At 35.1% G+C, this 128,196-nt stretch overlaps 4 protein-coding genes across 5 annotated transcripts; 2 read left to right on the plus strand and 2 right to left on the minus strand.

The window, feature by feature from the left end:
- Nucleotides 1-7,297: 7,297 nt before the first annotated feature.
- LOC147071241 (uncharacterized) lies at nt 7,298-20,325 on the minus strand. The gene is made up of 8 exons (XM_085948297.1): nt 20,063-20,325; nt 18,809-18,991; nt 17,348-17,581; nt 15,919-16,059; nt 13,093-13,222; nt 11,489-11,636; nt 10,310-10,378; nt 7,298-8,933 (listed from the first exon to the last, which is right to left on the minus strand). The coding sequence occupies exons 1-8, from the start codon at nt 20,174-20,176 to the stop codon at nt 7,298-7,300; spliced, it is 2,655 nt and encodes an 884-aa protein (XP_085804423.1). The 5' UTR covers nt 20,177-20,325.
- A 4,047-nt stretch (nt 20,326-24,372) lies between these two features.
- On the plus strand, nt 24,373-29,001 carry PDZ-GEF (PDZ domain-containing guanine nucleotide exchange factor). The gene is made up of 2 exons (XM_085948684.1): nt 24,373-24,649; nt 25,129-29,001. Exon 2 carries the CDS (start codon nt 25,278-25,280, stop codon nt 28,812-28,814), a length of 3,537 nt encoding a protein of 1,178 aa, XP_085804810.1. The 5' UTR covers nt 24,373-24,649; nt 25,129-25,277; the 3' UTR covers nt 28,815-29,001.
- Nucleotides 29,002-36,876: 7,875 nt separating this feature from the next.
- On the minus strand, nt 36,877-46,884 carry Dph5 (diphthine methyl ester synthase). Of its 2 annotated transcripts, none has more exons than XM_085948685.1 (5): nt 46,684-46,884; nt 45,476-45,662; nt 44,388-44,555; nt 37,829-37,969; nt 36,877-37,130 (listed from the first exon to the last, which is right to left on the minus strand). In XM_085948685.1, exons 1-5 carry the CDS (start codon nt 46,816-46,818, stop codon nt 36,949-36,951), a joined length of 813 nt encoding a protein of 270 aa, XP_085804811.1. In that variant the 5' UTR covers nt 46,819-46,884; the 3' UTR covers nt 36,877-36,948. The 2 variants fall into 2 exon arrangements, with proteins under 2 accessions (XP_085804811.1, XP_085804812.1); XM_085948686.1 differs by having other exon boundaries at nt 45,476-45,628; nt 46,680-46,884.
- A 13,961-nt stretch (nt 46,885-60,845) lies between these two features.
- LOC147071244 (uncharacterized) lies at nt 60,846-111,782 on the plus strand. Its single transcript, XM_085948557.1, has 5 exons — nt 60,846-61,038; nt 63,215-65,598; nt 65,685-66,437; nt 67,064-67,691; nt 110,685-111,782. The coding sequence occupies exons 1-5, from the start codon at nt 60,846-60,848 to the stop codon at nt 110,687-110,689; spliced, it is 3,963 nt and encodes a 1,320-aa protein (XP_085804683.1). The 3' UTR covers nt 110,690-111,782.
- Nucleotides 111,783-128,196: the final 16,414 nt, after the last annotated feature.

Raw genomic sequence — 128,196 nt, forward strand, 5'->3', positions numbered from 1 at the left:
AACAAATTTCATAATCCTATATTTAAATACATGGAGATATTTAAATTGTTATTTTTACAGCATATGAATGATGTATTCACTACCATTACAAAGTTATTTAAAGAAAGGGATGGTTCTCGTCCAATTAGATACAAAAAAACATTCTGCATTAAGAGGTCGATTTCGACAAAAACGGATATTCGGGAAACCAATCCTATAGCGACGACGTGTTGACTAACCGGATAGATTCCTGTCAATACAGAAATCGTTTTCAAAGAAAGTAGGTAAACAGCACAAATTATATTTTTCACAAAGTCTACTCTAAGCGGGACACGAAGTTCATCACGGATCGAAGGCTGGGGCTTACTGACCTGGCAGTCATCACCACTGGTTATGTCCCCTTTTCAGCCTTATCGCTGTCCCTCTCGATCTACCCCTGAACGCTCACCCCGTCTCTGTCATTCTCGCCCGTGGCGGAATGCTTGGCTTTACTTGGGTTTTACCTTGGGTCGTCCAAGTCACCTTTTTGCCAGGTAGTCGAAAGTTACAGCGATTTCGGAGAAATCGAGCCCAAAAGAAACAACATTAGGTATGGTTTTTGAAATATTCGAATCACGACTATAAATATTAATCCTGCGTGACCAGCCTTTATCTCGCCCATCTGGTAATTTGAACATTTTTATTTAATAAATACAGAGCATTTCATTCACCGAGCGACGATAGAAGGACATTTGGCTTGGCGGACTATAAGAAACGTGAATGTGGTATCCATATCTTCGCTCGCACTTCACCTAAAAGGGGTCCTCCATACACGCAGAAACGTGGAGGTATCACATGTATATTCGTTATTTCTAATTAACTTATATTTACTGAGCGAAAATTAATCTTAGTCCTGAGCCATATATGGTTGGATATTTCGCAACCCTTTCTAGTTACGCGGGCTATGGTATAACTCAGTCCACCGCGATCCGGAGACGGTCACGTCATTACAAATTTCAATTTGATCGGATGTGTGGAACTCGAGCTATCGTCTATGAATTGATTGTATGTAAATCTCGCGGATTTAACAGATTGTATGTGAGGGATGGGGCCATACGCGTGAGCAAAACAACTGCCGCAATACCGATCTGAAAACGCCGCTCTCAGAACAGCCGCGACTTGGGTCGCGAAAACCGCGGATCGATAGACGCTGGACTCGCCTCCCCCTAGTATGACAATTTAGTATGAAAACTGATGAAATGAAAATCGGGAAAAACTGGGTTCCCTGTAAAGAGTTTAGATTCTATGTTGATGCCTTTGCATGGGGCTTGGACTCAGATAGATTTTCGGCTGATTTTATTGGTACAAAACTACGTTTAATCGATGTCTCGAATTATTCTAGGGTTCAGATTATTTTAATATTACGTTAAGCTAATCATTATGATTTTATACATTAACGCCCGTCTATATTCTACACACTGATAATAATATCTAATCATTGCAATTACATTGAACATTATTTCATATTACATTAAATTATTATTACATTATCGAAGCTCAATACATGATTATTCTATCCTATTATTAATATACCTATCACCTATTTATTTAACATCAGAATACCTATCACTATTATAGAAATACCTATTATTAACATATTATTTAATCGAATTTAATTACTGAGTTATATGTTTAGTTGTCATACTATAATTTACGTTAATTTTGATTATTATTACGTCATCGCTATATATATTCTTACCATCACTCTTCTTGGTCCTCATGACCGACTTACATCATCCACAGTTCACCTTGAGAGGCGTTGGGACCTGTCGAAGCAAACTGCGGGACTTCTACATATATTTATGTGTTGCTCTGCTTTGTCGAGGGTCGTAGTCATATAACCGGTGGCACATTGACTACTAGGATCAGACCGAGCGATTGGGTCGGCACTACTCCTTATGGGAGCACCCTGCAAGGGGCTACAAATTAGGTGCGCGACAAATGCCCCCCACCAAAGCCGAACCACCGCAAGAGTCTGATCTCAATGCGCCAGCGGCCACCCTCGATTCCGCATCGACAACAATTGACAATACAAGCAAACTTAAAATTAGTTACTAAAATAAAGACACACTACTCATGCACATGGATAACAAAATATTATTTTTCATTTGGACTTCGCCCAGTGTCGGGACTATAGCTAAGATATCGTATTGGTAAAATATTATATAATGCAAATATTGATTAGATAAATATCATTCCCAGGTCAGATGTGGTCCGACTTCTCACCTCCTCGCGGGGAATGCTGTATTGGGCGAGGTTCTACGAGAGTACCTCTCCATCAATCCGTCGTCGAGATTTAGTGGATAGTTTTCCCGTTGTGAGCCAAGCAACCTGTTCTGTGAGAATCGTTGGCGACATGCCGGGGAGCCTCCCCCAGTATGTTGGATAAGAAGTAATTATATCTAATTATTAGTGTACGCATGCACATGAGGAAAGTAATAAAAAGAGAAACACACAAAAGAAACCTAAAATAAACAACCACACGTCCTGCTATGTTGCCTGCCTCCACCCTTCATCGTAAATTTTAATCCTAAATTGGCAGAATACCAATCTATATCCTTCCTACATAATAAATCACTATCTCGTTAACCCTTTAATTGAAGTTATGTGTATGAAAGACATGACACGTTGCATATATACATATTTTGTGGTTATAAAGAAATGAAGAATTAATTATCGAAAACTAATTCTGAGTAGGTATGTTTGATTTTTTTTATTCTATAGGCGTCGCGACGCTGGCCAGCGCCGGGACGCCCTCATAAGTCTATTGTTTGTATTCGGATTTGATAATTATTACATATAATAATCGGCTGAGCGGCATCTTCAGTCGATTGGATAGTTGGTGGTACGTAATATTATGCTTTTTACTTCCGGATTAAAGATTAATAACCCACTATTGTCCGCCTTCGGAGGTCGAGCGGGTTACCCCCTTCGGGCGTCGTTTTCCCGTGCGTCCTGCGAGTCGGAACTTCCGCTTCGGAGGCCTTGACTTGAAAGGCGCGTCGTCGAGGATGTCATCCAACGCGCTCCCCGGTCCTCCCGGCTCCTGTCCCCGCCGGGCACTGTGGTGCCGGTATCAGTCTCGGGCGCATCTGAACACGTGAACCTTGGTGACGTACGCCTGTCGGTATCGTCGGTCCTGTCTTCCTGGCAATGCTCCCCTATGGTGTGGGGAAAATTCCGTCGTCCTTGTCGTCAGACTCCAGGAGCCCTCCCATCTCGTCTCCACTTCTGTAGAAGTTGGATTCCTGTCCTTCGTCTCCCGCGGTCGGGGTCGCTGGCGACCCACTTTGTCCGGGGACGTCACCCAAACTCGCGGGAGTGACGGCGGGCGGTACTGGTGGTGATGCCGGGTCGTCGGTCCTCTCGCTAGTTACCTCTGGTCCTGTGGTCGCAGTGTGTGCCCCACCTTCATGATTATAGTATGGGGCCCGCTCCACTTCGCGTCGAGACCGGCGCATGCGCCGGACCTCTTCTTTGGGTGTTCCTTGGTGTACACCTCGTCCCCCATCTCGAACGTCAGCGGACCGGTGGTAGGCTCGGTACTTCGGTTCCGGAAGTACGCCCCTTGGTTTGCCGATACCGCCGCGTTCATCTCCTCCCTGTCCAACCGGACCTCGTCGTCGCGTTCTGTTCGCAGTGGGTTGTCGAAGTGTCCCGGTCGACAGATAGGGTGCCCCCATAGTACCTCGGCAGGTGAAAACCCGGTTGCGGCGTTCCTCCGGCATCGGAGATCACACAGGACATCCGGGAGGTGCAGGTCCCACTTGCCATGGTCACCGCTCGCTAGACGAACGCGGAGACACTTCTTGATCTCCTGGTTCCGGCGTTCGGTGGGGTTGCAGCGCGGCATATAGATCGCCGTCGTCCAGTGCTTAATTCCCCACTTTTCCAACGCTATTCGCACTTCGGATGGTCAAACTGAGTTCCGTTGTCCGTCAGGATCACTCGCGGGTAACCGTAACGTTTCAGAACCTGCTCCTCGACAAATGGCAAGATCGTCGACACCGTCGCGGATCTCAACGCAAAAGCTTCCACCCACCGTGAGAACATGTCAGTCACCACGAACAAATACTTGTTGAGACGCCGTGTCGTTGGATAAGGCCCCATTAAATCCAATGATAGGATCTACCACGGCCTTACTGCTTCGACGTGTGATGTTTGAGGGGCCGGAGGTTGCACTGCGCATCTCTTCCGAGTGGCGCATATTTCGCAACTACGGACGTACCTTTCGACGTCACGCCGTCTTTTACTCCAATGGTACTACTCCCTTATAGAGCGGTCTGTCTCCGCGGCACTTGGATGCCCGCTCTGGTCATGGTACACCTTCATTACCTCTGCCCTTGTGCCGTCTGGTACGATCAGCCTCGGATCCCACCTATCACTAATCTGTACCAGTATTCTGTCGCGTATCGGGCTATCGCTATCGGGAGAACCAAGACGCGCGACCAACGCCATCGTGCGCGGGTCGGTTTTCTGTTTCCTGATTACTTCCTCCCGGATGTTTACCATTTCTAGTAACATCACTGTAGCTTCAGGTCATCTCGTCGGTGCTTCTATCCGTGCGCATTCCTCTCCCGGACTAAGAGTTTCACCTGCTGGTTCTTGCGGAAATCTTGAGAGGTGGTCCGCTAGATAGTTCTCACTGCCGGGGCAGTGTTCGGTCTCGAAATTAAATTCCGAGAGCAGAATCGCCCATCTAGCGAGCTTTCCCTTCTGATTCTTGGCGGTATTCAACCACGTCAACGCCTGTTTGTCAGTTATCAACTTAAACTTCCTGTCTTCCAAGTAACCGGGGTATTTGGTGATACCCCATACGGCGGCCATGGTTTCAAGTTCGTTTATATGATAACGGGCCTCAGTTTCGTTGATGCGTTTGCTCGCTTAAGAAATGATATCGCGGCCGCCATCGTAACAACACCGGAACAATACCGCCGCGATGCCGTGTCCAAGCAGAGGTAGGTACTTAATCCTTTTTGAGGTGGTAAAAATAGTTCAATATACAAAACTTTTGAAACTAGTAAATGACAATTAAAATAAAAACTTAACGAGCAGAACTTTGGCAAGCATTAGCGTTATAAATCAACGTGCATTCACGTTGATAAAATTATGATGAGTTTGATTTGTAGCTAACCTAATCAGTAGACTAAGACTACTTTTTTCAGCTTCACTTTCATACGCTCCATCTTTAAGCCAGTTCGCACATCTGAACTCGTCTCGTCTGCAGCACAGCCGTAAATCAAACCTTCTAAGAATGTTGCGCGTAACCTTCTACTGAATTACTTCAAGTATACCCTCAGTAGATAGTGTTACTTTATTTAGTGTAGGTAATTTAAAGAAAAATGCTTTCTGGTTTGGGACTCCAAAATCACTTACTATTTCATTAAAATGTATTATTTTTAATTATAACGTCATGTCAGACTCCCTTGATTCGAAAGGAAAAAACATTTAGCCAATGATGGATAAAAATTTTTAATCAGTGACGATATGGAAAATGACCACATTGGCAATTAGTTCCAGGTAGATTGAATGTCTCTATACTGGAAGAATTATGCATCAAAGAACGTCTCTGAGCCGCATGCAAGAAACATGTTCTCCAATTCTTCTGTCACATAGTTAAAAGAGAGAGATTAAAGGTGATCACTGATGGCGTCGAAGGGAGAAGATCGCGATGGAGTATCAAGAAATTTACTGAATTTGCAATGACTGAAGCAACAAGATCATTATAGGATCACTCCAGATGCAAAGCTGAAGATGGCAAAGCCTGTAATTTCAGCGAACACCTACTCAGTAATTAGGCCAAGGATATGAAGAAAAAAATCTTAAAGCGAATTGAATTTTGAAAACCCCCGAGGCCCCTACCAATTTGGGGACCTGGAATAAAACCTCTTTATCCATTATGGTAAATTTAGCCCTTGACGCAAGATGCGGCGTCAAAGAACTTGCAGCGAAAGTGGGATGCTTCTACCAAAGATGGGCACACATATTTGTTCTTTCCGAATATACAATGGTGAATGGAGATAACCAAATTGACTCCTGACCACTACATCAGTCACTACACGGGCCAAGTCCAAGTGCCGGAGAACTGTAAGATGCAAACCACATCATCTGGGAATGTCCAAAAATGTGCTCCGAGGGGGAAGAGATGGTTAAGTCGGTCTAACTAGCTGTTGGGCCCATCGGGCTGTCCGACCTGGTCACCAGAAAGGTCAATTATATTGCATTGAAAAAATTCGCAGCGTTTTATTACGGATGTGAAGATGTTTCCAGATAGTTTTGTTTGTCTGTATTATTTTAGCTTTGTTTTTTGTATCTTATATATCATTAAATTCATTTATTTCTGTCAAGTCTCCATGCCTTTCGCTCCCATAGCACTTTTTATTAAATTATGTCTTTCAGTAAATTCAGTCAAAGCTCACTTGAGAGCATGGCCTTGGGTATCTGCTCACATTCCCAGGCGTAAACAACTGCTAATGCTTTACATCTAAACGTAGGGCTTCGCGATACGCTCGATTAAGACCGAGTGTGATGCAGGGCGTGTTAGTTTGGAGGGGTCCATGTTTGTGTTGTCCAAAAAATCTTTTTATTAATAAAATAATCGAGGTGTTTTATTAAAAGGGTACAAGTGACATACATGTGTTAGATGCGGCTTACACATCACTACCTATTTATGTGTAAAAAAGGATTATTTGGAAAGTTATAAGCATTTAATTCCTAACATCAGATTAGATCCTCATAGCAATATATTTAATTTGAATGTTTAGGCCTAATTTGTGTTGCTATATAAAAAATAATTATCAATATTTTTTTCTTGGTATAATAATAATGTAGCCATTATTGAGAAGACTTAATTTAAAGATTGTTAAAAGCAGTTGTATAAAATTTATTATCAGATAGGTATTTATTTATGTTTGAAGTTCACAGAACTCAGTTACCAATGGATATTTTATACCAAGCTCCTCAATCAGGGTAGTTTATGAAGTGTCTGAAAAATGCTTAGGGATTTCGTGTCACCAAGATCTTGTCTGAAATTTATGAGATTATTTATCTTGCAAGATTCAATAAAAACCTTTTTGTATGAATGAACTTTGATTCAACTTTTAAAATACAGATATTAACGTTTGTAACATAATTAATTGTAACCATAAAAAAAGATATTTATTATTAGGCAACAGTGTCATTTATTGATTGCACTATATCATTAAAATTTGATTATAACAGACATCAACATGTCTAAAAATATATTTATTTAAGTCATAGTATGTATTAGTTATTGTACTTATATTAGTTGTCTGGATTTCGCATTATTAAGTCTCGGAGATTGCCTCCTGGGAGTAAAATGAATGCCTTTCATCGGTGTACTTGGTTTCCTCACATCCAAAGATAAACTCTGTGTCATTTTTAACGTCCTATTTGATTTAACACTGAGAGGTTTTTTTATAGGTGGTGTCTTACGAGCTCCTTTATAAATTCTTGAATTCTTTCCGGCTTCATTCCCTCTCTGGGAAGGTGTGTCAATTGTTTGGCTCGCGGGAACCGTAATCTTTTCACTCATCGGCGTGCAAACGTCATAAATAACTTCTTTCAATTGCGAAGACAGATTTAGTTTGTCTTTCGATTTGGCAATCATCAACGGAGATCTCATCACTTTTGATCTAGATCTCTTTGAAATGTAACCAGGACTGTAAGTTTTCTTCACGCGATTAGTTTCCAGTGACACCGATGAATCAGTGTCCACTGAACTGTTTACTGCGAGTCTTCTTTGTTTTTCTGGCGACGCATGTTTCCTGGGCTTCCTCGCGAAACCCGTGGCATGCCTTCCAGGCTTCGTATCAATCTTCTTCTCGATCGATGAATCAGAATCGGTCATCCCATCGAAGAGTCGCGCTTTCGCTAACACCATACCTGCATTTTGACTTCTCAATTTTGCCACAGAAGCTCTCCCGGTTAGAGGATTATTTAAGCTCTCTTCGCCAGACAGAAAAGAACTGGCATTCTTCCATTTGGAACCGTCAGCACTTTTATCAACAACTTGAATTTCAACAAGGGCGGGAGCTTTATCTTGTATACCTTGTCCATGAAATGATGATGCACGCTTGCAATTGTTTTGAGCAAATAAACCATTACTCATAAATGGGCTACGATGCTGCCGATTATTATTCGATTGATCTCTTTTTTGATTTACTACCGGTAATTCTGCATTCGAAGATGTATATACAACGGCAGGACTAGGTTGGGACAGACCGGTATTTATCGTGTTGGGTCTTCCTCTTTTTAAATTAACGTTGGGATAAAACTGGTTGGATTTATTATTAGCACATAACGGTTGTAGGGATGTCTGAGAGGAAACGGTCCACGTTTGGGTTCTCGTTAACTTAGTAACATTCTCACGTGACCTGCGCCGAATTGTGCCTATCTTGCGGGCACTCGGCGATCTTATTATTTTACTTTCGCTGCTCTGCCGTATCTTTAATTCTCTGCTCAATCTTTTAGCCAATTGTTCGGTGCCCGGAGAAGCAAGCATAGCGGCTTCTTCGAGAGTCTTTTCATAGGCAGATTGAACTTGTTTCACGGGCTCATTGACAGTGGCGTGATCGATATCAGTCATCACAGTAAATTCCTGAGATATTCTATTTTCTATAGCTGACACCCTGTTTTTAATAGCTTCATATTCGCTCTTGGATATTCTTACATAGTCATTTTCTTTAGGGTTACAGAGATCATTGTTAATCAGTTCTGTTGAAAAGTGTATTTCCTTATTGAGGTTGATTTTCTTATCATGATTTTTCGAATAACTAAACGAACGAAATCTTATTTTGGGAAGATTACTATGTACAGGTTCATCGCTGTCCAGTTTCTTTTCTTTTGATTTGCGTCCTATGCTGAGGCGTAATTTTTTATGTTCCTTTTCAGGGCTGCAACAAGTAAAAAGACAATTTATGGCATTTCATTTTCTGAATAAATTTTGTAATAGAAAGATTTCTGAATATAAAACCTTCAAAATATGATCAATCGGGATTATTTAATATAATATAATAAACTACTTCTTTTATTCAACGAATAATTCACAAGATTTGCAAATGTAACAGTCTATAATATAATGAACAAACATAATTTGAAAACATCTCATGCATATACCCACTAGTTTAGAAAAAAATACCACATGCAAAAGCACACTGGAAAGAATCCAGCGGGTACAGGTTCATGTCCCGCTGGGTGTCGTATTTTTTTCTAAAAAAGATTTTTTCTAGTGGATGTTTTCAAATTATGTACTATGTTATTAGAATGGTGACAACTGAGGACAATTTTTTAATATTGATGTATCGTAAACTTTATCAAGTATCATTATCAAAAATCAATTATTAAGGGGCCACATGCTGTATAAATTGTGTTGACAAATTCAAATTTATTTATTCACATATTATTTATGTAGTGAACTTTGGAAATTAGAACAAATTCAAGATTTTCACATGATATGAAAAACAAAGGAATAGAAGCAGTAATAGATAAACAGAAAAAACAATATATGCAAAAATTATGAAGTACATGGAAGTATTTTAAGAAATAAAACAACATCCACCTAAACTCATCTCACGTAGATGGAAGAATAATTTAATACCGTGCAATAATCACAAATATCTTATGAAACGAAATATGGCTGTAGCTCAATTTTAGAATGACATTTGAAATAATGGATAAGAATGGGCATCATATTATCTTTCGATTAGAGTACGGATCTTCAGGTTAGGCTCCAAAAGACACCACGAATTATTCATTGTCAACCTTTATACGACATACAGAAGCTTAATACCCGTTTACACGTACATTTACTGCTGACACTACGTATTATCGCGGCCATAACAAGAAATTGAATGTGTAAACATGTATTATCATGAAAGTTGCAAGATTGCATGCATGAATCAATAAAGTTCGGAATCTTCTGAATTTTCATGCGACAGTTGTGATTGTTCGATAACTGCGCCTGCGCAGTAGAATGAGTGGCGAACCTGCCGGTAAAAAACGAACAACACTGCGCAGATTCATTTTGGGGTTAACCAATTTTCACGACCTGTCAAATAGTACTATAAAATGACAACATCGCGTCTCATTTACTCTTGAAGAATGAGATTGGCGAGACATTTAGCACTTTTATGTGTAAACAGTTATTATCGCGATAATTTAAAATACACACTATTGCTGCAAGTAAATCCATACACGTGTACAGGCGCTATAATGCTAGGAGGAAAAATAATAAGAGAAACATAAATTAGTTAACAAAGAAAATACTTACAGTGGTCGAATGGGTGTGCACACTAAGTTCTGTTGTGATAGACCAGGCCCGCTATTGAAAATTTCTTTCCTAAAAACAGGGAAGAGATTGAACTATGAAAATTTAAAAATTACAGAACGGTAACCTCATACTATTGACTAATCTATTTAACAAGTTAGACACCTTTCACACGAGACACGGGTGTCTGAACACACTACCAAACGAAAATGGCATTAATTTATGTACATAATATTAATTCAACTAAACATGAAAAGCTCGTACTGCATAATAATAAATAATATTATTATAGAGAATGCAACAAAAATTCATATATGTTTGCGTGTGACAAGTGTGAAAGGTGACTTTCGGAAAGAGGTAGGCTGTGGAGATCTGAGAAAACAGCACACTTGTCAAGTATACTTGCGGGAAATAAGAAGATAAAACGATATTATTACTAATGAATAGGTAAACACTAATGACAATGACACACTAATTCAGTGAAATTTCAAAAACTCACTGACGACATAAAATTGACCGATGTGTTTAAATTACGTATTTTCCTAAACATTTATACACATCAAAAATCATTAGATAAAATAATTTTTTTATTTTTAAAAACAATCTAAATTTATTTATATGTGATTAAATACAATAGAAATTATTTTTTTAAATTGTAATCTAATTATTAATTATTTTTGACAACAATATTATGCGCATAGGTTTTAGGCTCTGCGATAGGAGCCTACTATATTTCATACAATGCGATAGACTGACTGAAGTCATGTGACGTAAAGTCCATACGAAAAAACATCACCATTCCTTGACCAATAATCCTACATTTATTTACGTTAAGACAGATGGCGCGCTATGGTATATTTTTTTAAACCTTTTCAGATTGTTCTGTAATCTGTATAATGCATTCCTACATATACGACAGATATTGTTAGCAAATTAAATTATTTTTATAGAATATAAAATAATCAAGTGATTACATAAATACGTCAATATGCAATTAAATTTTTTTTTTAAGAAGGTAGGCTTTAAATAATCGCCTAGTATGGAGTCTTCACCACTATCACAGATGGATTTTATAGACTCCACAGCGAAGATATCTTTCAGTAGAACTCTATTTACAATAAGTACAAAGAAATAGATACAATAATTATAATGAAGCTGCAATGTATAGAAACATTATTATACCTTTTCTTAGCGGATAAAACTTCTTGTATATCTTGCTTCCTTTTATTGACCGCTTTACTCAAGACGGGAGTCGCCAATGGGTCGGGTGTTGCGACTTTATTAGAATGACTAGATCCACTCACCATTTTACGGAGGCCACTTAGCATACCTGTAATTATTAAATTAAATTCATTCACTCTAAATAAAATATAAGCATACATCTTTATATATTATGAGTTGACACAATGACCACTGTATATGGATATTGAAGTGAGATACGGATATCAATTGCATTTTGAGCAGCTTTGTTGAATCGTTATGACTCCAAGGGTCAGCGATACGGCGTGAATGAGATTTGGGGAAAGGATTATTGACATTACAGCTCAACTGTGGTCTCTGTATAGCTAAATCCGGGTGCGTGCGATACAAGCACCGTGTTTCCCGCATGAATATGAGATAGAATATGACAATTATCTCGGAAAGTAGATCAACAACACCATGTTCATTTTCATTTATTTACCTAGAAACTGATGAGGAAAAAATTGGTGAAGATTGCAGAACAATTAATTTAATACACAATTGAAATAGATTGGTATTCTGTTATCTTGTATACCATCATCACGATGAACACACACAAAAGAAATATTATTTATATATGTACATATTATAGATCTCTGTGGTCTTTGGTTAATTTATAATAAGTGCAAAATTGGTAAAAACATATCAAGCTACAGTCTGAACACTTTCATTTGGTTAGTTCAAATTATTGAAATAATGATAGTATTTGATGGTTAATTGCAATGACATTATTAATGGATAACGCACTCAATACAGTTAGTAGCTAGCAAGTAAATTCGTTCACAGCGACATTCGCACATGTATAGGTAGACGTCACACAATTTCCATTATGCGATATCACGCATCGGGAATTTATAGCAATATCATCTTTATTGTAATGGCGTTAGAACAATGTTTCTAGAGTCAATGTTCATTTGAGCGAACCCGTTCGAACCGAACCATTCGGCAGACCCGACAAAAGGCATCGGGAATTTATAGCAATATCACCTTTATTGTAATGGCATTAGAACAGATTATGCCATTCGGCAGACCCGACAAAAAAATGAGTGTCATTTTTTTTCCAGATAATTCTTCCATATTAATGTCATTGGTTAGTTGTATCTAATAAATTTATCATAGCAATTTCTTTTCTCGGTATACAGAAAAAAATTTAAATTTCAAACTCTTCTTTTGAAAATGATCAGTTTTACACTTATGATAAATTGACCAAAGACCGATGATAGGTACATTCGAAAAAGCATACACACTAATTCTACAACTAACTAGATACATACACACTTAACTAACAACCTACAACTACACTGCGACCATTCTAACAGTGCACAATTTAAATTAATCAATATGCCCTGTGAATAATGTCGCTCATCTGATTTATTAGCCGAGGCATGAGCATGATTATTAAAATGGTCGCAGTGTAGTTAATCTACTTTAATCTCTACCTCACACAATGCAATTTTTTTGTCGATTAAATTAGTACAAAATACAATTTCTACGAGCATTGTTAGTAGGATAATAGAAAAAATGGTTGTCTACTTAAAACAACTAACGTGTAAGTGACCCACTTCGCCTTTTCTTTTTAATTTGTTGCTCTTCTGCTTCCTTCTCATGGTCGTCGTCAATGTTTAAAATCAGACTGTCGGGAACGTGTCCAATTATATTAGCGTTTTCTATGAGAAGCTGAAAAAACAAACACATCTATAAAATAACAAAAAATACACGCCACAATGCCGGAAAACAAAGCAAACAAAATAATAAGTATTAAAAAATTGTTTTGTTCCACTTTGTTTTTTTTTCGACCATGTCTGATCCTAATAGGATCAGATAATTTTTATTCGTTCTATTCACTCCATATTATAACATTTTGGGAATGACATACATACAATGAAAAGTACTACAGTACCTACTTCCTCAGTAATCCGCCACCCCAAAAACTTTTTTTGAGAAATTTGTACTAGCAAATTACGGTTTTATTTATAATCAAAATCAAGTAGTTACTGAATTTGTATACATATTTATAAACTAAGTTAAATATTAAACATTAAATCACTTGACACAACTAGTTGTTCAGTGAGGCAGATATTCTTGAATGGCTTACGATATTCCTGGCTTTCTCTATGACCAAAAGCTTCATTTTGTGTGTCCCGATTGCATTGGAGCACGGCATAATTGTGATGCGGTTGGGCACTTTCCTCCCTGGTACATTACTTTCTTCGTAATGAACGTACGTTTTACGAAGGAGAAGTTTCCGAAATGAACCCGTCTCATCTGCCTTGTATACTTGTACGCGGCGGACTACTGAATTTGACAATCGAATACCGGCGAATTATAGAGCTTGATTTTGTGCTTTCAACTAGTAAAAATAAGGGCGGATTATAGTAGTTGTCGGATAATCGAGCGGCGGCTTACTGAGAGTGTACTGTACTAAACATTTAAAGTGACTAATACAACTACTATATACAGTCAAAAATATAGATCCTGGTATCTCCCTGGAAACAGTTTTGCACTGATTGTGTACATAATGAATGAAAGACAAAACTTATGAGCCAATTATTTCAGATTAACCGGTCTTATGCGTTCGGCGAATTATCTCGCTCTATGAGGCCGTGATCGACAAGCCGCACATACAAATTTCGCGAGTTATTTCACCCGACTTTAAACTCAAAATACTAGTCAAATTGATTTGCATAATCTAAAAAATTAAACACACAGTGACATCTGTTTGAATAATTGTGAAATACTAAGCCACAAATTATCGGTATTACAGCGATTGTAGTAAGAGCTTCGATCTACATTTAATGTGTGTCGTTAAAAATCTGCGGCCTCTCAAATACTGCCATCAGTGGCGGCCCGCTGCTTAGGTCATTCAGTCAATGACCTCTCAAAATAAATACCTTACAATCGACATAATAATATTAATAATATGTGCAATGTAATGTATAATAATATTAATAATAATCGGTGGATTTGAAATTATAGGGCGCGCGATATTGTATCGACCCTGTCCATTAGGTTTTTTTTTTGTTTGGGCGATAATTCCCCGAACAAAAATATTGTGTTCGCCGGCAGTTTGAAACTTGACCCAAATTGAATATTTTTGTAAAATTTTCTCTCTCATTTCTCATACATAAGACAGAGATCGATATAACACAAAATACGACATCGAAGCTTGCAACGGTGCGTGAATTACTGTGATATCAGCAATGCCCGAGTGTGAGACAAAAGATTTTTTCACCTAATTAAATGAAACAGAATGATACCGGCAATTGTGTAATGTGTATGCGGTTCGGATACGTTGACAGGTTTCGACGAATGTCTTTGGTTATTTTAATCATATGTAAATAGTTTATGGTGCAGTTATTGCATATACACACAAAGTTTGGTTTTTAGTGATTTATAACATTTTTGTGAAGCAGTTAGTACGCACGCAGTAGCAATTGAAGTCTGTGATACAATTATAGTGGAAATGGAAGCACGATTCGCATCCAACGATCATCTCATTATATCAGATTTGTTCAATAAAGAAAATTACACTGATTTTAAAAATAATTTTCCCACAAGTCAAGTAAATTTGGTAAAACTGTAAGCAGAAGAAATAAACATAACCAAGTTAAAAAATGAATTATTGGTGTTTTATCAACGAGATGATTTGCATGGCGCTAATAGTGCAGTTTCTCTTCTACATTTTTTACTCAACAGTTGAAAGTGAAAGATGTTTTTCCACTCTCAAAAGAATAAAAACCTTTGTACGCAATACGATGGGCCAAGATAGACTGACCGCTCTTGCAATGCTCAGTATTGAAAAAAAATATGTGGGAAAAATAGACAATTTTTATAATCGTGTGATTGATGATTTTTCAAAAAGCAAAGAAAGAAAAGTGGACTTAATTTACAAAAAATTATAACGCGTTGTGTGCAATTTCGGTTAACGATGGGTTGGCGTTATGAAAAATGGACATTTTTTGAAGGGTAAGTAGGTACCTACATATAAAAATTTCTAGCACTTATTCTATAATGTATAAAAAGTCAATTTGCAATACGTCTTTTCAGTATACAACGAAAAGGCAAATTAAAATAATATATTCAAAATTGACCTGCTAGTTTTTCCGGACTAAGCCGCCAATGACTGCCATAGTAATATTGTGAGGCATAGAAAAGGTTATTAAGTGAAAACATTGCTTGATTCACAAGCATAATGCAGTCCCAAGTTACTGTAGAATTGAATCACAGAATGGGTAAAATATTTCAACATGTAATTTGCACTTGACAAAAACATGCTGACAAAATTACAAGACGTCATCATGTTATGTAGTATAATATAAATTGTAATAGAATCCAAGTTTGTATGAAACAATAAATTGATAACTTCATCAGACCTTCATCAATTTGACGTGCTGTTCCATTCTTTGCGGTGGGTAAGAAGATGGCGGCGGCATAACGCTGGGTGCTATCACTATGGCTAAGTTGTTTGCATCCATTTTGTTGGAGTCGCTTTTGGAAGACACAAACTTGAAAAACTGCCAACAGAGATACAAATCAATATTGTTTATGATTAGGAATAGAAAATATATTCAATATTTGTGGTAAATGACGTGATGTGTTTCAAGCATAAATTATTGGTCTCCATTTAGTTTTTTCTCTATCATTTAGTTCTATATTATATTCCAATGTTATTGAAGTTTATAAACAAATACAGCGAAACTCCGATTCTACGTCTTTTAAAGAACTGACAAAAATAATGTAAATGGAGGAAAAACGTAAATTGGGGAAATGTTTTTTTTATTAAAAAAAACATACAAATTGATTTGGTACATATTATGCCAACATGTTCTTTCGGTTGCATGTAAGTTGTACGTAAAACATTTCACCGTGATCTTTCTTATCGGAAAGAGATGACCGTATACTATACGGTCTCCAATTTTATTAGATTCAATATGAACATTAATTCAATTTTCATAGCTGATTTTGGCAAAATTCATGAATTCAAGAATGAAAACCTAACCTAACAAATAATCCAGTATATCGGCTATTTTCATGATTTGTTTGCTGCAGGCTTACTGTAAAGTGTAAACCGACAAGAGCCGTGTGTTATTTAGACATAAATTTTCAGTACTATACGACCCAAAGAGGTTGGACGGTCTTTAATATACGGCCATATACTTCCGATACAACATTTCACGATGAAGTGTGATACGGTGAACTACATATGTACAAGTTTCCGGACACGGTTTTTTCACCTTTTTCAAAATGTTCCTTTACTCTCTCTATACAATGGTTTTCTTTGCTGAGGCAACAACACGAAACAACAATAAAAATACTTAAAAAACAAAAATGTATAAATTATGTAAATGTGAGCAACAATTGACCATCACATTCGATTCGAAATAAACAAATAATAACCACTCCTAATTGACTAAAATAAAAGATCACCCACCAATCGCATCGTGTAACCTTCGCACTGCAGACATGACGTCCATAAATAGAAACGCACACGTGCATCCGCAATTCATTTTGATGAATTAATTGCCATGTATTTAATTAAATGTGTTGAACTAAATTAAATTTAAAATTTTGACAATTGATTTAAATTGAATTTTTAATATTTCAGACGTAAATCGCTTTAAATAAAAACGTAAAACCAGGAATTAAATGTAATCAAATGTACTAGAACTGGGACTACAGAAACTACCCGCAGATAGCGAGAACACATGATTTCCGCGCATGTAAACTGGGGTTCCATTGTAATCTGTATTTTAAGGGACATGTGCCGTTTATAAAAACAAATATTCTGATATTATTGTTTACCTCCATAATATAGTGCAAAATATGAAGGTGTGAAATAGGCAGAAGCAGCAAAGCATTCTGTATGGCTTTCAGTTTGCTACTGTCGTCCGATTGAAGCATACACCGCAAGAATAGCTCCTGTAAATTGTTTCCGATAATTGGCTCCGGCAAGGCCCTCAGATACAGTTTCAAGATACCAGCTATGTCCACGGCGTGAAACGTATTGTCTATGCTTCCACCAGCATCCAGCGCTCTCTGAAAAATGCAAAATAGAATAATAAAAATATTAATTAACATAAAAACAACTCATAATTGAAAAAATGAATGAGTGTAGCAAGTTCTCTCTCTATTTTGATAATCTTCAACATTATCGTCAATATCAAAAGGAAAGTGTACATGGAATGCTCACCATCGCTGCAAACCATTCCATCTTCACTTCCGTTAGAGTTCATCACATTTTCAAAAGATTACTTATCAATTACATAGGTATGTATAGCTAAACAACTTAAGCACAGACCTGCACAGAAGCACAATTACTTTCTTGCGCATAGAGTAGGTGTATAAACACTGCGTCTGTGTGTAAAAAGTCTGTTTTACACAATACAATAGTATATTTACAGTTTTACAATGAATACCCCATTTCGATTGGGGTATTACAAAAAACTTTACAAAGACAAATACGAGAAATTATTGTTTTTAATGTGACCGAATATTTAAAAGTGATGAAAAAACAGTACAATTTGAAATATGATATTATTAAATCGGAAAACGAAGCAACTGGCGTACCTATTAGGACCATTCAGAGAGTAATGCGGGACGCCAAAAAATTGATAGGCATGAAGTTACATAAAATTTTTAATCGGTTATGCCTTAATTACACTCCAAATAAATGGAAAAAATGCTGTGAGCACGATATAAAAATCTAAGATTCTTACAGGGTAAGTGATATAGGAATAGACACACATATGGAAAACCTGATAATAAACATTGGTGCGGAGTCGGATGCAGTGATGATTATTATTTTCAGTAGAGAACAGAGAATCAGATGAGATGTCATAGTAATGCGCGATGTATATTGTAATTTAATAATTCATAATATTGAAACTAATTTAACGAATCGCTACATGTAATACGGGCTGCCGTTTTCGTACCTGACCGAAAACCTGCGAACGCACCCGAACTTCAAAAACGCCATGCTTATGTTGTCTAGTTATAGTTGAATTACATAGACACATTTATATAATATGTAAAAGAAAAAATAACAAAATTAAGTACCTAATATGTGTACCTTCGATGCTTCAAATGCATGCTGTACTAAATTTAAATATCAATCGGTAATTTCTGTTTTGTAAATGTTGAGATTTTCATGAGAGTTGAGCGATTTATGTGGCTGCCTGTCTAAGTCTAAGCTCCACATCAGATAGTATAGCCGATGGTGATGATGATGAGCTTCATAATAGATTTAAATCAAAGTATGATTACCTTAATATCCTTTTGCCTAGTTTGAGATCCCGCTTTCCTAAATAAGCCTTCAATATTAACGTGTGATTTGAGCATATTGCATGCTTCATAAATGATCATGGGGACTTGAAGCTTACTTCCGCAGCACATGACTGTTTGAAGAGGAACTGCATTCAACGCAGCACCGAATATCACATTATTGTTCTAAAAATATATAAAATACACACATTATGAGAAGACGTTTTAATTAACATTGCCCGTTTCATTCCGTGACGCCGCAGACGTCTTGAAATTATGAGAAACAAACTTCATATAAAAAAGGTTTTCGATTCACGCGAACATAATCCATACAATATGTGAAGCGAAACGAGATGTCACTTATTTTTTTAAACCTTCGAGACATCCCATAAATGGTGCTTATTGAAATAGTGGAAAAGATCGTAAAATTATTATGACAATTATACGATAGATGTCGTTGGGCGTATTGAATATATTATTATGTGATTAATTAATTATTTAAGTAATATGTCAATATAAATTTTAAAAATATTTTTCTTAAGAAGGTAGGCTTTAAATAATCGTCTAGTATGGAGTCTTTGCCACTGTTCAACGTATGATTAGCATGACGTGATTATACAGCGTATGGTAATTGCTTCTGTTGTCGCAATGCGTGACGTATGCAGCAGTTTTAACGCATGCCTGACATTCAGTATAATTTTTATAAATTTTTGAGGTAAATGTACCGCAGATACTGTCATGAGATTTTATAACTTTCTTTTTAGACCAAACCAAACCTAATCTAATCTAACCTACCCCAACCTAATATAATCTAAGTTTGTGATAATGATGACATGGTGACAATTACCAATTTTAACTTTGTTTTGTACTTAAGATCGTACCTATCCGTATATATTATAATTTATAATATACCGTATCTGACCTGGCACAGGTCAAATTATTAGTTTGACGTTTCTAATTTTTTGCCGATTCAAACCTTTTTATTAATATTATAATTATGATAAACTTAATTAAAACTAAAAACAAACCCGAATGAATCACAACTAACGGAATGAAAGTAAATTCTTCTTGAATAAAAGAAATTGTACAAATAATGACAAAGAAAGAAATGTCATTCATTACAAAAACAAATGAATTAAAATATTTTATTACTAAATAGATAACCGCATTTATCTAAAAATAACGATTGTCCACCAACTGCTCGAATAGCAGCAGTGATTGAAAATATTGATTTAATACATAAAACAACAAATTTACCTGATTCACTTTGCCGTTTGACTTTTTAAGTCTGTACTTAATGCCGTGATTTCGTAATTCTTGGAGAACAACATATTCCAAATTGCGTGAATTTAGTATATCAGTAACAAACATACTTAAAATTACTTGTTATACGCGATTAATGAAGGGAACTTGCAACTATGATGTGATAAATCGGTATTAGTTATAGAAAATTAGACATTAAATTCAAATTTTGAAACGAGATTACACATCCACCGTTATTATTACCATAGACTTTTGATAATATTTATGCTTCACGCCACGGCAGTGTTGCCATATGTAGAGTTATAGTACGAGCCTCCGAAATTATAGTATTTCGGAAAAAAATATAGTACAGTCCTACAAACTTATCTAAAGAACGGTCAAAAATGGAACTACGAGCTACCAACGAAAAATATTCCGAGTGGGCCGCAAGCTGTTCGATTTTTCGGACGGATGTTTTTTTTAGAGGAAAAATTTTGCAGCGGGCCGCAGGCTGCTCAATTTTTCCGCATACGGCTCGTTTTTTTAGAGAAAATTTTTCAGCGTGGGCCTCAGGTTGATCGATTTTTCACAGACGGCTCGTTTTTTTAGAGAAAAAATCGTTTTTGCTTTAGCGCTATTTTTTTTTATCTATTGCTAACTTTTTTCGAATTTTCAAAATTATATTATTTTAGATGTACTATACCTGCTTTGTATCGTACATACCGAATTATAGTACGCAGTCCAAGAAATTATAGTATTTCAGCTAAAACTACATACACATGTCATCAGATTCGGTTGATCAACAAAAATAACGTAGAAGACTCCTTCTATTTATAGTCCATTGTTTTTATTTTGATATATTATAGGTATACCTACTGACATATCTAGGGGAGTGTCGGGTAGCTAAGGTGGTGGTGTTTATCACCCCTCGATAGTACAAAATTAAAATTATTATTCTTTTCACTTTTTTAGTAACTTGTTATTTCTAATCGTTCTCGTTGATTATGTATATCCGGGTGTGTAACACAGTTTTATTTTATTTCTACCAAAAAAAGCTAGGGCCACTTTCAGTGAACCCCTGGTTTAATTATAGTTCATTTCTAACTTCACGGTAAAGTTATCTTAGACTAGACTCTTAGACTTCTCAATTTACTCTTGATAAGGTTCATGCTTGTAAAAGATTGTTCGCATGAATATGTAAAACCGGATAGGGAAAGAACAACAAACGCTAGTTTTTTCAACTTTATCATATGAGCCAGGAATACTATTTCAGGTATTAAAAATCATCATGTCTTCCTTCTCCAGCTCTTTCAAAGCAGACTACCAAACTTGTGCTGTGAAACATGTTTATATTTGTATTTCTCCAATATGTTCGTATCAGCACGTCATGTTCAAATTTAGAGCTCTATAATTGTTTATTCATAAGCTTTATCTATACTAGAGTTGATAATCTTAATCACCAATTCCATAACTTTGCAAATGTTTGCGCACAAAGCTCTTCTTGACGAATGATGCAATGGTAAGCAAGTACCTCGTGATATTTTTTCTTTCCAAATAGGAACAATCCGTTTTCTTACGTCGGTCACACTTGCTGTTGAAATTGACACAATTTTATCGAGTGAAATATGATGATTTTCCATACACCATACACTCAATTACAGAATTTGCAATATCTTCTCCACGTTTCTGACATTTGAGTGGCAATAATTCTACAAGTTCTTCTTTAGGTCCTGTAGATGAAATAAATCGTACAAAACGTGAAACTTGTGCTGTATCATTTATGTCAAAAGACTCGTTAATTGCTATTGATAAAGCTGACACTAATTTAAGATCTTCGACTTGCTGGTTGGTTATATTCGAAGACATTTTGACTGTTCTATCTGTCACTGTTTTAGCCCGTACGTAGTCATTTGTGGCAGAGCCACACCCAAGGGGCCAAAGAGCCACATGTGGCTCGCGAGCCGTGGTTTGCCGACCGCTGCCCTAGACTTTTCGATTAGTAGACGGCCATGCCGCCAATTAGGCCAATGCTCTTTTTCACATTTTTCTTCAGATAATATTAGAATGAGCAATTAATTAGGTATGTATGTTTTTATTTAAAAATACAAATTAAGTACATTAAAACACTGATAATTAAAAGTATGTCAAACTAATATATTATAGGTATTATACCTATATTAGTTTATTAGACTGGTATAATCACGAAGTGGCGCTTTGTGTATATACCTAGAATATGAGTGTTCCGGATACTACCAGAGTACAAATTGGTATTTTTTCACTATTAAAGCTTTTGAAATATTCCAACCATTCAACTTTATTTCAGAAAAACGTATTTTTTTGTTGATTTTCCAAGGCTTGAATATTATTGTATTTTTAAGTGTAGGGACTACCTACCTATAAATAATTTAGTTGACAATACAAGAATAATATTGTTCACGGAGCTTACAGATTTATTAAAAAATATATTATGTAGCCATTTATAAAATATAATATATTTTTTAATTTCGTACCTACCTAAAAAAGTAATATTTCAAAAAAGTGTCAAGTTACATAACTAATGATAGGTACCTAATATATTTCTGAAAATACTATAGCTGTTAACGATTATCAGTATTAATTTATTGCCTATTTATTTTTATTTATTTATTTAAAAGATACACATTGAGCACATAACAAATTATTAATTCAAGACGTTCATAACATGACATTTAGAATATAAAGTAAAGGTAAATCAACTTAACAGAGAGAAAAAACAAAGCAAAAAATAATTTTAATGAAACGAAGTAAAATAAAAATGAATGGTGTAAGTACATTTTATTATTATACATAGTATATTTCATTTTCAAACTATTTTACGTAAGTACCTAGGACTCAAAATTATCTACAATACTATAATGTAATAAATAATAATATTATAGTATCGTTAGTGTCACTGATTCTACACTCTTTGTAGATTTTTCCTAACACGCTAGCACCGTAGATGCCCTTATCAAATAGGAAAAGCATATTAATTTAATAAACTGATACCTACTGAAGGTCTTTCAATTGAATTATAATAATATATATAGGTAGGTAGGTATAATATGAGGCACCAAGGCCATAATATGGCCTTTTACCCTCGTCATCTGTAGTACTCGTGTTTGTATACATATTAACGAAGAGCACGTGGTTCTTCGTCGTGGGTCTGAAGGGAAAAAAGAACTGTGAAAAATAGGGATTAGGTAGGTACACATTGGTTTCTCTTTCGAATTGACGAAGTCAGCACTGCGAAATATTTTTTATATTTATGCAGATGGAGAGGGAACCAAATCCTCTTTTTTGTCTCCCACTGCAGGGAAAAAATATAGACTTGGTATTGCTCGTGGTCTGGAAAATCCTGTGGGGATGGGTGGATCGTAATTGTTTAGATCTTTGATCAACTGGTTTGGGAAGTCTCCTGTCGTAGAGCTGTAGATTTTTTTAGAAAGTAGAGCCTAGTCTGACGTTCGTAACTTGAGCGTGGCACTTTTTGATTTTCAAATGTTTATTATTTATTTAATGTTAGACGTTGTTCGTCTAAAGTTGGGCATACGTATATTTGAGTATAGGAGTACAAGGAATATTGGTGCTGTGCATCCTGATGCTTTTGATTTTATGCTCGTGTCAGTCGGATCTTTTTGTGAAAGTTAATGCAGAGCTTTTGTATGGGTTTATTTTTATCCGTCATTTGCCATACCAAGTAGCAATTTGGTTAGACGCAGTTTGGACAATATCATTCTATTGAACGATTATGGTTTACGGATCGCGCTAGGATAGATCCTAAGATCTTCCGATACCTACAGCATGTTATATAATTTATATACTTATAGTACATCATAGTACGCGGATTAAAATTGTTTTAGTGTGCTATAAACGTATTATAGTGGAAGCACAAAACCTACAATAAAGTCTATCGATCGATTAAAGTATAATCATATTAAATAAGTGTGTAAATCAATATATTCCAAGAATAATATTTTAAACATATTTTAATTTTTATTTGTTTTTTATCATTTATGTCGCATGTTCTGAAAATTAAAAAAAATATATATATTTATATTATCTATGATTTGGTGTGAATGCGCAATGGAACTACAGCCCTACAAACTTATCTGGAGAATGGCCAAAATTGGAACTACAAACTACCATAGGACGCCATATTGAAAAACGTCATTAGAATGTCAGATTTTGTCAGTTACGAGTCGTAATTGGGTAGTTTTCGATAGTAGCTCCCCTATCTTATTCTCCAGATAAGTTTGGTCTGGATTGCGAGTGTGTTCGGTGTGATTGTATTTTCGTCTATGGATGGTATTCTGTTGATCGGAAACGGTTTAACGTGGGCTTTGTCGTTTCGTGGGAGAGCCTTCTAAATAATCAAACTCGAAATTATTAGAACCCTCAAATTGGAGCAAATTTAACGAATGAACGATCGAAATCTCTGAAATTCGACAATTTTTCCGAGCGCAGGGTGAGCCCGAGCGTTCAATGTTTTCATACGTTTATGGATCGGTGAAAATTGTTGATTAGAAAGCAACATGGAAGTTGTGACAGTTTCAGCCATGAATGCAAATATAATGCTATTAGGTAAATATGTTGTGGATGTTAAGTGCAATACTCGAAAGAGCCACGGTTTTATCTGTATATTTATAAGGCGCGACGTGTGATCTATTTATCTAATGAACTTATTGTCAGATATGGAAATTAAACGACATATTATCACTATATAGGTACAATAGGCTATAATTATTTTTTATTATTAAGTCAGTTGCAAAATTACCGATTTGCCGATCGTTAATCTCGATATGTTAATTATATTTACATCGATATGTAAAGGTACAGCACCGTTTTACGCGTGATTGTTTACGTTTCGAAGAAATCATTGACAGCTAAACAATTAGAATGCAAATGATTACTGGGCACATTCCTGTATCTGTAAATTTGATGGGATGTTATTTAGCCGTCATATTTCGATTGGTAAATTCAATAAGAAATTATTATAAAATTTTCGTCGACAGCGAAAAACTTTGAATCTTTCCTAATTAAAAATTTCACTTCATTTTTAGGACGGCCGCTGGTCTAAAATCGGATTGACTCTTATATCGATGGACTGTCGATTCTTTGAAATGGATCTATACCGCTCCGGAGATTACAATTGAAAGGCGATCTTTTCACGAAGGATTTCCGAATCCGCAAACAGCAGAGGCTCGGCACAATGTTCAGGGGCGGGCGCAGTCCTGAGCTGTATCATCACCACCATCACCACGGCCACAAGTGCTCCAACTCCAGCGATACGAGTTCCGCATATAGCGGCAGCGACACCATGACCTCTGTGCACAGCTCCCTCGACATGGACCTGGAGGTGGACCTCTCGGGCCTCATCGAGTCTATTGTCGACTCCGATGAGGAGGAGGACCTCGAGGAGAGCATGGAGAGCCTGACCGTTCGGGACGCGGTCAGGGAGTGCCTCGAAAAAGACCCCTCCGAGCGGAACGAGGATGACTTGGAGATCCTCCTGGAGTTCACGCAACACTTGAAGGCGTTCACTAACATGACGCTGACCGTTCGACGTGCTCTGTGCAAAGTTATGGTCTTCGCCGTTGTGGAGAAGGCGGGAACCGTCGTCATGAACGACGGGGAAGAGCACGACTCATGGTCCGTACTCATCAACGGACACGTTGAAGTGGAGCATACCAGCGGTGAGACAGAGCACTTGCACGTCGGTGACAGCTTCGGCATGGCCGAGGCCACCCTGGAAAAGCTTTATCACCGTGGAATAATGACCACACGCTGCGACGACTGCCAATTCGTTTGCATAACTCAAACCGACTACTACAGAATCCAGCATCAAAGTCAAGAAAACATCTGCCGGCACACCGAGGGCGGGAGGGTCACCTTCATAACGGACATGCAGGTGGTGATCCGGGGGTCCCCCGAACGCCTCATTCTGCAGTTGATCGAGGACAACACGTGCGACCCGACATATGTGGAAGACTTTCTCCTAACGCATCGAACTTTTATTGAAAATCCTTTAACGGTTGCCAATCAGCTCCTGGAGTGGTTCAATGAAGAGTTCGTCCGGGACAGGGTGATGCGGGTCGTCATATTCTGGGTTAACAATCACTTCACCGACTTCGAGACAGATCCGCACATGATGGACTTTCTGGAGCTGTTCGAGTCCCGTCTCGAGCGAGAGGCTATGGATATCCAGCTCCGCCTACTGAACATCGCTTGCTCGGCTAAGGCCCGAACGAGAAGTGTCACGCTTTCCCGCTCTTCGCGGGATGAACCTCTCCACTTCACCGTCCTCGGTGGCTACGAGAGGGGATTTGGGATATTTATTTTGAAAGTGGACAAGCAGACCAGAGCTGAGGACGTGGGGCTGAAGAGAGGCGACCAGATTCTGGACGTGAACGGGCAGTCGTTTAAGCATGTCAGCCACGCGAAAGCTATGGAGGTGATAACGGGCTCCACTCACCTGTGCATATCTGTTAAAAGCAACCTCCTAGCCTTCAAACAGATGCTCCTCCTGCCAGAAAACTCGCCCCGGCAGCGGGGCTATAAGATGACAGACATGGTCCGCTGGCAGGCCGACCCGCACGCCCGCCTTTCCACCGTCGAGCTGGTCCCTGATGATCCGGCCTCATTCGCCCCTGCCTTCCGGTCGCCAATCAAGAAGCCGCAGCCGATCGTGAAAAAGGAGTCGCAGAAGGGATTCATGACCCTCGGCCCCAAAAGAAGGTTGCAGAAGGCACTCATGAAAATGAATATCCTCCCGAAAAACACCATCTCAGATGGGCTGCATGCGGACGATAGTTGCCTCCCAGACGATGACTCCCTGAAGGGTGGCGACGCCCTCTACGGCTCACGCAGCAACCCTGACCTCATCTCTCTTTGCTATGACGAGCTGCAATCGTCCGACTATCCCGAGCATGTTTTGAAGGTGTACAAAGCTGACCAGACTTGTAAGTACCTGCTGGTGCACAAGGAGACCACTGCCCACGAGGTGGTGATGCTCACCCTGCAGGAGTTTGGTATTACGGACTCCAGCTCGCACTACTCCCTGTGCGAGGTGTCGGCCTCCGAGGGCGGCATCATCAAACAGCACACCCTGCCTGATCAGTTGCAGAACCTGGCCGAGAGGATCGGCCTTAGTTCGCGGTATTACCTCAAGACTAATGGGGTCACCGAGACCCTTGTTCCCGACGACATGGCACCGGAACTCCTCCGGGAGAGTGTAGTGCACTTCTTGCAGCTGAATGCGGTAGAGGTGGCCGTCCAGCTGACCCTGCAGGACTTCGGCGTCTTCCGCCAGATCGAGAGCACTGAGTACGTCGACGATCTGTTTGAACTCAAGAGCAGATATGGCACACCCATGCTGGCACAATTCGCTCAGCTCGTCAACAAGGAGATGTTCTGGGTGGTAACGGAGGTAGTCAACGAAAAGGCTGTCGTTCGCCGGACTAAAATCATCAAGCAGTTCATTAAAGTTGCCCGCCAGTGCAAGGAGTGCAAGAACTTCAACTCCATGTTTGCTATCATTTCAGGGCTGGGCCACGGGGCCGTGTCACGACTGCGGCTCTCCTGGGAGAAGCTGTCAGCCAAGTACCAGAAGCTCTTCTCCGACCTACAAGAGGCAATGGATCCTTCCAGAAACATGTCCAAATACCGGCAGCTGGTAGCTTGCGAGCAGGGCCGCTCACCCGTCATCCCCTTCTACCCAGTGGTGAAGAAGGACCTCACGTTCATCCACGAGGGTAATCACTCGCGGGCCGAGGGGCTCGTTAACTTCGAGAAGCTGAGGATGATCGCCAAGGAGGTGCGTGCCCTCATGAACATGTGCAGCTCGGCTCGTGTCTTGCCCGCCCTGCTGGAGCTGACCAAGCAGCCCGCGTGCACCGCCATGGATACCTTGGATAGGATGACGGCGGGCTCGGCACGCCAAGGCCGCGTCACTGTCAAGCGGCGGAAGAAGTCAGCGGCTGCCCCCAACCCCAAACGGATGTTCGAGGAGGCGCAAATGGTTCGTCGTGTGAAAGCCTACTTAAATGGGATGCGAGTAGAGACGGATGAGGAAAGGCTACACGCCCTGTCAGCTGAATGCGAAGGCGGCGGTTTAGCCCCGGGGCCTCAGCGGAGAAGGCATCCCTCCCCCTCGCTCTCCACCGCTAGCAGCGCCTCATCGGCCAGCGAAGGCAAGAAGGGCTTCGGCGGAAACAAGTTTGGGGCTGCCTCCCCGCAGGCCGTCCGGAAGCTGCTTGCCCTGTCGGAGCCCGCCAAGACGCGCCCCCACCAGCCGAGAGCGCCACCCCCCTCAGGCCCCTCGCCCGGGGCCCACCGCCGCGTTGGATCCACCAGCAGCTCCGGCTCGGGATGCCACCCCCCAGGGGGGCGTGCTGTACATGAGCGCTCGCATTCCGACACACCCACCCCCCTCCCCTCCGTCGACCTGTCCGCCGAGAGCAGCAGCGTCACCTCCCTCGTCAACTTACCGTTGCGCAAGACAGGCTCTGTCACCTCCAGCGACAGCGGCCACAGTTCGTGCGCTCCTCCTCCCCCCTGCGCCAGGGGCCCCCTGCCCGCCGCCCAACCTCCCCGTCTCCCGCCCCCGTATAGCTTAGCCGCGCAGTTCGCCCGGCTGGACCGGATGGGGCGCGCCCACAGCCACGAGGGGGTCGCCCGACCCTACGACGGCTTCTACCGTGGCCCGCCCGAGGACGACGACGACGACCAGCAGGTCTCCGCTGTCTGAATTCCTTTCTCCCCCCTCGTGTACATAACGCAGACTCTTTATTCAATGGCGTTCGGTGAATAATTGTGAAATTTTATTTTGCCGACGATTCGGATAGTCTGGTCGCCCCGGATGAACAGTGTAACCCGAAAACTCATCATTAGCCGCCGAAAGCTAAACGTTCTTTCCCAGCTGAAAGTGATTAGCCAAAGAAAAAAATTCTGAATTTAATGTTCCAACGAAATGGTACTACAGAGATAATTTGCATTTGCCAAATAGGCCACCGCACAATAATGTCATTCGACCAACTTTCCCGCAGAGATGTACATCGAGGAAACAGTATCTCTCTAATAGTATTAACATTTAAATTCATCAATATTTTTGTGCATTTTATATTAAATTTAAATAGTATATTCGTAGATGTGAGTCCATGAACCATTATAATCATTACGCAGCTTCTTCATGGCATTTTGGATTATACTGTTTCTCTCGGGCGCCGTAGATGATAATATATTCGGTATTATATTTTACGATATAATTATTTTACGTTGAAGGTTTTAAGGGTAAATTAATTTTATGGCAGGTTCTAAAAACGAGTATTATGAAAAAAAATGTCTTCACATGTCGCCCTCTCCGTGTGCCCAAACCGCCGCATATATACCGGTGGCTTTTGTCGCGGAAATCAGAACTCCGTTCGGCCAGTGAACGCTACACATGTCAGTGTGCGTTATGATGTCCGCTAAACACAATATTACTTATTTCAATAAAATCATTCACTGGCTGAACGCTTTCTACTGCTATTCTAATTCTGCATCGCCAAATCTTTCTGTCAAATTAAGTATAGTCAGTCATATCTAGCGATTGGTCTTCTTACTTGATGCAACAAGAATGGAAATTCTACGATCCGTTTCAATTTTTTCTTAAGGTGTATTTGGATAGTGCGATGATTCGAAGAGTGGTGCTTGTTAAACATCACTGTGAAGCCCCTAGTATTGCGGAATTCGCTAGGATCAAAAGATACTTGGTCCAGAGATGAAATTACAAATGTGCAAACTATGAATCAGTGGTTTTATGTATTGGTGACTATGGTGATATAAAATCTATCAATGCGTACTTCTACATCATCTATCAATCAATAAATTTATATATAGACATTTTGGGTGGTGATGAAATGTCTGCCCTTAAATCCACGGGTCGCGTTATCAAATCATAAGACTGGGTGAAATTCACATGTCGACACCTCCTACGTATAAGGTCGGAACTGCAAAGTATTACTAACTTTTCAGTATTATGATTTTAATGACGGCATTAATTTAAATCTGGGGTAGTCAACCTTTTTATACCCACCGCCCACTTTTATATCTCTGTTAGTAGTAAAATTTTCTAACCGCCCACCGGTTCCACAGTAATGGCGATTTATAAAATAGGGATTTGCGGTAAAAGGATTTTTCATCCAGTCATACACCTTCAATTTCAGGTATTTATCCTGATGCAAATTCTTTTACAGAGGGTATTATTGTAATTTCTCTAAATTTTGCTCCAATAGTTTATCCTTGTCACGGGGAATTTTATGAAAACATAATGAAAATGTTTATAAAACCCATACCGCCCTACCATGAAAGCTGGAACGCCCACTAGTGGGCGGTAGGGTCTAGGTTAACTACCCCTGATTTAAATGCTGGAATCGTATCTTTGTAGTTACGCTTATAAAATATTGATTAATTTTTGTTTTTTTCGATATCATCGTTTTATTATCTTTAAAATTATTTAATAAAAGGCAATTGAGTCAAAATAGCCAGAAACGCAGTTCGACCTTTTATGTAGGAGGTGTCGATGATATTTTTTTGTGTCTTTCCAAATACGTCTCTTAATTTCACTACATTTACAATGTGAGACCCAATTATATTAATGAGAACGTTGATCAACTATGGGTAAACAAAAAAAAAAAAACAGTAATAGATTACCATTATCGTTCCTAAACAGAGCATGCTTTAATGTGGGTGCTTGAATAAATACTGTTGATTGAGTATTTAAGAAGTGCGAATAACAGGAAATGTGATGACTTGTTTGACGTCTTTTACCTGGCTCACCGTCTTAAAGGAGAACCTTTCGTTAACAATATAAACTGCTCGATTTATAGTTCTCTGCTGTCGTCGACATGGTAATAATATTAATTGTCAACCCCTCTGTCCTTCTCTAGGACTGAGGTGTTGTGAATGTTCGGCCGCACCTTTTAGAGATTTTATCTAATGACATGTCACTCGATTCACCTGGGATTCGAACATTGCAAATGTGTAGTCATGTATGCCGTTAACCTAATTACTATTTTCTTGCATTGGAAATTTTGTCCGAAAAATACACCAGTTTTTTTGAATAAACGATAATACAGTAAAACCTCGATTATCCAGACCAATTGGGGACAGGGGGTAGTTCGGATACCCAATTGAAAAAATAAATAAAAAGTATTGTAAATTCTAATGGATTCAAGCTCTGTACTATTCCATTTAAGTAAGGAATAGTACAGAGCTTGAATCCATTAAAATTTAAATTCAAATTCCATCAAGTACCTTCGGTCGAAAGTATTAATATTAAAAGTATTGTACATCCGGATTAATCTGGAATAAACATTTTTTCTTAACTTCTATCAATTGAGGGGTTGGATGGATACAAATGTACCAGTGATCAAGTTGATTAAATCGACTTCTACTATATAACTGTTTTCAACATTCTGTAAATGAGGTCTCATTCTCAAATGATGTAGATACAAATATTTTTGTTTCTTCATGTTTATTACATATTTATAGTGTTCGAAGGTGGACAAGTCAACCCAAAACCATGAAAATAATGTTGACATTTTATTCATCATGTCCATAGGATATTCTCCAATATTGGGAATGAATTGCTTATATCTTTTCATATAAAACCGTTTACATCCTGTTTCAAACATAATTATTAGAGATATGGTGATGTGAAAACTGCTTCTAATCCATTTTCTAATTATATGTCACTTACTCACGTTTAATGTTCAACACCTCAATTATTTCACTGTTTAATCATGATCATAATGCGATTCCGATAATCGAGGTTCTACTGCATATCGAATAATTAAATATTCAATTAATAGCTCATAAAATGTTGACCAAAATATTAAATTTCTCTTATATATATCTATATACTATTATAGCACTACTTATTGAATAATCGAGGAGCTTGATAGAAGAGGGGCCTATTTGTTGTATTTTTATTAAAACTACAGCTTAGCAGGTAACGTTCCTCTTCTAACCAGCTTGTCAATTATACTACAAATAGAAAAAAATGGATGTCAAACAGATCAAGCAACGTACTTCAAAACATTCTGCTTAAATAGTAAATCAACAGTAATGCCAGTTCGTGTTGGTTGAGGATTTTAAACTATGCTCCATAGTGTCAATGAAAAATACATCCGTATACGGCTATGTAGTATAATAACTTTTTCTTTCTTTGTATGTCCTGTACACAGACTCAGATAAGCCAACAAAATTGCATTGCCTCTTGCACGCATGTAAGCGAATGAAATAATTAGCTAAATATTTTTTCAATCTCCAGTTTGATATTTCTTTTTTAGTTTGATTAGCAGATGTTTAAAGGTTTTTGGCTGCGGAGACTATAATATAACGACGAATCTGCCGAGTGCCTTCCAATTTTGTTACAAGTGTGACCGGCTGTTTGTCTAATGAACAATATTGCATTGAGTCTGTGTGCATCGGAGTATTAAATTACGTATGAGTTTGCATGTGCGAGGTCACTTATAATCCGATGTATATATATGTATATATATTTATGAATCAACAAGTTTACATTGAGATTTTACAGAAATATTGATGAGCTTTCAATATATTCATGCCATGCACAGATGTTACAAACTGAAAATATCAAAGGTTCTGCCAAAAACATTGCTTGATCTGTAAACATGATTTCATCCATTTGAGTTTCCATTAGTCCCAGTTCTCATTAAAAACATTGTGAATTATACAATGAATACATTATGGTATATTCTGTACACTCATCGAAGTTGCTTTTTTGTAAAATTTCATACAGATAAACATTACAATTTTTATCTCTGAATTTACATAGATAAATTGGTATATTATAAAGCAATATCATTATGACGTTAATAATTTTATTGACCATTGTACGATTTTGTTATCAATGTAATATTTATTACCAGTATTTGATCCCTGATTTTTTTTGCCAATGAATTTACGATCCAGCTGTGGTATTCAAGACACCCCACCCCCACCCTTAATTTTCATAAATAATCAATCAATATTGTAATATATTTTTAAAAAATTTGGATGTATCACGGCACTAGTAATTCTCTAGCACAATTTTATTATTATCAACCTAACACTGTTCACGATGTTTTGATTCGGTTGTTGTGTATTTGTGTTACGTATTTCCGATCAAAAATTTGCTCCCCGATAATGTAATATTGATTATTATAAATGTTTCCCAAGTTGTCAATTCTATACATTAATTGTTTTTGCTAACTTTAGATTTTGTATAGAGATTTTTCCTTTAGTCTGTAATAGTTGTAAACTTAATTTGATGAGCACCCATTGACAGCGCGGATCCGAAACTTAACAATTAAATTCACTCGAATCGTTTACAATCCCAGTATGTACCGCCGGTTCTATCTTTTTTTATTTATTTTTTTCAAATGTTTGGCGTAACGGGGTGAAATAATTCATCCCTACTTATGAACTGTTAGGTTAAAATTAACATGACATTGGATTTCATGTTTAAATTCATGCAATGTCGAATGTATATTTTATTTCATAATTATAACCTTTGTCTCTTCGATTATTTTTTTTTATTTCAATACATATTTTGATACACCAATCAAAGACAGAAATATATTGAAATTTAACAAATTTATTATACAATAAACTCCTTTATGGGAATCTGAAGATATTGTGCCAATATACAAGTTGTCGTCTATTGTGAAATATTTTCACAAAATTTAATTAAAACCATATATTATTTTGGATAAATCAAATATAATCAGTACCTTGCATATTATACTATCTTTAAATTATTTCTTAATTTCTCACATAATTTGAAAAAATAAACAGTATTCTTAAATATCCTGTACCCATTGTCAGTGTTTGGAACTGGGGTTCCTAAAACCAAAACTCCATAGATATCGAGGTCCTAAAAAAATCTTAAATTGTGTTTTCTCGAAAGTGTTCTTTCTGTCATACGATACACAATATCTCGGGGACAGATTTAATATCACGCAAACGTTGGATGATTTCTTTTATAGTATTTTTTTAATAATAGTGATGTTAGTTCCGAATTCGGTCACCGGACAAATTCTTTTGGTTTGTCTATAGTGGCTATATCAAGTCATATTTCAGTCTTCACTGGTGTATCAATGTGAGCCATTCAGAAATTAACTCATATCTCCGATTTGAAAGATGTTAGTTGGTCCATTACCATGTAAATAAAATTTGTTACAATTGAGGGTATTAGTTGCAAAGATTTCTCTGTTTGTTGATAATTTTGTTGGGAATGTGTCAGTTCACTGGTTTTCAATCTTACCCATTTCACAGTCCCCTAAAAATACTGGTTGGTAGGATGGGTGAGTGTGTTGTCACCATGCAGTTTCTCAAATCTTGAAATCGAAACATCATTTCTATCAATATGTGAATACATATTGTGAACTTCCCATATTACCGCAAGTATTTTTGAAACGAGTCAAACTGATGCAACAATGGGATCTATCATTGTGACCGTGCATCACCGCATGGAATATTGATTATCTGGGAAATGCTCATATCACGCTAGAGTGCCACAGCAAATCCTTTAAAAATCAGTGTAAGATAATATAACTCGAAAGTCAAATGTATAACCTTTTCTATGCCTCACAATGTTACTATGGCAGTATCTGACAGGCCGCAGATTTTTGACGATACACATTGAATGTAGAGCGAAGCTCTTACTCCAATCGCTGTAATATCGATAATTTGTGGCTTATTATTTCAAACAGATGTCACTATGTATTTAATTTTTTAGATTATGCGAATCAATCGACAGTGGCTAGTAATTTGAGTTTAAAGTCAGACGAGATATATTATGTATATATATATATAATTCGTACGTGCGGCCTGTAGATCACGGCCTCATGGAGCGAGAAAACTCGCTGAAGGTATAGAACCGGTTATATACAGACAGTATCAACATACAACTAATAATAAAATATTGTTTTTTAATAATTAGGATGTGTTTTAGGTTGCATATCTAGTTTTTTGACGATATGTTACTCGAAACAAGTATTTTTTTGTAGTCTTGTATGACAAGCTGCTTTTTTGTGATCTTGGAATAAAAATGGACTTTGCAACTAGTATGGTCAATTATAACAATCACAATGGGCACTAATATTTCTTTCATTGTTTCGCATATATAGGGACTTAAGAGAGATATGAGTTTCTTGTCTCGGCCACTCTCTTGAATATTGTACGTCATTATATGTCATGTCAATATGATGATAAATTATTTGTTTTACAATAATTATTTTCATGTTTTATCTGAAATTTGCTTTCACCAATCTGGGGCCAAAATAAAATATCCATTTTTTGTAGTAGAATGTCAAAAGGACGGTTGTCACAATTCTGATTTTGTTAAAAACTGACATATAAAAGATCTGGAATGTTTTAATATTTCAGTTTAAATTAAATTCATGATAAATATTTTAATTGAGATGGTGTTCAATGAAATCGCCGATATTTATTGCATTTCATTAATTAAATAAGATGGTTCATACTACAATTAGGTGAGGGTACGTAAATTGACCACAAACCGTCAAAGTGAAGTCAACTTCTTAATAGTAATGGATTTGTTCCAGCTGTAAGTCACACGGTTTGAGATGATTTCACTACATGCGTATAACTGAAATAGTTACGTTTGTAATTTGAAAAATCTTTGCCTTTATGTGCAATTAATTATTGAAGACTTATACTAATATGTACAAAGAATATAAAATGTCATCCATTAAAATAAATCACCATTAAGATTAATTTTGTGTATATATTCGTTTGTTGGTGATATTTCAAGTCATTTAAAAGCAGTTGAAGCCTTTGATCATGAACCAATCTAGTTTGCTCAGCGAAAACGTAATTTAAACCAACATATTGCAGATACCAATGGAAATACATATTACATGTGTTAACAATTCATCTGGATCCAGCTGGAATACAACGTATTTGAAAACGGTGCACATTAAATTTTATCTGTTTAGATTTATGTAACTTGTTGGTTGATCAACAAAAACCGATCAAAAATGAAATGCAATATTAAATTAATTCGATTGTGGGAAGCGTACTAATGACAATATAATCTGTTGTGTTTTCTTGGTTTTTTTTTATGGTAGAGGGCCATACGTTAAGTTACCCTGCGGAGAGTGCGAGTAAGATTCCAAAGATTAATAGAAATATAGATTGTATATGTTTAAATGATCTTAATTATGTTACTGTTACCCTGTGAAATCACCAATTGTATATTGGCTTGAATAGGCTTAGCTGTTGTAAGACGTGAAATCCTGTGAAAGTGGATAGAATAATTTATAATGAATGTTTTTTAATTAATTGACTCGGTGTATGAGAATGAAAGTTTATCGGCTGCCAGGTTTTTACTGACTCCGATCAAATAGGTTCTACATCATCTTCGGTTGAATCGATATTCTTTTATACATAGTGTAAATAATAATTTTACGTTTTAAGTTTAACTTGTATAAAATGACTCAAAGGTTTATTATCAGGAGTGTAATTTTACATTCCTGGAATTAAACTATTAAGCCTCAGTTCAAAACTAAATATTATATTTAAAATGGATTTTTGAGATACATATTATTTAATATAAATAAAATTATTACTTATATGAAGGAATCTCTCTCTTTTGATTATATCATTATTAGAAGGTAAGAGATTTATTCTGCTGCACATAATTATTTGTTTATGCGTCACATTTCCTCAGACTGTAATTTTTGTATTGTAAAAATGTTTCTAGTATCTATCAAGAAAAATATTTATGAAAATAAAATATTCTATGAAAAAAATATAATATGCTTTATTTATTTTCACTTGACACACCATACAGGGTCGGATTTTTCTGCGAATTATTTGAATTGTTTTAAAAAATCCTCCTCAAGTGGATGCAGTGACTTTGCGGGTATAATTAGACAATGCAAAGGCGGTCCTAGATCAGAATTACTCATGTCGAGGAGTGAACAGGCTTTTATTACTTGGTCTTGAGAACCAACCCTGGCTAAACCAACAACCAATGTATTTGAGTCGATATCTGAAATTAAAAAAAAAAAAAATTAAGTCAGATCTTAGCCTAAATTGATAAAGTTTGAATGAATTTCTTTCATTGTAATTCAGTCTTTTGTTACATATTTAAAAAAATAATAATAAAATCTCAGATTTTGTTTATTATATCGCTGGAAGCACAAAATTTTTAAAGAGCATTTTAGAAATACATAAATTAAAAAAAACGGCATTCAACTGATTTGTTTCGTTTAGATATTTTTGCATAAACACCATTTTTCACTAAAATTTCGTTTGATCTATCCTACTTGTTTCCTCAATTATTATATTATAAATAAGACCGGTTTCGTCGTGACAGATATTTTCGATTGGAAGTATGTTTGTTATTTCTAATAACACATTCTTATTATGTATGTTTTGCATATTGGTTACATACTATTTTATTAGAAAATTTCATTAAAACTTTGTCAAATAAAACATAAAGTGACTACTACATATTATTTTAATTATGCTTGGAAGATACATATTGTTTTCATCAAGACAGTTAAAAAACATACTAACGACTGTGCGAAAACATCTTCTTGGCTACGTAAGCAAGCGCTGTTGACGACTAAATGGGAGGAGCTTGTTAGTTTATAATGGAAGTACAGTTAAAAGGACGGAGCATGTTAGTTCATAGTTTTAACACGTAGCCAAGAAGATGTTTTCGCATTAGACTAAATTTCTCACCTATATCAGGGACATTTTGCTTTTGTACTAAGATTTCCAATATTTGCTTAGAGGCTTCGCTAACCGACATGAATTTCGGATCCATATATTTTCGAATCTTTTTTGTGAGGCTTTCTTCAGTTGGCTCCTTCACTTTTATATCTATAAAATAAAATAAAACTTAGTTGTTACATTTTATACGAGCAATTTTACCGTCAGTTTAAGAAGCTTTGTTATAACCTCAAGATAAAAAATAATTCATGTATACAGATGGAGTGAGGTCTTTTCCCCATATCCTGCTGCCTGAATTATTAAAAAATGGATACATCCTGTTCATAATATTAGTCAATCACTGCTTAGCTCGTATATCGACTTCGGTTTGCGCCAAATTTCACATCATCGAATTAAATGTAGAATAAATATAATTTGTGTAGAATTCTACATGGTAACTAATCCCATCGGCCTTTTTTACCTTCATAAAAATGTTTTTGCATATTTGCAAAACTGCATTTATTTATGGTTTCTCAGAGTCAAATTACTGGCAGACAAATTGATGGTAACTAACTTGACACCGAGTCATACAAGAAACGCACAAACTGATATACTAATAATAATCTCTCGATAAAAATTAGCTGTGCTCCTTGCTTGGTCTGAATATAGTAAAAGTAATTAATTATTCTTCAGTGTATAAATAGTGTGTGGTGACGCGAAAATAGTTGAGAATCACTGAGTTAGAGGATCGATACTTGGAGCTATTGACATCAAATCGAAGTAGCGAAGAGTGTAGGTAGGCTGTCAAGATCCGTCATAAATAGTGCACACTACACTTTGTCAGTCATACGTATTTGTTTTCATTGAACAAAGATTACAAATTTGGGATAGTGCTGGTTAGTTTTTAAAATTCAATTAAACCCTGCGTGAACCAAGCCATAATAGTCAAAAAATATTTGTCTATCTAAAATTAACCCATTAAATCATAAATCATTTTAGATATTTTATAGATAGAAGAATATTTTGTATCTATTATGGTTTGGTTTAGGCACGACTTAAGGCTATACTTTAGCTGAGGCATGGTCTAAAAAGATCGTGACTAGGCGATGCGCGGATTGTGCAAATGACGCGAGTCGAACGAAATATAATTGGTCATAAAAATTCCACATGCGTCCTTTTAATGTTATGTTTATTATTGTATTCGTAATAATAATAGTATATTCATTGACATGTTTTCTTTTTCAAGTACATGCGGAACGTTTTTTAGTCAACTTTACACGATTTAAGAATATATTCCTCCGACGCCATCACAAAACAAATTGACGTGCTCACACCACGACTGTCAGTCTCCGATTGGCGACGACTGCGAAATTTCGTTCCACATACTGTTGAAAATTATTTGCCGTTTCACTTATGTACACTCTTAATGAATGTAGAAAAAACTAACCATCTACCATGTATTCTTAATTCAACGACAACAAATAGGTATGACTGAAAAAGAGTGCACTATTTTTGTCGGATCGCCCATAGCATACCTGAACTAATATGGATTGGTTAGGCTAAAACTAACCGGCACCATCTGCAATTTTTATTCTTAATTCAATGAAAATAAATAAATTTAACTGACAAGTTTAGTGTGCACTATTTATGTCAGTTCTTAACAGCCTACCTCCACCCCTCGCCACTGTCAACTCTTATATGAGGCGTCTAATTCCAAAAAGCGATAAGTCCACATTTGGTCAAAATTGAGAAAAAAATACGCCCGTATTCTTTGTATAATTTTACACAATATGTATTGATCTATAAATTCCAAAACGCGACATAACCCTACGAAAAAAAATATTTTAAGTCTCGATTTATTACAAAAAGCGCCAAGTCCGTTTTTCATAATATTTAAAGCTTGGTTGATTTCGCGCGTGTTTAAGTCAACCAATAAGGGGACGTTCAATATTGAAAAGGGCGTCTCCCATGCTGTAGCATCTGGTAAACTCACGGCAGTGCCACGGAAATATGTGCCTTACGCGGAATAAATTTAAAAGTGAGGTTCAAATAGCGCTACGTCCAATTTTATTTTGCCTATATTTATTACATTTAAGAGTTTATCGGCTGAAACAAATTGCCATTTGGTTCTAATTTCGACATAGAATACAACGGAAAAAATAATCTCACGTTAAAACAAATTATTGAAGCTTGAAACATAAAAACGTTGTTTCCCGAAAATATTGAATTGTGGACTTGTCGCTTTTTGTAATTAGACGCCTCATATGATTCATGTCATCTAAAAAAAACACAAATTCTTAATATTGCATTTGGCCATGAATATGAATAACAAATTAGATGGTCATCAATTTTATTATTCATTTATTGTTATCCTAACAAGTATAATATTTCCGTTGATAGATATTACATGTGCATATAATTATTTATCAGTAGTGTATGTATCGTCGCCCCAAAAGCAAAAGGGCACTTCTGCACAAATTGAGTTTTAAGAAAAACGCATTTTAAGTGTTTTTGGAGTGAAAAAAAATCGTGGAGAGGTTATTACTTAATATTTTGAAATGAAATTTGGAACACATGTGACCTAATTACTCAAGATTGAAATGCAATTATTTTTTTTTATAATTTGTCAAATTTAGATTTTTAAGAGGTTGTAAGTCACATGTTACCTTTTTCTTATATGCATTTATGAATAGCTTTATCTTCATCTTTTGAATTGCGAGCGTCCACTTTACGCTTATTGTGATCTTCCAAAATATTTATTTGGGCCTCATTGTCCGCTGCCAACATGTTTTTAAATTTTTCACAAATTTCACAAGTGCCCCTTTTCTACAACGAAATTATTTTTTTTGTACAAATGCCCTTACTCACTTTTAAATAATTACACTTTTTTCCTATATTATTTTTGTAAACATTGCACATAGTTCCTAAAATCGTGTACATGTTACCTTTTTCCTATACATTAAATGAAGATCAGTTTACAAATACACAAGTAACCTTTATTTTCTTTGCTCAATTGTGAATTCATGGGTTTTGCTTCACAAATGCCGTTTTGCCCATAATGTAGAGAAAAAAATTACGAAGAAAACTGCATTCATAACTCAAAACCGTCAAAATTGCACATGTGCCCTTTTGCTTTTGGGGTGACGGTATGATGTTAATTCATTAATGTACAGTCAATCAAAACATTGTTCATTGATAAATTAATTGCTGATTTAAAAATACAGTGAAATTTTTTTTTATAATGACTACATTTCAGAAGAATTTATTATTTTTACACAACCTTATCTAACTGATTGGAACTCATAATAAAATTGTTTAAACCTAATTTGTAACATTCTTTTAATATGGGAACACTGTAAATTTATTTAGGTCAATTATACATCACATTATACTAATATTGAGGTATCTAAGATTGAACTATATAATAATTGTACGAGTGTATCAGTGACCAAGTTGAGTTAATCAATTTCAAACTTAAATATGCGATTGTAAATTCTACATAACTGTTTTTTGTTTTAACATTCCGTAGGCTGTAAAGATTCAACATAAATAGTGCAAACTAAACTTTAGTCAGTCATACTTATTTTTAAATAAGAATACAATATGCAGATGGTGCTGGTTAGTTTTTAAATTCAATTAACCCCTCCCTAACCAAACCATAATAGTTTAGGTGTGATATGGGTGATTCGATAAAAACAGTGTGTTGGTTAGTTTTTTAAAATTCATTAAGCCCTGCCTAGCCAAACCATATTCAATAAAAAATATTCTTCTATCTATAAAATATCTAAAAAATAATATAATTTTAGATATTTTATAGATAAACGAATATTTTATAACTATTATCTACCATGGCTTGGATTAGGCAGGGTTTAATTGAATTTTAAAAACTAACAAACACTATCTACACATTGTAGTCTTAGTTCAATGAAAAGAAATATGTATGACTGACAAAGTTTAGTGTGCACTATTTGTCGGATTCGGAAGAACGATAAATCAAGCCAAGACATTCAAATCATAATATCGTCACCGTTCAGGCAAAAGTCACCAACCCAAAAAACATAATTTCGAGATATCGTAATTTGAAAGTTTTGAGATGAAGGAAAAATCAGATTTTACTGTTTTTAAGGTATTATCTACATTACATAATTTTCTCATTTCTTCTTAATAAGTTATTTAGGTTACTTTTACTTTTTGATGCTAATAATTAATAAAACTGGAAGGTTTTGAAGGAAGCAAGATGGCTGAAATGTGGTTTGGTGACTTTTGTTTGTTAATAATCTGGACCAAAGCGATCTTATTATGACAAGTTAAAGTAACTATACCGGTTTAGTTATTCTTGCCTGTTTCAGACGAGTATTAGAAATTTTCAAATGACAAATCAGTAAGTCACCATACATAATTTAGTAACTATTGCTTCTATATTTATAACGAAGGATTTATTTTTTATAGTGTCAATAATGTCTATCCACTTATAATGACTTATGCTTGTTAAGATTTTATCGAAAGTCATTCAGTGAAAAACAAATAATTCGGATTTAAGTATTTTACTAACTAATGTACCGTGGTGACTTTTGCATCTTATATAACATAATTTTACGCTTCGGGTGACATACTCAACTCAAAACTTTCTTTTTGAGGGTTGGTGACTTTTGCCTGAACGGTGACGATACATGTTTCTATTAAAAATAATACATACATTGTGTCCATGGAATATATTCCAATGTTGGGGATGAAATGGTTATATCATTTTATACAAAGCAATCACATTGTTAATGGCGATTCACGTATAAATACAGTAAAAGTCCAATTTTATTATTTTGAAGGAATAGACAAAAAAATGTAAATAAAGGAAAAACGTAAATTAGAGTTATTGAAAAATTATAAAAATTGCTTTGGAGCATAATATTCTGTTAATGTGTTCTTTCACCTTTTCAAGAATGTTTCTCTTGAACCGACAATGTTTTTCTAGGCTGAGAGATTATTTGAACAGATGCAAATAAAAAACAATTATATACAGTTGTTATGTAACCTTGATCATGGGCACTGCAGACATGTCTATAAATAAAAACGTACACATGCGTCTAGTATTCGATTCAAGGCATTGAATTGAATGTGTTTAAATAAATTGGATTTTAATTGAAGTTTGAATAGTTCAGACATAACTTGCGGGCTCTTGATGCCCAGTGCGTATGGTACCAGGCTCTCATCCAGGGGCTCCGGGTTTGTTTCCCTCGAACCTGGATGTTTATGTGATCGTTTCACTTCTACTACTACACTACAATCATTGGACCACATGGTCTGTTGTAATGTTAAAAAAAAAGAAATATGAATGTAAAACAGGGAATTAAATGTACCAAAATGAAACACGACTGCAGAAACTACACACAATGAGGGGTCTACACAAATTGAAAACCAATATGTGTACTTGCCAGACCCAGGATTCGAACCTGGGACCCACGAGGCTATAGGCCAACGCTTAAGCCACGCAGAACTTATTAAAGCTCCTCATCTACTTTCTGTATAAAATCGTAACGGACGTCTATTTATTTCATTTGACAGTGTGGCGCCTAATTGTCCTGACGCTGGCGGGGTTCCACTGTAGGTATGTGGTGAAGTGAATTTGTGTGATATATTTAATCCCAGGTACCTTAATTATAAACTTCATTTAATTTTGTTTCTCACAATAATATTCTTTTTAAAGGGTTTTAATACGGGTGATCGAGCTAAAAGACTGGTATTTATTTATACAAAACAATTATTATACGCTTCAGAAACTTGGATATTATCTCTGCTAAATGAACGAGTCATGAAAGTAGAAAAATTTTCAGCCAAATACATGCATTACTGAACTGTAAAACGGCCACTATAGATAGAAATGGGTGGGGAGAATGGTTACAGAAAACCAGCACCTACCTACTAAAATTAATGTGTTTTTATGTATTAAGTTCGATCCTTGCTCGAACTGAGAAAACATTTTTGACAAATCCTTTGAAGTCGGCCAGGTAAATTAATTATAAGCTTGTTATTGTTCTGCATTCAGGTATAATTTTTTTATTGATGTAAGTAGTGTTGATGTGTGAATTTTAAGATTATTTACACACAAATTTAATTAGGTGAAAACAAAAATATTAATACGCAGTATACAATCCGGCAGTCACAAAAAACAATGAATTTTGAATATAAAAGATAAGTAACCAAATAAAAATCGATAAACAATAATCTAACTTAAACACATGTCATAAACAGCAAAGAAAATCGTGCACAGATGACTTTCTTACTGAGTACAACCAATTAGTAAGATAAGGTATTTTTGGTTTAGCCTACGAATAAAAAGAAGGGATGAGCATATGTACAAATCACGGCAATCAGAAAGGCCGGCAAATATGGCCGTAAAGACTACATATTTGTTTACGCAAAATCGTGACTCTCCAAAATGGAAAATTTGGTTGCCCGTTTTTATACTGCATTGAATCAGTATGATCCTTTCTTTCTTTTTTTATTCGTTGTGCTTAGCAGTTTTAAGACAACCAATACCAACGATCTGAATGCTGAAGCAAATTTTGCCATTTAGATCAGTAGAAATAGTTACCTAATAAGCAAAGGGTGTGCAGAGATCTATTGTAATTCAAGAGAACTTTATCAAAAAAGCTGTCTGGTTTCCAACTATCAGTCCAATAAGGAATTGATACCGTCTCGCCAAAACTGTAGAGCTGCAGACCGCAACAGCCTACAGCGTTCATGATTGACGCGTTGTGTACTACCTGCAATCAGAACCAAAACAATACTGTTATATTATTTATACATAATTTGGAGACATCTCAGAAACATACCTATTACAAAAAATTCTGCCAGATGGAAGTGGAATATGTACATAGGTTTGATGCATATTTTTGGCTTGTTTATATAAAACTCTTTCAATATTATAAATTGATTTAAAGGTTTCGTCTCGTACGTAAGTAAAATCGTTAGTAAAATAGCTTTTTAGGCCCTCGATATAATTCAGCATCTTTGGTTGTGTTCAACACAAAATAACTTAACAAATGATGTAAACAACATGAACAAAAAGTGTAAATTATCACAGATTTCAAACTGATTGCGACCAGCCGAGTGCGTTATGTCACTGTTTTTAAATGAGAGGGCAGGCTGAGATTCAAAACAAAATGGAGAATGCCCAAAAATACCTTGTGCCCACTCTGGTTAAAGTAAAAGATCGTCAACTAACTGCATTGTATAAACAGTCTTGTACACAGCAGCCATGTCTATAAAAAATAAATGCTATAATGCGTCTGCAACTTAAAATTTCAATGATTGCCGTGCATTTATCTAGATAGGTACATATTATTATGTAATTGAACTTGTTAAAATAAATGTAAGTTTTAATTTTAATTGAATTTTAAATATGTATTTCAGATATGTCTCCAAGGTGTTAAATTGATTTATGTTCAATAACAAATCTTGCGTATTGTAAATTGAATAAAAAAAATATAGTGTTATTAATAATACAATGCATTTCCACAAAGAAATTGACAGTTAACACCATAAAAGAATTTAATTAGTTATTATCGGCTGAAAAAATAATCAATTTAAGTCAGATGGATAAATTGGGTGCAAGACATTTTAACAAATTTTTCTTCAATCTTTGTTCTCATAACGACAATGTTTAAGCTTGGAAAATACCTACTTGGTAGGATATATTCATTTCCTTTGCCCGCAGTAACATATCAGTGTGAGTCGTAGCACCCAGTGGATCACCGACAACCAGAAGCGCCACATTGCCGTCTACTCCTCCAGCCAGGAGATCCGTCGTTCCGCTTTCACACATTTCTCTGTCTGCAATTATTAGCTCTCTTCCATAAAATTCTTCCTGAATTCAAAACAGAAATTATTCAATGGAAAACATCATATAAATTAACCTGAAGGTTAGGAATAAAACGTTTAATTAATCATAATATATTCACTGGGTGAGTAAACTGAGCTCACCGACTGTGCTGTTTCCACTACCCAATCAAAAAAAGAAAATGTGCCATAGCTAGAATAATTTTGAGTCCATCAGTTTATATGGGGGTGTAATTAATAACTACCCAATCTACTCATTTAGTTTATTGTTTAACACATTGATAGCCAACTAGTTTTACATAAAATAGTTAAAAAATGATTATTTGTTTCTAAGGTATTATTTGATAGGTTATGAAAGAATATAATGTCTTTTTTCATTTTGATATTTTTTTTACGTAAATATTGGTTTTTATGATGTGCCGGCCACATGTGTCCGTCGCGGCGCCAACAAGTTAATTTATTATAGTGCGCCGGGCCGGCCATTTCACCGGTCACCTGTCCATATGTGTTGACGAGAGCATGGTGCCATTTCGAGGTCAAATTATATTAAGATTTAGGTAGTATAATAAACAGAAAAGGCACAAATACGGAATAAAAGTTTTCAAATTGGGTAGTATAATACCTGGATACACATAAACTGGAAATATACGTATACATACATTATAATCATTTTTATAATCTATTTAATGTTTATTTTTATATCAATATAAACACATTTACCTTAACTTTTTATTATTATTATTAACTTTTTTTTTCATTATGTACATTCTTTACATTAGTGAGCCTATATTTTGTGACTGGGAAGACATATTTTCAGGCCAAGTGGCAGTAATATACAGAAGGGCCATGCCGGTCACAGCGTATCGAAAAATCCCGCCGGCGCTGTAGAACAACTCTAAGGTTGGTCTTCTTTGCCGGTCACCGGTGACCCCCATGGCCCCCTTAACGTGATCCAATGCCGGTCACCGGTGACCCTCATGGCGATCAACGTGTTAAGAATATAGAGGACAATAATTAACATTGTGATGACAGAATGGACACTCACTCACCAATGCTTCTTTCCCAACTGTCAAAATCGACGTATACGCTTCCAAATAAACGCGGTCACATTTTTTAATAATTTCTAATCCTTTTACTGTTACATCTTTGGCATCGCCGAGTCCCAAGCCTATTAAATAAAACATATTGTATATAATATGAAGGAAAACGTCTTTAGGTTATGTACAAAACAAAACATGCGAATCCGAACTGTCATTTAAATCTGATAACTGACGTTTGCCTATAGAAATTGCCAGCAATAATAAATTGTGTTCATTGCCAGCAAGCAAATGAATTTAGCGCGGGACACTTAAACATTAGTGTTACAATGATTTAAAATTAATATATAATGAAAGGAGTTTTACCTGCCATTAAAACTCTTATTATTCTTGTTGACTCTGAAGTCCCTTGAGATGTTGATCGTATTTTTTGCCTTGTGTTCTTCTGTGCTGGCCCTTTTTTACCCCCTTTTCTTCTCGATTACTTATCTCTCTGGTTGATCATCTTTTTTTACCGGCTAGCAGGACTGACGCTGCTACAGTGTTGCCAACCGTACTATAATTATAGTATTTGTACTATAATTTTGGTCCGCGTACTATGTACGATATAAAATAGGTATAGTACGCCCAAAATACTATAATTTTGAAAATCGTACTATAATTTTATATAAAAGTACTATAATTCTGCATTTGCCATTTCGCAATCGAGTGGTCTTCGAAAATTTGGAAATCTGCGGCCCGCGGCGAAATATTTTTCCCAAAAAAAACAAGCCGACCACGAAAAATCGGGAATCTGCGGCCCGCGACGAAATATTTTTCCTAAAAAAAACAAGCCGACTATGAAAAATCGGGAACCTGCGGCCCGCGACGAAATATTTTTCCTAAAAAAACGAGCCGACCATGAAAATCTGGGAACGTGCGGCTCGCGACGAAATATTTTTCCTAAAAAAAACAAGCCGACTATGAAAAATCGGGAAAATTTTCATTTTCAACAGATGACAACGCGTACTATATTTTATCTCCAAATACTATAATTTTGGAGGCTCTGTACTATAATTCCTTTTTCAAAATATGGCAACACTGCGCTGCTATCGTAGCGTGCTTTGTCTTTGGTTGCTCAATTTGATATGTCTCAAAGAAACCAGGTAGGTGTTCTCTGAACTTCAGAGTCAACAAGAATAATAAGAGTTTTAATGGTAGGTAAAACTCCTTTCATTATTCGCTATTGACTCTGAAGTCCCTTGAGATGTCTGTTTGTTATCACCTGGAGATCCTGCAAGATAAGGTGGATGAACCTAACATGAGAATTAGGTATAACATCTCCTTGCTTTTAGGCTCAGTGCACCGGGCTGAACAGAGAGGTCAACATATTTTGTTCCCCCGCTGTAGAAGTCTGTGTTTCTATCGGTCTCTGGTAAAATGTTTTAAAAGTAGCTTCTTGACGCCAATTACCTCTCTGCAGGATGTCATCTATGGGGTAGTTTTCTAACCAATTTAGAGAGGCGACTGCTGATCGAATACTGCCTGGTGATTCCTGTACCCCTGCATCAGCGAGTACTGACTTCACCCAATTTCCGATGACTGCTCGAGTCGCAAGTTTTGGGGGGCCTCTTGACGAGATAAATAATGCCAGAATATTACCACCCTCTTCTCTTCTCTCATTGGAAACGCAGATAAGTTTTCGTAGCCAAAATACTGGATCGATGTTTTGGCAACTGGAAGCGCTTAATTTTCCACCAGATTGGCGGTGCCTTGATGTGTTTGTCTTGGAACCAAACACTGGCCATAGAATTATATGGTCGCCATTATCGACTAGGCCATTATCCGCTACACTGAGTAGGGTAAGGTCATGAACCCGTCGTCCCGATGCGAGTAATAATAATATAGCTGTTCTGCGTGAAACTTCATATAGGTTGTATACTAGTGGTGTTGTTTTCTTGAGGTAGTCCACGATTATTCTTGGATCCCAAATCGGTGGTTTTGTAGGTCTAGTCTTGCGGGTGGATATGGCTTTTAACATATGACGCACTACTATGTTACTGCTGATGTCTTTACTGATCATAGGTTTGCAAAAGGTAGCTATGGCTGACTTATGTACAAGAATAGTGTTATATGAAAGACCTTCCTTATTGTATAAGTGACCCAGGTATCTAGCTACTTCAATCGGCTCGGGGTATTATAGCTTATCGTGTTGTCCATGCACCATGTCTTCCATTTGTCCCATGCAGGTCTATAAGTCTTCAAAGTGGATGGTCGCCAGCCGGAAGTGAGAAGTGATCTGTCCTCTACCGACCAGCTAGAAACTAACTCTGCCCACCCAAAATTATCCATAACTGGAGTGATAGGTCCGGGACTTGTGGAGGTGGATGGTTTGTCACCGTATCCACTAGAAATCACTCCTAGTGCGGGATCGGGTAGGGGGGTTCCAGTGATCTCTGCTGTAGGTCTGCGCTCCAAAAACACTTCTTCCACCATGGGGCCACTAGTAAATATTTTCCCTTGCCATGTTCAGGTGTGCCAATACTTGTGGAATTAGATTCGGTGGCGGGAATATCCAGGCTAGTTTGAAGTCCCACTGTCGACTGAAGGCATCGTGGAACAGTGCAAGGGCATCGTTCGGACATACGTTGCGACAACATGGGCTGTGTTGGATGCGAACAGGTCTATGTCTGGGAGTCCCCATCTTTGAAATAGGGGAGCTGTAGCCACCATAACTAGGTGCCATTCTGGGATAATTTTGCTGCGTGAGAGATGGTCTGCCACGCAGTTGTATTTTCCTGGAATGTATTGTGCAGTCAATGATATACTGGCCTGGTTGGCGATTTCCAGAATCTGTCGGCAAAGACTTAGTAGGGTTGCAGACTTTGTGCCCCCTTCGTTGTTGATGTAGGCCACCACTGCTTTGTTGTCGGTTTGTAGGAGTAATTCTGATCCCCTGAGCGTTTGCTCCCGGAGTTGTATGGCTGAGAGTACTGCATACAGCTCTTTTCGGTTGGAGTGCCACGTGGATTGGCGTTTTGTCCATGTACCTGAGAGGTGGCACTCGTCTAACTGCGCTCCCCAGCCTGAATCGGCTGCGTCTGTGGTGAGGAAGTGATTGTAGGTTGCCCTGTGAATCTTTCCTGAGGAGCCCACCACTCGAATCCACCACACGATGTCCTCTCGAGCTTGTGGTGGAATCGATGTTGATTTGTGAGGGTGGCTCCTTGATAATTGAGCGATCGTACGTTGTAGACGTCGGCAATGCAACTTCCCCTGTGGAATGACGAAGGTTGCAAAGTTGAGTCGCCCGAGGAGGCGTTGGGCCTGCCTGAGCGACCAACTGCCTTTTTGGATCTACATTCGCAGGTGGTGAAGAAGTGATGTGCACTTCTCTGTTGATAGATATTTCCGATTGTTGTGAGTATCCCACATCATACCCAAGAACTCCCGCTGTTGGCATGGAATCAGACAAGATTTTTTCTTGTTGATTATCCAGCCTAGTGCCTGCATGAAATCTATCATATAAGTCAGTTGCGACAGAAGAATCTCTCTGGACTGATTTGCCATCAGAAAGTCGTCTAAGTAAGTGACGATTCTCATACCCTTTCCCCGGAGGTGTTCAGCCATCCAGTTTGTTAATGAGGCAAACAGTCTTGGTGCTGCCGACAGTGCGAACGGAAGGCACGTGACTTGAAGGAGTTCTCCTTGGTAAACTAGCCGAAGAAATCGGCGATGTTGTATAGCTATAGGTACATGTGGGTACGCTTGGCTTAGGTCTATTTTTACTAACCAGTCTTCCCTTTGCAGGAATGTTGGGACCTTGAAATGGTGGAACAGTTTGAACGGCCTTGGTTGTAGGAAACCGTTTAGGCGTTTTAGGTTGAAGACGGGTCGTTGACTGCCGTCTTGCTTCCTTACTAGGGACAGGGTTGAGAGGATGCTCGGAGATGGTTCTGCCAATTCCAATACTCCCGATTTCTTCAGTTCCGTGATTCGTGAAGTGATCTCCGGCGATTGTCGCGTTTGGAAATCCTTCTGGAATTGTATGGAAGGCATTATTAGAGGGGGTTTCTTTATAAACGGAATACGGGTTCCCGTTATTATTTTTAATAATGGTGGTGGTGCACCCTTGGCCTGCCAGATTTCCTGGAAATGCTAGAGGCGTCCCCCTTTGAACATGGTGAGGGTCACCTGCGTCTAGGGTAAGTGCCCCTCGCACCACCTCGGTTGGATGGGCGTGGGCCTCTCGGCAAGCCACCCCTAACCTGGTCTGGTATCCTCCTCGTGTATCCCTGCCTCCGAAAGATGTCCTTGTGTCCACCTGACGAAGTGCTAGGTTGACTCTCCCTGCCCTGGTCAACCACTTTGGTGGTCTGATCGAAGACCTTCTCACGACCCCCACCTCTTTCTAGGAACCCCGCCAGTTTATCTTTATTGAAGATATGTTCGGCGCTAGGTGAGATCTTGTTAAGAGCCTCTCGGGTGAAGGTGTCTTTTATACCGGAGAGGATTTTCTTCCGCCTCGTCTGAACCAACTCTGCCCGTTTTCCACAAAGGATTCGGGTGACGTCCTCAGACACTTTGTTGAGTGCTGAAGAGGGCCCGAACTCCTTTACGACCGTCTCAAAAAGAGCCGTACCGATGGTGTGGTCGCTGACAGAGTCGACTACTCGCTGTAACGCGTCCCGAATACACTCCTTTTGAGCGAGTATCGCATTTTGGAGGCCGGCGATCGTACGCTCCATTACATGTATCGTTTGCGATGAACGATCGTAGGGGCGTAACTCATCGTTGAGTCCCAACTCAACGAAAGACGGGGCCGCCAGATATTGTTTTTGGGTTTCAGCGTAGCGAACCCCCGCCCAATTATCTGTGTCGAACAGTTCAGCCTGGTAAGTTCCGCTACCCAAGCTTTGTCTGGCGTCGGAAAAGCAGGCTCCTGAACTACGACACTAAATACAGGCAACGGAATCTTGTTGGGTTTTTCCGCTGTTTCAGGCCTTGCGGGTGGCCGTAAAAAACTTACCGGAGAGTCGAAGATTGAAAAAATCTGTGATACCTTGTTATCCAGTGACATTACTGTTGCCCTCAGTTCACCCACTGGATCGTCCAACAGCAATTCCGACTCATTCGAGTCGGTCTCTATCGCTAGTCCCTCCGCGACGTTGCTGGCTTCATTACGCTCCATTATTGCACAAATTTCACAATTTAACTGCACTTGAACGTTTGACAAAATTTTTTCGCTTCTGAACAAAGGGAAAACAATCAACTAATTGAAGAACCAAAGACAAAGCACGCTACGATAGAAGCGTCAGTCCTGCCAGCCGGTAAAACAAGATGAGCAACCAGAGAGATAAGTAATCGAGAAGAAAAGGGGGTAAAAAGGGGCCAGCACAGAAGAACACAAGGCAAAAAATACGATCAACATCTCAAAGGACTTCAGAGTCAATAGCGAATAATATAAATATATACCAAACCAATAATAATTGATAAAATTAATAATTTCTTTCCTAGCATAGGTGGTCGTAGTTAAAGAACATAGAAGGGCAATTATAATACCCTAACTTCAAAATAGCCAACATAAAGTGGGTAATCCCGCGGTCTGTGTGTGCGTGTGATCTGTTTTAAATTCACTCTACATAAAATTTGGTTTTAGCCACGGCTCTGTTTTCTAGGTTTTATCTTATTTATTTTAACCATTTTAGTTGTACACTTACTATACTATAATGAACACAGATTAATACATTATTTTATGCAATTAATGCAATATTTTTTTGCCTGTATTGAATAGGCTATTAAATAAATTGAGTTCTGGGAAATATAGTCACCCTATAAAATTTATAATGCAAATAGAATAACAAATTTCTCGAAATACAATCATTTTTTCATATATAAAATCAATTAATTTTTGACAATAAGGAAATCCCGAATCCCGAGAAAAGATTCTCGAGATCCGGGATTTCCCGAAATGTTAAAAATTTCAATTCTTGTGATTCGGGATGGAAAATCTCGAAAATTTCTCGAGAATTCCCTTCGGGAAATTCTCAAAACCCAACTCTACGTAGTCTGACATGTTAAGAAGGTCTCGATTGCTAACGAGGCATCTCATTTTGGGAAAAGCAGTTTTGGTTTTTATTTACTGAGACTGGTCCCATTCCTTATAAATCCTTGTTCCTAAATATTTATAATAGTCACACATTCAATCGGTCCACTGTTAATAATAACGTTTAATTATACTTAATACATAAAACATTTTCAATAGCACATAAAATTTCGGTTATTTACGCACGCCACTGATGACTGTGAAAATTATTTTCCGGCCGCCTCATATGTACCGTAACCAATTGTACAAATGGTTTTCCAATACTTTTGATAATTGTGTATACATACGAGGGTGGGTCAATAATTCCTTAGAAAAAAGCATTAAAACAGTTTTTATTTTTGTATTTTTTTTTATTTCTCAACATAATCTCCTTGGAGCTCAATACACTTGGTTAGACGTTTCTCAATTTTTTTTAAACCGTCAGAAAAATAAGTTTTCGGAAGGTCCTCAAAATAAGCATTTGTCCGATCGATGACTTCTTCATTTGAAAAAAAACGTTGTCCACTTAGCCATTTTTTTAAGTTTGGGAAAAGGAAAAAGTCACTGGGGGCTAAATCTGGCGAATACGGTGGGTGGTCGACCAATTCGAACTTCAATTCTTCAATTTTAGCCATTGATCGTAAACATGTGTGAACACGGGCATTTTCCTGATGAAAGAGGATTTTTTTCCTGTTTAAATGAGGCCGTTTTTCTTCAATTTTGTTTTTTAGCTGGTCCAATAAAGATGCATAATAATCCCCTGTTATTGTTTTTCCTTTTTCCAAATAGTCAACGAAAATAATTCCACGTGCATCCCAAAATACAGTAGCCATAACACCTCCAGCTGATTTTACGGTTTTCGCCTTCTTTGGACATGGTTCGCCTTTCGCAATCCACTGCTTTGACTGTTCTTTCGTCTCGGGAGTATAGTGGTGTATCCATGTTTCATCTACAGTCACAAAGCGACGAAAAAATTCATCCGGATTGCGTTGCATGAGCGACAACAGGGCTTTAGAGGCCACCACCCTATTGCGTTTATTGTCGACTGTGAGCAAACGCGGCACCCATCTTGCAGAAATATTTTTCATGCCCAATTTGTCATGTAAAATAGAAATGACGCTACCTTTTGAGATCCCTGTAACCTCAATTATCTCACTCAACTTTAATCTTTGGTCACTTAACACCATATCGTGGATTTTATTGATCATTTCTGGTGTAGTCACCTCTACAGGACGTCCTGAGCGTGGTTCATCCTTTGTTGATGTACGACCACGTTTAAATTCATTTAACCAGTTATAAATAGTTGCAAGTGAAGGAGCAGATATGCCGTGAACTAAATCCAACTCATTTTTTATTTCCTTTGCTGTTAACCCTTTTATATTAAAATGTTTAATAACAGCTCTAAACTCAATTTTCTCCATTTTCCATTTTTCCATTTTCCACAATGTACGAGAAACACACAACAACCCGACCAATCTGATTGAAACTTCGTAGTGCCGCTGCATGAAAACAAACCGCTTACAGTACTAGTCGCGCCACCTGTCGGCTTTTCTAAGGACTTATTGACCCACCCTCGTATCATATCATTATATACCGAGTTGTAGATTGTAAATAATATAGTATCATATGATTCCTTAGATATACACTACAACTATAAACAAGTTTACTGTGCACTGTTTTTTATATAAGTAGGTATGTACCTACCTATTATTTTTCCAACTATTCTAAAACAAGTATTCTTTGTAATAAATTTTAATAAAATATTTTATGAAGTGCCAATAATGTCATAAGATTTTATTTCAAATCATTAAAACCCTAGAACACAAATCCGCTTTTTAGTTAGGTAATATTAAATTTGTGTGCTCTTATTGTCGAGGTCCCAGGAAGAGGAACCGTCACAGGTTTCATTCTCAAAAATTATCTGATTTTATCGAGTTTGACTCGCACTATTGTATTATTCGTTGCCACCACATAGCAGTTTTGCCATTTCTACTGAAATTTCAGTAGATCTACTGATATTTTTTGCCAATATACTGAATTTTTGATTTTTTTTTCGAAATTCAAAAAATCTACTGATATTTGTGTTTCTCCATAATTGTAAGTTTACTGATGATTATTTTAATAATAAACTTGAAATGATTTACGCACGATCTTTTTTAATGTGTTACACTTCTAAATTGACGAAGAAAGCATTGTAACTCTACCCAAGAGCGCCATTTTACCCATTAATATCATCATTGTTTACAATAAATTAATATGATTAGTTATTTTTATCCTTATTAGTCTTAAATTATATCTAATATACTACATTTTCCAAAATCTACTGATATTTTATGAAATCTACTGAATTTTTTGTCAAAATCTAATGAAATTTAAAATTTTGACTTGGCAACACTGCCACATAGTCACATACTGTATGACAGTGTTCCATTAAGGTGAATGCTCCGCCTACCAGGGGCACCTGGCGGAAATATACGAAGATTACAATTTGAGACAATTAATTATTGATAATTTACATTTAAAAATGTTTTAATTAATCAATACGTAGGTACAGTAAAAAACGTTACAAAATATGAATTCGTTAAAGTATGTATCCCATCTTATTATGATTTTATGGTTATGTGTAGCATTACAATTCAGTTTATTAAGCTTTCTGTTATGCAGTAAAATAATTTTCTAATAAAAATAAAAATGTGTATAATTTGATATCCTTTTTATTTATATCGAATCTAATTTCGGTATGGTCACGACTTACGATATTCGAAAAGGATTTCATTATTTTTTTTAAATGTTAATGGTGAGATTGGACGATTTTATAATGTGACATATTGGATCAATAAATTTATCATGCGATTTTATGATTTTAATAAGTGTCATATTAATTATTGTGATAATAATAATATGTAGATTCTTTTCTTCATATTATTTAATTATTGATGAAAGTAATGTCCGAAGTTTACCTCAAACCATCGCAGTCCTATTAATGTGCAGAATTCGGAATTAAAGTTGGTTGTATTGGCACATTTTTTTTATTATTATTATCAATTATTATTATTATTGAAAGCTTAATAAGTGAGGAGGAATTCTCTATTAAAAAAATACATCTACCCAGTTTTCCGAGCAACATAAAGGAAAACTTTCATAATCCAGGAGCCAAGAGATTTTTTAAGCCCTTCATTCCAAAATTATTTTCTTCATTACTGTTACAATTGTTTAGGATATAATTCTTAATTTAGATTTTATTTAGCCTCATATGGTACTTTTTACACTTTTCAATAGTTTTGTATATCGTCGGTGTTTTGTACAAAAGGCGAATTAACCAAAATGCTATTTTACATGAGGAGGATTTTTAACTATTGACATTTATTTGTTTATGACCTGTGGATGATTATAAATATCTAACAAATAACGCTTAGAAAGAATACTGGCATTATAATAGACATTATTATATAATATTTTAAAAGTCCTAATATGTCACATTCGCTTTTTATTCGTAATACTAAATGGATATTCGCCCTTACGATTATCGTTTTTAAGTACTTCCCTGTGAAGATACAAATTCGCTGTTTTTACACAACAAAGCTAGTGGGGTACATATTGTATTTTCATTAAAATCTCGATTTCGTCAAAATGGTTGATTCGCCTTTTTTATAAAACACCGACGATATTACCTACGCTTTTTTTGAAATATAGTTTTATTTATAAGTTCATAATAACAATACTATGTATTGTCCAAAGATGTTGAATCTTCTTTCGGGGATGGAGCCTTCTGTGATTTCCCTAACAAAATGGCTGAAGGCAATTAAAATTTATCATAAGTGCCATTTTTGTATGAATAGGTTTACTTGCTTTTCCCACCCGCCACGTTTCCACATATTGCGTTATGCAGGCGCAATGAACGTTAGGCGCTTTTAAAAGTTGTGCTGAAAGTGTCCCAGGAGCAACTTCCCAAGACATTGGTTGACATGCATTTGAGTGTGCGTGATTCCTACTTCGATAAATAATGTATTACGGTCAATTCTCGATGAGAAAAGACATTCTCGCTCGTTGTAAAATGCCGCAAGCTTTTTAAAGGCTGAGAAATTTTCCCTCGTAGATACCAAATCGGAATGGCCGACCGGTCCAATTTAAGAATCTCCGATTCGCTTATGTGGCGAATTACAGGATACGGATCGCATCCTCTGGGAGTGTATCCATATTATGTCGGCTAAAAGGGAATAAACACTTAAGAGGCCATCCATGGACTGAAACCGTATGCGGTTTAGATCCGTGTGCCATATGATTTTTGTTCATGAAAATATATTTTCACTAAATTTGTAAGTGTAAGTGTATGGTATAAACGGATACGATCAGATGCTTATAATATAGTTTGTGAAAATATATTTCCAAGAACAGAAAAGATAAGCTTAGTATGGCACACGGTTCCAAACCGCATACGGTTTCAGTCCATGGATGGCCTATTAGAGACTTGCCAGTAGAAAGAGTTTGTTTGTATTAGTTGAGTCAGCATTTACCGTGTCCGGAAATGTATACGCATACAGTTGGCCGTATCACAATTCATCATGAGCTGTTGTATTGTAAATAGATGGCCGTATATTATTGAGATCAAATTCATGTCTAAATAAAACATCTAAAAAATAATATGTAATAAAAACCACCGAAATACAGACGAAAGTTTGTTTTTTAAGTAAATTAGAAATACAATCATATCGCTTACATATATCTATATACAATTTTGGTGGGTGCCCGTAAGTATCAAGTCGTACCTATCAAATATCTGATAATAATGACAGTGCTATTATCAGATACTTGCTACCAATCAATATCAGAATAAGGTTCTTATTGAATCTAAAAAAATGAAACATACTGGAACGTACTGTCTGAAATGTTTCACGAACAACGCGTAATTTGTTGATCTCAATGCTATACGGCCACTACTTTTGCGGTAAAACAGCTGACGGTAAACTGTGCTACGGTGAAATGTACTATGTACGTATAATTTATATATAACCAGCATTTAGTTGGTAGAATAATAATATACATTATATTAAAATGATAGCTATTTCGGTTGTAACACCATTATCAAGACTACGTAAGAAAATTCTTGGTTTTAATGGTGCTTTTTTGTCACCATGTTCATATTATGTATATGCTCCATCTCTATACGAGAAGGTTTTCTCCATTATGTTACTTTTTTCTTTATATTTTTCATGTCATGTCGTGAGTGCCTGAATCACATGTAATAAATTTAAAAAAAATGTACTCTAACTTAATAGATTCATATATTTCCAATCATTTATATAATTTTTGATGAGTCACACCGTACATTCACAACTCTTTTACTGGAACTAAAAATATTACGTATATTGTATAAAATGCTTAATTTATTCAACGCAATAATATATATTTACATACCTATATACGAATGCTTTCCATTAAAAGCCTTAAATACCACCGCTTGATGTAAATTTTTAAACAATACTTAGCCAGGTACATACGTGTCGCGATGACGCCTATGTTTAAATCACCATAGTAACCCTAAAGCACCAACATTCAATGACCCTTTTTGGCAAACAAGCAGGTATCATACGATGGAAAATCTATAGCAGTCTGTCTGAAACCTTCGTAAATTATACATGGGCGAACAATCAGATTATTCGTCAATTGTTAATTCACTCAAAACACATTACCAGTTACCGTGGCTGTGGACATTTTCTTGGGATTTTCAGAGCGAACACAAGAGGCTGGACGATTCCTTCGCCGCTTTTCCAAGTAAAGTATAATAATTCACACACATTTACTAAATCTTCATTATTTTTGTTCGGTTTTTATAATCAGCTAATGCTCAATTCAAAACGTAGATAGTTTGATATTAAAACAATAAATAATTGATTCAATCATCGCTTTAGTGAAACATCTGTTATACAAACCTACCCAATTTATTTTTTATCAACTATAAACAAAGGTGCAGGTTATTTTATTGACTTACCTACCTAATAATTTCTAAAATGACTAATAAACTCTTTAATTGAAATATTTTGTAAAGATAAACTAAATAAAATATTCAATTATTATCGATATTATTAAATGCATAATCATATTGTGTGGGTACTAATTTTATTTTTCTTGCGTAAAATCAATAACAATTCTTTCGTTAGTGATTCACCGTTCTAGTAGTTTAGTGTTAAAGAAAAAGCTGCAGGTATAAAGTTTTATTTTATTTTGATATTCGCATTGATAAAAATTTTCATTGCCTAGTAATCGACGAGGTGATTGACAGTAGGTACGAGACCCACTATAATAGTCAGGCCGTGATACGAAATTGTAAACTTCTATAGAAGTGCTAGTTATTGTTCATACTTCGAATGCAGTTAAGGTTAACTGTTTGTAGAAAATGATGATTGTAGGATATTGAAAAATAATTACAAGTTAAAAAGAACTTTTTATATACTTACCACGTTTTAAAATTTTCTGTTGAATCATATAAACTTGACAATTCTATGTATTAATAAAAACTTTTTATTGTACTTGATAGAAATACCGAATAAATAGAGAATACTAAAATGTCATTTTGACATTTCATATTGATTTCCATAGTAACGCACGTATATATTAATAATTTAGTTACTAGGACCCCCTTAGCAACCAACAATAATAACTTTCCATACAAAATAGAATTAACTGAAAATGAATTCAATTCTGATTAAAAATGGCTAAAAGTATTAAAAGAATGCATTGTCGTCGTGTTCTGATATATTCTAAAAGTTTCAAATGTCTAGTTAGTCGGGAAGTTAGTTAAAAATCTTCAATCTTCCCATACAAATCTTGGACAAACAAGAAAAAAATTATACTGGACATACAAGAAAAATCTGTACCGGACAAACAAGAATACGAGCTAATAAGAACGTGGTAAAATGGTAATAATTTGAACGAAATATCCCATCGAAATTCTTCATTTATTGGGAAGAGGTTGCCGCATTGTATTCGAAGATAATCAATAACTATCACTAACATCATATTTCACAATTCAGTTGCACGGCCTGAATATAGTCGGCATGATTACGGCAGCAGATTTCCGAACCAATACGGCAAAAATAAAATAATTATTTTAGTACTAATCTACGATTTCAGACTGAAAAGACGGAGCAGTTAGGATTTGAGATATTGATAAGGGACCGTTTCAAGGTTAATCTTCTTCCTGCATTGTTGAAATTTTACCTAAGAACTCTTACTGTTTAAAAAAAATCAATCAGTCACTTTCCTGCTTCCTAGGGGTGTAATTGCCCTATATACTTTGGTCAGTATACAATAATTGTCCACAAGTATGTCAAATGATACGTTCATACGGGTCTAGGACGATTTGACGCCAGAACAACTGGACGCCACGCAATTCGAAAATAAATAGACGTTATGTACTCATACGTACTTTAAAAAAATATACTTGTTTAATGTTATTATTTATATTTAAATTACTATATTATGATTTAATAGTTGGTGAGAATTTAAATATGCACACGTAAATAATAATTTAATCGAGCATATGTTTAAGTTCTAACGAAAAAAGAGTTTTTTTATTTTTATGTAAAGCCTTAGGCATGGTAATTCTCAATCTGCAATAAAAAACTGAATTAAAACTACTAAGTAGTAGATAGAAACTGGTTAAATTTCTCGTCTACGTTTTTTATACGTGTCTACGACAGTGCGGCGTCCAATTGTCCTGGCGTCCAGTTGTCCCATTCCCGTTCATACACATTAGTGACTAACTTTACTGTGACTTGTTTCTGTGAAATTATTCGTATTGGTGTTTCAAAGTATAACTATTTATATAATATAGTCTATGTTTGTGTTTGTCGTACCTATACTACTAGTTTATTGTACCTTTGTCAAGCATACCTATGCGACGCAGAATACGATAAATGTAGTGGCTTTTTTCCAAATGTAAACGTAGAAGTGGTATCACCACCTACTTACGGGTAAATTTTATTCCGTATAATCAAATCTCACCAAGCTCAAACCGCAAAAAATACCTGCAATTATTAATAATATAATAAATGCCAACTATGTTATTGTTTCATAAGTGTGTTTTTCCCAAAGGTAACAAACGCAAGAGATGAACGAATCGACGGAATCAGACCATTCAAACATGCTGCCTCCGGAGGGGTTGATGCCACCCAAAGGCTTGAATTTTGCAATGGAAGGGCTTGCGAGAGAAGTCCTGCTGAAGAATCCTATCAATATTTTGGAATTTGCTGCGGAATATTTTGAAAAACTACTTTATATACGAAATTTGGCGGCCGTACGTGGTGAGTTAAACAAAATTGTCTCATGTTATTTGTAATTCTATTTAAGTACCTATCTATAAATAATCCTATTAGGTACTTACATCTTATCTAATTTTAAGGACCTGAAAAATAAATTAGTAGAAAATCATTTACTTGACAGTATTGATTATGCTCATCAAAATTACAAGGAGACTGCCTCCTTCCTATGCTACCTATTGATTGTTATTTTTCCATCCATTGACTATTTTATGTACTATGTTATGCGTTATGCATCCTCTTGTTATTGGGACTGTCACTTAATTTATTCTAAATACAATCGTTAAAATCTGTAAATGGTTGAATTTTATAAAAATAAATAATCAAAAAATAGATATATACTTTTTAATTAAGAGCGTACATAAGTGAAACGGAAAATGATTTTCAACTGTATGTGGAACGAAATTTCGGCCGCGTTGCCATTCGGGGAGCGATAGTCGACCTGTTTTCACGCCAATTTGTTTTGTGATGGCGTCGGACGAATATATTCTTAAATCGTGTAAAGATGACTAAAAAACGTTCCGCATGTACTTGAAAAAGAAAACATGTCAATGAATATACTATTATTATTACGAATATAATAATAAACATAACATAAAAAGGACGCATGATGAATTTTTATGACAAATTATATTTCGTTCGGCTCGCGTCATTTGCACAATCCGCGTATCGCCTAGTCACGACCGTTTTAGACCATGCCTCAGCTGAGGTATAGCCTTGAGAACTTATAAATTTTGGAGCTCTCGATATATAGCATTAGCTCACTATGTGACACATAAATGGATTTAAATTATTTTCATATTTTCTTCACTATATCAACATAATTTTCAATAACTTTACGATAGATTCAAATTTTGTTAGAAAGAATTTAACGGAGACACATAACTCTGCATTGAAAATTCAATCTTATTTTATTCAATATAATATATAATTATATATGTATGTATTGTGAATTTAATGTGAGCATACCCTAACCAATTATTTCAAAAGGAATTACACTTTAAACCCAATTCCTTATGGTACAAAAATCATTTTCTGACGATTTTCAATTCTTTCAATGTTAATAAACTATTTTTTTTTATTCAACGAAGAAGATACGTGATTTGAGAATGTAACATTATATATTATTGAATATACATAATTTTAAAACATCTCATGCATATTTATAATATACACACTGGAAAAAACATTTCATAGAAAAAATACGACACCCGACGGGACATGAACCTGTATCTGCAGGATTCGCGCCATTATGCTTTTCCAATTAAGTTACGGGCATCTTAGTTATACTACGATTTTAAGTAGATGTTACATGAAATGCTTATCGAATTGCGTTATAATGTTGGCCATCGGTTTTAGTATATTAAATTAAGGTAGGTATCATTTAATTCCTTAATTACTAACAACGGCGTCGCGGATTACTCCGTTATTTATTTTTTTAAGTTTTAGTTTAACGTAAGTACTTAGACTACCTAATAAATCCCGTCGCGTGTGGTATTTTTTTCTGCAAAATGTTTTCAAATTATGTATATTCTTTCAATGTTATTAATTGGTTACAAATAAAGGTTTTTTTACTGTATTTTAGGAGAAAATTCAGAATTAAAGGACCTTATTATTCAACATCGAAAAAACTCCATGAACACAAATAATCATTTTGGAAATGGTGATAAGACTAAAACTCCCAATGGTGTATTAACTGATGTTTCAAATGGAAATATTATTAAAAGAAGCCTGACCGTGAGAGACTCGTTGGACAAAGAAGGTGAAGGTTCGCCAATGAAGAAACCCATCTCGCCAGCTGACCCGAACGTTGTTTTTTTAGAACAAGAAATAAAAAATACGTCAGAAGTTGAAGAAAACTTACTATCAAAAAACATTGAAGATTCCTGGGCTGAAAACCAAAATTTTCGTTTAAAAGGGCCAGTCTTATTGAACATTGATAAAGGCAATTTAGATGGATACAATAAAGATGATCCGAAAAGTCCAGAGCTAATTGTATTAGATGTTGATAAGGACAATATAGATGAACACGAAAAAGATTTTCCAAAGAGCCCAGAACCGATGTTTTTGAACATTGATAAAGATCACTTAGAGGAACACGATAAAGATTATCCGAAAAGTCCAGGGCCTATGTTTTTCAAAATTGATAAACAAAATTTAGATGGATATGATAATGATGACTTGAAGAGTCCAGATCAATCCTTATTGAATGTTGATGAACCTGAAAAAGACGATACGAATACTTCCGTAGAAGTGGATGTAACAGATATAACGTCAGGCGAAAATATAGATGAAAATGAACATGCCACAAAAGACAATATTGATGAACCGGGAAAAGATGATACAAATTCTCACGTAGAAATGGATGTAAGAATTGCGACTACACCAGATAATATTGATGAAAATGAACAAGTCACAAAAGAGAATATATCTGAAGATAATACAAAACCAGAAAGTAAAAGAGAATCGCCTGAGATATTGATAAAAAAATCAGAAGAAATTAAAGATGAGTCGCATGCTATTGATAGTTCTATTCCGGATGTCGAAGCACTGGAAAATTTATCGACGAATAAAAATGCAGAAGAAGATTATTTGGATGCAATCATTGTCGATGCAGACGAAGGTAACCTGGAAGATATTGTTGAGCCCAATGAGGATAAACCTGTCGAAGATGATGATTCCCAGGTCAATTTAGTTGAAAATGAGAAAGATCTTCTTGAAGTAGTGGAAAATATATTGACAACTGAAAATGCAGATGAACATCACTCAGATGCAATCATTGTAGATAATGCGACTCTGGAAGATATTATTGGATCGACTGAAGATAAACCTGTCGAAAATAATGAAGAACATGATAAATTAGTTGAAGATGTTGAACTAATGGAAGATGTAGCGACAAATGAAAATGTAGAAAAAGACCATTCGGATGCGATTATTGTAGATGCAGAAGAAGAGAATATGGAAGATATTGTCGGATCGATTGAAGATAAACTTGTCGAAAATAATGAAATACAAGATAAATTATCGGTAAATGAGAAAGATGTTCAACTAATGAAAGATGTGTCGATAAATGAAAATGCAGAAAAGGACGATTCGGATGCGATTATTGTAGATGCAGATGAGGAGAATATGAAAGATATTGTTATATCGAACGAAGAAACTGTCGAAAATGAAGCACTGGATGAATTAGTTAAAGATATTGCAGGTATTGATGCACATCTTGAAGACGTTATGAATGAAGATATAAGCAATAAGGAAGAAGAAACTTTAAAAGAAAAAATAGTCGATGATGATGAGGAAGAAATTAAAGGTTTACCAAATGTGGTGGAGGACACAAATGTGGAGACTAACGACCCAACGGAAAATGAACATATTGATTCACCAATTCCAGTTGTAGATGAACAAACGCCTGAATTAACTGTTGAAAAAGAGCAAACAGATACTACAGACCCTGGTGAAGAACTTAATGCAATTGAAGATGCTACTTTAGCTCTAAGAGCAAATGATAACACCGAAAGCACCGAAGTCTCGGTTACTGAAGAAATTATCAATGAAAATAATAATTCAAACGAAGAGACTATTTTTAAAGCCCTTATGGGCAAAACTCCGGAATTATATTATGCAAACGTAAATGCAAAAACACTCCGAGACTTGACAGAAGATTTTATTAAAAGAGAAGTAACACTGTATTCTAATGGCATGGTGATAAATAACGACAATAATGCGTTATCTAATAATAACAATAATGTGGACGTATCTGAAATTATCGCTGAGCCAAGCCGCACAGTAAATTTAGAGCTAATACCTACTGAAAACAATGATGTCGGAAACATTCAGAAATCCCCTGAAATTGATGCGTCAGATACGGGGATATACATATCTCTCCATGGTCCACGTGAAACTGAAAATACAATAGCAGATATTATAAAAGATAAGAATGATAGCAACGGTGCTGGTACTATATTCGCTAAGGAAAACGAAGAATTAATGCAAGAGTTAATATCTTTAAATAATCTAGAGAAGTCACAAGTAGTTCAAGTACTTCATTCAAAAATAATCGGTAATGTAAATGATGAAAAATTTGCTGATATAGAGATGCAAAAACATGATATATCAACGTTAATGTACACGGAAGACAATGAAACTCAGGATATCGATGAAATCAAAGCAGTTAATAGAATAGAACTCACAGCTAAAAAAATACACGACAGTATAAATGAACCGGAACTTGATAGTAAAGTGGTTTCAGAATCGAAATTAGTTGATGATCTTCAGGATGCTCTGGTCGACTCAAGCTCTAAAAATCATTCTGAAGTGAATAATGAATCAAAGATATTGCACGAAGATTCGGAAAGCAAAGATTTGCCAGTTTATAAGGACCACGACCTGAGTCATTTGTTTGAAAAAGCTTCAGTTTTAATACAGAAGGTATTTAGAGGATTTCAAGTGCGTAAAAAACGACCGGTTAAAGAAAACTTTGAGGCAAAAATTTTCCAACATATTCTTACTTCAAATCTTGACCTGACCAATACTGAAAAGCAGCAAGTGAGTATTTAATAATTTTATTTTGATTGTCTTATTCAAATTCAACTGTTAATGCTTATTATATTATGAATTAATGTTGTTTACAGGCTACCGATATTATCGCAAAGAGAGATGATCTAGAAAAAACTCAAGAAAATATTACTGAAGCTGCGCTTTATACTGTTCCCGAAGAAAAAAATGGATCTTGTTCTACAGAAGAAGAATCTTCTACATTTTCTAGTGCAGCAACAAAAATTCAAGCAGGAGTACGAGGATTTTTGACAAGGAAATGTTTTCAACAAGCTAAGACTTACAATTCTTCAGACACGACTGCACCGTCGATTGGAGAGGACAGTAGATCATTGGACGAAGCAGGTAACGTGAGCGAGGGGCAAGTCAGTTCAGATGACACCATACATAAAATGATAGTGGCAACCTCGTCATTGCTCATGGAACAAATAGAGCATTTTGAAAAACTGGAAAATAAATCAGCCCGAAATTCTGTACCAAATATTGAATTTCCAGTAAGTATTAAAGAAGATGATGAACCTATCGGGACAAATCAAATAAGAAGGAGACTTAAAAGAGAAGATGCAATTCAAGTGCAATCTCTTTCCAGTAGTGGAGAAATAAATATTCAAAAAGCAGCAAGTAAAAAAAGTGACGACGATGAACCTATAGGTGATCTCGCGCAGAGCATTATCACCGAAATAGTTTCAAGCACATATAGTCCATATGCCCAAGCTCTCAATAACCTGAAGAGTCCCATTTCAGACAGGTCCAATGTCACAGACAATGAATTAGAAGATGAAGTTTTCGCTGAGAGAAATGACAATCCCATAAGCCACATTTTTCCCACAGTAAGTAATTCCTGATTTGCGTATGATTATTGTTTATTTAATTACATCAATATTTGGATATTATAATATTGTTTCGTGTCCGGAAACTTGTAGGTATGTAGTTCGCCGTATCACAATTCACCGTGAAATGTTGTATCGGAAATATATGGCCGTATATTATTAAAGACCGTCCAATCTCTCTGGGTCGTATATTACTGACATAAAATTCATGTCTAAATAAGACACGGTTTTTGTCAGTTTACACTTTACAGGAAAGCAGCAGCAAACAAATTTTAAAAATAGCCGATATACTGGATTATTTGTTAAGTTAGGTTAGGTTTTCATTCTTGAATTCATGAATTTTTCCTAAATCATCTATGAAAATTAAATTAATGTTCATATTGAATCTAATAAAATTAGAGACCGTATAGCATCTCTTTCTGATGAGAAAGCTCACTGCGAACTGTGCAACACTAAAATTTATTACGTACAATTTACATGTAACCATGTTGTTTATGTATACATATTTTAATCCTCACACTTACCAATGAATATGACTTATTACAATATAATAATAGGTATATCAAAGTTTATGATGAAATACTGTCAAAATTGTATTCAAGCTACATTATGTTATTATATTTCAGGATTCAAATAATTCAACGAATGATTTATTGCACCAAGCAAAAGAAATTCTACTGAAATTGGATATAAGTAATTCCGATGATGAAGATAAAGGAGCGGATGACCAAGGTGACTACACAGATACATTGCTCCACGAAAGAGGTGATGCTCATCAAACAATCACAAGAGAATCAAGTGTTCAATCTGATGATTGCGATGTTGTTATAGCTCCCAAAACTACAAACATATTTAGTGCCCGGAGTCCGAAACCTTTGCCTTTAGATGAACCAAAAAAAGAAACAGACGATGTCGTTGAAGAATCAGAAAATGTAGAAGGTAACGAAGATTTAGCAGGTGTAATGTTTCAAACTGCAGAAACAATAAATAATGAGATTGCAGCCACCGTTTCAAGCGTGGAAAACGACATAGAAAACAAATTAGAAGATATCGAAAAGAATTTACCATGCTTTGAAGAGCTGTTAGATAAACAAGAGAAAGAAAAGGAGCTTCATATCCACGACGTAAATATAATCAAGCCAGATATTAAAGAACCTTCAAAAGTTATTCACGGGCTTTTGCATTCGGGAGAATTTCACGACGCCATTGTTCTTCCTACGAAGGTTGACCGAAAGTCGAGTCCATCACAAAAGGGTAAGTAGGATTGGATTTCTTACCTATCCATTTTTTCGTATTTTGTATCTCCAGCTTCATGCAATTATCACAATGCATAATAGAGAATTATTCCATTCACACAACTAAAAAGAATATACGCCATTGAGAATAGTAAAACAGGAAACAGTAAAGAATTATTGTTTTTCAATTTTCCCACAAAAATGATTACACCCAAAACGAATGTTTCATGGTACGAGTAATAGGTATAATAATTATAGACGTCAAATTTTAAACTGATCAGTACAGTTCGGTTATGAGGAATATAGCGGAAAACACATTTTCAAAATAGCCGATATACTGGATTATTTGTTAGGTTAACCTAACCTAACCTAACCCAACCTAACCTAACCTAAACTAACCCAAACTAACAAATAATCCAGTATATCGGGTATTTCCAAAATGTGTTTTCCGCTGTATTCCTCATAACCGAACTGTACCGGTATTTTTTTTCACACAAAATATCACAGTACTATTGAAAACACATTAAATGTTTTTAACACCTCAAGTATAATCATAAAGATTATTTTGAAACACTATCTTCGAAGATAAAACAAGTAAATTATAGTCACAATATAATTGATATTATTTCATTAATTAAAAAGCGAAAAAGACCAAATATTATAATGTACTTATCATGCAACGTGTGTTGAGATAATCAGACAAAACGGGAAACAAAAATAGATTTTGTTTATTTAAAATTGATTTTTTTTTTACAAACTGGGTTAGCATTTTAGTAACTGTGATTTTCAAGTTTCCTTTTTGATATATGCATATATGAACATAATTTTTCTTATCTCCGAGTAAGATACACAATAATAATTCTAATCAGAAGAAACTGCGTAGGTGAATGGCATTTGATTAGATTTATTTTGCCATTCCCTTTCCAGGCGCAGCATAAGAAACGCAAACAAATATATATCTTTAAGTAAATTAACCGAATTAACTGTTTTAAGATAATATGTCATAGCTCATAATAACCTTAGCATGTGTTTTATCATTATTATAATTATTGCGCACACTAATTGCTTATTTGATCATATTTTAATGCACATACAAAGTTACTGAATAATAATGCAGGTATTTAGTATTTATGCTTGGTAAATATATTTTGGCACCAGCACGTACACGTGACATAATATTGCATATTTTAATTCAACACTGACAGAACATGGCCATCATAATGTTATTTTTTTAGAAACTCATTTACATAGGGTTACAATTTACAATATCCATAATATATAACAGTGGTGGATAACTCCTGGCCCACCATATTATCATTTATTTTGTCACTTGCTGACTAAGAAAATAAGCAGAAAAGCTGACTACAACATTTACATAGATTAGATTTTCGGCGAATCCTGGTAAACTGCGTTCATTCGTTAATTTATAATTTTACATGTCAAAAATGTCACACGTTTATAAGTGCTACGTATCGTTCTGAGTTGCATGTTAATTAAACTAATGCCCTTTAAAATTGAGGCCCCACGTGCGCCACGTGCATAACCGAAAAGATTTTTTTTTAATAAATGGTACATGTTCACACACGCGCGTTAACATGATCTTACTCCTTACTTCATTTATCGTTTGTCAATTTATGGCTACGGCCGTATGTTATAGCTTAACCACCGGGAAATGCCAATAGAAATGGCGTATTTCAAAAAAATACTACCCTATTCTTAAGTCAATAATTTTTATAAAACAATCATTATTCGTAGGACGTTTATCACATTTGAATGGTCAAAGACATACCTTATATCTTTAGAATTATCTTCAATTGTGTTAATCGTGCCCATTTTTTGAATAATAAATTCTTGTCGAATTTGGGATCACAGAGATTAAAAAAAATATTTTTTATCGTAAATATTTCACTATATAACGTCAACATAAATTTTACTAATGGTTTTATAAATGCGTTTAAAATTTTAAAAATCTAAAAACACCACTGCACATGGATGTACTGAAATATGACTATATTCTAAAACATTAGATCGACAGGTTTAAAAGAATACAATTTTATGTAATAAAAATACTTTATGCAGTCATCACATGTTTAAAATAAATATATAGGATAATAAGGCTTCAAAATTATATAAATAGATTTTTTTTTTTAGAATTATTAATAACCATGTCCTTGCTTTTTCGTACAAGGTGGTTGTTAGTAATTTTGAACAATCACAAACACCCAGGCTTTGAGAAAAACACATAAATGTTTTTGTCATGACCGGGAATCGAACCCAGAACTCTCGGGCCAGCGCTTTACCCACTGCACCACGAGAGCCGCCTATATATATAAATAGATTATCTACAACGTTTAAAGAATGTCCAGGATTACGCTTTGAAAATAACATAAAACTCCATTTTGAACTACGTGGCGCACGTGGGCCATTAATGCGGAACAAGAACTTATTTTCCATGACGACCCGAATATAATTTTTATTTGAATTGCAATTAAACAAATTCAATATTTAAATCTTTCTCGTACCACCAGAATTTCCACACGTGTCATAGGTTCACTACTAATGTACTACCTGTAAACACACTCCGTGGCATTGAATTACGGTTTACGATGATAGCGGTAGTTATTGATTATCTTCGAATGAAATGCGGTAACATGTTCGCAATAAATGACGATTTTAGACTGGATATTTCGTTTAAATTATTAACATTTATTTAAATTTACAACAATCATCATTTTCTGTATCATTCATCAGTTCAACACGTCATTCGAAGTATGAGCAATAATTAGTAGCACTATCATCGAAGTTTACAGTTGCGTGTCACGGCTAAACTATAGTGGACAGAGAATTATTTTACCAAATCGGGATTTTTACCATGTGAAATAAAAAAATCGGGATTTAGGAGCAAAGAGCGGGACAACAAAAAAAACACATAGTTCAATATTTATAGTGTTTATTTCTATAACATCAATCATAAATAACACAATACAAACTACAAAACTTTTGTACAAAGCCTCAGGCATGATAATTCTCAATCCGCAATAAAACTCTATGTTAAGAGCAAAATGAATTAAAACGACTAAGCAGTAGATAGAAACTGAATAAAATCCCTCGTCTACTTTCTGTATAAAATCGTAACGAACGTCTATTTATTTCATTCGACAGTGCGGCGCCCAATTGTCCTGGTGCCCAGTTGTCCCATTCCCCCTATTTGTACTTGAAAATTTTACTTCATGAAGAGTTTCTTTCTGCTTTCTTTCGGTGTCCGCGCGGTTTAAGCGTTGGACTATGACGCCGTGGGTCCCAGGTTCGAATCCTGGGTCAGGCAAGTACACATGTTGTTTTTCAATTTGTGCGTGAGTCAGGGTATGGACCTAATAGGTTGACCAAGTGGCTGACATCCATTTCTCGTAAAAAAACAAAATCTGTTAATACAAACCTCTACTCTGCGGAGGCCCATATGATCATATTAGGATCGGACATGGTCGGAAAAAAAACTTCAGCACACGAATATGTCATGTTGAATTGACCAAGTAATTCCGATTTTATCAACTCATTTCTTGCATCTGACCATTTTAAATTCATCTCAGAAAATACCGGTTCGGTATAGTAATTAGTTGGTTATGCTTAAAATAAATGAAATTAGCTTGAAAATATTTTATGCATTACGCATCCATCGCGTTCTTTTGTCTTTTGTTTTGTAATTCTGAATTTAGTTGTCCCGCGCGGGGCAATCCATTTTGCTTAATGTGGGACGTCTGGCAATGCTGATAGTGAACCTTGCTGTAAACGTAAACCAAGGCTTTCAGAATATGATCACCCATTTTTAATCAGCTGTTAATGCTCAATAAAACAGTTAATAGAGGGAAACATTTTGAAAAAAATCGAAAGTTTAATGACTTCACAACGAAGACTTTTACTTTGATAGAAAAGAAAAAGGAGGTAGGTAATAGATATACATAAACCTAATTCACGTATTTTATACGTAGCCTATTATAATTTATTTGTTATGTCATGCTTTTCATCAGTCTCTAGGGAGCGGGTAATATAACAGCTAAAGGCACACTTTGTCGTGCTTCTGGAACCAGGCGCCATGTTTTTCTTCAATAAAATCAATAAATAACACAACGAACTAAAAATACTATTCAAAATGTGATTACATAATATAATTTCACGAAAGTTAAACCATGCATCAAAACTTTCAGAACACATTTTGTAAATAAATCAATAACATAATTTTTACTTAAATTGATAAACAGGGTCCCGTGAAACGCCCGATTAAGACCAGGTGTGGTGCGGGGTGGATGTGGTTTCGTGGGGGCATTAACTTAAATTTTGTTTTCCCATGTAAGAATTAATGACACATAAGGACTTCTGAGCATAATATGATACCTACCGCAGAATTACGATTTGAATATAAGTATCCTAGCGTATATGAGCTGAAAGGCATGAATCACTGTGGGTACTGAGCCCTCCATGATGAAAATATTGCCGACCTTTTATTTAGAGTAACATGTAAATTATACCTATGAAGTTTGCCATAGCATAGTTCACCGTGAGCTGTCGTACCGTAAACAAATGCACATATAGCATTGAGATAAAAAAAATGACGCGCTGTTCATGGAACGTTTCGGAACGTTTTGGAGCACCTACATGCTAACCTACTTTTGAATCATTCAGAATTCTATATTATACATATATACATACTTATATAAGTTTTTTTTACTTACTTACCTATATGCTACTGCATTTCGCTTGTATTACCTACGGTTTTTAAGTGTTTTATTTAGACATGAATTTTATCTCAATACTATACGTCCATATATTTTCGATACAACGACTCCTGATGAACTGTAATACTACCAACTGCATACATACAAATTTCCGGACACGGTAAATGCTCAATTAATTCATACAAACTCTTTTTTTTGTGATTTTACCGAGGCTTTGACTGCGACTCGCTGTCACATCGCCTCTTCTCTTCTAAAAGGGGATCCGTCGATCAGGTCCTCACTCCTATTCTGTTAAATAATTTTGCCTAGCTCTTCCATCTTACCCACCGCCAGGAACCCTTCAATTCACATTCTCATAGATATCCGCAATTCGCAGCTGTACTCTGTGAAGTTCATATTTAGGGCATTGTAGTGCTATATGTACAATGTCCTCTAAAACATGACATTCATCGCAGAGCTGCGACATATAAACTCTTAACACTGGTAAGTCTCTATTCATACACAAAAGGCAGTTATGATAAACTTGAACTGCCTTCAGCCATTTTGATGGGTAAATCAAAGACTTCATCTGGAAGAAAGTTCAACATCATAATACCTAATATGATTGTTGTGAACGTATAAATATAACGATATTTAATATAGTGCTTTATTTAGACACTGTTTCCGGGTTGCTCACGGTGAATGTCGTACGTAAAAAAATCCGGACACGTTTATGTAGGGCGCCGTGAAATGAAAAAGTTTGAAATCCACTGAATTACGACGCATCTTCATTAAGTGCATGAATCTGCAATATTTAAAGCATTCAGTTTATTTCCACGCGTTTTTAGTGTTATACAATTTTGCTAAAAATATTCCCGGTTTAATTATTTTAATAATGAGTTATCTTTTTTAATAATCTCCGAGTCTTTCAGCGAGCATCCTCGTCAAAAGAGTTTTCGCTTTTTTATGTTGGCCATTTTCCAAAAAGTACATCCCAAAGGAATTCACGGTTTCGTTGTGATGACGAATGCGAGAGCGTTTGACGTGTAGACAACAAGCCGTGACGTTTTAATGACGTCAATTGATTCAATTTTGACACATCAGCTAAGCACAGTGTTGCCATATTTTGAAAGTGGAATTATAGTACAGTGCCCTCAAAATTGTAGTATTTCGGCAAAAAATATAGTACGCGTTGAGTGACCAATAATTTTCTGAATTTTCAAAAAATTAAACGTGGGATAATTAACGTCTTGTTTTTTTTAGACAAAATATCCATGAAGGGTAATTAACGTCTCGTTTTTTTAGACAAAATTCAAATGTTAAGTCAGTGGTTTCCAAACTTTATGTTACTACGCCCACTTAAAAAAATATCGAATTTAGTCGCCCCCCCCCCCCCCGTATTTCATTAAATAATACAGACACCTTTTTAAATAATCAACAATGTACCTACTGTTACCAGACGAAAAAACCCCTGGTCCGCAGTTTCAAATCACAAATCCACAACCTAATCAAACGCCCCTGAATTAGGGTTCACCTCCCCTGATTTACGAAATAACAATATCATTGCAACGCATTTCGACAGGTGAAAACAGGGCCGAGTACCTGATCGTTTTCTAAGAAATTTCAGGCGACCTTGAATACTGACCGCCGCCCAGGCAGAGTTAAAATTTTCTCGAATAACCCGCACCCCTCTGCCCCTCTCCTGAGCAGAATAAATCCCGCCAAAATTAAAAGATGCCTTTTTGAAATATGGTCAGTTCAAACCCGCCCGCACCCCTCGCCTACCGCGCCTTCCGAGCGAAAAAGTGCATCGATCCCTTAAATCTGTGATTTTATATAATTGTAGGACAGTACCGATTCTCCCGCCAAAGTGAAAGCTGGTATCTAGGGCTGCACCCTTGGTGTGGCCCGGATTCTTTACGATGTAAACTATAAAGTCGCGCTTGTTTCGTATTATAAATTAGTGAATCCTTTCTTTTCGATTATTCCCGCGTTAATAAATATTCGTATAACCCCTGCCACGCAAATATCGTAATAAACAAAAGTTCTCCAGTGAAACAACGAGCGAATATCGTGAAATGTGACGAAACTAAACCGCCCTTGAAATGTCGGCGCCGTGTCAAGTGAAAGCTCTCGGCAACCTATTGAAGAACGTTTATCCTTTTGTAATGTAATCGATGTCTGTATAATTAAGTGAAATTAAATGTCCCCGTACGGGAGAATCTGTCAAATCAAAGTCTCTATGTTATAATTTACCCTGTCAGTAACGACGTCACACACACCCTCTAACTGAAATAATACTGAAGAAGGTTCTACCACCGACATACATGTGAGTCCCTCCATCTCCATTCTTCTCCGTATCACTACTTACGAATACAAAAATGAAAAAAAATATACAAGATTTTACTACGTATATAACATTAATCTTTGACGAATGTGCTTGTTTATTAGCACAATCAATTTCAATAGTAGTCAATCCAAATTAATCTTCGTTCATTGACAAATATTCTATCAAGGACCCCACATCCTGAAACAGACCCTCCGGGTCAGAATTTTTCAACCATATATTTAAAAAAATTAGTACCTCCGAAACAAAGCAGCGCCCCCCGCAGGCAACATTTTTTTGCTATTAATAAAATAATGTGAAAAGTATATTAGCAAACTAACCAAGAACTCAGTAAATAGATTGTTGTTTGCTTCAATATATCTGGCGTAAAAATCATTTAAAAGTAGAGATAAGGCGAACTTTTTTTTGTCATTTTGATTTCCTAAGCTCCAATTTTTTTATGAATGCCTTCAGTTTGTCGTTTTAAGTCAGTGAATGCATTAGTGGTCCTTGGATTGATTTATTCACTTATTTTTTTTTTAATTTCAACCAATATTGCCTCAAATTTCAACATTATGATTAATTTGACACTTTTATTCCATTTTTTACGAGATAGCCATTGCGCTTCACAATAGTATAGAAGTGAGGGATTATAAAATTAGTCTCCATATTTGCAGAAAGGTTTGCAAACAACCTTTTAGAGGACTGTTTTTTTTTGTAGTTTATAACTAGCGGCCGTTTTATAAACTATGCATTTGCAAACTGCAAACCTGTGGCTACATTAATTGTCTCCCTTTGCAACACTCCCCGCCTCCTAGTTTGGAAATCGCCGTCACCTTTTTTTAGACAGATGGTTTTTTTTTGCTTCTAACGGATTATTTTGGCGTTGTTTTTCTTTGTTTAACTTTTTTTCCTATTTCTCAAAATTATAGTATTTTGGGCGTACTATACCTGTTTTATATCGTACATAGTACGCAGACGAAATTTATAGTACAAATACTATAATTATAGTACGGTTGGCAACACTGGCTAAGCATCTCGTTCTAATTACACCAATCGTTGCAGATGCAGACATGATGATATGTTGTAACAAGCGAACATCAAAACGATATTAAATAAAATATATTTACCCAGTGACGTCCCAAGATAAAATGCCCCATTTTTATACCGTATTTTTTTATCATCATTTCATGACACCAATATCTAAGAAATGTGTTGTATGGATACTTTACCAACAAGACATGTACCACTAAATCTAATTTAAATGTCATCTCTGCTTCAATAGACAAATATTGCGAGTCCACGGTTTCAGATAGGTACATTTTAATAACCGGCAAAAATATTTGGATACATTTTAAATTAGGTAAGTATGTAACTACCTATAATTTAAATGTAATTCGCAAATCTGCGCATGTCATTGCTGATCACCAAGGACGCGACGTCCAAAGACGACGGAGGTAAACCAGACATCGCGAAACCGAGAAAAAAATACAGTCCTGTTAAACCTTTTATAGTAAAAATACACTTTATTTCCAACCAGTGAGCTGATTTTTTTAATAGAGAGAGACATAACTTTGAAGCGCGTGATAATTAATAATTTGGTTTTTATACTCTTAATATGATATTAATATTGAGTTACTTAAAGAAAAACCATCAAAAATTATAGATAAGTCGTTTTCCCCTCGTCACTTTTAAAAGTTTTTATTTTTTTAAGTTTTAAAGTTTTTATTTTCACCTCCTTTTAAAAAAATGCTACCTAAATCCTTTAGACACAACGTGTATTAAATTTAGTCGTGTACAACGTTATAATGCAAGAAAACCTATTTTGAAAAACTGAGGGTTACGCCGTTTTTCCTTTCTACAATCAAATGAAGCGTGCAATTCAATACAATTTAAGTAATAATTATTTTACATTTAAACTGTTTTAATCACAGAGCAGATTATTCAGATAAAAATGTGAATACCAACCGCTATGGTCAAGGAGTTTATTAAATTATTAGCAAGTGCAAGTACGTTATAACTAAAATTTGGAGAGATCCGGACTTCGGTTAGTAATAAAATGAATGCCTTTAATTAATACGTACCTTGATTTAATAGGTATACAAAACCGAAAGCCAACATTATATACGCAATTTGATAAGCATTTCATGTAAGAACTACTAGTTAAATTCGTCCTAATTAAGTAGGATGCCTGTACCTTAATCATTGGAAAATCACATTGGCGCGAATCCAGTGGTTACAGGTTCAAGTCACGTCGGGTTTCGTATTATTAAAACAATTAATCTAGTAAGTATATACATGAGATGTTTTCAAATTATGTATGCTCAAAATTATTTCTGAGTTCCCTGGTTCAAATATATAACAGTAAAATTTATCCCATCGGGTGAAAATATTTTTCATTTTTTTTACACATTTTTACAATACACGGGAAATTTATTACTCTCATATAATTTTGTATTTATTTTAAATGGCAGTAAGTACGATAAAAATATATTCTCAATTAAAATTATGGTTTGCATTGCCTTCTAAAATAAGCTGACGAATAAGAAAAAATAAGCATACGTATATAAATTATATCGTAGGTATAAACAATAACACTATTAATATTTTTGTGCCTAAATTGTTGTGTGTTGCCATGCCTAGCGAATGTCGACATACAATAATTTTATTGTCATATTATAATATTACATACGAAAAACCTTTGTTTCAAAGAATAATTGAGGTGATACACCTATACATATTATTATATTATGTGTGTACATAAAACAGGATTCGAACATGTCACTATGGTGTATGAAAAGATATAATCATTTTATTCCTAACATTGGAATATATATTATATTTACGTGACATGTGCATTTTTTTTACATTTTCTCCATTGTCACAATAATTATTAGTAAAAATCTATATATCTCTTCTCGGTCGTTCCCTCATGGTTGAAGATCGTGACCAATTCTCAGTAATCTTTTGAGTGACTAAAACTATTCATCCCTCGCGGTTATCTGCTCCTCTAGGGCCAAAGTGAAAGCTGATTCCAGAAATCTTCTTCACTTGGTCACTCCAATTACTTCAACGCGCCGACGCTCTTCCTCTTCGTCGCCTTTCCTGGAGGCTACCCAAAACTATCAGTCTTTACAGGGTAATCTAGTCCGCAACGAATAATATAACCAAAAAAACTGCAGAATGTATCTATGAAATATTTTCAAGAGCTTCTTTCCTTCTATATAGACAATGGATAAATAAGAATATAATCTCAAAATGTGTGTTGAAAAATAAGATCTTACCTATTAACTATTGAGGGAACTTTAACATATTCTGTGTTATTTTTTTCGTTAAACATATAAGTATACAAATACAACATATTCATATTTTTAAATTCACAATCGCATAATATTATTTTAAAATGTCAATTATTATCTTGGTGTAAAGATAGCAATGAGAAATTATATTTTCAAAAATATTTCCATCTTCCACAATTGAAAAATACAACCCTGTCGTATGAAATGTCGTTAGTATTTTCATAGAAACCGTAGATATATTATAATGTGAATGTTTTGGGTTGATTTGTCCACGTTCAAACACTGAAAACATTCATTCATTCAACATCATCATTAGTATCATTACAAAAACCCAATGCGGGTTTCTGCCGCCTACAGGAAATGTCTCCAACTCCCTCTGTCTGCAGCAAGACCTTTCGATCGTTATAGCCCCAGGGCTACTGTGTCTCTATCTATGTAGTCCAGTAATCACAGTCAAGGTTTCCCAACCCTCATTTTTTCTTCTGGGCTGTAAGAGAAAACTCATTAATAATATTCATAGAATAGTAATAAAGAAGATATCAAGAATATTGAAAACAGTTCTGTAGAATTAATCATCGCATATTTAACTTCAAAATCGATTTACTTCACTTGGTCACAAGCAGACTTTTATTGGTTCTATCCTCAGCACCTCAAGTGAGGATACTTAAAAATTACAAGTGATGTTTTATAATAAAAATATATTATAACGAGGAGTTTCCACATCAGCACAATCCTATATTATATTCATGCTTGAAAATGATTCAACTATGTAACTGCTTTCTTTGTACAAAAAGTTAAACGAATTTTATTACCAGCATTCGATTAATTTACAATATGAACTCCTCCGTATAAAATATTTTTCATCTCAACGTAGAGGACAGATTCTTCGGGCATTGCGGCCCCGACAAAATAGAATGAAACGATGTTAGTGCATTTGAAATTTACGATGCTAACACCTAAATGAGTCACCTACACTACCAGAAGAATCTGACACAATTCTACCTATCTATAATTCAAACGATTTGTCTTGACTTGTACCCCCAAATCATTAAAGTAAGTACCTACTACTAATGACTGACCGTTTTCTTTGACACACGAATAATATTGAAAACCATTCCTCATAATATACAGAACATTGTAAAGAGTTATGTATAATTTATAATCGTATGACATTGAAGTCGATATATTCAACATGGTTACCTATGCAATTGGATATCTTCAATCATCAGTTCTTAATTCGTTCATAATAATAAAATGGATACTTCGTTACGAACCTGACTACATGTCATTTTCAATTGTCACCTCATTTTCCAATACAGAGTTCGATTTTCAAAAAAAAAAAACATCATTTTACAGACCTACAAACTTATCTGAAGAATGGCCAAAAATGGAACTACGAACTACCATAGGACGCAATATTGAATAACGCCATTTTAATGTCAGATTTTGCCAGTTACGAGTCGTGATTGGGTAGTTTTCGACAGTGGCTCCCCCATCTTATTCTCCAGATAAGTTTGTAGGTATGTATGTCTGATTTTGTTTTATGCCATTTTATACGCACAGTAGCGCTGTTTCTGCATTGTTTTTTTCTATATTATTTGGCTATTATTTTAAAAGGTTGTTTTCTGTTGGTTTTAGAATTTGATGCGGTTTTACTCCTGTTTCTTATTTGGAAATAACAATCACGCTACAATACGTGAAACGAAGCTTTAGAATATCGGCAGACGCACGATTCCGGAATGTTGTGAGATTAAAAGGTGATTACAATCATAAAATAATTACTGAAATAATATTTTATCTTCACCACAATGGCACGAGCATCGATAACAAACATACAAACATAAATAAAAACATTGTCTATGGCCTATGCACATTTCGGAAACGTGTTTTTTGCATTTTTCGTGTAGTTTGCTTTCAATTAAATACTGCATATCTTCATAATGCTTTGTGTGTACATGATGTTTTGCAACTGATAAAAACATTACATACCTAGTAATTTCAATTTGATTGACGACATAGATGTGCGTATTATAAATTATAATACATAAGTACATGAATTATTATCAGGCGCGCACACAGAAACAAGTATGGGGGGGGTCCATTTCTAAAAAATATTAATAAAAATTTATTTTTGATTTTTTAAGGCTGAGGAAGGGGCGGTGTTAAAAATGACAACATGTTCCACTGTCCCGCCTACTTATTTATAGTTTCTTATCACTTAAACTACAGGCCCCGCTCATTATGGGGTACATTCCTCATACCCAGACACGCCTCACCTTTGGTCTAGTGATGAACACCTGGCACATACGAGTTATTACAACTTGTCACATCCACAAATGGTTATCGAATGCACATAGAAGAGCGGTCATATTTGTTAATATCGTTAGTGTCCGATTGTGTAGTACGAGATGTCTTGTCTTTTAGACATACCGAATCAGAAAAGCAAGCATTGGATGCTTTTGATCGCTGCAACAATTCACGAGTGCCACGGGTCTTCCACTATCATGCCATGCGCGTCGTAGAATGCCGAGAGGAGAGGGGTCAACCTGTTGAGAGTGATGTTCGGCAGCCAAATCATCCGGGTCGCAATCCTCAGTCATGAGGTTCTGAAGAACCGAACGCTGTGTGCGCGCCTGATTAGTATTACTGTCTATCAGCCTAACTTAGTGCCACTCCCTAAAACTTGTTGTAGGTACGTAAAAAACACTTTTCTATCAGGTATGACAAATAATCTGTGCAGTTGCCTAGTCATCGCCATATTTTATCAATCTTTGATACCAATATCTCATATAATATAATATTATGGTAATAGATTTTTGGGTCGTTCCCGCGTGTTCTTCCTCCTTCTTTCCTCAACGTCATCTCACGAGATGACTTCTGCAACGAGTCCGAAACGTCGAAGAAAGAAAGAGAAAAAACACGCGGCGATAACGCAAAAATCAATAAAGATAACATGGATTTAATTGTCAAACTAGATTAGGTAACTCAAAAGTAATAAAATACACTTACAACAAGTTAGAAGTGGGCTGTTATTATATGTTTTTGTACATGATCAACCATACGTATTGCCTTAAAATATGTGTACAATAAAAGTAGAAGATTTATTCACCAATAGCTGATATTTCACACCCTCAGTAAAATACCTGTCGTAAGGTTGAAACGATCATGTTACAGTTATGGATATGGTTGGAGATGATTTTTTGCTACCTTTTTTTAATAAAATATTTCTATTATCACAAACCGAAATAGTGTCTTTATATAGTATATTATTACTTTTTGTTGTTGTGAATATTGTTGCGTCTAGTAAAATGCTGATGTAGCTAAATTATGACACAAAAAGATGTCAAAATAACTCAAAGAATGTTTATAAAAATGTCAAATATCCTAATAAATTAGTATTACCTATAGTAATTACAAAAATATTAACATTTCTATATTTTCTTATATTTTTAAGAAAAATGAGAAGTGTGGTTGAAAGATATTATCGTGTTTTTTCATAAAAAGAAATACCAGCTATATCCAAACGTTTCCTGTATTTACAAACAAAAATGGCAATATTGAACTTACTACAGTATTTAACTGGGGTTACGAATAATAATGCCACTTCTCAAAAAAATGTCTGACTACGGAACATTTATTTAATATCAAACCTATGAATTCATAGGTCCGAGTTTGAATTCCGTGTTTGGCGAATTTAAATGTTGTTTTTACATGTGTGTTTGGAGCCATAACGTGGACCTAATAGGTTGAGAAAGTGGCTGACATTCAATGCAGCCAGTATCCAAGTCGGCAAATGAGCCTGAAACACCCCTTCGACTTAAGGTGCTAAATATTACTGAACTGAAACCAAAGAGAGTTACTTATGGTGATCTTTTTTCCATCATCAGTTTTCAGTAATTAAGTTGTTAGTGAAAATATGTTTCATGTATATAAATAGATACATAAGTAAAGAACTCTTTGTGGGAACTCAATGGGGACAACGTCTCGATTCAAGATCTATGCTGTCGTATACCTCTTTCCAGCGATCCGAATGCCAAGTTCATTATAATATAGTATTTTTACCTGTTTTACGTAACGTAATCAGTTGACGTAGTGAGAGAAGTCTACAGCAAAATGGTCTTTATGTAGGCATCTACAATTTAGAGGAAATATGATTAAAAATGATGAATTAGTTTTATTGAAATTGAATTTTTACAATATACCTAAAACTAATATAATTTTCCTACAACACGTAGGTACACACGTATTTTCTCGAGAAACCACTATCAGGCATAAAACACCTATGTATGTATAGCAATCAGTCTTGCGTAGTAGATAGGTCGCTATTATTTGATATCCGGAAGGTATCTTAAGCACGCAATTGGTTCGCAGAAGCTTTTTGCAAACTTCCGGCAAGCTTTATGAGCTTTTTACTTTATAGTATCAGTAATAATTTAAAGAAACATTAGACTTTATTTTAAGACTATTCGTTTATAATGTTGTCACGTGATATCACCTCACGTATAAAATCAACTCCAGTCTGGCGTCATTATTTGTTACATTCAATAGAAGATTTGTATTATATTAATCGCACTTAGATTTTCACACAAAATCAATAGATATTTTTTACGCTAAACTCATTTAGTGCTGACAACGCGACTGGCGCGTTTGCATTAGTTAGTTAAATGTGGTAATTAAATATTAATTAACAGGTCAGCAGTGATTGTGTTAATGTAATATAATTACAATATCTAAATATTTGTTGGCCGTTCTCTCAACCCAATGGGTCATTGCTTTGAATCAAACACACATAGATAAAACAACACGTATTTTCTCAAGCGGCTAGTAGGGTTAAATCGGTGGCCCATGGCTCCGACTAGGCTCCGTGGGTGCAAATAAGCAAAAAATACAAATTATTGTTATAGTAACTACACTATTTTAATGTACACATATTTTGGAAATGCTAACCTAATAAATGCATTTAATATTAGAGCAATATGTATATCAATGTTTCAATATCATGGCAGCGGATGTTTTGGTGGCAGTGTGGGGAAGTACAAATCCTTTCGCCCCTTCACACAAGTATATTATAATTTATAGTACCTATAGCTATTGCCCCCGATTCCGTCGATTACACCGCGCTACGAAATCGCAGTCATGACATGTTGGCTGTAGAATACGTAATATCAGTTACACGTATCACAGTATCAAGTTAAATATTTACTTATGACATACTAATTTAATAATAACAAGACGCAATTAGACAAGCTAAGATCAGCTACACACGTAGTTTGCTTTAAATGGTTAGTTTTACTCAACTATTTTGTTTCTGTATCTATATTATAATTTGAAGGGTAGGTAAACAGGAAAAACAAGAAACGTCACAAAACCAAAAGTTGTCATAATTATTAATAATTAAATTTTTGAACACATTGGACATTCATTGTATTTATTTTGTATTTGATAGTGGAAAAAGAACTACTGTTTTTGCATCTTACGAGCAATTTACTCGTAATGCAGTTTTCATCAGCTATATCGGACATTTTAATGCACATATTAAATTAAAAACTCAACACACTTCAAAAATACACAATACAAAATACAAACTGCCAACTGGTAAAAACATAACATAAAAGTTGGCGTTTGACATCACTTACACGTCATAGGACCTTCCCACTTTTGGACCTGTACAGGGAATTGAGAAATCGTTATTTTCAGAGGACTAATGTAGATAAAAATACAAGTGGAAAAGTAACTGTTAGACCCCATCAAGCGTAGGCGCATTCGACGGAGCGTTGAGCGGCGCGCACAATTCAAACGTATAACCGTATAAACGTATAACCAAAAAATGACATTGTCTACGAACATTTTCACACACGGTTATACGTTGCGCGAGCCGCTCAACGCTCCGCCGAACGCGCTTACGTTGGACGGGGCCTTACCATACGTAAGTCATTTTTCAGTGTTGTGTGACATTTCTTGTTTTGCCCGTGTACCCTTCATTTATATTACGTTATTAAGGCTATACCTCAGCTGGGGCATGGTCTAAAAAGATCGTGACTAGGCAATGCGCGGATTGTGTAAATGACGCGTGCCGAACGAAATATAATTTGTCATAAAAATTAAACATGCGTCCATTTAATGTTCAGTTTATTGTTCTATTAGTAACAATAATAATATATTCATCGACATGTTTTCTTTTTCAAGTAAATGGGTAACGTTTTTTGGTCATCTTTACACGATTTAAGAATTAATACCCCCGTCGCCATCACGAAACAAATTGAAGTGTTCACAGCTAGACTTTCGCTCTCCGATTGCCAGCGAGTCCAAAATTTCGTCGCACCTATAATTGAAAATTAACTGCCGTTTCACTGAAGTATGCTCTTAACGATTTTGATTTACAAATATTTATATGTCAACATATTTAAATATGGCTAAATTTTTTACAATATAGATTACAATAATAGAATGCTGAGCAAATCGAAATTTTATCTGCGGACCTGACTTTTTATGACCTGCCTGCATTTATGTAATTGGGATACGTAATGCACGAAGACTATAAAAATGAAAGCCATTCCCAAAATTACGATCGCAAAGCAAATTATATAATTTTTAGTTTATGTGAGTTCGTTACACAAAATATTCACAAACGCACTTTCAATGTAAGAATGTTTAGTTACCAGTGTTACCAGCATTAAAAACACCCACGCCAATATTACATCAATCATTTCTAATTTTACTTCTGTAATCCTAAGCATGCACATACTTAAAATAAATAAATTGAATGCCAAAGCAAATTGTTCCAAAATAGTCACATTAGTCATAGTAGATTTTCACAATATCATTGTCATAAACACTTTATTACAGCGCTCGAAATGGAAAAGTTTACGAACCGGAGCGCTCGACAAATTTTCTGAAGATATTTACATAGTCATCAAATCGTATGTGTATTTTATAAAAATAAGTGTGTCAGATTTTCTATTCTATGGCCTATCTAGCTCAGACGGTCAACATATTTTTTTCCACGAGACGGAGCGATAATTTTACAGATTTCACGAGCCGGAACGGCGCTCCCGTGCGTTCCGTTCCATTTCGAGCCCTGCTTTATTAATATAAAATTGTTGATTACAATATAATGCACAAATTAACATGTTCATTTGATTTGGTAAACATAACGACTGTGTTTAGGGAAAAGGGCGTAACCCTCGATTTTTCGAAAAGTGCTTTTATTAGATAATAACAATGTATACAACTAAATACATGTTCTATAAAAAGGAAGTAAGCCGCAAATGCCGAATTATTACCTAAATTCAGGTTTTAATTGAGCTTTAATTAAGTTTTAAGTTAAGGAAAAAAAGCATTTACCCTCAATTTTAATGATTTTTCTGCAATAACTTCTTTAATTATCATTAGATCGAAAATATATTCTGTACCCTTTTTTTTAAATCTTAAACCAAAATCATTCAAAAAACGTTTTTTGCCTCTCCTGTAAAATTTGTTCTGTGAGAATTACGCCCTTTTTCCTAAACACGGTCGATAATATATGGAGTTTAGTTACCTAATCATAAAGCTACCCCCACTTGATCAGTATTACTGTCAGTGACATAAGATATTGGCAGTAATATACTGATCATGTAATGTGTGAAATGATGACCTGATGAATATTCGAATATTCTTTTATATGACAATCAAATCATTATTGGGAGTAGAGTTGCTTCTTCATAACTTTGCACTGCCGGCTCTAGGATGAAAATGATGTTGTTAGCTACTTACTTAATAAACTAAAATTTTTTTTTTTACTTATATTATCTATTTATTTTCTTATTACTACATTTATCAATACAAGTGAATACCATTTGATCTAATTGTATGCGATGTAATCAGGCAAAGAGGCATATCAGTGTAGTAAAAAGTGCAAAGTTATAAAACGCATACCCTACCATACATAATAAATACACATTGATATGAATTTATAATGTTTGAGACTTTCACGGTTGTTTTTTATCTAATAGATTTTTGGGTTTCCACCATGTGTAGGTACTTCCTACTTCTTTTCTCGACGTTTCAGGCTCGTTGCAGAGGCCATTATCAAGATATGATATTATGTTCCTTGATGAGTGAAGTGTAGTGTAGGTATATGAATGCAAACGTCGCTCTAAGAATGCCAAAAGGAATCCGATTAGCTAAGAGCAAACGTTCCTCAGAGTAATGTGTTAATAGTTACAACCTGAATATAACTTCCTCGTTTATTATCTGGCTTTTCATCTGATTAACTAGTCTATTTAAAATTGACGAAGCTAAAATTATAGCTGAAATGCCGTTGAACGATTATTCATTTTGATTGATCGCGAATGACAGCAGGTACCAAAGACATACCGAACTACATGATAAAATTAATTATTAATAATTATAAAATATCAGCAAAGTCTATGAAAATTTGATATGTAATATTTAATTAAAACATGTACATTATATCGTTATAGTGCCTACGTTATAGTATATACCTACGTGTAAACGGGGTATTATGCTTCATGTAAGAGCAATCGGAAATAGTATCGGTAACAATAATTAAAATCGCATTGACGTGTAATTCGTGCGCTGTAGAAGAAATTGCAATCTGCGCCTGTATGTCCATAATATTGGCACGGTAATCGCAAGTATTTATGCAAAAGATTTTTCTTCGAGGCCAAGTTGATTTCAATTTAAATTAAGAAGTATGTTCCAATTTCAAATAATCTTAGATATGTAGGTATTCAAATGTTCTATATTATTTATTGTCTATTGCTATGTATATTTCTGGTTTCGTGAAAAAACGAGGTTATTTTTTTTAATAATAATTATTGGTAGATAGTTTCAATTGCATTAATGTGTAGTAAAAGCCACGCAGTAAATCAACTATTCTGGGTTGATGGAAATAATAAGGCCACAGAGACGAGAGAAATGTTTTTTTTTTTGATCGAGTTCAGTTATATTTACACTTCACCATCATAATAATTTAGGTCTGGAATGAGATGCACACTTCGAACATTTATTTTGGAACTGTGCGTTGACTGGGTACCTAGTCAGTCTGCCACACTTCATTTTATTTGACATAACTACTTTCACTACATACCTATACACTAGTTTATCATCGTGATAGCTAAAACATTTAGCTGTAACAATAAATCTATAAATGGCACAGTATAATCAGAATAACGAAATGTATTTTTTTTCCGACCATGTCCGATCCTAATAGGATCATATGGGCCTCTACAGGGTAGAGGTTTGTATTAACAGACTTTGTTTTTTACGAGAAATGGATGTCAGACACTTGCTCAATCTATTAGGTCCATACCCTGACTTATACTTAATACCCATAATTAAAAAAACAATATGTGTACTTGCTAGACCCAGGATTCTAACCTGAGTCCCACGGCGCCATAGTTCAACGCTTAAGCCAAACTTAAGTAAGTATTAAAAGATTTCTCTAATTTAACTCACAATCAGTATCCTGATAAAATCTATATCTTTAAAATTGTACTAGAATATTTTTAAAGATTCACAAACAAAATCGCAAACAGTATCTAGTCATACGGTCATTCAGGACGTCAAAACAGGCCGCCATCTTTTTTATGGCCGCGATATTTCAATCAAAATTTTTCGATGGCTACTAATTCAACAACCTGTCTTTCTAGTTATAGTCCAAACTATTAGAATAATTTATTGTCCCACTATTCAGTTGTATGTGATTTCGCTAACGATTGTCGTTTTTTATCGATTGTCGTGGTGATAAAACGAAAGAGGGCTATGGTTATATTAAATTTGTACCTATATACTAAAATCAGAATCATTATTTCTTGTCTTGGTGGGTAGACTATTTTAAACCTCTATGGTAGGTAGGTATTTATTTTTATATTAAGAAAGCGGATGTTCATTTTTAGATGCACGGCCAAAAGGTGAGTGGAAATAAGGGCCCAGATGTCACTGTTTGTCAATAGGGTTGCACTACAAATAATATTATTGGCTTTATTAATTTTTAAATACCATAGTCTAGGTAATGGACGGTTCGGTGACCCGGGACTTTTTAAATGATGGAGCCCATTCAGGCAATTTCTCATCAATATTCTGTATGCTACAAACAATAGTTTTGAATCATCTGAATATAAAAAAATATTATTTTAATTATGAAACAATTGAAAACTAGTAAAACCGGGTGTAAAAATGCGAGATTAGTCAGTTCAATTCCTATGTTATTATCAACGAAGATTTTATTTAATGTAAAATGATGCAACCGTCAGAAAATTTAAAAGGGGGCCTCCGAACCACACATAAAATTATTAAATTAAAATCTATAAAAGTGATCTGTATTTCTAATACATATATTTTTAATAATATGTATTTAGATTTCACAGAACAAATTAATGTATTGCTAAGAGACAGCGAATTAAGGCAGAAATTACAAATATTACATATCTAGGTACTTACATCTTTTGGATAGATTTCGTGGACACAAAATTGTTATTTTTTTATTGTAGGAGGCTTCAAAAACAGTCGGTGCGTCGGGCCTCTACGTTACTAATCGCACCACTGGTTATTATGGGAATATGTATTGATCTTTAGCATCCCGTTGCTTCAATTATTATGTATATCGATAATCGTTGTCATTGCTGTTACGAAATTTTCTATGCGTATCCGTGAAAACATTAAAATATGAGAATTTGAATAAATGGGGTGCGTGCATAAATGGTACACTACTGGTTATATTCATTTATATACGAATTGACGGAAATTAAGAAGATGGAATAGTTAAAATCATTTATAAAAATACGTGTATTGTTAGCCAATAAAATGTTAACATGATTTCTAAAAACAGTTCATGTCAAGGCCAAATAAGAAAGACCAAATTGAATGTTGGCTATATTAGACGCTTATCAGACTTATCACGGTGTATGGCTCAGAATGTTGGGTACACAGACAAAATTATTAGAGGATCCTTGATGTATTTGAGAGGAAAATCCTGAAGAGTTTTCGGACCAAGAAAATATGGCGATCGAGGAGCTCTATCGCTTATTTGCGGAGCGAATAATAATCCAATTTGTTAAGAAGGGTCATTTGAAGAATGCGAAAATGGGGAAACGCGGCCCCCGAAAACAATAATGACAACAAACTTGGAGAGAAGAAGAAAAATTTGAAGACTCAACTTGGAATGGCTTAACTGTGCACAAAACTAGAGAACTGCAATTATAGGCAGGCGTCGAGAGATGTCTTGGAGGCGACCACAATATCTACACAACATTTCCCACTGAGGATGATGGAGTCTTTATAGTATGTATCTTTAAACTTCAAGTAAATTACCACTTTTGCTCCTGAACGGAGAAAATGGACGTCCACGTCTTTTTCATTTTTATTTGACGCTTGTAATAGGTACTAATTCAAGGCGTTTTTAAATCAGCTATATCTCAAAGCAAACAAATAAATCTGCAATGCGGAATTATACATGTAGGTACCTATTTAGACCGTGTCTGTTCAATTCAACGTCTGGTTTAAATCTAAATTTATTGATTTACTACATTAATCGACCGTTATCGATATTCAATGAATATTTTTGCAAGAGGTTCGATTTCAATAATAAAATCTTCACTTGTCATATTTATGAAGAGAAATACTGAATTAAAAAACATATATTAAGTATATATTTTAATAATTAATTGAATTCATTAAGTGCCTACTTAAAGCGTTTTACGTCATTGCTACGAAGTACATCTATCTATCCGATTAGCAAATCTTGAATTTCCCAGAAACAGGTCATTTAAATGATATTTTAGTGAAAGCCCCCTAATTTAAGCAAACGTTTTTAGACCGCCGTATGACGTAGGTTGTGTACGCCATAATAGATAGGTACGTCACAAATGTAACTAATTTTATCTATTTATGGATGAATAAAAAAGCATTTGACAAACATTCGCTCAGTCAAGACGCTGGAAAAACCTATAACATGTTGCAATCATTATTTTATGAAATACACAATTAGAAAAATATAATTTATACACTTAAATATAAATGTCAGCAAGTTTCAGAACCTGTCTAAACGCCATTGTCGACTTTTTCGAGATATTAATATAGTTATATAATGTTCACTAGATGCAAGCGATACAGCTATATAATATCAAACTTCTTTTTTTTCACTTTTGTTGTTATTGAAAAAATTAAACCTAAATTTTATTTTTACTAAAAAATGAAACAATTTATAAGACAAGTCCATTTAATAAAAGACATTTGAACATTTTAGTAAGTACATATCTATTTATTTGAAATTAATGAAAATGGAAATTCCTCAATAGGTACTCCTTTTTTCCAATGCGAGCCGCATGGCTGCTTCTAAGTTTACATCATTCTGTCAACTGGCTTCGATATTTGTTTTTTATGAAGTGCATTACACTGAATGATCTTTCACAGTATACATGAGTAGGAAAAATCGACAATATTAATAAAGCAATAATTGTTGCAAATTCTTTGAATTGACTTGAATCTTGGTCAACGTATAACTTCGACCTAAATTTTTCAACCGTGGTATTATTAAAATGGTTTTTAAGTACTTGGCCATGACTCATTTCCAATAACGCATATTTAACGTTAGCCCAGTTAATTAAATTAAATACTGAAAATGATGTTGGTGGCCGCACACAGTGACGTCCCGTGGGGATAGGCAGATTGAGCGTCGCTTGGGGACGGCAGTTACTCGAAATACGGCAAATCGAGGAGAATCATTTGGAATATATAAAAATAGCTACCTAAACTTAGTAATAAAGAAAATATTTTTCAATTAAAAAAATCAGCTCACTGGTTTTATCGGGTTTGCGATAACTAGTTTACTTCCGTTGCCCTTCGACGTCCTTGATGACCAGAAACGACACGTACAGATTTGCGAATAATTAGTCTGATATTTTGTTAGTAATGTATCCTTACAACACATTTCTTAGGTATTGGAGGAAGGATGATAAAAATACTGTGTAAAAATAAGAGGCGGCATTTTATCTAGGGACGTCACTGGACACAATTTTGAAACCAATATTTTGTTTCTTTGGTACAACCATTTTAGTGTGGAGAAATGTAATTGACGTTTACCGAATTACTTAGTTTGATTCTTTACACACATAATTGACACCAGAATTGTTCCAATCAGATGAGGCATTCTCTCGCTACAGTGGTCTCAAGCATTGAAAATCGATCAAAATCAGAGCTACCCCCGCCGCCTGATTAGGTGAGTGCGATAATATTATATGTGAAGCATAAAGCCTAACGACCGAACAATGCAATTATATATATTTACATTACACGTCATGCTTATTCTTGAAGAGTATTTGCCTGCTATTTTTTATAATGCGATCTGTCATTTATTATTATTATAATTATTTTTCTCTCTTCAAAATAAAACATTCGCGAGCCATGCAAAATCATCTCGCGTGCCATCGGTTCGCCACCATTTCATTATATTATAATATGTTGATGACTCACTGCATATCATTAATGTAAAAAAATGAAAATTACAGGAAACACAATAGCTATTGTGTATTATAGAAGTTTACCATACTGTTATCAATGTATATCTAGGTACGTATATAATAATGTAGTTTTTCACATCAGTGACATACATACAATTCTAAATAAACCACAATTTTTTATTATGACCATTAAGTTCAGCGGACAACGAATTCACGTTAGTCGGGATGCCCATCGCTACGGACGCACAAATCAACTATTATTGGTACGTACTATAATGATATTATTTTCTTTGGACGTATATTCTTTTCTCGTAACGTTTTTGAACATCACACAGAATCACAATGCAGCTGTGGTAAGCTGAAAAATACACCTCCCTCAACACATATATTAATGCGTTGGCAGGCGATGTACTTCCACACATATTTTGTGTCATTCCTCCAGCGTCATAGTCTTGCGTTTCTATTTATTTACACCGTCATATATTTACACGGAGAAAATCATTAAGTTTCTCAGGGATGGTAGGAATGCACGACTTTTATCTAATTTATTGCAACGTTGGTAATAAAAGTCGTTGGATCTGTTTTTCCAGACATTTGTGGTTTCAATTTTCAATTCCATCGGGAGAACGTCACTAATTTGCCAAGAAATAAGTGAACGCGGGTGATATATTAGTTTCGTTATACTTACTTCTTTGTACAGTATTATTTATAAATGCGTCGAACGTATGTATAATGTTGTTTTGAACTGTCATAGTTGAACGACCACATGAAAATAATTCAAGAAAGTACATTCAACTGGACTAAGTATACATACCTAAGTAAATTTAATGAAACAGTGTCCAAGACAAAAATAATAGATGCTGTTGAAGTTTTCCGTTTAATAATCATTACTTTTCTTAGACACGCCGGAAATTCTCGTATCCGGACAAAAAACGGCGCGAACGGATTCATAAGAATATTATTTAAAAACAAAAACCTATTCATTGGCATTTCAAAACAAAAACAGTACGTCTTGTGCGTTGACAACTTTAATGACAACAACATTAATTTGTTGGCTGTTCCTCATGAAAAAGATCGACACGGCGTGATTATATTGTGATTGCGAATTCTTCATGTCCGATTATTTTACATACCTAATTAAGTATATGTTAATTATTGTCTGTATGTTATATAAACAGAATCATGGCCCCCACATCTTGAAGCGGGCCCCAGGCTAAGATGTTTGGCGGCCCCCCTACCTATCGCTAAGGGTAAAGTCAGTGTGACGCGCTGCAGTAGCGTTATCCAAATGGTGTATTTTAACGATTTTTTTATATTTCTAATATGTACGTGTACATCCATTTGAATTATGGAGTTGTCGAGTACTTTTTTTTTATTAGAGCAAATTTGTGATCTGTGTTTATCTCACTTATCTGGTCGGCTCGCCACGCCAGGCCCTTCCTGAGCCCGGGCCCCCAGGCTAGAGCCCTGTCAGCCCCTCCTTCATGGGGACCATGAACAGAATACAATGCAAAACGATGACTGTTGGTTTGGTTTCTTGTGATGGTTTCAAATGACAAATTCCTCTTCCCCAGTGAATAGATATACCATTATATATCGTCAGGTGTTCGAATTTAGAACTAAGCCCATCTCAGTATAAAAAGTATTAAATTATACGTATGTCAAATGTTAGCATGTGGCGCCCTCACTCAGCGGACAACTTATCCTGGTGGATCTATAGGTAGACCGACTAGGTAGCACGGAAACGATCTGGATTTATTACGACGGCTTGGAAAAGGTTAAATAAATACAAATAACGTTTGAGTAAAGCTCTTAGAATTTTGATTAATTCAAGGTCAAGTAATAATTTATTAATGGCTCTTTCTTTTTATCCATTCCTGAATAATGCAGCAATAATAATCATAAAATACTAAAATAAAAATATACTTTGTATAATAAAGTAAATTACCATGTTCGTTCATAAGCGGAGGATTATGGGCCTCCACATATTGAATATTATACAATCAGAATTGTACGAGGTATATCTAGGTATTAGTAATTCGCCTAACCAATTGTATCCTTGCTCTGGATAATATACGGGATTCAACCCCTTACTCACTACTTTAGAATCGGACACGGTGATAAATTCGTAAATGCTCGATTGCCAGCCCAATTGGATACAATAAGAACCAAGTAAGATTTGCGTTGTTCATTTAAAGTATAGATATAATGAGTACATATGAGATACATATGACTTATTTATTGCAGTGGCGAAGGCTCCATAGTAGGCGATTATTTGAAGCCTACCTTCTAAGGAAAATAGATAGAAAGTATTTAAATTTAAATCCAATTGAATATATCGCCAGAATAATAATTAATATTTAAAATAATATAAATGAGTGCCATCTATCGTCAGAATAATGTAGAATAAATAAATAATACGTGACAAACCAGCGCCTCTAGCGAGTATTGAAATATCGATTCACTCGATAATAATTTGCCGAGCTTATTGTATGAACTGCGTCTCAAGGGCATCGGAGCAGTCTGGTTTTATTCATACGAATCTATAGGCTTATAAGGCAAAGCTTATATATTTAGTGTCGAGGACTGTCGCTTTGGCGCTTTATTCAAATAAAAATTAATAATGCGATAATTAAAAAAAAAATATATTTGTTCAATCACGTCATATAAAGATAGAATATTTTTTTTAAATAATTAATAATTTTATTTCGTGATTATTATTTATCATTTAATTCAGTCATATAACATATAAGTATATTATTTTTTTGTTTAGTTGTTCGTCATATTGGGCTGTTGATAATATTTACCGTTGATATATTTTAGGCGTATGTTACGTGTAGGTATAGGAAAATACATAATCTATATTCATTGCTCAATTCTATATCTTCAGTGAGCTATTCAAATTTTATCGATTTAGTGTGACGTTGACATTAGTGTGTACCTATTCATCAGTAGTAATATCGTACTATCGTCTTATTTCTCGTGAGTATACCTGACAAGTGTGCTCTTTTTCTTTGATCTCCACAGCCTCATTCCAAAAGTCACCATTCGCCACTGATTTATTGACATTTAATGCTGTGTAAATGTAAATCAAATGCTCATTAATTTGAATTTTCAGTCCAGCGGTCGAAATGGAAAAATTTACGAACCGGAGCGCTCGACAGTTTTCTGAAGATTTTTACATAGTAAAGTTATCAAAGTATATGTGTTTTTTTTTAATAAAAATAAGTGCGTTAGATTTTTTATTATATTGCCTATCCAGCTCAGTTGGTAAAATTATTTATTCCACGAGACGGAGCGATAATTTTACCGATTTCACGAACAGGCGCTCCGGTGCGTTCCGGTCCATTTCGAGCCCTGATTTTCACAGTTGACAAAGTGAACAGAGAAAATCGTTTTTATCATTAAACAAATTTACATGCTGAAAGTGTGAAAATATAAATTTCCGCCATATTAAATTAATTATTATTACGAAAAAATAGTATTTATACACCTATCTACCTATGTTTATTTCGTTTACCGGCTAATGTTGCGGAAATCATAAGTCTGTGCCTGATGTCACAGCTGCCAGCGCGGCCAAGAATGATTCCATCTGTCACTCAAAATAAAAATGGACAGTCTTGGACGTCACATAGGACAACGTGTACAAATACAATCCCATGACACAGCGGCCAAAAAGACAGGGCCGTTTTAGAAGACGTCTTTCAAGTGCAGATTCGTATTAGGTATATTGGCAAATATAGATACGATACATGCCTGAATATTATATATATAGGGGTTAGCGGATTTATGTACTTATATTTTTTTACAACGTTTTTCTTAGCTCGTATTCTTATTTTTCCGGTGGTTCTTTGTCCGGTACAAATCTTGCAATCGATTTTTAACTAACTTCCCGGCTAGCTAGACATTTGAAACTTTTAGAATATATCAGAACATACTTTTAGCAATCTTTCAGTAGAATTGAATTCATTTTCAGTTAATTCTGTTTTGTATGAAAAGTTATTTCGACACCATTATTGGTTGCTAGGGGTCTGGGATCCTAGCAACTAAATTATTAATATATACGTGCGTTACTATGGAAATCAATATGAATTGACATTTCATTATTCAGTATTTCTATCAAGTACAAATTTTTGTGATCGTTTAAGCTAGTCAAGTCAAGTTTATATGATTCAACAGAAAATTTAAAAACGTTGTATATAAAAAGTTATTTTTATCTTGTAATTATTTTGTTTATATTATCCAGAAATGGATATCAAGAAAAATGCACTGGTGTAATGCATTTAATTCGTTGTTAAAATAATTTATTCAAAATTGACACACCCGTTTGTATGATCAAAGGGAAAATTACCAAGTGGCCGATGGACAATTATTTATTATTGGTTCTAATGCCATGGCGATTACTATATTATTTTGTCTTCAATATTGTAGTGAGTACAAAATATTTACATGGTTTTTGACTTTTGAGTAGTCAATCTGTCCACACGTGCAATTGTCCGGGTACGGTTTGAATAAACGCGGTGATATTAAAATAAATATTTCCTTATGAAAAAATGGGAATGTAATAGATAAGGTGGAGGTCCGTGGTGGTAGCCACGAGGCGCGGTAATTACTAGGCGAGGTAGGTCAGTACTCAGTAGCACTGTGAATTTTCCAAAATCTGTAGCCAATCGAATCCGGCCAAGATTCAATTAATAAAAATAGTCCTTCTCTGTAGAAAACATTAATAAATTATTATATTGTTGTGGACATTTTTAGAAAATTACTAGGTAGGTAATATACTTCTCTCCGGCGCCATACTATTTTTTATGTGCGCGCCTCAGGGCTCGAAATGGACCGGAACGCACCGGAGCGCCGTTCCGGTTCATAAAATCTACAAAATTATCGCTCCGTCTCGTGGAAATATTAATTTGATCGTCTGAGCTAGATATTTCAAATAATAAAAAAATACACACTTATTTTTATAAATCACATTTACAATTAATGTAGTATAGTATAATATAGTTGATATTTTCGTAAAATTATCGAGCGCTGGCGCGCCTGATCTAATTCGCTTCTTCTAACCCAGTTTTAAGTGTGATTTTATATTAAAAAAAAAAACACCAATCTTCGGAGGGCTACATTTTGCCGTGAGTACACTAACCGGAAAGCGATGGCCGTATAGCATGAAGATTTAAAAAAAAAACGCGTTATTCGTGGAGAATTGCAGACAGAAATGTTCCAATTTTATTAGATTCAATAAGAACATTAATTTGATATTTGATAATGTTGTTATTATTATCAAATATGACACGAGCAACTACCATAACAAAAATAAGGATAACAAGAGTAGATATCATTTCTAAGGGTTTAAATAAATTAAGTATATATTACTACTTTTCAGTTCATTTATTTTAGATAATAAAAGAATACCGAAATCAATATCAACAGCAGAATTTCTTTTTTTGCAAACTTTTTATGGCGATACCTTCCTGAAACTATCTATGTGTGTACGTAATGCTTATATTATTTATAACTTTCAATATAAACTGATCATTTTAATTATGGCAGTAGAATGTAATGTTTTGAGCATAACATGTTTATTACCTACTTCCAATGTCAGTGCACGCTCCTATCAAAACATCAAAACGTAAACATTTAAATCGTTAACGAAAACAGACATTTTTTTATTCGGTATTAAATCTGAAAAAAACTTTGTAAATACGAAAAATACTCTCCCACAAAAATGAAAATCACATAAAAATGCTTTTAAGAAATGATGTTACTAGTGTACTGGCTACACTAAAAGTATTTTAAAATTGGAACAGAACTTAAAAATCCTTCCAAGTTCATGTTTACTTACTCTAGGCGGTGAAGATTCTTAATTCAATTAAAAAAACGTAATTCACAAAGAAATATTAGTAGGTACATGAAAATATGTGATTTTATAGGGATATAAAGAAGTGCTTTCCAACTTTTTTGACGCTAAGAACTACTTTAATAAAAAAGGAATCACCTGTAGAAGGCGGGCATGGGACAACTGGGCTCCAGGATAATTGGACGCCGCACTGTCGTAGACACGTATAAAGAACGTAGACGAGGAATTTTAATCAGTTTCTATCTACTACTACTTTTACTCTTAACATAATGTTTTTAGGTATATTGCGGATTGAGAATTACCATGCCTAAGGCTTTATATAAAAATAAAAATCTCTTTTTTCGTTGGAACTTAAACATATGCACGATTAAATCATTATTTACGTGTGCATATTTAAATTCTCATCAACTATTAAATGATAATATAAAAAAAAGTACCTATAAGTACCTAACGTCAATTTATTTTCGAATTGCGTGGCGTCCAGTTGTCCGGCGCCAAATCGTCCTAGACCCTAGATGGCTGGCCCTCTTTTTCCAAATGCACAACACATAGGAAAATACACAATACAAAATAATGAATCGAATGAAAATTGAACGACCAATGAATCTTTTTTATTTTTTAAATTTATCTAGATTTTAGAATGTATGCTTCTTTATTAAATATACATAATTTGAACCACCCCAGAAACATAGTTATTAGAAAATGTTTTTTTTTCGAAATTATTTTGTTATGGCTATATTTTACAATATATTTATTTATAAACGGCGCATACGGTATTGTAAGATAATAATTATTATAAAATTTATCACTAGCACAGAGCATACAGAATAAAAATAATAAGAAATAACAGTCAAATACCTACAATTATTTATAAGTAAGTAGGTACAACTAATTATCGTTCAATATGAAATTAAAAAAATAAAAAGTTTAATAATATAAAAGTAGCATTTCAAGTTTTAAAAAGAAGCTGAGTAGGTAGACCATGGCCCCCACAAGGGGGGGGCTGACAGGGCTCTAGCCCAGGGGCCCGGGCTCAGGGGGGGGGGGGGCAGCGTGACGGGTCGACCAAATAAATGAGATGAATACACATCTTAAATTTGCTCTAATACTCGTAACAAAAAAGTCTCCTGCGGCGCTAGTTTGGTTCGGAGTTATTACCATTTTAAAATATATGGCTGTTGGGACGTGTTGAATAATACTCGACAACTCCATAATTCGATGTGTTAAAAAATCGCTAACTTACACTAAATTTTATTTGACCTCGAACACCATTTAAAAAACAATACTGGAGAACGTCAGACTGCCTTTAACCATAGCGATAGGTAGGGGGGTCGCCCAAGATCCTGGCCTGGGGGCCCTCTTCCAGATGTGGGGGCCATGAGGTAGACACTAGAAAAAAATCATTTAATACAGAGCTTGAGTACCTGAATGTATTGAACATGTAAATAGAAGAACTGTTCAAAATAGAAGGAATCCTTGGTATTGAAGAATAAGCAGAGAAGTTGACTCTAAAAAATCAACCTGAAAACTGTCAAAATTTTTTGTCCAAGGACACGAAACATGATCATACCCAACAGTTCGGGACAGTCATTTGTCCTTCTTGATTTGAACGTGGACATATTGTAATTATGTGTTCCAAACAATGATCATTGGTTCCAAATTATAATTTTTTATTCGATTGTGGCATAATATAACATGGTATTATTTTAATTTATTCAAGTTTGTTCAAGGGCGGTTCTCGGGCTGCCAAGCGTCTACGAACTACAGTTGGACATCACTGATTTAAAGAATAGTAAATAGTAGTGTATTGAGTAAAACAGTATATCTATAGTGAAATAGCTTATTTGAATGTTATAATATTTGACTTTTTAGGTAAAATCGGTCTAAAAAACACGAGTTTTATGATTTTTATCCTGTTTAGTAGAATCCCGAAACACAAAATTTGAATCTAAAATGTAATAATTATAAGATAAAAAGAACTTTTTATATCTTACAACGTTTTTAAATTTTCTGTTGAATCATATAAGTACCTAAACTTGACTTGACTTTAAACGATCAAAAAAATTTGTACTTGATAGAAATACTGAATAATGAAATGTCATTTCATATTGATTTCCATAGTAACGTACGTATATATTGATAATTTAGTTCTAGGACCCCCTAGCAACCAATAATGGTATCGAAATAACTTTTCATACAAAACAGAATTAACTGAAAATGAATTCAATTCTACTTAAAGATGGCTAAAAGTATAGAAAAATGCATTGGCATCGTGTTCTCATATATTCTAAAAGTTTCAAATGTCTAGCTAGTCGGGAAGTTAGTTAAAAATCGATTGCAAGATTTCTACCGGACAAAGAACCACCGGACAAATAAGTAATGTAATAAAATACCGTTATCAGAAAAATTTCTTCGTCATCTCTATTTTAAAGTTTATAATTATTTTCCTTTTGACACCTTCTCAAACGAGTATTTTCCGACTAACTTTCTTCAAGGCATGCTCGCCTTTCATTCTCTTGAAGCTCGTAGGTCACTTCTGCTCTTAAAGCATTTTTCCCTGCTCTCACGTGGTATCATTTTCAATCCCGATAATCTAGAAAATTTCAATTTTTACACACCGGTCAATTACATGCGTGGTCGCAGCCATGACCTATTTTGGGTGAAAGCTGTTTCCTCATGTCAGGCTCACCAGGCACCAATAGCGAGGGCTGTGCGGTTGGTCAATGCACTCCCTAGAGATGTAGATATTTTTGGCGTTCCATTATATATTCTGTTTTTTAAATTCTATTTTATTGTTTAATTTGTACTTTTTGAATCATTGTTGTTTTTTTTAAATTTTATTTCTTTTGTATAAAACTATTTTTGCTTTCTTTTTTTCCGAACTGATTACTTGTAATTTTTATTCTAAATGTCATGTTGTGAACGTCCTGAATTAATAATTTGTTATGTACTCAACGTGTCTTTTTCAAATAAATAAATAAATAAATAAATAATACCAATAATATTAAATTCAATTTTAATGAAAAAAATATCAAAATAAAAAGTCTCAGGATTTAATCTGAAATTATCAAAGTGGTTACATACCTACCTATACTTACTTACACCAAATGTGTACAACCAAATTTACTGACTGATAAAAATATTTAGGTAAGCTGAATCTGCATTTTTGTTCGTTATTTAAATTTGGAATATTAAGTATTTGTAATATTATTATGTAAGTAGTTTTTTGGTTAGAATGACAATGATGCGTTACTTACCTTAGTATATATAAATGTGCTTGGTCAAAAATACTTCTTAATCAAACTATTTTTAATTCAAGGCACCATAATAATCTATAAGAGAATTAAACACTTATTATACCCGTTAGAAAAATACCAGAAATAAATCTTCGACCAAATGCAATTTGAACACTAAACACATTTCACTTGCCAGTCAATTGTTCTCAACTAATCTAGGTACATTTCAACCGTATCGTCTTGTAAATTACAAAGCCATGTATTTTAAAACTTCAGATAGCGTACTTATTAGGAATTATTAGCTAGTCTAAATCAAAATACATATGTCTTATGTGTATGTAAACATTTGTCTCAATACAAATGTATGTGAACAATCATCTGTTTGCAACTAACGCTCGTCAACACCTGTAAACATTACCATCAAATTAAACGTAGTCTGGACAGTCTACACCAGAGGTCCACAACCTATTTGACAGGGGGGGGGCAATTTATCCTTTTTTTTTTTTAATTCTTCACGGTCCGCAGTGGCTGAAAGTGTTGAATAATAATGATTTACTATACTAGACTAGACATACATGTTATTATTTTTATCTATTATAGTTTGGTTTAGACAGGGCTTAATTAATTTAAAAAGATGAACGACAATATATTGTGTAATATGTATTCTTAATCCAAAGGAAACAAATAAGTATGTATAAGTGTGCACAATTTTGTCGTATCGCTCAAAGTATACCAAAACTATTACGGTTTGGTTTAGGCAGGGTTTAATTGATTTTTAAAACCTAACCAAAATACTTAATTTCTACGTTATAATAACATGGCGCCCACAGAACAGATTAATAAGATAGAAATGAGAAAACCATTCGATATACACCAAGACTTTTGATTGCAGTTCCGATTATGACTTAATGGGGAGAGCAAGCCACAAAACATAAGGTATAGATGCCCCCTGAATGTCTTTAAATATTACCAATATTGAATGAGCGATGCATTTATGTGACACACTTTGATATATGTTGAAATACAGACATACCTACATTACATTACATCATTATGTTCGATCCTAGGAGGATCATTTGATACACTTAGTGGAGTTTGTACTAACACATTTTTGTTTTTATGAAATAATATGGACGCTAGCCATTTGTTCAACCTATATATATTGAAAAACAACATGTAAATTTGCAAGACCCGGGATTCAATTCGAACAAAGCCGATACGTAACCGCTTGACCATTGTGAGCGTATAGGCATAAATATTGAAAATATTAATTCTTTATAATGTTTATCCCATATTCCTTCATACTCGAGAATCGAACCTTCTTACAACTACATACACATACGGTAACTTCCCATTATTTGTGTGTCCCCTGTTAGCGACAATCGATCCGTATATTTTGACAACCCTTAACCTTGTTACCGACCCACGATATTCATAATAATCTCATATTATGCATATGTGCATACCTTATCTATGTAATGTAGTAAGTAAATACTGATTATTTGTTCGAAAGTTTGTTGGAAGATACTGATTACAATACATGTGGCTGCAGGATTTCTATTTCAATGAGTAATTTAATAATAATCTATCAGGGGGGTTTTATTGTACATACCCCCTCACTTATTAAAATAGATAACAATATTGTAGATATTAGATAAGGCTCTACAAGTCTACATACTGCGTTATTTATTATGTACTGTATTGTATACGTATAGCCAAATAATTTTCCATTTGTATAAAATATTAGGAAGTATTAAGTATTGATCCTAAATATCAACATTCATCCATTCATCATCGGCATCACAACCACCTAACGTGGGTCTCGTCCATCTCCAAGAAACTTCTTCACTACTCTACGTCTGTCGCTAGTAGGGCTTGAAAATACTTTTACGTACACTTAGGGATTGCAATACCGAATGAAAACACCGATACCGGTATTTCGGTATTTCATATTGAATACCGATATCAATATCGGTATTCGTGAAATGTGAAGCGCATAGTTTCAAAAGCCCCTAAAACGGTTTTTGAAAATTTTGGAGTTAGATATGTATTTTGATGGATATTTTTGTTACCTATATGATGGCCAAAGATTGAACTTTAAAAAACGCCAAAAACCGCCAATACGTATGATCAAAAGTTAGGGTAAATTTCAAAACCCGCTAAAATGGTTGGGTGTGCTTTTCAAATACCCCTAAAATGGAAAGCCAAAATACTCTTAGAATGAAACGAATTAAAAAATAAATACACAAAGTTCACAGATTTAATAGATATGTTTTTTTCTCATTTTTCTTAAAACTACCTAAAATCGTTTTTCTCATTTTTCTTAAAACTACTTAAAACCGTTTTTCTCATTTTTCTCAGAACTACCTAAAATCGTTTTAGGGGCTTTTGAAACTAGGCGCTTCATATATGAAAAACAGAAGTATCTACTAATAAATATAGATATAAAAATCTATTTAAAATATTTATATTTTATAACAAAAATATCTAAAAACGTAAGGTAAATGTAAGATAATATGGTAGAGATACTGATGTTTACAAATACCTACGTAGTATGTAGTTGAACTATTGGCACTTTCTTCTTCGAATGATCTTTCAATAAATTTATATTATGAGTATTGGTAATTCCACCTCATGTTTTATTAGTTTATTTCACTTTTAACACTTAGCAATTTCTTTACTTTAATGCTGTATGAAGTAAAACGAGACACAATACTGCTCGCTTTCTGTTAAAAAAAATTCTCCATTATTGTGTAAGCTACTCTTTAGTAGATAAATATTAAAAATTAGGCACATGCAAGTCCATTATACATACGAACAGTATTTAACCACGAATTCGGACACATCTAAAAATACACCCGACAACTGTTAAACCTTTTATGTTAATTAATACATTTTTTTCCACTTTAAATACCGAAACTATCAGTAATGTCTGATTTTTAAAACCGATATTTCGGTATCGTATAGTCAGTGGCGGCTCGATGACTTTCTAGGTGGTGGGGTTTAGTCATTAATTATCAAATATATGTACAAGTATGTACCTACCTACATTCTCATATTATTATAGGTACATTAGGTACGAAGCTACTTATAATAATATGATTTCATTAATGAGAAAATGAGTATTTTTTCAGAATTAATAATATGATTATCTGAGTCGTTACCTAATCAAATCTAAAAATCGTGCTTAAAAATATAAACTTAATTAATAATAGTAATTATTATAGATTTGCCATCATCAGTTTTGAACAACAACATACAACGAGTGTTTTTACTCACCGATGGGGACATTCTATTCGGTCCCTACTATTCGTATAATAACGCTAATGCATTCACATACTTTGTAGAAAGAGATTTGTACCGCAGCAACGGGATGGGACAGAGTGACCCCGATTAGCAAAAAATAGATGCCATAGCTTTCTTAATTTGTACATAGCTGTCACCGTGAAATAGGGCGTATAATTATTATGTTATTACATAATTTACAATTATTGCTTTATTTATGTGTATAATAATAATAAATATCTCTCTAAGATTGCGACGATGATAAAAATATCGGACGTTTTTTACGCATTCTCCACATGATAACGATGTGGGGATTGTCCCTATGAACCCTTAAGGTAGAGCCGCCCCTGCGTATAGTTTCGTAAAATACTGGGATACCGGTTTTGAAATACCGGTATTCCAATCCCTTCATACACTATTGTGACTAAGCTGACGCTAGGTAGATAGGTACCTACCTTAAAATTCAAAATACGCAACGACTCTACGTAAAATTTTAATGTGACGTATTCACAAAATATGATTCGGTATTAGTAGTGGGGTTACTACGTCAATATACGGAATTCTCGGAACATTTTCTATTTCTATCGATATGAAGACAAATCCATATAAAAGTTGCCTGATTAAACGTTTGAAAAACACCAATTGAAATAAATACGTACACACATCACTGGCCTCGCGATAATTTACTGCTGCTGTCCGGCTGATGAAAAAGCTCTTGAAAAAAATGTGCACCGAGATTTATGGTATTCGCTTCTTTATAGACTGGCAATATTCTAATAAAATGATTTATTGGGTATGCGTATAAACATATTCTCAATGAGTATTTTATTGAGCTCGCAATCGGACGAGCGATAATAATTAATGTTTATTGATTTTCATTTAGCGAAATGACCAGACAATAATAATATAGGGCATAGCGACATGACAATTATTATTAAATAATCAAAATTATTTAACAATTTCTATTTCAAACAGCTGAATTTTAAACCAATTCAACATTGCCAAGGATAAAGAGGAACTCGCTGAAAAACAGTCAGAACAGTAGATGCATAGAGTTGTGTAGAACATATTATCTGTAAAAATGCCTGGAATATCGGATTCCCAAGGAAAGCTTTGATAAAGATTGTTGGATTTTTTGGGAGTCTGGATATTTTAAATTTTAAAGATGTGTGTAACACGCACATAGGTTCTCCATACAACATGCAGCTCGGCTGGAATTTTTTTTCACTGCATGCCAGTTTCAGTTTCATTCAGATCAGTTTCGAAGAGAATCCTCACCGAATATCCTGGTGGAAAGATCACGGCTTCTCTGGATCGGTGGAAGCATTAGAGTTCAGTACCTACTTGGTGTGCAGAACTGGCCAGAGACTCTTAGAGACTGACGAAAATTGAAGAGATTTTATTTAGGCTATAGTGCCATTATAAGAAAGAAAGGAAGTTTTTAGCTGGCATGAGATGGATGCTGCGAATTAGTCGTAGATGGCCAAAAGCAAACTCCAGATTCGAGACAGATTATTCTCGGTACCTATGCCTTCGGCGGACTCTTTAGTTTGGTCATATCATTCGCAGAGAAGATGGCAACCTGGGAAAACTCGTGATGTTGGGTCGGGTTATTATAGTTTGTACAATCGTCATCACAAAATGATCAACACTGTTTGTTGCGAGGTGATTGTAGAAAATTAGAATGACACCATTGGCTTCAGTAATTAATCCATGTCTGACTTTTAAACTGAAATATTTTCGTCTATCCACATCCGAAGGCATTAATAATTTTATTAAATTTATCACTACAAACACCCTAATAAATCTAATATTTTTTAATTGAACTATTATTTTATTCAATGAATAGTTCACAAATTTTAAAGAATGTAGGTAATATTCATTATTGAACATGGTTAATTTGGAATATCTAAAATATACCCGTTAGAAACAAAAAGAAAAATACAATAAACATAAATGTACTTGTTCCGAATGAAACTTGAACCCACAACCATCGCAATCCTTTACAATTTAAATTATCACTAATCACGCTGAAATTTTCTAACAATAATGCCTAATCCAGATCAAAACGCATATTATGTTCGTGAACAAATTATACAAACGTCTGTAAGCTTCTGGCCCAATACAAATGCCCCTGTATAATCATTTATTTGATACTGACGCACGTCGACACCTGCTAATATTTCTATTCTATTTATATCATATAAATTTGCACGCTTTAATGAAAACAACATTCCACGAGACCACGCGTTGCTGCTGTTGATGAAATACTTGCTTGTTTGTTTTTATTGTTTACTTTTTTGCCACCAGCGGCTGCATACAAAAAACATTAACAATTAAGTAGTATAAAAACAATATGTGTATAACTTCTAAACCGTTGATTTGTTCACGGACAGGCCCCCTATGTTAGAACTTGCGAGTGCCAGCTGCCCGGTCGACATGACGTCATATGACATCATTGTGACGTACTACCGGAGTGATAATAGCATTCGAGAAAATAACGCTACTCAGCAGTGGCGCTATTCATTGTCACCATACACATTTAGGTGTTTCATCATATTAATATCTATGGTGAGCACTGTGCGCTGGGCGGCATGCCTCGAGTGTGTATTGGCTGACGTCACAATTACGTCATGTCGTGTGGTGCCACACGAGTCGATAGTTAGGAAATCGCGGTGCAGATGTAACTTGGTCTGGACTAGGCTTAGGCGTTAAAATACGAGATCGTTTGTGAAACGCATTTTAGCGAGTAGAATAATTTCAATTTCCTAATGTCATTATCTATAAAAATACAAAGCCATATAAACCACGACATGTTTTATAACTTAATACACTACTTATAGCCATGCTTAAATGAGGCTTAATTACATTTTAGACTTGATACGTAGTGCGCTTTAAACGAAAATAAAAACTTCGTCGGTAGTGGCAGAACCGGAAGTATACGATATAATTTCAATGCCTGCCTATCTTATTATAATATCACAACATATCTACAAATGTGCATCACTAATTAACTTACGAAAACAGTGACATGATTTTCTTTTCATGCTCCAACTTGGTGTTTTTCGCATAAGTCACGTTACCTCTCGCGTCCAGCATTGATTGTTTACAAGCTTCGAAATGTGTGTTAATAAATTCAGGTTACACAAAGTTTTATCTTAAGTCTGCTGGCAAACAAAAAAGAACTGTTCAACCAAGGTCTAGAATCTAGATCCATGACAATTTTATATTATGATACTTACCTAGCTGACAGATACGTTGATATTTGGTAGACCGTAGGGCGTAGACGAGCAATTGATCGTACAGACAATTAATTACACACGGTTATAGCTTCGTAAATTTATTATTAAAAACCATTATTATTGTTACTCACTGCGAATATGCTATGACAGGGGTCGGAAAATCGTGGCTCGCGAGAGACGTGTAGCTCTATGGAAAGCGCACACGTTTCTTCTACCACACTTCCAAAACAATACTTTCATTACATAACGTTTATTATTTTATTTTAAACACGAGGGTTGTTTTCTGCAAAGGTTTTTGGAATTTATAAATATTAAAACAATACTTGTTTTGTTACAAATCTTCACAATGTCTATGTCAGCTAATTAATTTATTCTCCATTTTTTAGTGATACGGGCACTACTAATAATTATTGAAATGCAATTACGAGGAAAAATGTATCCAATTTTGTATGGTGTGTACATGGCCCCCACAAGGGGGGCTGACAGGGCTCTAGCCTGGGGGTCCAGGCTTACACAGGGCTCGGCTTGGCGGGTCGTGCAGTTAAGTAAGATAAACCACAAATGTTAAAAAAGTCGCATTTGTAGAATATTAACATTTTAAAATATGTGGCTATGCAATGCTATTTGATGTGATATGATGACTGATATAACTAAATGTTAATGCACGTGTAGAATTTTATTTTATGAATGTTTTTATTGTGTTGCCTGACTAATAAAAAATGGTAATTTATCTAATATGGCGAAGGGTCGCATGTTACTTAGCTACCACAAATGGGGGTCGCGATCACTACATAATATGATGACAATAGTGCCGACAACTCAATAATTCAGGTGTATGTATATAAAAATACAAAAAATCGCTAAAATACATGGAATACTCTTAATTTTACCTCGCGGAAATCTGGGGTTCCGCGAAATATCATTTGGGGAAATCTCACAAAACATCTTGGCCTGGGGGCCCGTTTCAGGATGTGGGGGGCATGGGTGTGTATATTACCATAAAGTATATCGTTTCATAATATGTGTCACCTTTGGGGTATTCAATAATCATCGAGTTTACTTGGACAATTGAATGAGCAGTTACACAACAATGAACTTATCTCTTATCTATTCCCGAGCAATGCAGCAAGAAAAGGTTTTAAAAAAGCAGTGTCAGTGGCGACAATTTTTTTGTGAATTAAGCGTATGCGGCCATTTTATCAACATTTTAATTCAATTCTAGAGCATAGATTGATTGAAAATTAGGTAAAATAAAATATATTATACATTGGCACTAATTGACAGATTCATAATTCATAAATTATTTCGTCGTGTTTTTGTAAACAAACACTACATCTGTTTATTTAACTTGCGAGTTTACATTGTAATTATTACTTATGTCACATTCAAAATGTTTCGTTTATTAATTATGTTAGTAGCTAGTAAGTAGCTAACTAGGTATAGTAATTTGTCTTTAATGAATCTACCATAATTCTTTATCTCAAAATTTAACATACCCAGCGCTCGAAATGGAAAATTTTACGAACCGGAGTGCTCGATAATTTTACGAAAATATTCACATAGGTAGTAATTTAATTTTACATGTAGATATTTTGTAAAAATAAGTGTGTTAGATTTTTTGTTATAAAATATGACCTATCTTGCTCTGACGGTCAAATAAATTGTTCCAAAAGACAGTGCGATGGTTTTGGAGATTTTATGAACCGGAATGACGCTCCGGTGCGCTCCGTTCCATTTCGAGCCCTGGAAATACCTCATTATTATATTATCAAATAGCTTATAGGACTGTAGATAGACGTACAGAAAAAAAACCCATGTTTTTTTACCATCGTCGAATGAAAACACGTGGAAATGTACAGACGAACACGCAACTGTGACTATATTTGAGGGAATTTTCTAACTGTTTCATCGGAAATAGTGATACATGGTGGATGGAATGTTTTTTTGATTAAAGCACGAAAATTAGTACGTTATGTATTGTCGAAACTACAATTAATTTGATAGAAATGTTTGCATATTATGGAGTTATTAGAGTTTCAAGACGTTTCCGCAAAAAAGCCGCACACAAAAATACAATATCGTCAAAATCATAATATTTATTTCATTTACCTGCTTCCCATTAGCAGTGCATAGTTTGCCTCGCCATAGTCTGCAAAGCCTGCCCACGGGACGTCACTGTTTAATATTTAAAAATAATTTATTATTTACTTACTTACTTCACCCTGTTACGCCCCAGTGTTGGGGTATAGAGCAAGCACAAGGTCACGCCACTTCCCTCGATCCATCCGTCTCGCGCCTCCCGCCTCTTGCATCGCGTAGATCGCTTTTGTAGTACCGCTACAGGGTGAGGGAGAGACGGCTTTTATTATTTACAATCGTTTTATTGGTTGATTTATTAATACATTTCGGGATCAAATATTGTGTACTTGAACGAATTTAATTATTGTCTTAATATTTCACGAACCAAAACGCAACTTTCCGGTCCATTTCGAGCACTTCTATGCATGTACATTAGTTAGCGGAAAAAATATAAACTATTGTATAAATTGTATGTGGATATCTGTATATCGGTCTGGACTTAGGCATTACAAAATATTATGTTTTCCAAAGAAAATATTAATTTGGTTTCCAATGATCTAATTTTTACTATTTGATTATGTATAGGTAATACATTTAATCCCTCCCCCCCCTTCCTGGTCAATCTTTCTCCCCAGACTAAGTTGTTTAACAATTGGTTATTAAATAATCCTCGTTAAAATAACCCTTAAACACGATGTCCGGGAAACCGTGTTTGCCTTATTGTTGTATCATCATCAGCCTGAATCTATCCACTGCTGGATGAAAGCCTCTCCAAGCTGATTCCATTTCTCTCGGTCCTGTGCGTTGCGTTGCCACTTACTTCAGCATTTCATCGATCTAGCGGCCTCTAGGTTTACGTTACGGACCACTGGATGACTAAATTTGTCCAACGATTATCCTTTCTTCGAGCGATGTGTCCAGCCCATTTGCATTTGAGGCTTTTAACGAACTCTGTTACATCGCAAACCCTTGTCTGTTTCCTTATCCACTCATTCCTTTTTTTGTCCTTTCGAGTTATGCCCAGCATGCACCTTTCCATACCACGTTGTACTAAGTTTCTGGATCTCTCTTTTACTTAGGATTCACGTTTCACACGCACATGTGATTACGGGAACCACACACTGGTTGAACACTTTGGGCTTTAGGCACAGTGTGACCTCCCACTTTTGAAGACAATATTCAGGCGGCCAAAAGCACTCCAGCCTAGCTTTACTTACTCTGCGAATAATTTCATCAAATATACATCCATTTATAGACACTTCTTGTTGTCCCTGTGGGTGTGTAGGTGCACCTCTCTTGCTGCTGTTAAAATATAGCATTTATTGCAACAATTACAAACATCTTTTTCTAATTGTTACAATAAGTGCTAATACTTTGATACAAACCTACCTTAAGTTTATTAATATTTATCACTTTATCACCTTAGCGGTCAATCTATAGACCCACACTCCCTTATTGTTTAGTATGTAAATAAGATATTGTGAACTTTTGTAATAAAAGGGTTTGTTTTTTGTTTCAGAATAATGAAAGGAATAAAATCCAAGGCAGCCCTGATCGCATTCGAGTTGGTCGTCTTCCAATAATATTTATCTCGGCTGCGCGGAAGCCGGAGTGGGGAGGGACTTATGGCGGGAAATTGAGCGTCGCGCACGCGCACAGCGCATCATTCTCCCGCCAACTCTCGTCGAAAGCTGACGCTCATTCGAATCATGGACCTCCGCGAACGCCAGTCGTCCCCTAACACGGTGGAAGACGTCAGCGCCACCAAGATACAGGCAGGGATCCGGGGCTACCTCGTCAGGAAGCAGCAACGCCTGGCGAAGGAGGCGGCCACGAAGATCCAGGCGGGATTCCGCGGCTTCAAGGCGCGCAAGGAGATCAAAAACGCCAAGCAGACGACGTGAGAGCATAACCGACGCCTCTTCAATTTAAACGCGTCGTTTTTGTCGTATTATAAATCATTCCGGACAGTGTGACGTTGATTGACTAAATGAAAATGTGTTTCCGTGTTTAGTAATGATAATGTGCCGTGAGTTTTCGTTCGTGTGCGTCTTTTATAAAGAAAGATCAGCCACGGTCGCTTCCGGCCTGGCGAGATGTTCCAGTAACATAGTGATGCAGTTCGTCTGTTTAGTCTAAATTTAATCATAATAAAAAGAGACGAGCGTCTCTTTATTGGTGCCTTTGTCATATAAACCTACGTGTACAACACGTCACAATATCTATCAATGATAATAGTAATAATATTTAATTATATTACCGCAAGTATGCGTTTATTCCCATAAAGGGATTTAGTGAATCGATCCACATCACAATAATAATATTATCTAAAATATCTACTTCACATCTATTGTTTATTTAACTTTTGCATTTTTGCATTATATATTATGTCTCTCTATTGTGTATAAACTACGTATTGTCACTTCTATTGTATAGGCTTTTTGTGTAAAGGTTAAATTAATGTATTTTTAAAGAATCACAATACGAAAATCATTGGATAAACATCAATGTTGAATAATAGATAATAAGTTCTGGCAGACGGAACTTTGGATGAATGAATATGTAACGTTTTAATAATATTTTCATAGTATTTAATAAACAAAGTATTTCCCTTTTGAGTTTTGGATTCTTTCTTTTGTAGATTTAAGCAAAAGTGATTTCATGCCATCCAACACATAAGGGCAGAAGGTGTACCTATTATTTAAAAGGGTCTAGGACGATTTGGCACCGGGACAACTGGACGCCACGCAGTTCGAAAATAAATAGACGTTAGGTACCCATACGTACTTAAAAAATATTATTTATATTTAAATTATTATACATATTATGATTTAATAGTTGGTGAGAATTTAATTATGCACACGTAAATAATGATTTAATCGTGTATATCTTTAAGTTCCAACGAAAAAAAGAGTTTTTCATTTTTATATAAAGTCTTAGGCATGGTAATTCTCAATCCGCAATATACCTAAACACATTATGTTAAAAGTAAAATAAATTAATACTACTAAGTAGTAGATAGAAACTGATTAAAATTCATCGTCTACGTTCTGTTTACGTGTCTACGACAGTGCGGCGTCCAGTTGTCCCATTCCCTATTTAAAGTAGTTTTCAATTGAGTACAATCATAGTCATTTAAGAAGTTAGGGTTTAAAATGATACAAGAGCATAGGTAACACACTTGATTAAATCGACTTAGAAGTTAATTTCTGCATTAGATTCTAGTTTAAACATTCTATAAATGAGATATTGTTTTCAAATGATTATTCCTATTCCAAGTAATAAAAAAACCTTTTTTGGTGTTTACTGTCAATTATTGGTGGGAAAACATTGTAGTAGCTAATTATTCCACATACCTAGTTCCATAACAATCAATATAATACTAAACGACAACAACCAGTGTTTTGTAGGATCCTGCAATTAAACTTTCACAAATTGCGACATTGCATTGATTGAATTGAGTTGTGAAAATATAAAAAAGCTTTTGTATTCAGTTGTAATATAATATATGATTTCTTTTAGACTTTGAAAGGTAAGCTTTCAACTTAACCTAAATAATCATTTGATCCGTATGGCATTACTCATGATATGTCGCAGGAGTGATAGAAAAATATAATGCGAATCAGGCTTTAAGCTGAGGTGTGGTAAGTTATCCTTATCAGTGACGTCCCGTGGGGGTAGGCAGATTGAGCGTCGCTTGGGGGCGGCAGTTACTCGAAGGGCGGCAAATTGAAGAAAATCATTTGGAATATATAGAAATAGCTACCTAAACTTAGTAATAATGAAAATATCTCTCCATTAAAAAAAATCATCACACTGGTTTTATCGGGTTCGCGATATCTAGTTTAATTCCGCTGCCCTTCGACGTCCTTGGTGATCAGAAACGACACGTGCAGATTTGCGAATAATTAGTCTGATATGTTGTTATTAATGTATCCATACAACACATTTCTTAGATATTGGATTCATGAAAGGATGATAAAAATACTGTATAAAAAATGGGGCGGCTTTTTGGTGCTGCCTAGGGGCGGCATTTTATCTAGGGACGTCACTGATCCTTATCGTCGCGCATTAGGCCTTCTGTACCGTTGAATAGTTTGACGATTAGTGCAATGCGTGCCCAAAGTGAGATCAATACAAGTGTTAATTTGTAAAGTTGCAATGTCCTCAGACTAATACGTTTGTTCAAATTGTAGGTATAATGGTAACACTATGAGAGTGTGGTTTAACACTGGAGTATATCGTAGGCTTCTAGAAGTTGGACATGACTGGTATACTGAATCGTTTTTAGATCTATGGTCAACTATACGCAATTGTACAAAAAAAGAATAACGTAAACTATAAGTTCATTATTCCAATAGCACTATAGTCAAAATATAGTCTTGATCATCTAAATTATTCTCCTCAGTCTATAGCCGCTCTATCGATCCAGCGGAGCCGTGGTCTTCCTACACGGGTGATCAGTGAGGATTATTTCCAGGACCAGAAGGTAGGTACCAGAAGTCTATATTAAATTGTAGTTTCGTGGTGCAATTCAACTTAAGTTATTGGTAGTGTATAATATAAAGTGAATAAAAAACACTTTTATTAAAACAATGATTGGATTGAACGAATAGGTGACCATTGTGAATGCCTAACTCGACATCATATTTAAATATGCGATTGTAAATATTATACATAACATCTTGTAGATGCGGTATTGTTCTCAAATGATCAGTTATTAGTGTATTCTATAAACTGGCGTACACGCCACACGGAAAGCATTGTGCCATCGCGTTCAACTGTTGCAAGTTTTCAATGGGAGGGAACGAGATGGATGCTGAAGCGGGGGAGGGGGGGGGGGGAAACCGGCACGCCAGCTTATAGAAGACAGACTTCTAGTTACTATTCCAAAGAAAAATAATTAACTTTACTTTACAGTTATCAATGCTTTTGAGAGAAAGATTAGACCAAAGCATTCAAATTGTAAATTCGTTGCAATGTAAATAATATCAGAATTTTTATACATCATCTCCATGGGACATAATTAAATGTTAGGATTAAAATACTTATAACTTTTTATAATAGTTACGTGTCCGTATCTCGTTTCACGCATAAATATTTAGGTACCTATGCTGTGATGTAAAATCTGCTGCTAAGCGTAGGTTACCCAAAAATGCCCATTATTATAGTTAGGCCGAGACACGAAACTATAATCTTCGATGGTAATGCTAGTTATTGCTCATTCTTCGAATGCAATATGGTAAACTGTTTGTAGAAAATGATGATTTTTGGATATTATAATAAATTGTAATAATTTTAACGAAATATGCAATCGAAAATCTTAATTTAATGTGAACATTGCATTCGAAGAATAAATATTGTGATTCGCAATTCCTTCCTGAATAGAGTCGTCCTTGAATATAACTAGGTAGGACTTACTAGTTTAACCCAGAATGGGTATCTCAATATCACAATTACCTAGTTTTTTTCTCAGTAGTTTACTCTCACAATTTTAGCAATGTAAGGGGCGATAATAATAATATGTAAGTCTTGACATTAGATTTCTAGAATATTGAAAAATGAGTTATTGAAGCCAAATTAATCATAATTTGCATATACATAAACAAGAAAAGGGGTGAGTCGAATTAGAAAAATATACATAGCAACGTAGAATTTCCCATGTTGTTTAGAACGCAGCGTTCCTTTCACACACATTCATTCGTTGATCGTTGTCTTTGGAGATTATAAAGCTAAACCAGAAGTATACCTAATAATTAGTAGGTATTTATTATACATAGATTGCGGATGACTAGGGATTGCAATACCGGTATTTAAAAATCGGTATTCCAGTATTTATCAATACTGAAATACCGGTCTTAAAAATCAAAAATACCGGAATGTTCGGTATTAAGAAAGCTTTTAAAACGTTTTTGAAAATGAATTATAAGTTATGTGCTACTAAAATGCAAATATATTGAGTGAATCCAACAGAGGTGAAAAAATAATAAAACAAATTCCATCAAATATATTTATATAAGTAATTGTCGCGATGAATTATCATAATATTATTTCGAAATAGAAAACATCCGTGACCAAAATGTTCAATTATTCTATAAACGTTGAACTTATTAAGAAGCTTTTCCTGCAGCCGGACTTATTTGCACTTGATGAACTTTTGAGAGCTTCAATTAAAATTATCAATAAGTATATTCAAATTATTTGTAAAAAAATCACTAGTTCTACAATTATGATCAATACATATTTTTAAATGTCAACATAATAAATGTAGGTATGTATGTTTCTGCTATAAAATAATATTTTAAAAAGATTATAATAGCTATATTTTTTAATGTTTAAGAAATACCGAAAAACCGGTATTGATATTTTCATTCGGTATTGCAATCCCTACGGATGACTAATGAAACATAGGAGCTAGATTAGTAGCTATGCATATTGCTTACTAGTTACAATCTTAATGAAACAATGCGGTTAAAACTGCTTGCCAAATGTAATAAATCATCCGTTACACATATTAGTACGATGGCGACTTAGGGATGTCACTTGAAAATAAAACCTATCAATATTTGATATTGGTACGGTTGGTTCGCTCACGTTACAATATTGATCGACGATGAATAACATACCGATAGGACTTTTAAAGCGTTTTTTTTTTTATTTTCGTCATAAATATAAATCTACTATTGTTACGTACCATTTAACTGACTACGTTTGAATTATTAATGTTAATCTAATTAACTAAAACTAAATACCTTCATTTGTATTATTAAAAACATCGTGGTCAATACACAGTTACCGTTTTGTAATTCTGCGATTATTATTATTTTTCAATATCGCAATGTTGTAGTAGTTCAGAGTCCAGAGTGGTAATAGTTCTTTGAACAAGGTTGTAAATTTATCCACGCGAGCAATTAATTATTGTTCGGCTACGACCACTATTGGTATCGTATCAATACAATGTATTGTGGGTCTAGGACGATTTGGCACCGGGACAACTGGACGCCACGGAATTCGAAAATAAATAGACGTTAGGTACTTATAGGTACTTTAAAAAAATATTTAATATTATTATTTATATTTAAATGATTATATTATGATTTAATAGTTTGTGAGTATGTTTAAGTTCCAACGAAAAAAGAGTTTTTTATTTTATATAAAGCCTAGGGCATGTTAATTCTCAATCCGCAATAAAGAATACATTATGTTATGAGTAAAATGAATTAAAACTACTAAGTAGTAGATAGAAACTGATTAAAATACCTCGTCTACGTTCTGTATACGTGTCTACGACAGTGCGGCGTCCAATTATCCGGAGTCCAGTCGTCCCATTCCCTGTATTGTGTATGTAATGTATGCACATGTCATGTAAATATTGCAAATATTATGTCTTCCGAAATAAATAAATATCTTTCCCCATTTCTTACTTGCAGGGGAAAATCAGATTTTGAATCGCCATCCAGTTATCACAGATTTGTATGGTTTTCGTTTCTCTTCTGTAGACGTCGCCAAGTGCCATTAGGTAGGTTCCCAGAATTCTACTCTACCTTAATAGGTGTACCTAACGAACATCACACTCACATGTATTCAATCTTCAAACTCGATTAGCTGAATTCAAAAATCTTACATACAACTAGAGATTTTAATACCGGTATTCCAGTATTTATCAATACCGAAATACCGTTTTTAAATATACAAAAACGGTATTTTCGGTATTAAGAAAGCGGATACGTTTAATTTTTCGAAGATAAATTTAATATTATTTTATCTATTTTATTCCCTATTAAATTGAGTGTAGAAACATTGTGCTGCCAGGACGAAAATAATATCTTCATAATAACCAAAGAGATTGAAGTCCATTCTCTTTGATAATAACATATTATGTTGAGTAGAGACGCTACTCTACTCTTTTATTTTAATATGTTGATCGATCAAGATTTATTTATTTATTTATTAACATGAGGATTCAAGAGATGTGGACTGCCATTTAAGAGGCCTTACAATAATTGCGTAACTCAAAAAACATACGCACTTATCATATCTGTACTTTTAGGCATATTTAATCCGATCTCGAAATCGAATTCAAGGTACCTATTTATAAAAATCACCAGTTTTATCATATTATTATTATTATTTATACTATACATATTTTAAAATGTCAACAGAATATTTTACTAGAACATTGCATTTGCTGTAAAATATAAATGTTTTAAATATTTTTTTATAGCTATATTTATTGATAGATACTTATTTTTTGTATGTCGACATCGTGGGGTTACTGCCAGAAATTGGTAAGTCTCGAAATCATGTTCAGGAGTAATAATTGCAATTTGAAGTTTGACATGCCCTCTAAAATCAGGCAAAATGCTAATTTTTTGGTGCTTTACGTGCTAGTTCTATTATTCTGATGAGCTTAAATTTTGTTTCTAGGATACATATTTATACATAGACACATAATCCGTTGCTAAATCGAAATAGGTACCTAAATTATCAACCAACTTTTGGCAGCAACAATTTTTTTTAACGAATATCGGTATTAAATAAGAAATACCGAAATACCGGTATTGTTATTTTCATTCAGTATTGCAATCGCTACTTACAATAGATTACAATTCGGGTGACGATTTTTCAGCAAGAATTTTTAGGCATCCCAATTCAAGGGTAAGTATCGATACGTTTTGAGAATGATATCGTATTGAAAGAAAAATATCTAAACTCTTTGACACCACTATCACTGACTGTAACAAACGCGCCTTGCGTCCGAATGAAGATATTAAAATCGAAACATAAAATCTAATACCAGGCTAGTTAACACAGCGATTCGAGACACAAGATGAAACCGAATGTTGCTATATTAATTATTGAAGAACACGTTATCTATCTCGTAACACCTCGTCTATCAAACAAAACTACGCCCCTCGGCTATTTACGCGCGATCCCAGTGCACCAGGTGCACTACCTATTTACAGCCCTGTAGTATATGAGTCATAATATTCAAAGACTGCTTTCATTCTAAAAAAAAATTGTTGGAAAAACATCAGAGAAAATATTGCAGGAGAATATATTATGAAATAACAATCAATTCCTCAAATTATTTTCTGTTTATCTTTCATAGTAAATTTAAAATATCTTAAGAACCATCATTTAGAGCTGATGAGATTCACCTTTCCGCAAGCGAATGAACACTGAATTGGCAATTGATAATAAAATAACTACATGATATAAAGAACTTTTTATATACAGCGTTTTTAAATTTCTTGTTGAATCATATAAACATGACTTAACTAGCTTAAACGATCAAAAAAAATGTACTTGATAGAAATACTGAATAATGAAATATCATTTCATATTGATTTCCATAGTAACGCACGTATATTTTAATAATTTTGTTGCTAGGACCCCAGCGTTGGCAACCAATAAGGGTGTCGAAATAACTTTTCTACGAGGCATCTAGCGGGAAAATACGGAGCTTGCAATTTGAGACATTTTTTAATTTATAATTTCAATCTGAAAACATTAAAAAGAAAAATATTTTTTATTTTAAGTTTACATTTGAAATTGTAAATTATCAAAAAAATGTCTCAATTGCAAGCTTCGTATTTTTCCGCTAGGTGCCTCTGGTAGGTAAAGACATCGCCTTAAGCTTGTGCATCATTTGTGTTTAATTTGGCATACTGAACTCATGAAAAATATTTTTTATTTTAAGTTTACATTTGAAATTGTAAATTATCAAAAAAATGTCTCAATTGCAAGCTTCGTATTTTTCCGCTAGGTGCCTCTGGTAGGTAAAGACATCGCCTTAAGCTTGTGCATCATTTGTGTTTAATTTGGCATACTGAACTCATTTGTCAAAGTCGCTGTTTGAGTAGACAAGGATTCTATTGACAACGTACACAGAAGAAAACACGAGAATTTAAAAAAAAAAAAATTTTTCATTGTCATAAGGGAAGGTTATCAATAATTATCATAATACAACATTAGAACATATCAGTAGAAAAGAAGAATATTATATGTACCTATTGTGATAGATGGTTTTCTTTCTACTGTCATAATAGTGACAAAGCCATGTTTTTTTTTAATATTCGCTTGCAAACTATTTTTTGGCGAGCTTTACTGATTTGAAAATGTTGGAAGGTAAGTTATTTATTATGTGTATTAATACTCATTTGTCTTCAAGCATTAATTTTATAATATAGGTACTCGTAAACTCATTATTTTAACAAATTTTCTGTCTAAGATTTGTACTGTACCTTAGAATAAAAATGAATCCAAACAATTATCTAATCACCAGAGACGTCCCTAGACAAAATGCTGCCCCTAGGCACCGCCAAAATGCCCCCACATTTTTTTATACAATATTTTTATCATCCTTTCATCCAATTCCAATATCTAAGAAATGTATTGTATGAATACATTACTAACAAGATGTAATACCACTAAATGCCATCCCTGCGTCAATAGACAATTAATAGGTATTGCGAGTCTACGGTCATTGACGGTTTCAGACACATTTAAAAATACGCCTGACAACTTCCAATACTCGCGAGTGACTAGCAAACATTTTACACAAAATTGAGTAATTATGTACCTACCTATACCTAATTCAAATTTAATTCGCAAATCTGCACGTGGTATTGCTGTTCACCAAGGACGTGACGTCCAAGGAAAACGGAAGTAAACTAGACATCGCGAATCCAACAAAACATTATAGTCCTATTACAACTTTTATAGTAATTAATACATTTTGTTTACAACCAGTGAGAAGAACTTTTTAATGGAAAGATATTTCCGTTATTATTTAGTTTAGATGGCTATTTCTATATACCTAGTGATTCTCCTCGATTTGCCGCCCTTCGCGTAACTTCCGCCTCCAAGCGACGCTCAATCTGCCTACCCCCACGGGACGTCACTGCTCATAACCATTCGTAAATTGTAAGTATTGCGTCGAAGCGATCGAAATGGAAGATTTTACGAACCGGAGAACTAGATTATTTTCCAAAGATATTAGCATATTGAGGTAATTTTATATGAAAATTGGTGCCTAAGATTTTTGCTAGGTTAGGCGGTCTACAAAATTGTGGCATACTATACCTATAATAATATGTATATATTAGGGCATGCAATAGATCAGGGATGGCGAACCTATGGCACGCAAGATGATTTTGCATGGCACGCGAATGTTTCATTCTTAAGAGAAAAGAAATTACTATTTTATATTTATCTAAAAAAAGATTTTTTTTAAGTTTTACAAATAAATATATAAGTAAGTACTTAGGTACTTAAATATTTAAAAATAATGACGGCATAGTGTATTTTTTTCGGTTTTTTATATTATGTTCACCAATCGATGCGCGAACGGAAGCGAGGAAATTCATGCATAAATGACAAATCGCATTGTATAAAAATTTGCAGGCACATCCTTTTCAAGAATAATCATTATGTTTAATGTAAATATACCATTGCATAGGTCAGTTCTTAGGATCGGGGATTTAAAAAAAAATATTCAATCAACAAACCTTATGAAATTAATTATCGGCAGTCATACAAATATAATAACTGCTTGTTATTTTGCCTCAAACATAATCTCTATAAATGGAAAACCGTTCAGTGATGGAGAATATAATATGAAAAAAGAGTGTTTTAAATGCTTCCATGATCTCTTTGACTAATTTGAAAACAAGGAAAAAAAATCAAAGAATAAAAGATATGCCTTCGGCTAGAAATACGATGAAAGATAGAATATTAAGAACTCAATTGTAATTTTTAAACTTTTTTTAATAGAATTCTTAAAAACTGTTTTCATAGAAAACTTTAAAAAACTCTTTTTTTCACTATGAAAAACTGCTTGGCACGTCACAGTCGAAAAATATTATTTGGAAAGTTTTGACAGGCGTACGTAAAAAGGTTCGCTAACCCTGCAATATATAATATATTTGATAGGTTGATACGACTTGATACATACGAGCACCTACATGTACCAAACCTACTTTCGAATCATCCAGAATTTATATACCTACTAAAATATATTCGATATGATGGTATTTTTATTTACTTACCTACATATTTTCTTTTGCGTTTCCCTTGTATTCCGGCAGTTTTTACTACGATTTGTTTTATTTAGACACGAATTTGATCTCAATACTATACGGCCATGTATTTTTGATACAACAGCTCACAGTGAACTGTGATACGGCCAACTGCGTATGTGCAAATTTCCGGATACGCGGCTTTCTGGGATTTCTACATACAGGGGCGACTTAGTTAGAGTGAAAGCCTGTATCACACTGTTATGTTGTAGGCATGGCCCCCACATCCAGAAGCGGGCTCCCAGACTATGATCTTTGGCGGGTCCCATACCTATCGCTAAGGTCAACAGCAGTGTGACTATCATAAGTAGCGTTTTCCAAATGGTGTTCAAGGTAAAATTAAGGGTACCTTAAAACTAATAGGGTATTTTTAACATTGTTTTTTGTATTTTTGAATAGGTACCTACATCTATTTGAATTATAGAATAGTTGAGTATCGACAAACAAAAATCAAAAATAGCATCGTACAACCATATATTTTAAAATGCTAATACTTACATATTCATAAACTAAAATAGCTTTTTTTACTATTAGAGCAAAATTGTGATGTGTGTTTATCTCACTTATCTGCTCAACCTGGCACGTTGGGCCCCCATGCTACAGCCTCGCCAGCCCCCCCTTTGTGGGGGCCAAGGTTGTGGCCATGTGTACTTACCTATATAGTATTGACTTATTTCATTTGTGCATTAAAACAAAATTCCATACAAAATAATCAAACATTTCGTTTAATAACTACGAATAAAATATAATTACAACGTTTTTCTTAGGTCGTATTCTTATTTGTCCGGTAAAAATCTTGCAATCGATTTTTAACTAACTTACCGACTAGCTAGAGATTTGAAACTTTTAGAATATATCAGAACACGATGCCAATGCATTTTTTAAATACTTTTAGCCATCTTTAAGTAGAATTGAATTCATTTTTAGTTAATTTTGTCATGTATGAAAAGTTATTTCGATACCATTATTGGTTGCTAGGGGGTCCTAGCAACTAAATTATTAAATAATATATACGTGCGTTACTATGGAAAACAATATAAAATGATATTTCATTATTCAGTATTTCTATCAAGTACAATTTTTTTTGATCGTTTAAGCTAGTCAACTCAAGTTTATATGATTCAACAGAAAAATTAAAAACGTTGCATATAAAAAGTTCTTTTTATCTTGTAATTATTTTATAACCAGAACAATTTTGGCGTTGGTGACCACGTGTTTGGATGTTCAAGAGAATGTTTATTGTGTTATGCAGCGCCAACCGATCCACTTAAATTGATTTTAATGTTTGCTTTCAATTGACGCGGTGGCCATTCAATGGGTACACTCGGAGAAACGGTATTTGTTATTTCATTTCAATCTAAATTGAATGCACTAGTCCGGGATTCATAATAGGTCCACTAATGCCTCGACAGTATTGGTTTATTACCAGCTTCAAGTTAAACTTATGAGCTGACGTCCAGAAAATATTGCTAGAAAGAAATTATTCAGTGACATCCCTAGACAAAATGCCGCCCCTAGGCAGCGTCAAACTGCCACCCCATTATACAGTATTTTTTATTATCCTTTCATGACTTCAATATCTAAGAAATACATTATTTTCTAACAAAATATATAAGTACCACCAAATTTAATTTAAATATCATCTCTACTTCAATAGAAAATATTGCGAGTCCACGGTTTCAGATAAGTACATTTAAAAATACACCTGACAACTTTCAAAACTCGCGAATGACTGGCAAAAATATTTGGATAAATTAATTAGGTAACTAAGTATGTACCTACCTATAATTCAAATATAATTCGCAAATCTGCACGTGTCATTGCTGGCCATCAAGGAGTGATGTCCAAAGACAACGGAAGTAAACTAGACATCGCGAACCCGATGAAAAAATACAGTCCTGTTAAACCGTTTATGCTAATTAATAGGTACATTTTGTTTCCAACCAGTGAGCTGATTTTTTTTAATGGAAAGATATTTCCGTTATTACTAAGCTTAGGTACCTATTACTATATATATATATATATATATATATTGATTCTCCTCGATTTGCCACCCTTCGAGTAACTGCCGCCCCCAAGCGACGCTCAATCTGCCTACCCCCAAAGGTCACTGAAATTATTACATACTATAAATAAATAAAGAAGCATTTAACTATGTGTTTTATCATATTCTTCTTATCGAGCCAGCCGCTAGCGGAGATCAGCCACCATCAAGACGATATTTGCTAGGTACGAGTATATCATCTGGATCTGACATTGCCACATGGAACAGTTCGGCGGAGCTGCACTCAGTGTCGTCTGCTACGGTTACCATTGATCTTACCTTCGATGACAAGCTGGGTAATGCTGTATGTACTTTTATCCTCTTATAATGAGGCCAAGTCCTTTCCAATTCGTTTGAGAACGTCAACATATTTTGTGACCCGGAATTTTGAAGATGCGTCTATGCAGCCAAATCTCGAAGGCCTCAACTCCCCGTGACATCTCCTGGTTTAGCAGTGACGTCCCTAGACAAAATACCGCCCCATGGCTCCTAGCCTTTTTATTATCCTTTCATGACTCCAATATCTAAGAAATGTGTTCTATTGATACATTACCTACTAATGAGATATATACCACTAAATTTAATTTAAATGCAATCTCTGCTTCAATAGACAATAATTGCGAGTCCACGGTTTCAGATAAATTTTAAAATACACAACATTACTGGCAAGCATTTTACACAAAATTAAGCAAGTATGTACCTACCTATAATTCAAACATAATTCGCAAATCTGCACGCGTCATTTCTGTTCACTAAGGAAGTGGGGTTCAAGGACAACGGAAGTAAACTAGACATCGTGAACTCGACAAAAATTATAGTCATATTAAAACTTCTATAGTAATTAATACATTTTGTTTCCAACCGGTGAGTTGAATTTTTTATGGAAATTTTCCGTTATTACTAAGCTTAGGTACAGTTATTTCGATATATACCCAATGATTCTCCTCGATTTGCCGCCCTTCGCGTAACTGCTGCCTCCAAGCGACGCTCAATCTGCCTACCCCTACGGGACGTCACTGTGGTTTAGCGTCCATTCATCCATAGCATCGAAAAGGATTGAGAGAACATAACAGCGAACCATAGACCTAGGTTAAGGTCTCGATTGCTAATGAGGCGTCTCATTAAATGCAACATAAATATTTTAACTAAACAAGACTCGTGTTTAAAATGGGTGAGTGATACGACGTATCTCCGTAAAATTACAGCGCTCGAAATGGAAAAGTTTACGAACAGGAGCGCTCGACATTTTTTTAAAGATACGAGGGTGGGTCAATAAGTCCTTAGAAAAAAGCATTAAAACAGTTTTTATTTTTGTATTTTTTTTTTATTTCTCAACATAATCTCCTTGGAGCTCAATACACTTGGTTAGACGTTTCTCAATTTTCTTTAAACCGTCAGAAAAATAAGTTTTCGGAAGGTCCTCAAAATAAGCATTTGTCCGATCGATGACTTCTTCATTTGAAAAAAAACGTTGTCCACTTAGCCATTTTTTTAAGTTTGGGAAAAGGAAAAAGTCACTGGGGGCTAAATCTGGCGAATACGGTGGGTGGTCGACCAATTCGAACTTCAATTCTTCAATTTTAGCCATTGATCGTAAACATGTGTGAACACGGGCATTGTCCTGATGAAAGAGGATTTTTTTCCTGTTTAAATGAGGCCGTTTTTCTTCGATTTTGTTTTTTAGCTGGTCCAATAAAGATGCATAATAATCCCCTGTTATTGTTTTTCCTTTTTCCAAATAGTCAACGAAAATAATTTCACGTGCATCCCAAAATACAGTAGCCATAACCTTACCAGCTGATTTTACGGTTTTCGCCTTCTTTGGACATGGTTTGCCTTCGCAATCCACTGCTTTGACTGTTCTTTCGTCTCGGGAGTATAGTGGTGTATCCATGTTTCATCTACAGTCACAAAGCGATGAAAAAATTCATCCGGATTGCGTTGCATGAGCAACAACAGGGCTTTAGAGGCCACCACCCTATTGCGTTTATTGTCGACTGTGAGCAAACGCGGCACCCATCTTGCAGAAATATTTTTCATGCCCAATTTGTCATGTAAAATAGAAATGACGCTACCTTTTGAGATCCCTGTAACCTCAATTATCTCACTCAACTTTAATCTTCGGTCACTTAACACCATATCGTGGATTTTATTGATCATTTCTGGTGTAGTCACCTCTACAGGACGTCCTGAGCGTGGTTCATCCTTTGTTGATGTACGACCACGTTTAAATTCATTTAACCAGTTATAAATAGTTGCAAGTGAAGGAGCAGATATGCCGTGAACTAAATCCAACTCATTTTTTATTTCCTTTGCTGTTAACCCTTTTATATTAAAATGTTTAATAACAGCTCTAAACTCAATTTTCTCCATTTTCCATTTTTCCATTTTCCACAAGCAAATTTTTTTTTAAATGTACGAGAAACACACAACAACCCGACCAATCTGATTGAAACTTCGCAGCATACTGAATCGGTAGTGCCGCTGCATGAAAACAAACCGCTTACAGTACTAGTCGCGCCACCTGTCGGCTTTTCTAAGGACTTATTGACCCACCCTCGTATTATTTACATGGTTATCAAATTTTATGTGTATTTTATTAAAATAAGTGTGTTAGATTTTCTATTATATTGCCTATCTAGCTCAGACGGTCAACATATTTTTTCCACGAGACGGAGCGATAATTTTACCCATTTCACGAACCGGAACGGCGCTCCGGTGCGCTCCTGTCTATTTCGAGCCCTGAAAATACCACATTTCCAAAATACAATACTGTATTTTTACTCGCGATGGTAGATATTATGATTTCCTTAAATGGATTATAACACGAGTCTTCACAGAATAGAGATTATCCTAAAATAGATCTATTTACAAATAATGGTTGTTAGCCTTTTGCCTAACGCATTATTGATCTCGATCAAGCACACGCAGTGTTGCCATATTTTTGTCACCGAATTATAGTACGCAGACAAAAAAAAATATAGTATTTCGTCAAAAAATATAGTAGGTACTCGTTGAATGACCAATACTTTCCTGCATTTTCAAAATATTCCACCGAAAATGGAAGACGAGAACTCAAACGAGGCCGAATCAAACAATTCCATTTAGAATGAGAGTCAAGAGCTTCGAGCTTTTTTTTAGCTCTCTCAACCAACTTTTCTCCGATGTTTCTTCTATTGCCAACTTTTTTCCGAATTTTCAAAATTACAGTATTTTCAGACTTTTATATCGTACATAGCACGCGGGCCAAAATTATAGTACAAATACTATAATTATAGTACGGTTGGCAACACTGACTGCACACGTTGAAAACACTACTTTTGAATTTGGCAGACGCTCTGACAAAATGGCGACAATCAATTTTATTTGAGATTGTATCATGAGGGAAGTTACGTACCGAGAAATATTGACATCTATGCAAAAATTATGTACTTAATAAAATCGTTCAAAACCAAAGTCGAAAACGGTTTTTTAGCTTTCCTTCAATTTTTTTCGGATTACTGTGCGATTTATTTTTGATTCATATTTTTTGTAAACGGCATAATATAATAAAATAGAAAGTTCATCAACGACTGTCGTCCTGAGATTTAGGACCGCTTATTCGGCTGTGCCCCGAATGCTTTGCTTACTATTGCGATTGGGTATGTGGCTCCTATAGACAGGTGCTCATACTAAATAAAAATTAATATTCACACACATTTGCTATACATAATATTATAATATTTAATTAGTCTGTCATGTAAACAATATAGCTTTGATTCTTTGTTTAATTTACCTTTGGTTTAGTGCAGTGGTCGTCAAACCGCGGCTCGCGAGCCACATGTGGCTCTTTGGCCCCTTGGGTGTGGCTCGGCCACAAATGACCACATGTAGGCTAAAACAGTGAACGATAGAACAGTCAAAATGTCTTCGAATATAACCAACCAGTAAGTCGAAGATCTTAAATTGGTTTCAGCTTTATCAACGAGTCTTGTGACATAAATGATACAGCACAAGTTTCACGTTTTGTATGTTATGTTACGAAATAGAAGTTATGGAATTGGTGATTAAGATTACCAACTCTATTGTAGATAAAGCTTATCGATAAAGAATTATGGAGATCTAAATTTCAACATCTCTGTGATTATATGGACATATTGGATAAAAACAAATGTGAACATGTTTCACAGCACAAGTTTAGTAGTCTTCTTTGAAAGAGCTGGAGGAGGAAGACATGATAATTTTTAATACCTGGAATAGTATTCCTGACTCATGTGATCAGCTGAAAAAACTAGAGTTTGCTGTTCTTTCCCTTTCCAGTTCTACATATTCATGCGAACAATCTTTTTCAAGCATAAACCTTATCAAAAGTAAATTGAGAAGTCGTCTTATTGATGAGAACCTGGAATCGTGCCTAAAATTAAAAACAACAGCATACAAACCTGACTTATCCAAACTTTTCAAGGAGGTGCAAGACCATTGTTCACATTAAGTGTTTGTCAGTCATTGACATGATAATAATAATGATTTTATGGTTACCTTACCTACAATTTAATTTTTATCAATACATAAGATTAAACATCATTAAGAATGATATCACGTCAACAGTGTACCTACCTATATAGTAAGTTTAAGAAATTTGGCTCTCAAAAGAAATCTCAATCGTTGTACTGTTCATATTTAGCTCTGTTGACTAATGAGTTTGCCGACCACTGATTTAGTGTATCAATTGCTATTGTTATTGAGTAGGATAATTATTATTAAAAGCCGGACTAGAGAGAAAAAATTCTATGTACCTGATCACAAATAATGTCCAACAGGAATGCACCTAAAAGGGATTTTGACCCACTCGGATTTATAGACAATCATTATTTTCGGTAGTACAGGGGTCCAAGAACTACATGCCTACTAATTTCAGCTTCCTA

This window comes from Rhyacophila brunnea, unplaced genomic scaffold (genome assembly GCF_057557595.1).
Source record: "Rhyacophila brunnea isolate RB1 unplaced genomic scaffold, BYU_Rbru_1.0 scaffold_20, whole genome shotgun sequence".
Lineage (NCBI taxonomy): Eukaryota > Metazoa > Arthropoda > Insecta > Trichoptera > Rhyacophilidae > Rhyacophila > Rhyacophila brunnea.

Excerpts from the sequence above, each read along its gene's own strand:
- LOC147071241 (XM_085948297.1), bottom strand. The coding sequence starts at position 20,176 with ATGTTTGTTACTGATATACTAAATTCACGCAATTTGGAATATGTTGTT. Across the intron at positions 16,060-17,347 it reads TTTTGCACTATATTATGGAG|TTTTTCAAGTTTGTGTCTTC; the intron begins GTAAACAATAAT and ends CTCTGTTGGCAG. Across the intron at positions 8,934-10,309 it reads TGCACACCCATTCGACCACT|CCCTGAAAAGGAACATAAAA; the intron begins GTAAGTATTTTC and ends TACTTGTTGCAG.
- PDZ-GEF (XM_085948684.1), top strand. The coding sequence starts at position 25,278 with ATGTTCAGGGGCGGGCGCAGTCCTGAGCTGTATCATCACCACCATCAC.
- Dph5 (XM_085948685.1), bottom strand. The coding sequence starts at position 46,818 with ATGTTTTATTTAATAGGCTTGGGACTCGGCGATGCCAAAGATGTAACA. Across the intron at positions 44,556-45,475 it reads GAATATATCCTACCAAGTAG|TACACAACGCGTCAATCATG; the intron begins GTATTTTCCAAG and ends GATTGCAGGTAG. Across the intron at positions 37,970-44,387 it reads GCACACCCTTTGCTTATTAG|ATATAAAAGTGAAGGAGCCA; the intron begins GTAACTATTTCT and ends TTTATTTTATAG.
- LOC147071244 (XM_085948557.1), top strand. The coding sequence starts at position 60,846 with ATGAACGAATCGACGGAATCAGACCATTCAAACATGCTGCCTCCGGAG. Across the intron at positions 65,599-65,684 it reads CCAATACTGAAAAGCAGCAA|GCTACCGATATTATCGCAAA; the intron begins GTGAGTATTTAA and ends TGTTGTTTACAG. Across the intron at positions 66,438-67,063 it reads TAAGCCACATTTTTCCCACA|GATTCAAATAATTCAACGAA; the intron begins GTAAGTAATTCC and ends ATTATATTTCAG.